A 144,179-nucleotide genomic window follows, 5' to 3' on the forward strand; every position below is an offset into this window, starting at 1 on the left:
AAAAAAAGATCACCCTGAGGTGCTTTATATTTTTGCCTATATTTGTTCCTTAAAGGGATGAGAGGACAGATGCAATTTAGTAATATGTTTTACTGGGTAAAAAAATAATAATAGCCTACCTAATGATGTGGTAGGATTAAAGTCCCAGACATTCTAACTGAAGTTAATAGTCAATAATTATGGTAAATTGTGATCTAATCTTTAGGGTTAAGGTATGAATTATAGTTTAGGAAATCTAGTTAGACATTTGGATCAGTACTAAGCTGGTTGTGGTCCCTTTAAGAAACTGTTTTTCCTATTGATCTGTGATTCCTTTCAGATTCCCAGCCCCTCCTGGCTGACATATCCTCCCCAGATAAGTTGTCTTTCCAGGATGCCAGAGCCTTTGTTCAATTACAAATCCTGGTCAAAAAACATCCTTTTGAATTCCAATAGGAGATCTGTCCCCCATTCTGACTTGCTTGGGCCGCCCAGCCCCCACTGGTTCTGATCTGCTTGGGCTTCCCAACCCCCACTAAGATACCCAATATAATAAGTTTCCATCAACTAAAGTTTTTGCAGATGGACCTTGGTAGCTCCCTTTGCTGCCAGGACTTTCTGTCTACTGAGAACTGCATTCTCTCAGTGCAAAACTCCATTTTCCATACATTTGCCACTATAGAAGTCAGTCTCTGGGTAAACTGCTTTCTATCTAACAATAAACTTTCATTTTGCAATTAATATTCTGGAATGAGTGAATTCTTTCACTCCTAAAACTTGCAGCTGATTTAAAGGGGATTTTTAATAACTCTCTTATAAATTAACCTCTAGACCACCAGGAATCTAGACCATTCGAACAACACTACTATATCCATTTTTATGAAGAAAAATTGGTGAAAGATTCTACTGATGTATAATCAATCATCTAAGTAAAGGAGTATCCTTCCTAAGAAAGTTGCAATTAAAAAAAAATGAAAGAAAAGTGAGGGAAATAATTTATTTTTTTTTTAATTTTTTAAATATGTAAAGATATTTTTCTTTTTTTTTATTTAGAATTTTTTCCCCACAGTATATAGGCATGAGTAATTTTTTAATAATATTATCCTTTGTATTCATTTTAGCAAATTATCCCCCCTCCTCCCTCCACTCCCTCCCCCCGATGACAGGCAGTCCCATACATTTTACATGTGTTACAATATAACCTAGATACAATATGTGTGTGTAAATACCATTTTCTTGTTGCACATTAAGTATTAGATTCCGAAGGTATAAGTAACCTGGGTAGATAGACAGTAGTGCTAACAATTTACATTCACTTCCCAGTGTTCCTTCTCTGGGTGTAGCTGTTTCTGAACATCATTGATCAACTGGAAGTGAGTTGGATCTTCTTTATGTTGAAGATTTCCACCTCCATCAGAATACCTCCTCATACAGTATTGAAGTGTACAGCGATTTTCTGGTTTTGTTCATTTCACTCAGCATCAGTTGATGTAAGTCTCTCCAAGCCTCCTGCTGGTCATTTCTTACAGAGCAATAATATTCCATAGCCTTCATATACCATAATTTACCCAACCATTCTCCAATTGATGGGCATCCATTCAACTTCCAGTTTCTAGCTACAACAAAAAGAGCTGCCACAAACATTTTGGCACATACAGGTCCCTTTCCGCTCTTTAGTATTTCTTTGGGATATAATCCCAATAGCAGCACAGTTTGATAACTTTTTGGGCATAGTTCCAAATTGCTCTCCAGAATGGCTGGATTCTTTCACAACTCCACCAACAATGTATCAGTGTCCCAGTTTTCCCACATCCCCTCCAACATTCATCATTATTTGTTCCTGTCATCTTAGCCAATCTGACAGGTGTGTAGTGGTATCTCAGAGTTGTCTTAATTTGCATTTCTCTGATCAGTAGTGATTTGGAACACTCTTTCATATGAGTGGATATAGTTTCAATTTCATCACATGAGAATTGTCTGTTCATGTCCTTTGACCATTTATCAAATGGATAATGGTTTGATTTCTTATAAATTAGGGTCAATTCTCTATATATTTTGGAAATGAGACCTTTGTCAGAACCTTTCCTTTTAAAAATATTTTCCCAATTTGTTACTTCCCTTCTAATCTTGTTTGCATTAGTATTGTTTGTACAGAAACTTTTTAGTTTGATGTAATCAAAATCTTCTATTTTGTGATCAATAATGATCTCTAGTTCTCCTCTGGTCATAAATTCCTTCCTCCTCCACAGGTGTGAGAGGTAGACTATCCTCTGTTCCTCTAATCTATTTATGATCTCATTCTTTATGCCTAAATCATGGACCCATTTTGATCTTATCTTGGTATATGGTGTTAAGTGTGGATCCATATGTAATTTCTGCCATACTAATTTCCAGTTTTCCCAACAGTTTTTTCCAAATAATGAATTTTTATCCCTAATGTTGGTATCTTTGGGTTTGCCAAAGACTAGATTGCTATAGATGTACCCTTTTTTGTCCTTTGTATCTAATCTGTTCCACTGATCTACCGGTCTATTTCTTAGCCAGTACCAAATGGTTTTGGTGACTGCTGCTATATAATATAGCTTTAGATCAGGTACACTTAGACCACCTTCCTCTGACTTTTTTTTCATTAGTTCCCTTGCAATTCTCGACCTTTTATTCTTCCAAATGAATTTTGTTGTTATTTTTTCTAGGTCATTAAAATAGTTTCTTGGGAGTCTGATTGGTATAGCACTAAATAAATAGATTAGTTTGGGGAGTATTGTCATCTTTATTATATTCGCTCGGCCTATCCAAGAGCACTGAATGTCTTTCCAATTATTTAAATCTGACTTTATTTTTGTGGCAAGTGTTTTGTAATTTTTCTCATATAGTTCCTGACTATTCTTTGGTAGATGGATTCCCAAATACTTTATACAAGATATGTTTGACTTTGGGCAACTCACTTAATCCCAATTTCCTTAAAAAAAAAGAAAAAGAAAAAGAAAGAGTTGGAGAGTCAGTCTTTCTCTAGGTCTATTTGCCACTAAGAAAAAGCTACAGGAATATTGGCTTGAACAAAAGAATGTATAAGGCATCTTATAAGGTCTAAGAATATAATAGACTATTAATAGGCTAGTACCACTCTGTCCTTGATCTTAAACCAGATTTTTTCTAAGTTTTTTTTTTTTAAATAATATCCAGTTTTCCTGGAAGATGAATGGAGGTCCATTAATTGGAGAATGGTTGGGTAAATTATGGTATATGAAGGCTATGGAATATTATTGCTCTGTAAGAAATGACCAGCAGGATGAATTCAGAGAGGCTTGGAGAGACTTGCATGAACTGATGCTGAGTGAAATGAGCAGAATCAGAAGATCACTGTACACTTCAACAACAATACTGTATGAAGATGTATTCTGATGGAAGTGGATATCTTCAACATAAAGAAGATCCAACTCATTTCCAGCTAATCAATGATGGACAGAAACAACTACACCCAAAGAAGGAACACTGGGAATTGAATGTAAAATATTAGCACTACTGTCTATCTACCCAGGTTACTTATACCTTCGGAATCCAATACTTAAAATGCAACAAGAAAATTGGATTTACACACATATATTGTAACTAGGTTATACTGTAACACATGTAAAATGTATGGGATTGCCTGTCATCTAGGGGAGGGAGTAGAGGGAGGGAGGGGAAAATCTGGAAAAATGAATACAAGGGATAATGTTATAAAAAATTACTCATGCATATTTACTGTCAAAAATTTATAATTAAAAATTAATTTTAAAAAAGAGATTAAAAAATAATATCCAGTTTTCTCTGATTGTAGATTGTAATGTACAGAATAGCTCTCTGGAGGATCTCTGGATGGGTCTTGGTCTTAGGGAAGTGATGAAGGCAGGAGAGCCACCACAAGGATGGTCAAGGATGGAGTCTGGAGTCTCCTCTGTGTTTGTGTCTGAGTCTCTGAATCTGAGATCAAGCTGTAGCACACACACACACACACACACACACACACACATACACACACACACACACACACACTTCTTTCTTAGCCCTTAAATACCTTAGTACAATTATATCACTACAGCCCACTGAGCATGTGCCAACTATAGAACCATTGCATCATCATATCACATTAAGTATATGTGAACTAGAGAACCATTATCTCATCAATCACACTGAGTAAACCCTGCTGTAAGTATCCTTGCTTCAAATAGAGCACAGGTGGTCAAGCTCTCCTTGATTTCTCAGGAAAAGGTATGAACACCAAGGGAAATGGGGAGCCAAACCAGATATTTTTAGCAAGTTTCCTCTGGGCTGAAGGGTCTTCTACCTCACTCAGAGTTCTCCCACTATCTTCAGCCCTCTACAGTAGATAATTAAGAAATATTTGTGAATGAATAAATAAATAGATGGATGAATTTGACTCTCTCTGGAAGTTGTATAAAAAGTTGTAGGAAATTACCAAATGTAAATTAGTATTTCTGAAGGTTGATCCTTTTTTGAAACCACCTTTGAAGCTGTTGTTACTTGGGGGCTCAATATTTCAGATATTATTATTGTTTTCTTATTTCTAAATTTTTTTGATGCAGTTCAGATATAAAGCATCTAGTAACAATTTACTATCCTGCTAATCTTTTATGTTTAATGTTCTATGGAGATAAATATAAACTCACCAATTAGAAACTTATTGACATAATTACAGATTGATCAATAGGGGGCAGAAGAACCTGCTGCCATTATATGTATTTTTTCTTAGGGAAAAATCAATTTGAAAGGTCAGTTTAGGAAAACAAAATTGTTCAGTGGCCAAATTTGCAGATTCCTTGTGGCCTGGATCCTATTGACCTTTCATTGAATTTTTATTTAGTTTTTCTTTTTGAAAAGAGTTTTTCTGATCTTTCTTTTGGTTTTGTTTTATTGGGAATCTGTTTTATTTGATGTATTCAACTTATAGAATCTGGAAAAGTCTTTCTCAATGAAGAAGTAAAACCTCCACAAAATTTATTTAAAAATTGAATAAAATAACTTTTATGTAATTTAATAAATTTGGGGAATATTATTTTAATACTGTTATAATGATTGAAGTATGGACTTCCTCTAAAGTTTAAAAAGTAACTATTCTTGTTTATTATATCTTTAATTAGGCCTGTTTTTTATTGAATTGGAATGCAAATTTTAACCAAATCTGTGAGTGCTATAAGAAACATAAACCATGTGCCTTGCTCACATGGAATTTTATAGAATAGATAAAGGGATGATAAGATAAAGTAAAAAAAGTAAAAAAGGTAAGTAAAAAAAGTACAAGATTTAAATAATTAACACCACAAATATGTTATCGGACAAGGAAAAATAAATCAATTTCCCAATGAATAGTTCAGAAGAATACTATGAGTTCTTAACAAGGAGAAATTATTTCATGTTAGACTGGCTAGAGAAAGCTTTATGGTAGCAATAGTCTGTAAGTGTGGTATTAATGGTTGAGTAGAAATTAGATAATGGGCACAGTGGATTATATAATGGGTTTGAAGTCTGAAAAATCACAACAAATTTGAACTCAGATACTTGTTAGTTGTATGATCCTGGGTGTATAAATTAACTCCTATTTGCATAAAACTGAAGAAGGAAATGGCAAAGTATTTCAGTATCCTTGCCAAGAAAACTCCATGGACAATTTGGTCCATGGGATCATGAAGAATAGAACACAATTGAACAGAAACAGAAATTAAGATAAGTTAAGAGAAGGTAAAATTAGGTTATCACATAGGTCTCAGATTCATATTGAAAGGGCATGGCATCTATATGGTTGCCAATATGTTTCAAGAACTGGCTACGGGTTACCACCTATGCTACATGGTTCATAATTGTGTTTGGGGAGAGATTCCTAACACTTTCTTTTTTTAAAAAATATTTTATTTGAAAAAACAGAGTAAGAAAATAAGAAAAACAGAAAAAGAATACAAAACAAAATAAAGAAAAACAAAAGAGAACATTGTCATGTGTTCAGCAGTGTTGGGGGTCATGGCCCCAAATCCTGAGTGAAATAGGCCTTATATGACCAGCACTGCCTGTCCACTTGAATGGCGAAGACTGTGAATAATAAGGAGCAAGAGCCAGGGTGGTGTAAGATTCTGCTTTATTACAAAGACTGCAAGTCCTTTTATCATCTCGGTACCTGTTTCTACTTCCTACATCATACATAAGCACATTCTAACCTATAGTAGATACATGATTCTCTACAGGAAGCTACATGTAGATATGATGTGTGTATTCCTTTCCTAATGGAGATATTCAAGGTACTTCCCTTCCAAGATCAAGAACACCTCTCCTAGGAATTGCCATGTTGCTTCTTCTGGTGGGATCCCTTCCTCCCATTGCTGTCTTGTTCACTCTTACAAAGCTACCCTCAGGTTACCTGAGCCATGCCCTGTGTGATGTCCAAGGCTGGCAGGGGGTGGCAAGTCCTCTTACACAGCAGAACATCAGGGAGAATTCAAAATATGTAACAACAAATTACCAGATCAAGTGTGTGTGTGTGTGTGTGTGTGTGTGTGTGTGTGTGTGTGTGTATATATATATATATAAAAGAAATTATATACATGAATGTCCATTTTTTTTATTCCCTTGTAAATTCTCTGTTGCACAATTTATTTACTTTATTCTTTTTTCTCCTTTCAACAACCCTACCCCCAAGCAAGTTAGATTTAAGAAAACATATATTTAATAGATATATGTATATATATATCTACATATCTACATACATACATACATATATACACATACCCATACACACATACTCTATATACATACATATCCGCTGCTGACTCTTTAATTAAATTCTGTTCCATAACTTTGTCTTGCTATTACTTAACCTCCCTCCACCTAATGATCCCTCCTTTGTCTTTGTCCCTCACCCTTTGCTTTCCCATTCACCCATCTCTCCTCCCTTATTTCTTTATAGATTTTGGAGGATGCTATACTCTTCATGGTATATATGTAATCTTTCCTATTGAACTCATTCCCTATGTGAGCAGATTTTCAGAACTATGAGCCCTCCTCCTCCCTCTAAAGTCTTTGTGTCTATTCTTCATCTGTATCTCATTCATATAACATGATTATATTTTTACTTTACCTCTGCCAATCTTTCTTTTGAGCTATCCTGTTGTTGATGTGAATCTTAAACAAATAATATATATTTCCCATGTAAAAAAACAAAAAAAAAAAAACCCAAAAAACCCAATTTGTCCATGTTTAAACAGTTTGTCCATATTGAATTTCTTAAAATTGATCTTTGATATTGACTTATATAATAAAATTTCTGTTAAACTCTGGTTTGATTACTAGAAAATCTGGAATATCTAGAAGTTTATTGAGGGTTCATTTTTTTTTCTCATTCAAAATTATAATACATAATTTTGCTGGATATGTTATTTTTGGCTGAGGGCCTAGCTCTTTTGACTGTCAGCAGACATGATTCCAGGACCTGCAGTGTTTTATTGTAGTTGCTGCTAAGTCTTGTATAATTCTAATTGTTATAATTCCAGCATATTTGAATTATTCTTTTTTTCTGTTTCTTGCAAAATTTTCTCTTTGATCTAGGGGTTTAGAAATTTGGCAGTAATATTCATAAGTGTTTTCCACAAAAAATCTCTTTAAGGTGGTGTTTGGTGGATTTTTTCCTATTTCTAATTTCCTTTCATGTTCTATTACCCCAAGACAATTTTCTTGGATTATTTTCTGCATATTGTGTCAAGATTCTCTTTTTGGTCACAACTTTCTGGCAGTTCAATTATTCTTATATTTTCTCTTCTTGATCTGTTGACCAGATCTGTTATTTTTCTTATGTTTCACATTCTGTTCTATTTTCTCATTTTTTATAATCTGTTTTGTTATTTCTCGGTCTCTTATAGCTTTTTTGGCTTCTTCTAGCCCAATTTTAATTTTCAAAGAATTATTTTATTTTTGAGATTTTGTACCTTCTTTTCTAGTTATAACTTTTTTCCATAATCTTGTTTTTCTTGGATGGTTTTTATTTTTTTGTTTTAGTTTTTCCTCAATGTCTCTCATTTGGTTTTTAAATTCCTTTTTGAATTCTTCTATAAATTCTCTCTGGGCGGGGAGCTATTTCACATTAGTTTTTGGGATAGGGGTAGAAGCTTTTATTTAAATAAAGAGTCTTCATCTGAAGATGAATCCCATCTTCCCTGTTTCCATAACATGTTTCAATGGTGGGGTCCTTTTTTCTTTGCAAGTTCATTCTTTTTTTAAATAAGATATTAGTGTAAGTACCTCTAACAGATTCCTAATACCTTCAAGAGACTCTCCATAAGGTGGAATACAGTATACAGTTTTATACAAACAAGTTTCCAGTTTGCAATGTCAGAGAAACAGCAAGATAGAGATTAGAGATTATTTAATAGTTTATTAAATAGAGAGATATACTGGGATCAAAATGGCTCCATGGTTGGTCCCAGGGCTGAATGAGTATCATCTCCAAGAATCCAGAAAACAATCATTGTTCTCAATGACATATATACACATGGCTCAAACTTAGAGGGTAGACTGAGACAAGGATGGATTCTGACAGGGTGGGGTGAGATGAAATGACATAATCAGTGGGAGGTACCCTGAACATGGGGAGAGGCACTTTGATAAGACAGTATCTGATATTCTAATAGCTTGGGATGGGGAGAGGCATTCTGATATTCTATCAAGTATTCTGATAAGAGGGGGGGTAGGTTTTGCAGAACTGAGAAGTAGGGAAACCGAGGCAGGACTGAGTCAGGTTAATTAGGGAAACTGAGTCAGGACAATAAAAGAAAACTGTGGCATAACAAGCTAACATTAACAGAATATTTAATTATGCTCAAGGTAGTAAAATAAGAATTCAAATTTCTATTTCTACTTCTCCCCACTCCGTACAAATCTGATGATTTCTTTTCATCATCAAATTATAAAAAAAATGGTAGGCAATAGGAAAAGAAAAAGTTGAAAGAAGAAAAACTTGGGGAGGATAGTAGGAAGATAGTGGAATAGGATAGAAAATTGTATGCACTCCAAGTTTTCCCAACAAATAAGAAAAATAGCACCTCAGGGCAAATGTGGAGTGGTAAAAATAAACAAGAATTAAGGCAGAACAGTGGTCCTCCTGGGACAACTGGAGAAGATCTGAAGAAAGATACCAGGTCAGAGGTTTGGCCTGTGTTCAGTGTAAACACACCTAGGTTAGTTCCTCTGAAAGAGCAAGCAAGCCCTGGGGCAAGCTGGGTTGTGAGGTAGCCTTGGCCCCAACCAGAGGAATTTTCACCTCCCAGACACTGTGAAGATTTGGACATATGAGTGGGAAAAGATTGAAGGAACCTCTGCTGACAAGAGACACCAGGCCCAGCTGTGCGGCTCATGTGGAACCTTGGCTGAGATAGAACCAAAACACATACCTGGTGAGAGCAGAAGCATGGGGCAGAGATTTTGCTGATGGTGGGCACTTATAGGAGTGTGTAGTTCTTGATTTCTGTTTTAGGCCAGAGGTACTTTCTTCCACACTCCAAATCTAGAAGTGATCACAAAAGTGTACTGCTATAAAAATAGTAATAGTAATACTACTAAGTAGGCAAGGGAAAAAGGATCCAATCATAAAATATCTGTGAAAATAGAGAAGACCAGGATTCATAGTCAGAGGAAGATAGTGAAGGGGAAAAAGCCCTCCTATCTCAAAGAGCAATATTAAATGTTCAACTGCCCCCCCAAAATTAATAGAATAACTCAAAAATCACTCTAAAAATAAAATGAAAGAGATGAAGGAAAAATTTAAAAATATGTAAGAAAAACAAGAAGATTATGAAAAGAAAGTCAACCAACTGGAAAAGGAGATCCACAATCTTAAGGAAGAAAAGAACTCCTTGAGAATTAGAACTGGGCAAGGGGAAGGCAGGAAAGTTATCAGAGACAAATAATTAAAAAATATAAAGAATGAAAAAATTAAAAAAAAAAAAAGGTAACGTGAAACATAAGAAAAACAACTAGTCTGGAAAACAGATCAAGAAGAGAAAACATAAGAATAATCAAACTACCTGAAAGCTATTATCAAAAATAAGTTATCTAAATATAATAATGCAAAAAATAATTAAAGTTGTCCTGAAGTTTTAGAAAAAGAAAAATATCCACCAAACACCATCTTAGATATCCTAAGAGGAAAAGCTACATGAATACCATAGCCAAATTCTGAAATCCTCAAATCAAGGAAGAAACATTTTGAACAAGAAGAAAAAAAAAATCAAATGAGCAGAAACACAATTAGAATCACAAAAGATCTAGAAGCAGCTATATTGAAAGACCATAGGTCTTAGAACAAGATATATTAAAAAGCAAAAGAACTGAAGTTACAGCTGAAAATATCATATCCAGCAAAGTTAAGCATAATCCTGAATGAAAAACAAACAAACAAACAAACAAAAAAAAAACATTGAATGAATTTCCAGACTTTCAGGATTTTGTTGCAAAAAGAACTGAACTTCATAGAAAATCTGACATACAAAATCCAAAATCTGACATATAAGATACAAAGTAAACAAAAGAATAATTATAGAGGACTCAAAAAGGACAAACTTTATTTTTTTACACATGGAAATGTAAAATTTACTTCTTAAGATTGTCATTAGTAACTGAGTAGTTCAAACTAAAGATTGGGGTACAGCTAAGTATATGCTTCTAAAAAGTAAAAGTATGTAGGAACAGGTAAAAAAAAAGGTAATTGTATAAATGAGATTTGAGAAGAACTGATACAGAAGAATTACATGGAGAAGTACTGGTAGCCTGGAACCCTGCTCTCATTTAGGTTTAAAATAATTAAAATTTTAAAATAGAAGGAAAAAGAAAAACTATGTCAAGTAAGAAGTTTTTTTAAAATCTAAAAAAAATTATCTATTCTTTTTATAGAACTCAAGAAACTAAGATTTGCACAGCAAAATAATGATAAATGACCTGCCTAAAGTTCCCGAGTTAATAAGGAGAAAGGGGTCTTCTGAGGTAACCTCCTATGACCTGTAATAACTTCTGAAGTTACTTCCTACAGCCTAATGGATAAGAGCAGGGCCAATTACAGGATATTCACTGAAAAGCCTCCTGAGCAGTGGTACATAGGACCCAGAGAACTTCTCTTTGAAAGTTTTACAGAGAACTGAAGCCCATGTCTATGAATAATTGGACATTGCTCATGTTAGTTATTTTTTGGCCTTTTGACATGAAAATATTTTTCTTCCCTTTAATTTGTAAATAGTGTAACAGATGTCTATCCATAAACTCTGCCTTCTGCCATACACATACCCACACCCTGACTGGCTTCCATTTTTCACAGAAATAAATTTTAAGTTGAAATGATTTCCACACCTACTTTGTTTTGCTAAAGAAGAGCTATGAGACATTAAATTTAATTTATGAAGCCTTCTATTTGTGTTCCAGTCCTTTGCACAGACATACACACACAAATACTCACACACATATACATATCCTGCCGAGGCTGTTTCTCTCTACTGCCAATGGCATTGGAGCTTCTGGCAAAGTCTAAAACGTCATCAATTATCACCTGTCAGTGAGCTGGCTTTTCAAATGCAGCCAGATACATTGGAAGTACCTCTTAGAGTCATAGAGAAGAGAAATATCCCTCTGGAATTGATATTGTCTTGATACTTAAGTCTCCAGTTTGCAGGATGTTGGAAAACTTTCAGCCTCACAGTTAATATGAAATGGATCCCAGGCACTGACATCTTTAGAAAATAGAGTTTTATATATTTAAAAAACTCATTGGAGAATTTTCTTGTTACTTCTCCCTCCAAAATAAGAATTATAATAAAACCCAAGTTATTCCTTCTTTTTAAAGAAGAGAATGATTTCACTTGGAGAGTCCATTCTTCATAGCTTTGGGGAATAAAGGGATATATATATATATATATATATATATATATATATATATCCCTTTATGTATATATATATATATATATATATATATATATATATATATATATATATATATATATGGAAGTCAGCTTCCTTTGTATCTTAGAAATTCTATCTATTTTTCAAAAATTAACTCCTTCTTTCTTGATGATTTTCTTCAAGCTTAACTTCTCTCTTCCTCTCTAAAGTCTCTTCCCACTCACATAGGGTTATAGGTTCAGAGATCTTTTAATCAGTCACATCTCCCTCTATGGGTATAACATGAAGGCTATCCTTTGGAGGGGAAAGAAGATGACATGAAACGGTAGGTTTCCATAATTTCCAAATCAAATATATAGGTTTTCAAAGCTATATATTTCAAAATTCAATATTATGGTCATCATAGTCATCTTCACATCTCTATGTCCCAATTCTCTTAAGTCACTTATGCTATGCTCTCTGCTTACATGATATAGTAGATGGGTTACTGTCCTTGGATTCAGGATGACAGTTTCAAAGCTTTCCTCAGATATTTACTAGTTCTGTGAATATAGAAAAGATATTTATTGTCTCTGGGCTTCAATATCTACAGCTGCAAAATGGAGAAGTAATATCACAATCAGGCCACTCAGAAAGTAAATCTCCCAGATCATAAAATAGACTCTAAGATCTAAGATCCTTTGTACTTCTGTATCTCTGAATTGATAACAATCTCTACTATCTAATAAAAATGGAAACTTTTGAGAAACTACCTGTGGAGAATAGTGAGTTAACTAGATACATAAGAGGGTATACTATGCATGTATACAAACACTTGCATATATATACACATATATCCAAAACACATTTATACTATGATTATTTTCATCTTCAGGTTAGTACAATATGGTCCTTTAGGGCCTTAAAAAATGTTTACAGAAACAAAAAAGATTGTTTATGTTGAAATCTATGGATATGTATTCTTTCATAGATCTGTGACCTCACTAATGTGAGAACTCCTTCCTAAGGCTCAGATGTCATCTTTTCTATTTCCTTTTAACCTGTGGAATCTTCTCTATTTCCTCCCACATTAGTGAGGTCACAGAAATCAGACAGAGCCAGAAGACTCTCACTTACATAGTCCAAGTGCTCTGAGACTCTGAAGTTTCTAGCAATCAGTCATGAAATATATGGAGATTCCTCAAAATAAAGGCCTCTGAATTTCAAAAATCTAGGGAAAAGATCCTAACCTTTGAAGGTGAAGGTCAATATAGGAACCCAGGAAAACCAAGGATTTTTTATATTCTTTTGAGGCATAACAAATTCTTCTCCAAACCTTACTCTCTAGAAATCTCAATGTGTAGTGTTTTTTCTTCTCTTCCTCTTCCTCCTCCTCTTTCTCCTTCTAGAGGATGTATACTTTTGATCATTGTGAAGTTTTTTTCTAGTTTTTCAAACTTGTTTTTTCTTTTTAAAAGTGTAGTTTTTTTCTATTATATTTGCCTTTTGAAATTTCTGTCCATTTTTATTTTCTTAAAAAAATGTTTACCATTCTGGAGAGCAATTTGGAATTATACTCAAAAAGTTATGAAACTATGCATATCCTTTGATCCAATAGTATTACTATTGGGCTTATATCCCAAAGAGATCTTAAAGGAGGGAAAGGGACCCACATGTGCAAAAATGTTTGTGGCAGCTCTTCTTGTAGTGGCCAGAAACTGGAAATTGAATGGATGCCCATCAGTTGGAGAATGGTTGAGTAAATTATGGCATATGAATGTTATGGAATATTATTGCTCTGTAAGAAATGACCAGCACGATGAATTCAGAAAGGCCTGGAGAGACATACATGAACTGATGCTGAGTGAAATGAGCAGGACCAAGAGATCATTGTACACTTCAACAACAATAGTATATGAGGATCAATTCTGATGGAAGTGGCTATCTTCAATAATGAGAGGATCCAATGCAGTTCCAATTGATCAATGATGAACAGAACCCAGAGAAAGAACAATGAGAAACAAGTATGGACTGCCTGCATTTTTGTTTTTCTTCCCAGGTTACTTTTATCTTTGTAAATCCAATTTTTCTTGTGCAACAAGAGAACTGTATAAATATGAACACATATATTGTATTTAAGATATACTTTAACATGTTTAACATATATAAGACTTCCTGCCATCTAGGGGAGGGGGTGGAGGGAAGGAAGGAAAAAGTTGGAACAGAAGTGTTGGCAAGGATCAATGTTAAAAATTACCAATGCATATGTTCTGTCAATAAAAAGCTATAATTTAAAAAAAAAGGAATTTTTAAAGTCATTGCTTTTGTTAAAAGTTAAAAAATTTTCACATAATTATGCTAATCTTTATAGGATATTTTAATTTTTATTATAAGCTAATATCCTTTGCCTTTTTAATCCACCATGTTCTAATATATACATATATATATATATTTTTTTTTTAAAAATTTTTTTTACTTTCCTAAGTTTTACTGGGATCCAATGAGCATTGTCTGTTTCTTCACAGATGAATACTATCCCTCTTCTTTAGCCTTTGAGCTCTAGAAATTGACAAATATATTACTAAATGTATATTTTTTTCAGGTTTCTCTGTGGTAGAGAACTGTGTATTCTATCAATCTTCACTTTCTTCTGGTTTCAAGATTTCTGGGCAGTTTTATTTCTCTGATTCCCCCCAAATGTGTATATGTATATACATGTGCATATGCACCCATCTGGTTTGTATGAATGAATGTGAGCACACGCGTGCACACACACACAAACACACACACACACATATATATCTGACACAAGTATATGCATGCCATATATATACTCACCTTGTATATATGTATATGTAAACATGTATATGTGTTTCTATGTATATATGTGTACATATTGAATGTTTTATACACACATACATATGTAGAGATATGGCAGCAAGGTGGCACAGTGACATAGAAGTTAAAATGTTTGGCCTAGATTCAATATCTGAGTTCAAATGATGTTTCAGATATTCATTAACTGGCTGACCCTACAAAAGTTACCTTGTTTTTGCCTCTCTTTCCTCATCTGTAAAATGGGGATCACATTAGTACCTGTTTCTCAGGGTTTTTGAGAGTATCAAATGAAACAATAATTACAAAGCACTTAGTGCACTGTTTGGCACATAAAAATCTCTATATAAATGTTAACAATTCCATTATATATAGATATGGATATAGATATGCACACATATATACATACATACATATTATATAAATATGTCTGTATATGTATACATATATATAGATATAGTATATATATATATAATTCAAACTTTCTATGCATATTGATGTTGTTTAATCACTCTGTTCTGGATAAGATATATTTTTCTGTTCCTCATTTTCCTTTTTGTTTTTTTGGAAGTTGATATCTCATATGAACTTCCAAAATTTTTGTTTTTTGACTTTTCACTAATATCTCATTTTTTATCATTGACTTCTGAATTCTATATGTTCCAGTCTTTTTCTTAAGACATTTACTATTCTGTAAAATTTTGTCATCTGCTGATATGTATAAAATAATCATTTCTGGTTAATTCAAGTTTTTTTAAGTTAAGCCTTATAAATATTCTCACAATTTTTTTGGAAATGCTGTATTCTTTTCTGAATAAATTGCAAAATTATTTTCTGCTGGAGTTTTATGCTGAGCTTCTCCTTGCCCATAGCATTATTGTAATGCATTAATTATTTTTCTATGTTTAGTCATTTATTCCCTCTCTTACTATTAGACTCCTGAAAATTTCCATGTTGGGAATTGAGAAATATTTTGAATCAAAATAGAAAATTTGTCACAAATGGTCTTTGGTGATAGTTCACATGTTCTGCAAATATTTTTAATTTGTTTTTGATTCAGTAGCATCTGGAGTCATCACTCTGATCTAGGAGCTAATATCAAGGATTCCTTTGATGGGACCTGTTGTCAAAATGAGATGTTAGGTGTCTGATAAAGGCTTTTGACACAGTTTATTTTAAACTTTATTAGACTCATTAGCCATGTAGTTACTGATCAGAGGAACTTATAGCTGGGAGGTTAAGCAGAGTGTAGAGATCAAAATTGCAAGTTTTAATTTTTCTCCCTTTAATTTTGCTGAAATTTTCCCTTTCTTTCTTCTGATTGTTCCTTTTCTTTACTTACATTACAGTCTGTGTCAACCAAGCCATTCCTAATTGATTCACATTCAGGACCATCTTCAGGTATCCTGATCTATATCTTGCCATTAGACCTAGATGACTCTGGAGGGGAAAAGTGAGTCAGGTGACTTTGTACAGCCCTCTCTCAGTCCTACCCAATTCATTAGAATATCATGGCATCATCTTCCTGATGTCTGGTTCCTCTTCAAGAACAAAGAACAAACAACAACAATAGCAAGTGACTCAACAATTGCCCAAGGCAAATAATTCAGCCTAAATTAATGAGAGAGAGTATAATCAATGTCTCAGACTCAGAGTACTGAAAGCTCATCATGTTGATTAGAGAATTCCTGTGATCATGTGGTTACATAAGCAAACTTTTCTGGTTAGAAAGAGCATTGTAGTTTAAGGGCAAAAGCATGAAACCAACTTTTTGCAGCTGTTTGCTTTTTTCACTGGTATTTAATTTACTATAGTTATTTTATCCTTGGCATGTACCAGATTGCTCAGGATCTTTCCATGTTTGCCATTCAATATTTATCCTTGGACATTTTGGGCGGAAAGTTTCAGATTCATTTGCATGGAACTTAAAATTAATTTGATAACTGTCTCTTGCTGTTCAGTGAGACATTTTATAACAATATTATATAATAATGACTCATATTGTGCAAAGGGTATGTGAATTCAAATCCTAGGTGGCTTAAAATTCAAAACAAATGATGTCTGAGTGAGTTTCAGATTTAGCAGACTCTATTTTCTCTTCCACACATTTGTTTCTTCTTCATACTTTAGGAAACATGACTACTCCATGTTATCACTTCATCAAGAAGTACAGTATATTAGAAAGCTACATTTTTTTAGCCTCATGTTCTCCATTCTACAAACTTAGAACTGTCTACATAATGGGTAGGCAGATTCACATATCTTGAAATATAGGACTATAGCTTTGGAGCTGGAAAGGACATTGAAGATTATCTAGTCCAAATCTCATTATAAAGATGAAGGAAAAAAAAAAAAAAGAGTTCACTTACCTAGGAAAAAGAAGAAATTCCTGAGCTAGTATTAGAATTCAGGTCCACTGATGCCAAATTCAGTGTTCAAGGCATGGCTACTTGTTTCCTTACTTAAGCACATTTCATATTGAATGGGGAGAAATTTGTTTGGATATCACTTTGTGAACTTTAAAGCACTATACAAATAGCAGTTATCATCATAATTGTTGTTGTAATTATCATCATCATCTGTAGCAATACTATGATCCTCCTCCTCCTTACACAATTAAGTGAATTATTACTGTAATATTGCTGTAGATTCAGTTTACCCCAAAATATATCACACCACTTCTGCCCTAATGAGCTCTGATTGAAATAGCTCATTGGGGGGTGGAGGTGGTATATATTAAGAGTTGGGGATTTCTCTTTTCACTACCAATAGCTCCAGTCCTTACTGCTGCATCCCTCCATTTTAGGGACCTAATGACTTATATGTGTGTGTGTATATATATATATATATATATATATACATATACATACATACATATACATATACTATCTATACATACATATACCTATATTATCTATACATACATATATGTATGCATATATATGTATAATATATATTATATATATATGACATTATATTGAAAACTAAAATTATTTTAGGCTGAATTCAGCTCTTATTTTGTCAGAATTTGAACAAAAGTGTATCTTACATTGGGCAGATAAGACAATTGCTTGATTCTCTCATTTTACTTTGAAGGAAGGAAAAAATTTTGTTCCATGGAACTTAGATAATCCTCATATGCAATAAGCTAAAAACACAATGGTGATTTCTTTGCACTTACAACTTCTTTCCACTCCATGCAGTCCCACAAAACTGAATTGATAGCCCTTTTCAAAACAGAAGATATCTCTTTCAGTTCTATATTATCTACAAAAGAAAGAATTACAGTGATAGGAATTTTAAGTAGGCACAATGTTTCTCCCACGTTGGAATCTGGCCAGAATATAAAGGTTAATAACTCAATTTTTGTAAGTGGTATCATGGGGCCTTTAATAACTACAAGTGGTCAGAATCTGTTTTATACTTAGTCTGAGAGTTGGTTCCTAGGAGAATGCTTACTCAATACCCTAAAGAAAAAGAAAAATATTGGGCCCTGGGATTATTGAAGGAGGAAAAACTCTGAGCTTTAGTTGGGATTCCACAAGGGCTTTAGATTCTTGGACAAACTTTACAAATAAATGTTTCAGGAGGCAAATCTTGAAATTGAGGAATTTGCTTTTATGATGATATGCCAGTATTCCTTGCTTTGTTATCACACTTATAGCCACTGATCAAAAACAGAGAGACCCTATATAATATCATATGTAATAATAGATTCATTGATATGTCCCAAAAAAGCACATTGTTTATCAAAATACAAGCTATATTTTCTATGTTTTGCTATCTTTATTTTCACATATGGATTTTAACAAGAAGAAGAACAACAACAATATAATAATTAATATTTATATAGTACTTTCCATGTAAACTTTACAAATATTATCTCATGTTACTCTCATAACAACCCTATGATGTCGATGCTATTATTATTCCCATTTACAGATGAGGAAACTGAGGCAAACATCTGTAAAATTGGAATGATAATATCATAGGATTGTTATGACACTCAAGTGAGAGACTGTTATGTGTAATGAAAATCTGTTGCATATTTTAGATTATCTAAAATGATATCAACCATGTGGAAGACATTAGGGAGTTGCTTCCAGAAGATCATTCACGGACATTTTACAATGCACTACTACACAGTTGGAAGAAACCTTTTTCCATTGACTATGTAGCTCAAATTATTGGCATATTCAAAAAAATATTCAGAGTTAGCACTTGCCATGGCTTTTGTAGCATTAACATCTGTATAAAGAGCTGGAGATTCCTTCAGTCACCACTGGAGAGTAAGGAAGGAAAGCCTTAAAAATCTTCCTCACAACTACCTTTGACCTTTACTACTTCAGTTCACATAGGCCAAAACAGGAGACCAAGGTGTTTGGCTCTTTTAAAAAGTATTTTCATTCTAAGTGCAAAGAGAAGAGTCTCCCATTTGGAATGGGCCACTGGGTTCTGGGAATCCAAGAATATAGTCCAGCTGTGATGGTTTTAGGAGAAAGGGTACAGAGATCCCAATCCAATAGAGGCTAAGTGATGCCCACTTTGGGCATGAACTTGGAAGGATCAGGATTATGTTGGAACTAAGCTAAATTGTGGGGTAGGGATAATGCTTCTGAAAAACACTTGCTTATTCTGTCAATATCTTTGAAGTAATTATTCATTTGTAAAAGTTCTCTAATATTAAGTGGATAAATAGAACTGGGATTCTAGTCATTAGGTCCCCAAAATGGAGGGATGCAGCAGTAAGGACTCAAGCTATTGGCAACGAAAAGAGAAATCCCAAACTCTTAATGGGCAAGGAGTAAGAGGGAATGTAATAGGTCTTTAGAGAGTGGGGCCAGTCAACCATGTGACATATGAAAAGTGCTTTGCAAACTTTAAAGCAATATATAAATGTCCAAATTTTTGCAGGTGTGAGAATTTATAAGAACATAAACTTTGTAAAATCAGGCAATTACAGGAATATAAAGTGAACAGAATCAAGCTTTGTCCAACTTTGGACAATTTTTAAGGATTCTGGTCCTTAATTTTTCCTCCAAAATTTGGATTCCCAACTCATCAGACTCTGGGCTCTGATCAATGAACATCCAACAGGTCATGACTAGAATCAGAGCACCATTCTACTTCCTGACCATCTAAAAGTTATACCTTTCATGTGTGGGACTATCTACTCTCTCCCACTTCCTTCTACTTTTTAGTTTCTCTCTATATATTGTCTTTCCCTATGAAAACATTAGCTTCTCTAGGAGAGACTGTGCCATTTTTTTAATATTACCATACCCCTTGTTCAGTACAGATTGTGGCACCTAGAAAGTGTTCCCTCCCCTCCTTTTTCCTTCCCTCCCTTCCTTTTTTCCTTCCTTTTCCCCTCTCTCTTTCTCTCTCTCTCTTCCCCCTTTTCTCTTTTCCCAAACATGCACATATATAGGTGTGAATATATGTATTGCATAACCCATACATATGCAACCCATGTGTCTATATAGATTTCTGTGTACATGTAAATGTATATCTATGCATATATATACATATATATACATATATATATATATACATGCATATATATATATATATATATATATATATAGCAAATCACACACATACTTTATGACTCTTTAGGTTTAAAGGTTTCCAGGGATATTTACTTTTTAAATATTTGGTGTCTTATTATTTTTTTTTTTAGCATAAATGTGTGTTATATTCTGTGAAAGGTTGTTTCTTCATTTATTGAAACAATTTTGTAATTTGTAATTTTTTTTTACTTTATTATTAATTACATCAATTGTTGTTCTAAGGTTGAAACATCCTTATATGCCTGGTAGAAATTCAGTTTAGTTATAATCAGTGATTGGGCTTGAAGAGATAAATTGCTATACTTTAGCTAGAATTTTATTTAACATTCTTCAACTTATATTCATTCATGATATTGGCCCATCATTCTTTTTCTTTACTTTAGCTTTTCCTGGTTTATGTTTTAAAACATACTATATTTATATCATGAAAGACATTTGAGAGAATGCTTTCTCTAATTTTTGAGAATAATTTATTCTGTGAAGATATTCATTGTTTGATAGAATTCTCTTTTAAATCCATTGGGACTAGCAGTTTTGTTTTAGAAATTCTTTTACAGCTGGTTCTAATTACTTTTATGAGATTGAATTGTTTAATATATCCATTTGATGCTCTGTTAATATGAGTAGTTTGCAATTGTGAAGTTAATCCTTTATTTTGTGCTCTCAGTTTTGTTGGCGTTACTCTTTCAACTCTTAACCCAGCCTTTTAGATTATATAAACTTTCAACATATCTAAGCATGTAGCCACAAAAAATGATTTCTCATTTTAAGGACATCAGGAATACATAAAGAAGGGTATGGCTTTTCTTCACACATGTCCTTCAGATTATACCCAAGAGAGAATGATGATCAATGGCAATTCCACATTCCGATGAAGTAGAGCCACAAAATTTCCAGGTATTTTTTAATTCACAAAGGTAAAAAATGTTTTCATTATTGAAGTGGTGATTGCTTAGTTTAAAATGGACAATAAAACTTCAAAAGTTCTCCATCTTTTTTTCCTCTAAACATGAACCCTCAGAAAAATGACCTCAACTTTGAGATACTTTGTACTACAGAATCTACTCAAAAATCACAACTCATAAGACCCAAATGATATGCTTGCTTTTGCTAATACAAACACAAATATTGATTGGAACTAAAATAAATTTGATGAAATAGAATAGCAAAATAATTTATGAGAAATATTTTCTAATAATAATAAAAAATAAAAGGTAAACTCTTTCAAAATTACTTTACTAACAACTAGGGGAGAATATGCCTGTTAAAAGACATATGTAACTAGGGAATCCACATGAGAATAATTTGTGATATAAAATTTGATAGAGATTTGATTAAAATTTTGATAGAATTCTCACAAGAAAGGGTATGTACATAGAGAATATGTGTGGCCAGGCACAGACATGTCTAATATAATATATAGCTCTGGTATTGCAGAGGTGCTGTTACTCTTTGATGATGTTGTCAGGTTCAATGATTTATTTCTCGATCTGGAGTTCTCTGCTTTTCTGTTACCTCTCCTGGCTCTCTGTTGGGCATCCCTGATATACAGCTCTCTGTGGACATCTCATTAGCTGCTGTGAATACTTTCTACTATCATGTTAGCTTACTCTCTACTGACATCTGCTGGATTGAAGCTGCCATGTGGTTTCTTTTCAATAGGAAGAAGGTTCTATCTACTCTTACCCTAGGATATCTTTTAGCTCTTTTGTGATGTAGACCTTAGCCAGCCATACCCAGCCATATAGCTAGAAAAGATCATAGATCTAGAACTAAAAGAGATTTCACTACCATATGCTCCAGTTCTTTCATTTCACAGACAAGAAAACTGAAGCCTAGAGAGACTTTAGGGATTTTAAGTTTTATTCTATAAACTTTTTTTTTTTTCTCCAACTGCTTAAGGATCTTCTACTTTCAGCTTTTATGGAAGTAATCATCTTAAATTCCTTTTAACTAGGTCAAGAGCCTTTTTGCCCTTCACATCTTTCTGGGCATTCAATTTAGCAAAACTAAAAATGAGCTTGAGTACAGCTGAGGTTAAGGGATTCTTCTAATCCCCAATAATGCTGCTGGCTGTCATTTCTATGAACTTAGTAGCAATACTGAAAAAGAACCAGTAGGGAAGTAACAGTCATTAACCTTTGTCCTATTTCTCACTAAGATCTATTATCATTTTATTCTTTATATTTTTACTTTCAAAAATGAGTTTCCATTGCATAGCAGGAGTTCTTTTTCTTTTGTTCGTTAGTTCATTGTTTCACTTGATATTTATCAAGTTTCTCATATGTGTTAGTGGTAGAGACAGAGAGTAATATGTATGCATATCTATATATACATATATAGATGATAAAGATATAGATATGTACATATAGAGAGATATAGATGGGTAGGTAGAAGGATAGATGAATGTGAAATGAAGATTATGTTCCTTCCATTCTGAAGCTTAGAATTTAGAAAGTACATGATAAAGCATGTATACAAATACTTTTTAAAACAAATTGGAATATTTTGAGTATATAAAAGAAAGACAAAGTGCTTTGTAGTTGAGAGAAAATAGAGGAATCATTTAACAGTTCATAGAAGACATAGCATTTGAGCTCAGCCTTGAAGTATAATCCAGATTTTGAAAATGTGAGAATGTAGTAGGGACTAGAATTTCGTGTATGACAAATACCCTTGAGCAAAGTTACCAGATATCTTTGGAAAATGGGGAGTAAGTTTAACTTGACTGAAGTGCAGAATAGATGAAGGGCAGTAAAGAACAAGATGGTCTTTAAAAAAAGAAATCCAATAAATGTTTAAGTGATAAAAAAGGTTGAAAGAATCAGAGATTTCTCTTGCTTCATTGAATTTTAAGTGTTGAGTATTCAACCAGTAGAGGAGACCTTAAGGCCAAGGATAGAAGGAAACACATGTTTGGAAGCAAAGATGGAAATAAAGGTGAAAAGGGGGGCAGAACAGGTTTGAGGATTAAGACATTACCACCCACAGTTTGGGTTCAGTTATTTCAGGACTGTACTTGAGATCATGATAGGGATTAGATTTCTGCTCAACCCCTAATTCCAAAGACCACTTAACACCACTTAAGCCAATAACTATCTGGCTTCACTCCCCAGTCCTGTCCTTTCTCCCCTCCCCCAGGACCTTCTCTATGGATAATTTCACATACCCTACACCTTTCTTTGGACAGTTCAGTTTAGGTCAACCTTGGGGAAGGGCAATCTGAGCAATGTGATGGTGATCAGCTATCATTCCAGAAGAAAGAAAAATCAAATCAGCTGACTATTGTGGATTTATGTCCAAAAAAGTATGAACTAGAAAGTCACATATTGGGCAGGGAAATAAACAATAACACCAAAATAAGATTCCTGTTCTTCTGGCCCAGGAAATTGCCACAAGCAAAGAGAGAAATGGATCACACTGTCCTTTAAATCTTACAGAATGGGGTCTAAGCCTTTCCTCCAGAATTTTGTGGGCAAAATTGCTAGGCGAAAGGCATGTAGCCCAGAAACAATCTTTGTCCACTATCCCACCAGCTCAGCAGAATGCTGGAAGTAGGAAAACAGGTCTCTGCTTTGCCTTGAGCACTGACAGCTGTGGCTTCTTGCTGGGGAATTAAGCACGTGGCTAGGATTCCAGCTCAATTTGGCCCCAGAAGGTCCATAGCCCAGGATTTCTCCAATGAGATTGTCATTATTGATGGTGCTTCTTTGTTCTTGGCTTTTTTCCTGGCATCTCAGATCTGGCATTTTTGGATCCCCATGGGCTCTGAGCCATTCTCCTGTGATGCCTAAGCTACCATGTAATTTTCATTATTGCTGGAAGGATGTTGCTACTTTAAAACACAGATTGAGCATATAAACAGCTATGGAACCATGCACAAATTCCACTTTAGTGAACTGTGAGGACCTAGAATTCTTTAGCCTGTTTTTTTCTCTTCTTTGGACCCTTATTTCCAGCAGCTGCTTCTTCAAGGAATGAGGGAGGACACATTCAAGATACCTTCAGGGAAAGAGTCATGTGGATATTCCTCTTGAGATGGGGTAGTATTATCTGAAGCCACCAATTAAGGATACTGTAGGATTTAGAGATGGGATGTTCCTCAAAGACCACCTCTTGGTCCAATCCCTTCATTTTACAGATAAGGTAGAATTGACAACAAGGTCATCTGACCCCAGTCCCAGATCTGTTGTCATTTCTGAGGATGTGGAAAGTTGCTCCCAGAAGCTAATGGGCTTTTGATGTAAGGCAGAGGGCACTAGCTTAGCAGTTGAGAGAGTTAGGTTCTAGCTCTTCACATATATCAAGGCTATGAAAACAATATTCACTCATCATTCTTGACTCACTTTCTTCATCTGAGAAATGAAGTCGGACTAAAATCTGATGTCTAAGGTTTCTTTCAGTCTCTAAAAATCTATGAAAGTACATTTTCTTCAGTGGCTATATAAATGTCAATAATATAGGTAGTTGTTATTCTTAATGTTAGTGATGTCACATACAATGGATAAAGCTTTGGTTTTCCAGTCAGAAAGAGCTGGATTTAAATCCAGTCTCTGATAAATATTGGTTTATACCCATAGCCAACTCAATCTTTCAGTGATCCAAGCAACTTTCTAAGACTGTACTTTACAAGGAAGTCACTGATCTGCATTGATAGAAAAGACAAAAATGTGTAATTATTACTGACATTATCATCATCTAAGCACAGTTCATTTGGTGCTTCCTACAGAAAGACTTTTTGAGTTCTCTAATTGTTGAGCTTCTCTTCACTCATTCTTTGATGTAATTACGTTGTAGTTAGCCTGCACTTTGTATACACTTATTTGGGGAATATACTGTAATATAAGGTAAAATTAGAGAGAGCACTGCTTGTTTTATTTTATCTTTGAAACTTTCATGTCAATCACTATCTGGCACACAGCTTGTTCCCACTAAATGTTTGTTGAATAATTTACTCCCAATCTTGTTTTTACTGTATAACTTTAGAAAAGTTACTTAACTATGCCCTATTTTCCTTTCTCTGAAATGGGATTCTTGATTTCTTTTAATTTCACAAAATTATTATGAAAATTATTGAGAATATATTTCAAAGCAAATTATTTCATCAAAAGAATGCTATAATATTAGTCTATGGAATTCCCCTCAATTACTTCCTATCTACCTAGTCAATCAATATATTAACAAACATTTTAAGCACTTATTATATCTCAGGTATTCTACTAAGCATTGTAAATGCAAATAAAATTTTAAAAAATTTCTAACCTCAAGGAGCTCTCTGTCTCTCTACCTCTCTCTTTCCCACTTTCCCTCTCTCTGTATGATTATAAATATATATGTATATGTGTGTGAATAAATGTATACATACCTGTATATATAATATTTATGTGTATATATATATACACACATATATATCAACACACACACATGCACTCACACACATATATACACACACACTTCTACACACAAGAATCCCTAGTTAAATATATCTAGCAAGTGATCATTTAACTTGTCTGAAGATCTTTAGGAATCCATTATCTCTCAAGGTAGCTTAGTTCAGTTTTAGACAGCTCTAATTTTAAGGGAGGTTTTCTTGATATAGAGCTTGAATTTACCTTTTTGAACCCATTCTTTTGAACCAGTTCCACTCATCTCTCCTGGTTCTGCATTCTGATGACAAATGGAACATGTTTAATACCTCCACAATATGACAGTATTTCAAATACTTGTAACTATGTGCCTTCTGAGGCTTCTCCAGAGTAATTATATACAGTTTCTTCACATTAATATCCTATAACCCTTTACAATCCTGGTTTCTCTCTTCTGGACATTCTTTAGCTTTAGTATTTTTCTTAAACTATGAAAGAGACCCTTGCAATAATCTGAATGATACTTCAGAAGGGCTGACTTTGAGGTGGGAGCTATATGAGTAGAGTGTAAAAGATGTGGAGAAAGAGAGTGCAAGATTTATCAACTAATTGGATATGTCAGGTAAATGAGAATGGAAATTCAATGATGACCCTGAGATTATGAGCTGAGGTGCCTAGGAGGATGGTGTGGAAAGGGAGAACACAGAGACTCCACAGTGACATTATTGTTGACACTGATATTGTAAGCCCTAAACATCATACCTATCTTCTATTTACCTTTCTAGTTCTTACCTTCCTAATTTATTTTGTAATACTTCTTTTTCTGCATTTTAGGTCTAGTTGAAGTGACCCATTTAGCTCTCTCCTTATATATTATTTTATCTCCTTTTCTCCATGTCTTTGAACAAAAAGTATACTACCAAATTTGTAATTTAGTCCTTCTTTCCCTTGGCCTAATAAAATTCCTAGTTTCTTTCAGAGGTAGGAATTTCAAATTTCTATTAGCAATGTTATTGAATAAACACATTGTTTCTTTATTTTGAAAATGTTTTTACTGATATTTTCTGTTTCTTACTTCACCATTATATCTTTACCTCTGAGAGACCATTCCTTATGAAAAATAATATTTTTAGAGAGAAAAAAGAAGTTAGCACATGGTGTAAATATTTTTAAAAGTCTGAAAACATGTACAATGTGTAAGACCTACTGTAAGGGTCTTGTTAGCTTTCTGGAGGTCTTGGGACTAGTCTTCCTTTCAGCTGAGTAATCAGCACGAGAATAGCCAGGTGAAAAAGTCCAAATGTCTTTATTGTCTCCTTGCTTGGGGCTTGGCTAGCTTTCTTGTGGCCTTTGGACAGGCCTTCCTCTCAATGGTGAGGTGAAGGAGGACAGACCAGCCACCATGGTGGGATAGTGGGAAATGGAGTGAATGCCCTTGAGCTCCAGCCTCCAGTTCTCTGTCTTCTCCGAGTCTGTCTCCCAGTCCTCTCTAAGTCTGACTCTGTCCTCTTACTCTATTACAATTAAATTCATTCATTATACTGAATATAAGCCAATCATTATATCACTAGGGAACCATTATTTGTTGTAAGATTACTTCAATCATACTGAACTAGAGAACTATTAATCACCATGCTAAACTAGTTAACCATTGTCTTATCAATTCCACTGAGTGAACACCTTGTAAGAATCCTTGTTTCAGAGTTTTAGTCCATTACATAGACCTCTGCAAAGAAGTATCATATCTCTTTATTTGAGTCCCACTTGATCTTTATAATCTTGTTACATTTACTTTTGATTTTTTGGTGTGTTATTCTTCCTATTTACATTGTTATAGTTACTATTTACTGTTTTCTTGGCTCTGGTCACTTTATATCTGTTCATATAAATCTTCTCATGTTTCTTTGTATTTATCACATGCTACTATTTCTTACAGCACAACAATATTCCATTATATTCAGGTTCCACAATTGGTTTAATCATTTCCCAATTGATTGGGATTTAATTTTTTTCAATTCTTAGTTATTAGAAAAAATGTTCCTATTAGTATTTTGGAATATGTAGGAACTTTATTCTTTTCAATAGCTTACTTACAGTAAGCCCAGTAATGAAGTGTCTGGTTCAAAGGAATATGGATATTTTACTCACTTTATTTGCATACTTTGAAATTGCTTTCCAAAATAATTTTTACCATTTCATAGCTCTACCAACAATGTATTAGTTTCCCTATCTTTCCCAAAACCCATTCAATATTGACTGTTGTCATCCTTTTGGTTATGATTTTGGCCATTTTTTCAGACTTTGAGATGATACCTTAAAATTGCTTTGATTTGAATTTTTCTTATTGTTAGTAATTTGGAGCATTTTAGCATATGGTTGTGAATGCTTTGCTGTTATTCTTTTGAGCATGGTTTGTTTATATCCTTTGACAATTTATCTGTTGGATATTCATCTTAGACTATACTTCTTTATTAAATAGTTCTTATGAAAATGGAAGAAGACCATTTCCAAGTGTTTATTTTTTGAACAGTGAAGTTTAATTCCATCTTTTGCACTTTTCTGGAAGGCTACCTTTAAATTGTTATCACTCTCTCTTTCTTGAAGTTTCTCTCTATTATTTTGTAGATGCTTTGTACTTAGCTACTCTTTTCAATTCTCCTCCCAACCAGAAAGGGGGAAAAGGTAGGAGTCCGTCAGTCTACTTTTATCTCTAGCAGCTGGGATGGCTTAGATATGGGACTTTTTTCTCTCATCTTTTCTAATTCTCCATGGCCCATATCTTTCTCCTGGGTGAGGGCAGAAGGGGAGGGTTGGCCATAGCTTTAGGAGTGAGCTCCATCTGTAATGTTTAGTAGAGTGAATAAAAGGGGTAATAATAAAATATGCCTCCTGTTATTCTTTAACTATAAACTATGCTATCCCATAAATTACTTATCCTCTATACAATACAACTTATTAAGGACAAGGACCATTTCAAATTTTGTCTTTGTATTCCCTGTGTGTAGAATAGGATCTTATACAAAACAGCCACTTAATGTGCATTTGTAAACTAGACTTGAATTCAGTTATTTTCTCTTGTGGCCAAGATGAGGCATTACCTCTCTAAATTCTTTACCCCAAAATTAGCAATAACATTTCAGAGGCAGCAGGGTGTAGAAGTCTATGTGTTGAATTTAGATCATTGAACTCAAACTTATGTTAATCCATTGGAACAAATAATGAAGTCCTATCTCACTTTTTTTTTTTTTTTGCTTTCTAATCCTGAAAAAAGAAGAAAGAAAGAAGAAAGAAAGAAGAAAATGCCCTGGAGGAATCCTTTTCATTTTGTCTTGGGATAGTTCGGGTCCTGTTGGAGTTTACTAAGATTCCTCTCTAAACCACAATGATCAGCAGGACTCTTCTTTAGTCATATGACCTCAAAATATGACCTCCAGGTTAGATATCCCCAGAACCCTTGGAAATATCCCCTGTGTGTGTTTACTCTTGTCAAAGTGGTGATTTGCTTTTTAAGTGTTGCATTTGGGCACCCAAGGGTGGGATGGGGTGGGATATATCTCAGTGTAAATGTTGCTGTGTGCAAATCTCTAACAGAAGCTGCTTATATCCCTTCCATCTTCCTTCACTCTCAGCAGCTGCCATCTGTTTCTGTATAGGCTTTGCCACCTGTTGGCTGCTACCCTTACACATAGGGTCTTGAACCCAGAGAGATTAGATATATTCATATCTAAAATGAATGAAGGGGAGGGGGAGGGTTCAGAAGAAAATTGTTAAAGTGATTTTCTTTTCCTTTCCCTTTTACCCTGATGATCACTATCTTTTTCCTACCCCCACCCTCTCAAACCTACAGTGAGCAGCTGCTGCCTGCCTGCCTGGGCTGGCCTCCTTACCAATTGCATGATGTCACACATCAATCTTCCATCTTTGCTGTAAATCTCTGCAGATCACATTTCACATTTCCAGAACTCTAGTCATAAAGCCCCTTTCTCTGGTATAATTAGTAATTAGAGGAAAAATGTTAGTGAACTTCTTTTTGGTATAAACAGAGACTCAATCCCCATCAGTCCTATAAGGAAACTCCCATTAGGATGGCCCTGTCTTGGGCGATTGGCCACACACGAGCTGTACTTCTTAATTAAGTGGTGCTGATGAAAATGAGAGAGGGCTGTTTCCAAGTGTCCATTTATTTATTTTTTTGAAAGGTCTGTCTTTCATCTAAGGAATTTTTATCTTTAAAAAGAAAATCTTCCTCCTCCCTCCTTTATTAAATAATAAACCAATGAAAATGTACAACTGGGAAAAGGTTCTACTTACTACTTTATCTCCTCCTGTCACAGTTTCTGTTCACAAATACACAGGATTAGTTTCAAAGAGTCTCCTCCTGAACTTTGACTGCTACTAGTCATCCTTTGGATACTTAAGGGTTATAATAGTGGAATTGTATGGTAAAGAATGTCATATACATACATACATACATATATATATATATATATATATATATTCAATACTTTGGTGAAGTTGGGAATGATCTGGCTTAGTGATAATTTTTGTTGATTATTTAGATGTAACACTAGTTAAAAACACCATGGAATTTAATGTTCAGATGAGTGATTAGCCTATTTGGTTGATTGGATTTGATTATTACAAACTCTGGACTGGGTACTACATGAAATAATTATTTGTGCCTAATGATAAGGCACAATCAAACAATATCAGTCTGGCAATAACCCTGCTGAAAATATAGTATGTTACTTTTCCAAACTTCCTAAGGTTCAGTCAATCAATCAATCAATCAAACATGTATTTATTAGAAGCCTACTATATATATTAGGAATTGTGAAAAGCATTAGAAATATAAAGACACAAGTGAGGTCATTCTTGTCACCAGGAAACTGACTTTCTACCAAGTGAGGGAGAAGGAGTTGGAGGGAGGGACACAAAACATGTTCATAGAATAAGCAAATATTTAAAAATAATGTAAAATAAATTCAAAGATATTGGGGAACAGTAGCAACTCAGGGAATCATAGAGTTTCTGGAGGAAGTCACATGAGCTGAACCTTGAAGAGAGTTAGAGATCCCAAGAGATAAAAATGAAAATAGAGAATATTTTAGAAATAGAGGATATCTTATGGAAAGGAATAGAGGAGCAAGGGAGATGGGATGCCATGTATGGACAGGAGAAAATGAGTTATATTAGCCTTAATTGTAGATTTCAGTTGTGTGTCAGAGTAACATCAAATTAACCAAGAAATAACATGGAACCAGATTGCGAAGGACTTTAAATGCCAGAGGAGTGTAAGTTATCCAAGCAATGAATGGTAATTGAAATTTGACCAAGGGAGTGATGCAGATCTATATTTTAAGAATAATGATTTTTCATGTCTGTGTAAATTGAACTGGAAAGGGAATACACTGCAATCCAGGCAAGAGGCAATTAGGGACCAAAAGTAGGTGACTATGGTGTGAATAGAAAGAAGGACATGAATGTGTAAGCTATTGAAGTACTGGAATCAACCAGTTGGCGACTGATTTGAATATGGAGTAACGATGAAAATGAGAAGCTGAGTGTGATTTCTAGCTTAGGAAACATTATGATTGAAAACAATGGTAATGCTGTCAAAAATATAGGAAAGGTAGAAAAGGGGAAGGCTCAGGAAGAAAACTAATGAGTTTTGCTTTGCATGTCTTGAGTTTGATATATCTATGTGACATCCAGATGAAAATGTTCAAGAGATAGTTGGAGTTGTGAGATGGGAGTACGAAAGAAAAAAATTCTAGAGAAACTGGAAGGAAGTAAATTGTACATTCTGAACCTCAGAACAAAGGTAGGTTAGCAAGACATCATCTGGTCTAGAATTATACATCTTAAGCTTGTTATCTAGTAGATCTATAGATCTAATAGACAACAAATACCAAAATCATAATTATACACCTCAAAATAAGTCTGGACTCACCCAATGAACTAGACTCACCACAGAGCAAATTGTTGCTATCATGTGTCTAGATATAAGATTGATTGATGAAAATTTAAGATTTAAAAATTTTAATAAGTATCATTGTGCCAAATATTCATAATCTATAAACTCCATGGAGCCAAACATTTTCAAAATTTAGAAAACTAGTAGAAAGAGAGAAAAAATTTTGTCTTAAAAGAATGACATATATATCTTTGATGTTGTGGCTTGTGACATTGTGCCAAAGATGCTTTCTATGTTTGCAAGTTATAACTTTATAGGGCAGCAGAGGATAGAGCTCCAGAAGAAGCCCTGAATTCAAGTGTAGATTCAGAAATTTACTGTGTGACCCTGAATAAGTCATTTAACTCTGCCTCAATTTCCTCACCTGAAAAATGAGCTAGAGAAGGAATTGGTAATCTATTTCAGTGTCTTTGCTAAGAAAAAGCCAAAAGGAGTCATAGAGCAATGAACACAATAGAAAGCTAGTTAAAAAACAAGATTACCTTATAGCATGATACTTTTATTTACCTATAGAAAACTAAACAGTTACTTTATCAACCTGTTCAGTAATCCATATAATGTTACATATTGAAAAAATAGAATAGAAATTTGGTCCCTGCATTTCATATTTAAAAATTCTATTTAAAAATATGGGGAAATGAAATGAAGATGACAATGATGATGAGAATAAAATAACAATAACAGTATCAAAACTGCACAAAACTTAAGGAAAATGTCTTAAATTGATCCTAACACTAAATAAGTAATTAAAAATAAGGGCAAGATTATAACTTCTTCCTACACAATTTCTATCTGGATTCCATCCAAAAACCAAGAACAAGTTAATTATAGTACCTGACATTTTTCATAGTACTTGATGGTTTGCAAGTTGCTTTGCACACATATTTTTTTTGGAATCACAGGGTCACAGAACATGAGAATCACATGATATTATTAAATTTATTTTTTTAAAAGAGTTAGATAGAATCTCCAAGGTCATCTAGTCTAAACCATACCTGAACAAGAATAAAAATTTTCAAATGTTGAAGGTGATTGATTTTCTTGTCATTTGTCCAGGCCAAAAAAAAATCTATAATTTTTTCTATATATATTCATGTGCCCTGATTTTGCAACCCTTTCCCATCTTGGGTATTCAGTCTCTTGAAAAAGAGGATCATAAAACTGGAAATTAGTATGGCAGAAATTAGATATGGACCCACACTTAACACCATATACCAAGATAAGATCAAAATGGGTCCATGATTTAGGCATAAAGAATGAGATCATAAATAGATTAGAGGAACAGGGAATAGTCTACCTCTCAGACCTGTGGAGGAGGAAGGAATTTATGACCAGAGGAGAATTAGAGATCATTATTGATCACAAAATCGAAGATTTTGATTACATCAAACTAAAAAGTTTCTGTACAAACAATACTAATGCAAACAAGATTAGAAGGGAAGTAACAAATTGGGAAACTATTTTTAAAAGGAAAGGTTCTGACAAAGGTCTCATTTCCAAAATATATAGAGAACTGACCCTGATTTATAGGAAACCAAACCATTCTCCAATTGATAAATGGTCAAGGGATATGAAGACAGTTCTCAGATGATGAAATTGAAACTATTTCCACTCATATGAAAGAGTGTTCCAAATCACTACTGATCAGAGAAATGCAAATTAAGACAACTCTGAGATACTACTACACACCTGTCAGAATGGCTAAGATGACAGGAACAAATAATGATGAATGTTGGAGGGGATGTGGGAAAACTGGGACACTGATACATTGTTGGTGGAGTTGTGAAAGAATCCAGCCATTCTGGAGAGCAATTTGGAACTATGCCCAAAAAGTTGTCAAACTGTGCATACCCTTTGACCCAGCATTGCTGTTATTGGGATTATATCCCAAAGAAATACTAAAGAGCGGAAAGGGACCTGTATGTGCCAAAATGTTTGTGGCAGCTCTTTTTGTTGTAGCTAGAAACTGGAAGATGAATGGAGGTCCATCAATTGGAGAATGATTGGATAAATTGTGGTATATGAAGGTTATGGAATATTATTGCTCTGTAAGAAATGACCAGCAGGAGGAATACAGAGAGGCTTGGAGAGACAAATCAACTGTTGCTGAGTGAAATGAGCAGAACCAGAAGATCACTATACACTTCAACAACAATAATGTATGAGGATGTATTCTGATGGAAGTGGAAATCTTCAACATAAAGAAGACCCAACTCACTTCCAGTTGATCAATGATGGACAGAAATAACTATACCCAGAGAAGGAACACTGGGAAGTGAATGTAAACTGTTAGCACTACTGTCTATCTACCCAGGTTACTTATACCTTCGGAAGCTAATAATTAATGTGCAACAAGAAAATGGTATTTATACACATATATTGTATCTAGGTTATATTGTAACACATGTAAAATGTATGGGATTACCTGCCATCAGGGGGAGGGCGTGGAGGGAGGGAGGGGATAATTTGGAAAAATGAATAATAAACAAACAAACAAACAAATAAATAAATAAATAAAAGAGGATCATATATTTGTCTCTTGGAGTTGGAAAAGCACCAAAAATCTTAAGCTGTAAGATGGACATCTAGGGAACTGAATTTTTTTTCTTTGATATTACTAAGAAGTATTTGTAAGAATACCATTTGTTTCCTTTTGGTGAAGAGTTAAATCCTTATGGCAGTACCATAAACATATATGGTGTCTAAGAAGCACTCTGAAATGTGGAGGAGGTATCTCTAGCAGAACCCAAAATGTTTCCCTTCTGAAGGAAGTTTAAGCCCTCAGAGGAGTATCATATGGCCAGGGGTCTTTGGAAAAAAAGAGGGACTCGTTGATTCATTACGGGGTTGTCTCCATAGTAACCATAAGTTTGTTTTCCTTTTGAGGGGAGCCTAAACCTCAGGGAGAAGTTGAGTATTAAGGACTACATAGTTATGGGGGAGCAAGGTGAACTTTCAGGAGAAAAAATATTTTATTTACTTATGGGCTACTGTGAGTCCTAATTCTGCTAGACATTTTCCATCGGGTGAAATAAAGGATATCCTGTACTCAGTGTGTATTGTTATCTTGAGTATTTTATATGGAATCTGGAAACCATTTTATCGGCATCTGTGGAGACCAAAATATAAGATAATTTTGAGATTTCCCAGAGGTATCTCAAGGAAGAGATAACATAAGTCAAAGAAAAAATCATTTGAGAGCTTGGTAGTGGGAATAATTGACTATGGACTCAATATGTAGTCCAGAAGAGAACTATACCTCAGGGAAAATTAAGGAGGATTCTATAAAAAGATAAAAAGACTTCTAGGAAGTTGGGTAGTTTAATTAAAATCAGAATCTAAGTTCAAATTTGATCTTAGAAATGTACTAGCTCTGTGATTCTCTCTGGCTCAGTTTCTTCATCTGCAAAATGGGGATGATAGAAAATGAGATTGTTGCAAAGCATTTTACAGATTTAAACCTAGACAAATATCAGTTTTTATTAATGATATTCAGAAACAGTGATATCCTTTGGTCCCATGTACTTTCTCACTAATATTGTTATTATATGTTTGTATCCACTCTCCCCAAGGAATTTTTGCATATGAAAGAGATCATTTTCCTCATTTTGAGTGAAATGTTTTTATAATTATTGTTTTTTCTCTATAAATCCCACAAAAAACAAAACCCAAACCAAACCCCAAATCTTTAATAAAAAGCTAAATGAGCAAACTGGCTGATAATCAATGAGAAGCACATTGGTAGGCACTCATACTCAATAGTACTAAAATCTCCAGCCCCTCAGGGCTACCTTCAAAATTCTGGAAGTAATAGCTGCACCCCTTCTAGAGACCCAGGTTGCTATTATGAATAAGTCCTGGACAACTAGCTGCACATGGAGTACCATTCTCTTTGGAATTTTTCCTGCTCTTTTCACCTTCATAGTTTTTCCAGCCAGCACTTAATACAGTGCTTAACACATAGTAGGCATTTAATAAATATTGATTGATTTGAACCAAATGGGTTTCAAGTCAGAATTTTGTAACTGGCTTCCTTAGGGCTATTCTAAAGGAAACCTTTTGAATGAGAGAACTCCAGAGAATCGTAATTTGAAATGAACTTAGAGGCCATTTAGTTTAACTCCTTTTTTAATGCAGGTGCCTAGCTTTTCTCTCTATGGACACTGACACAATACTTCTGCATCTCTACCCCACCCATATACACCCCAGAGTATTGTATAGTTCCCTGCCCTATGGCATATGGTACTCATATGTATCTGGTTATTTCCCACCGATACATTACTTTTCATTTTTCCAAGTTGAATCTCATTTAATCCTTTGCTGCCCATATTTCTGTAATATTTTAATGCCATTCATGTGTACTAGTTCCCAGCTCCCTCTAAGGTCTCTAAGTTTTCTTAACTTTTGCCTGCCATCTGTAAATTCTGCCAATATAATTTAAAGAAGACTAGGTCTAGTTCTTTTCCCTCTTACTCTTCATGAATTTTTAGAAGAGCATAATGGTTATAAATCCAAAACTAAATTTTTGATAGAGCTAAGATTCAGCCCTGCTCTCCTGACTTCAACCAGATTGCTCTGTTTAGTATCATGGATATCATAGACTTTCAAATTTCCTTCACAAATGTCATGGTCTTGCAGTGTAGTGTAATGGGGAGCATACACTTTCAGAGACAATAGAACCTAGGTTTGAATCCTTTTTTTTTTTTTTTTGGACATATAGAAATCTCTGTGACTATAGAAATGTCACTGAAACTCTCTAAATCTGTTAACTCAGTAAAATGAGGAACCTAATATCTATAGCACATATGATGGAGTGGTTTTAAGCTTAGGTATATGAAACTGGTAAATAAATATCAGGAATTTCCCCCTACATCAAAACTAAATCTGCCTCTTTTGCAAAGAGGATACAGACTAAAGTAGTGGAAAATATATTGGATTTGAAGTTGGAGAGCCTGGGTTAAAAACCTGAATTTGCCACTTACTATTCCTCATGTGATTTTTAAACAGGGCTCTATGCCTCAGCTTCCTTATCTGCAAAATGAGGGGACTGACTTGGATAACCTCTAAGGACCCCTCACAGTTTTGAATCTAATATCCTATAAACCTCTGAATACAAGTGTGCCCTCTTGGAGGAAACAAAATGAATCAAATCCTTTTTTTCCTCAATGAAAGCCTTTCTAGTGTTCAGAAACTGTTATCCATCACTTTTAAGTTGTCCTTTCTTTGGATAGAAATAAGACATTTCTGAGTTGGTAAGGAATTCAGTGACCATCAAGTCTAATTCACACCTGAAAAGGAATTCCCTGACAAAGCATCATTCAGTCTTTGCTTGAAAGCTTCCAATGAGAAGAAATATATTCCTTTTCAAGGAGCCCCATTCCACTTTTGGATACTTCTGATATTTTCCCTTACATCACACTTAAATTTATGTATTTGCATCTTCTACCTTTGTTCCTAGTTCTTTCCACTAGACCAAAAAGAGCAAGTCTAATGTTTCTTCCATAGAATAAACCTTCAAATACTTGAAAATAGTTCTATTCTTCTAAGCCATGTTACTGTTAATTCAGTTTTAAATTATTCTAGATTTCTTGGTTGCTTATTATGTTGTTGACTTATATGGAGGCTAAAGTTCCTGAAAACCCCAAGACCTTTTAAGATAAGTGGTTGTTTCATCTTTCGTTGCTTATATTGCAGAAGCTGATTTTTTTGAATCCAAATGCAATGCTTCACATTTTCCTTAGTGAAATTCATCTGATTTAATTTATCGTAAGGTTGTAACCAAGATATATTTAGGTCCTATCCCCTAAGTATGGTTTCTTTAAAAATTTAGTGGCCATACTTTTTAATCCTTTTTTTTTTTTTGCTTTTTTGCTTTTCTTTTCTACTATGTATTTCCTAAAAGTCTTGAATCAATAGCCCATATCAATAAGATACCTGAACATAGAAACAAAGAAGAAAAAATCAGTAGCAAGATAGCACAATGAATATAGTGCTACACTTAGGATCAGGAAGTCAAGAAGATCTGAGTTTGAAGCCTTAGATACTCTGCTGTATGGGCAGTCATTGAATTGCTGTTTGCCCCAGTTTCCTCAGCTGTAAAATGGAACATACCTCTCAGGGTTGCTGGGAAAATCAAATAAGGTAATATATATAGAACATTTAGCAAACCTTAAAATGCTATATACATCTTGTTGTTGTATTTATTATATCAATAGGTTGTCTAAAGAAATTCGGATGTTTATAATTATATAGATAAAACATGTGTAATTTTATATATGTAATATGTAAAATATATAAATATGTCAAGAACAAATCATTTTCCTCACCTTTCATCAAAGTATATTGGCCTTCATTTAGACTTCATCTAGTTTCATGTATACCCTATACATAAAGCTGTTTTCCTTTATTAGAAATGTCTTTTGTTTGACTATTTTTGAAATGAGAACCAGCATAATGTAATGAACAAGATATTGGACTTGGAGTCACCAAACTTATAATCAAAGTCTTTTCTGATACTCTTACCTGTGTGACTCTAGGCAAGTCACTTAAACCTTTGCATGCCTCAGTTTCCTTGGCAGTTAAATGATGATAACCGCAGCATCTTTCTCAGGATTGATGTGGGAATTAAATGAGAAAATATTATTTTATTTTTTATTAAAGCTTTTTATTTTTCAAAATATATGCATGGACAATTCTTTAACATTAACCCTTGAAAAACTTTGTGTTTCAATTTTTCCTCCCTTCCCCTACACCCTCTCCTAGATGGCAAGTTGTCCAATATGTTAAACATGGTAGAAACATATGTTAAATCCAGTATATGCATACATATTTATATAATTATTGTGCAAGAAAAATCAAATCAAACCAGTAAAAAAAGAGCAGCAGAATAAAATACAAGCAAGCAACAAAGAAAAGAGTGAAAATGCTATGTTGTAAACCACATTCAGTTCCCACGGTCCTCTCTCTGGGTGTAGATCATCTGAACAATTGGAACTGGTTTGAATCAATGAGATAATATTTGTATAGCAGTCAGCAAATTACTCCTACATAGGTGCTTACTAAATGCTTATTCCTTCCTTCCCAGCATTTTTTACTTAAGTCATTATATATTTACATTATAGAGGTTTGTATATTTGAATGTGCTTTATATCTTCTCTGTTAAAATATAAACTCCTTGAGAAGAACTATCTTTAATTATTTTTGTGTCTCTCCCAGTACCTAGCATTTCTCATATAGCATATGATTAATAATTTTTAAAATGTTGAATGAATAAACAACTTGGACTAATTTTTTCTTAATGTAATATAATTATATAGTAAAAACCAATTAGTTTTTAGATATTAATTTTTATTTTAAAACATTTCCAGAGCACTTGGCACCTGACCAATTCCTGAACCACCCAAGGAAAAAATGAGTTGACTTTAACTTTAAAAAACACAGGGTGTTCCAAAAAGTCTGAGTGCAGTTTGAAGTTAATAAAGTTTCATACTGCATTCAGACTTTTGGTACTCTCTGCAAAGAAGTTTCATTTTAAGTCAGATATTAATTTAACAACAGAGCTGGAACTTAAAACTGGGACTTTGACCTAAGTCTCAGCTTTTGTCTTTTCTAAAACTTTGTCATAACACTCTACAGAGGTGATCCACATCCATTTAAGAAGCACCCACTGAGCTGGGTTTCAGACCTAATACCTCAAAGTGGCATTCCTATCCAAGATTTCTTTTCAGTCTTCCTCCTTACTGCATTTCTTAGACATTCCTCTATCTCACATATCTAGTTGCCTCAAGGCAATGACAGAGAAACCTGTTTATTTGAGCACAGTGGCTTTTACAGCAGGAGCTGCTGCCCCTTCTACCACCCTATTCTCGCCCCATGTTGCCTACCTCCTCTTTCCCCCACTGCCCCATTTCTTGGCATGTTTCCAATACAAGGTGAAGGCTGCAAATTTCTTACACAGCACTAAATAGGTTGGGGATTGTAATAACACTTTGGGATTACCAAATAATGGAATGCTCAACTTGACTACTTATTAAACAATAATTTAATCAAGTTAAATTATCCCAGCAGATGAACAGATTAGCTTCCTCTTTCATTATGCCATTTATGGGATCTTGTCCTAATTCATTTCTCTCCCTACTTCTCTTTGTCTGCATTCTCCTTACAGAGTCTGGAAGCCTTTCTATTGAACCTTACTTTCCTGGGAAGAACACTTGGATTTCCCTGTTACTTGTTATCCTTTTAGATAGTTTATACTAATGTACATACACTTGTTATCCTTTAAGTAACATGTTTAATGTTAACATGTTACTTGTTATCCTTTAAGATAGCTTATACTAATGTACATGCACTTTCTCCTCCTTCCCCCAATCTCAAACCACCATTACAGGGGCACTCATAAAACTTTGGATTGTTATTTTTTCCCCTATTCTTAACCTCATTTTCCAGATTAATTGATTTAAAATTAAATTACTTAATTTTGAGAATATTGATATCTTGGGATAAGCCTCAAAACTAGAGTTCCTAACTTTTTGGGCCCCTGGACCCTTTTGTCAGGCTGGCAATCCTATGGGTTATTTTGTGAGAATTATGTTTTTGGTCGCATAAAATTGCTTTAAAAATAAATGTTTAAAATTATTTTACATGTATCTGGGAGAAAATAAAATACTAAAATTAAAAAAAGTAAATGCATAGGAGTACAAAGGAAGCCAATTATACTAAAAACAGTCATAGAAATATGCACATATATGTATATATTTACATATGCATATATGTATCCGTATAAAAACATTTATATTATATACACACATGTGTACATATGTATGTGCATATACATGTATGTATAGTGAGTGTGTGTGTGTGTATTGTGTGTGTATGTGTGTGTAATATTCATTCACAGGTCCAGTTTAAAAACTCATGATTTCAGTCAGTCAGCAGTTACACAATGGTCATCATGACTATAAATTCTCTATATGGAAAACAACAAGCTAATGAATAGTATCAATAGGTTTTGTTCAGACCACAGAAGGATAGGAGAGTTTTAGAGTAAGTAAAGCAATTGAAATGCTTATATGGTATACTGCTTCACTTTGACAATAGAAGGACCTGTATTAAGAGGCAGGACTAGTAGTTACCCAGGGCACTACATCTGAGTAAACCACAAGGTGGAGCTCTAAGCTCAAGATGCCCCAGGGCAGCTAACAGAGCCCATGAGTCAACAAGACTTGCCAGAGCCTGGTGACTACCAATGCTTCTTTCTAGTTTCCAAAATGGTTTTTGTCTAATTTAGAGCATGAAATATGATAACTTCCAAGAATGATTTGGCTTGGTTGTTGGCTTAAGCCCATATTCCCATCAAGAATTTGATCTTCTCCCCAGTGTCCTGTTACCTGAAAGCACTAATCATTCACATTTGGATCAAGTGTTCATTTACTAAAGTGGGAACAAAATTAACAATGTCAGCAATGACTCCTGAACCATCATTTTATTTGGCTGTTCCATGTAAGATCTGAAACCTGGACTTTCCAACCCATTCTTCTGTACCTAGTATTTCCACAGACCATATTGTTGAAAGGTGTTGCTTCATTAGTATTTTGGTGATTAAAAGGTCAAATGGGATATGATGATAGAATTGTCAATTCATCACCACCACCACCTCACTCCATCTCACTGTATGCAGCATGATGGCCATTCCACCTAATTCTAACAAAGATGATGTTTGCTTACTGGCAAATCCCCAGGAAAAAGCTGGAGTAAGATGAGTCAGCAGAATGATCACCAGACATTCTGTAGTCCAGAGCAATAATCACTCCATATTGCTAGTGGGCCCTAATCAGTTGATCTGGACAAACAATCCTTATTGAGTTCTTGGTCCATTCTGCATCTTACTCTTTGACAGGTCTCTCCTAAAGCAGGGAACTGTCTTGGGTTTTTAAATGTCCTGCTACAGACTGAAATTAAATGGCATCTAGTAATTACCTTACCATTATGGTATGATTTGTAGAATCAGAACAAGGAAGGACTCTCTAAGAGTCAGCATTGTGTCTATTATAAAGTTTACTTTCTTCTTCCTCTTTTCACTTTCTGTTTACCATGATAATATCTCTTCTATTGCCAGAATGGATTGTTGAGGAAATGTGAATCCTTGGCACCCAATGCAACTAGATTCATCTGTTTCGATCTGAGGTCCCATGGGGAATTCATTTGGATGATGCTTGCTGCCCAGTGCTTATGAAAGTATAAGCTACTCTCTTCCAACCTTTATTACACGTCAGTTCCTAAAATTCAATACCTACAAAAGGGCTTCATTTCAATTTCTCTGACCTATTGCAATAACCACCTAAATGTTCTTCCCACTTCGAATCTTTTCCTCCTCTTACAATGCAACAATTATATTAATGGCCAATTAATATTATTTATTCACAGATCTCCATTAATGGCCAATTAATATTATTTATTCACAGATCTCCTCTATTAAAATATTACTGCAATGTCTTATCTTGATGTGGAGAGAGCCTGGGATTTATGATGGTAATTACAATGAAATGAAAGCAACTGGCAGATAATCATGATGACAAGAATCAATGAACAAATATTTATTAAGTTCTTGGTATGACTCTGTTATGGGATACAAATACAAAACAAAAATACTGTCTGTCTTCAATGACTTGACATTCTATTAGAAAAGATTGAATGCTCATATATAAGTATATACAAAAATGTATGTGATAATTATATGATTTTTGTAGTGAGGAGGCAACATTCCTGCCTTTTATGGAGCAGGAAAGACTTAATGAACTAAAATTTGAAGAAAAGTAATGTTACTAAGAAGAGAGGAAAGGAGTACAATCCAGTTGCATGGGGGACTGGCAGTGCAAAAGCATAGACATAGAAGACAGAATATTGTGAGTAACAAACAAAATGGTCAGTTTGACTGGACTGTAGAATACAGAAAGAGTATTAATATATAATATGATTGGAAATAGATTGAGACCTACGCATGAAGGGCTTGGTATGATAAAAGCCTATAAACTGTGCATACCCTTTGATCCAGCAATACCACTACTAGGTCTGTATCACAAAGAGATTGTAAAAAAATTGAAAAGGACCCATATGTACAAAAATGTTTATAACAGTTCTCTTTGTGGCAACAAAGAATTAGAAACAGAGGGGATGCTCATCAATGGGAAATGGCTGAACAAGTTGTGGTATATGATGTAATGGAATACTATGGTTCTATAAGAAAAGATGAATAGGTAGATTTCAGAAAAACCTGGTAAGAATTAAATGAACTGATGCTGTGCAAAGTGATCAGAACCAGAAAAAACATTGTGCAAATAATGGCAACATTGTACAAATGATCAATGTTTATAGATTTTGTTCTCAACAATACAATGATATAAGACAATTTCAAAAGAATAATGATGAAAAATACTATCCACAGCCAGAAAAAAGAACTATGCAGTGTAAATGCAGATTGAAGGCCACTGTTTTGAATTTTTTGTTGTTTTTCCTATCTCATGGCTTTCCACTTTTGTTCTGATTCTTCTTTCACAACATAATTAAAAAACCTATTTAATATAATTATACATATATAACCTATATCATATTGATTGCCATCTTGGGTAGAGAAAAGGGGAGAGAGAAAAGGATGAAAAATTAGAAATCAATATATTATAAAAGTAAATATTGAAAACGAATAAATATAAATTTAAAAAATGAATAAATAAAGCAAACATACATGCTTACATTTAATCCTAGAAGGAAAAGAAAGTAATTGGAATTCATTGCATAGGGGAGTGACACTTCCAGATCTATGTTGTAGGGAAATCACTTTGGCAGTTATGTGTGGAATACATTGCAGTGATCAGTGAGATCAATTGGAATAGTATTATAATAGTCAAGCAAGAGTGTTTGAGTGCCTGAACTAGGGGTATGATTATAGAAAAAGAGACATACATAAGTGATGTGGAGGATAATTACAAAGTTGTAAACCTGAGTGACTAGAAGGTTGCCCACAAAATAAGTAAGGAAGATATGGAGAAAGACTAGGCTTGAAGTCTTCTATTTTTAAATCATAATAACTTCTCCCAATATCTCTCTTCTTTCTTCTGTCAGAGACATCCCATAGAACAAATATATTATTATGAAAAAAGAATAGGGGAAAATCAGTATAACTAATCAATACATTTTTTTAAATGCTCAAAAAGTGTTCTGTGCATAAGAGTTGTAAACTTTCCACTGGTACAAAAAATGAGGTAGGAGTGATCTTTCTAATTTTGCTACAATAACTTTTTTTTCTTGATCACATGCTTTTTATTTTCAAAATACATGCAAAGATAGTTTTCAGCATTCACCTTGTAAACCTTGTGTTCCAAATTTTTCTTCTTCCCTTTCTGTATCTTCCTCCCTTAGACAATAAATAATCCAATGTGTGGTAAACACTTGTAACTATTCTATAAATATTTCCACATTTGTTTTGGTACACATGAAAAATCAGATCAAAAAGAAAAAATATTGAGGGAAAAAAGCAAGCAAACAACAACTAAAAGATGAAAATGTTATTTTGGGATCCATATTCAGTCCACACAGTCCTCTGGATGCAGATGGCTCTCTCTATCACAAGTCTATTGGAATACAATAACTTATTCACTTAGATGTTCATTCCATTTACATTATTGTAGTTATTGTGTATATTGTATATCTTAACTCTTTCTACTTCACTTTGTATCAGTTCATGTAGCTCTTTCCATGCTTCTCTGTATTTATCACATGCATCATTTCTTATAGCATAGTAATATTACATTCACATATGACAATTTGTTTAGCCATCCATGGGCACATATTTTGTTTTCAATTCTTTCCTATTAGAAAATGTGTTAATATAAATATTTTGGTGGATATAAACATTTCTTTTCAATGGCTTTTTTTGAGTCTGAGCACAATAATGGAGTTTCTGGATCAAAGGGCATAAATATTTTGATCATTTCATTTGCATGATTCCAATTTTTAAAAAATGGTTTTGTACCATTTTACAATTCCACTAACAATGCATTAGTATGTCTGTATCTCCACAACCCTTCAAACATTAATTATTGATATTTTTATAATCTTTAATAATTTGCAGGGGATTTAGTGAAAGCTCAAGGTTATTTTGATTTGATTTTCTCTTATTATTAGTTATACAGAGCATTATTTAATTGGGTAAATACTTTGCAGTTCTTTTGAGAACACTTTGTTCATATCCTTTGACAATTAGTTTATAGGAAAATGACTTAGTTTTGTATATATGTATTAATTATTTATCTTGGATATTAAATCCTTATTAAAGAGGGATATCAAAGTTTTCTCTCATTATTGTCTCGGTACATCTTCTTTTAGTTCAGTTAATGTTTCCCCTATGAATTTGGCAGTTAGGCATTTAAAGTGTATACGTTTATTACCAATACTGGTTTGTTGCCCGTGGTTCCTTTTAGCATGGTGAAGTTTACCTGTTTATCCCTTTGTATTTTTTTATTTGTTTTTGCTTTGTCAGCATAATTGCAACTTCTGATTTTTTAGTTTCACTTGATACAATGTGTGTTTCTTTTTTCTGTCCTCTCAGTTTTATTTTGTGCAGGTCAGTTTTTAAAATGTGTTTTTTTGTTGTTAGCAAGAGATTCTAGATTTGTTTTTTTCTTATCCAATCAATCCATTACTCTTTTTCATCTTATTCAATTGGTCAAACCATTTACATTTAAAGTCATGCAATCCAGGTTTATATTTTGCTCCATTTAACTCTTATAATGATCTTTTTTAAGTTAGTTTTTCTTCAGTGGAACCAGAATGTAAGCACTATGTCTCTTCAGTTTACTTCAACCTAATCTTTTTAAAGGTAAACTTATCACTGGCCCTCCTCTCTTTTCCTTTGATTTTCCCTGCAATTTATTTTCCTTCTTCCTTAAGAATTTTTCTTAATGATTCCCTTTTACTTTTTATTTTTATTTGGTTATTTAATTCTTCCTCTATTTTCTCTCTCATAGTCAAAAATATATTGTTTCTTCCTTTCCTCTCTTTCAATTCTTCTTCTTTATTAGTTTTTAAAATTTATTTTTTCTTTTTCTTTTCTTTTTTTTTTTTTTGGTGCCCTTTTCCAGAGTAATTTTTTTTTTATTGTCCATCCTCTTTAATCTCTCTCAACCTTCATTCTAAGCTTCATTATATCTATAATTTTATCTAGTTCCTCTATATTCTCTGTATTTCTCATTAAATTAAAACTTCTAAAGTTTCTATTACGAAGCCTCCCCTTTACTCACTTTCTGCAATTTCTTTGAATATTTTTTTTCCTGAAAATTCCCCCTTTCCATTATACCTTACTCCCACAAAAATGCCAATTCCTGTAAGTGACGAATTTGACACAGCCACTGGTTGCCTACTACCTCCATCCTGGTGTCCTTGATTATGCAGTTTACCTTCTGTCCCAAATGGCCTCAAAGTCTCCTAAGTCCATATCCTCCCAACCCCTGCAGGTTTCAGTTGCCCTCAGGAATTAAGATCAATATTCTTTTTGGAACCACATTACCCAGTAAAACAACTTTTAACTTCATTTACAGAGTATCTCTGTTTACTCATAGGAGCATTCACCAGTGGAATCCCTTCCCATGACTAAATCAAGGCCTCTTTCTCTCCTGTCTTCTCAAAATTTCTCCTCTCCTTCAAACTCATTTTTCTGTAGACTCTTCTCTTCCTGAGTAATTATAGAGTTCTCTTTCTTCATTGTTAGCCTTTGATTTTATCCAAGCATATTAGACTTCCCTTTATTCTCCTGCTCCCTTTCTCCTAAGCATCTTCTTATTTTGTAATGTAGTCCCACACAAACACTTATTCATCTATAAGTAGAGGGTCACAAAGTTCTATACATAATGCCTCAAAGAACTCTCTCTCTATAATTACCTCCATCTGACTTCTGCCTTCTCCTTCAAATATTTGTGTGCATTTAGAAAGAAATCCCTTATTAGTCTTTCTGATGTCACTTTGTTGCTGTTGCTATTTTTGACTACTAAATTCTTTCTTCTTTTGAATTTCAGTTGTCTACAATATTGGAGAAATGATTTTCTTTTTAAAGAATGTTTTAAATACTTCTTCATTATTGAAATTTCATCTTTTTTTTTCATTTAGAGGTAAGTTCACATTTGCAAGGTAAGTCACCATGGACAGTATCTTGAGCTCCATTGCTCCTTAGAATGCATTATTTTTTTTTTTTTTTATGCTGGTCAGTGCAGAATAGTCTTGTATTTTTTAGAATATCTTTTCCTTTCTATTTGAAGGTCTTTCTTCTGTTTGCTTTTAGAACTTTTTTTTTAAGTTAAATTGTTAAATGTAACCACTATATGTTTTGGATTTTGCAGATGTAATGTTCCCCCCCCCCCCTTCTCCTGAAGGGAATCTATGAATTCTTTTAACTGGTATTTTATTTTCAGTCTTGAGAAATTCTGGGTATATTTGAGTACCATTTCTTATATTATTATATTCAGTTTCTTTTAATTGTCATGACATAATCCTTAGGTTGTTTCTATTTGTCCTCTCTTTTAATATTTGTCCATTTTGCCTGCATAGTGAGCAAACTTTTTTTTTCAATATAAGACCAAGTCACATAGAAGATCATCTTTAAGGGGCCCAGACCCAAATATCAATGTAGATTTTTCAATGAAAACCACTTCATTGGGCAATAAATCACTGCAGCTTTTGAAAACTTAACATATATCCTGAGATGGTCAAATGCTCAGAAGTATATACAAGAAGCTCACGACAACAATTCTTTGTAAAGTAAAAGACAATGGATAGATACACATAAATTCAAATCCTGAAATAAATTTTTTTGTTGTTAATTCATGATACTTTCCCCTAAGGCATGGAGGAGCTGCAATCTATTACCTAGATTGGTGAAATCTCAGTGCTAGAACATGTACATATTTGAATAAATCCATATTCCTTAGCTTAGTTTTCAAAGCCTCTTACAATCTAACATCTCTACAAGTTTCTAGTTAGTTCTCTTCTTTGTCTCGTATTGCTTCCTTTCATAACTAGAGCTTCTACCTAAATACCTTCTCCAAAAAGCATAAAGACTGATCCAGAGCAGCTTTAGGAGCTTGAGGTGGGGAATCAATCTTGACAACTACCAGGGAACCCAGTGAGTTTAAGCTCTCTTTTATGTACAGAAAAGTTCTTTTACCAGGAACTTTTGACATTGATAGTTCACTTTCTGCCTGTCAATCAATCAACCAGCATGTATTAAGTGCTTCTTATGTGACAACTCAATGGGGAAGTCAAAAGTAGAGTGATGGAAAGGTGTTAACAAATCTCTTTGGATCTGGGATCATAAGTATTTCTGGTTAAGTCAAAATAAAATGTTTTTATACAGGGTCAAAACCCGGTTATCTTTCATTTATACATACAAAAAATGACTGGAAACTTTCAAATTATACTGGTCTAAACATATATTTCACATGATCCTTGTGAGAAAGGTTGTTTTAAATGTTTACTTCTTGACAATATTCCTTGGATACTTGGGATAATAAAGTACTGCAATTAATACAGAACTCCCTGTGGGAATTTCCCATGACAGATAATGGTAGCAGTCTGTGAAATTCCTCTGGTGTTAATTCTAGTGAGTGGCCAGTGTTGGGCCCTCCCACTTCTGTTGTCACTGGGATAATGGCCTACTCTAAGATCAGACCATCTGTAGCACCTGAGAACCTCAGGATGTCACTCTCACCAAGTATATTGGGAGCATTTGTGTGTGTGTGTGTGTGTGTGTGTGTGTGTGTGTGTGTGTGTTGAGGAAGGAGGGAGAGGGAAAGGAAAGAAGATAGATGCTATTATGTTGTTGATTGACTATTGATTCCCACCTTAATTCTTTGTATCTTTTGTGTACTATCTTGCTTTGTTTGTGGATGTCATGCTCTTTTTACTGATCTAGGTTAGATAGAATAGGTTCATTACCCTAGGGTCTTCAAAATGGAGACTGTAGTCTAACTACAAAGGATATGTTATTGCTATTATTTACTGGTGACAGGGTTTGTACAATTCTGATTTCCTTGAAAATAAAACAAAATAGTCATCTTACCTTGTTATGAAATAATATTACGAGAAATATTCATACCTGGTTGTAGTGTTCTCATTGGAGGTCTTGGAGCAGCCTTCTTTTCAGTAATCACCACAAAAATAGCCAGGTGTTAAAGTCCAACTTCTTTATTATCTCCTTCAAAGTCTTGTCTCCTTCCCTGGGGTTTTGGCTAGCTTTCTTGGAGGCCCTTCATTATGGCCTTGGTCTCAGTGGGGGAAGCAGAAGGAGAACAGGCCTGCCACCATGGTGGTGTGAGATGGAGTGAATGAATCTGGCTCTGAGTCTGAGAGCTTGTGCTTCAGCCTCCAGCCACCACAAAGGCGGACTGTGTAATGAATCTGTCTCTCTGAGAGTTTGAGCTCCCACTTCCAGTCCTCTCATCTTCTCTGGCTGTCTCTCTCTGAGCCTTTCTGTCCCTCAGGAGAGCCACCAAGAGACTGACCGAAGATGGAATGAATCTTGTCTAGTCCTTGCTGGCTGTTATATACTCTATTGTAATTACATTATCACACGTGTGAATCTTGTGGAACTATATTAATATATATATACACGCACTGAACTAGAGAACTATTAATTACCGTGATAAACTAGATAACCATAGTCTTATCAATTCCACTGAGTTATCACCTTGTAAGAATCCTTGTTTTAAGTACAGAGTTCTAGCCCATAACACCTAGTCAAAATTTTGCTTGGCTAATTGTTCTACACTATTCAATCAGAACAAACTGACTTCCTATTTTTATGCTAATCTTTTATATATTTAAGGAAAGTTATTGTGCTAAGTCTATTCTTTTCCCAGATAAGAATCTTAAAAATTCTTCAATTTAACCCAACACAACATTTTTTTCTTCCTTTTTAGGTAAATTGTCCTCCTCTGGTGTACATCAGCTTGCCAATGTCACTTTGGGAATGTAGTACCCAGGTCTGACTTTAAATACTCCAGATGAGATCTGACCAGGATGAAATTCAACATCATTCTAGATACTATGCCTCCAGCTAGGTGATACAGTTGTTAAAGATTGGACCTGGAATCAGGAAAACCTGAATTCAAACCCAGTCATAAATTCTTACTAACTATATGACCCTAGCGCACATTACTTAACATGTTTGCCTCAGTTTCCTCAATAGTGTTAGAAACACAATATGTAACTTTGCTTTATCTTTGGTAGACCTTTTCTCCTTTTATGAGAGGATGATGGTGATTCAAGGAGACTGAGAGGCAGTTGTTGTTCTCTGACTCCCCCGCCACCCACCACTAGGAGGCAATTGTGCTGTCTGACCTCTCTCCTCTTCCCTCTGACTCCAATTTATTTTTCCCAATCCACAAGCAACACCTGTGTCAGTAAAGGCTGCTTTGCAACTCCTTCAGATGTTCACAGCTGTGGAGCTCTGAGAGAATTGATCTGCCCCTTATAATGCATTTAGAGCATGGTCCTTAACAAATAGTACTATGGGGATAATCATAACACTATTTCTCAGAGTTTGTGGCAGTATAAAAGGAGATAATATTTGTCAAAAAAAAAAAGCTCATAGTACAATGATGGCACATAATAGGTTTTATATAAACGTTAACTCTCAATCCCTTATTTTTATTGATATCTTTTGTTTTTCCCTTGTCTATGTTTTCTATTATATCCTTCTTTCCCCCAAGGAGAATCATCCTGATGATTATCTGATGATAAATATTTTTTTAAAGAAAAAGAGTAAAAAATTCAACAATACCAATCAATAGTTTAAACAAATTGACATTAATATTAAATTTTCCACAACCAAGATCCTTGATTTCTACAAAGAAGTAGAAGGAATTTTTTTTTCATATCTTCTCTTCTTTAAGGGCAAGTCTATTCTTTATAATTTCACAACATTCATTTTTCATTTGTTATAGTCTTTCTCTTTACATTGTTACAGTCATTTTGTATATTTTTTTTCAGTTTTTCTTGCTTTATTTTACATGAGTCTTCTTAGCTTTCTCTTTGTTTATAATGTTCATCATTTTTTTAAAACAATTAATTTTTTCAATTAATAATTTTTTTCCTCTCTCTTAAATTCACATTCCTTCTCCACTGAAAAACCCAACAACAAAGCCTTTATAACAAATGTGCAGTAATGCAAATGGAAATAGAAATAAATGGTACCTACTTCACAGAGCTATTGTGAAGATGAAAGGAGCTACTATATGTAAATCACTTTATAAGTTTAGAGCATTATATAAATGTTAGCAATTGTTAATTTAACAAATATTGACTAGCAGTCATTTTTGTAGTGTCAAGAAATTGGGAACTGAATGAGTACCTATCAGTTAGGGAATGACTGAATAAATTATGGTATATTAATGTAAGGGAATATCATTGTTCTATAAGAAATGATGAGCCTGGATTTCAGAAAAGCCTGTAAAAACATACATGAACTGATGCTGAGTGAAGTGAGCAGAATCAGGAGAACATTGTACACAGTAATAAGATTATGTGATGATCAATTGTAATAAATTTAGCTCTTTGCAACAGTGAGGTAATTTAAGGCAATTTTAATAGATTTGTGATGACAAGTGCCATTGCATCTAGAGAGAAAACTATAGAGACTGTGGATCAAAACATAGTATTTTTACCTTTTTGTTGTTATTTGCTTGTTTGCTTTTTTCTCTCTCTTGGTTTTTTTCCTATTGATCTGATTTTTCTTGTGTAGTACGATGAATATGGAAATATGTTTAAAAGATATGTACACATTTATCCCATATCGTATTGCTTGCTGTATTGGGAAGTGAGGAGGAGGAAAGAGAGAGAGAAAAATTTGGAACAAAAGATTTTGAAAGGTGAATGTTGAAAACTATCTTGGCATATATAAAATAAAATGCTATATAAACAAATATTTATAAGAATTTGTTATATGCAAAGAATTGAGTATCTGAAGTATAGAAACAAAACAGGCTGAGTTTACATTCTCTTGGATTGAGTTAAATTGATTTGGGGTCCTGTATCATATTGCTATGAATGTGGAGTGTGTGAACTATTTTAGCCTTTAAGATTTGGTTTGCTTTGTTTGTTTACATAGAAGCATAATGTCTAGAGTTAAAAAAAAAGATCTTGGAGATCATTTATTCCAATCTTTTCATTTTACATATTTTACACATAAATCTGAGACTCAGAGATGTGATGTCACTTCTTCAAGGATCCAGAACATAATAGACAGTTGATATTAGATTCAAATGCAGGTCCTCTGTTTTTCATATTCAATCCTTTCTCGCTACCTTATGACATATCTCTTCTTCCTGTAGTTGGAGTCACTGATTTTTGAGCCTAAGTGTAGGATTTTACTCATATCCCTATTACATTTCACCAGATTAGCTCCTGCCCATGGTTCCAGAATATTCAGAGTTTCAGCAGCATCTCCAGCTGGGAAATAGGCAACAGGGGGAAATCTGAATTATAATGTCCTTGCAGCAGTGGAGGGGATCATGGGCTTTATGTTATTATACTGTGATGGAATGGTTCTAGAAGGCTTAATGTGAAATAGAACTGAAGAATATATAGCTTTAAACTATCCCATGGAGACTGTACTGTACTTATAATAACTTTGCTTTTTTTTTTTTTAACACCTTCTTTCCCCTTAGAAACTGAGTTGATTTTTATTTTTTAAATTGGAACATGAAGAAGCATTCAGAGAGTTAAAGCTTCATGGTGGTAGAAAAGCTGTCAAGATGGATTGTAGCCCCATGTGGACCAATTCATCTTGCCCTTTTCTGTGGCCCTGAGCCATACCACTAATCCTACCCAGAGCTCATAATTGCATACTATGAGTCAGAAAGGAGCCAGAGTTAGTGTGTGTGAATGGATTAGTAAAAACACATCTTCACCCACCAGCTCAAAATATGATGGTAAGCCAAAAGCATTTTCCTTATCATTCTGCCAATATTGATTCCTTGAAAAAACATCTCATATTTTACAGGCTAGAAAAATCAACAGTTACCAAGAGAAAATTATTGTATAACCTTGTCTTCTTACTTGGATCACCTTCATTGATCACCAATCATAAAGGAAATGCTCATTCTATTGATTAGGATACTGATGAGATGGAATAAGTCATTATTTTAGAGAATTTAGTACAATAAATTTCAAAGTGGGGGCTCGAATATGGTCCTGAATGTGTGTATTATGATTAACCAATTAGAAGGTAAAAAGGAAGTCAAATTTTTTATGGGGCTTCTCTTCAATACAACCACATTTATTCCCCCAATACATTATCTATTCTGTCTTCTTTGGTACCATTCAAGATTTCAGCTTCCCTACTTATGAAACACACAATGGATCCACAGGGAAGTTTTAACCTAACTGCTTTATATCAACCGACAGCAGCAGCTGTGCAAATGTTATTGGGAAAATCCCCTTGTCCCCAGCATATCTATCTAAAATCAATCTGTGGCTTCAGCAGGCATATGTCAGTAAGACAGGATTTGCACTCCACAACAATGACCTCTACTTTTTTGTATTGTTTTGTTTTCTTTTAGGTAGGACAGTATGAGCAGGAATGTTTGGGTTGTGATCTTCATCATAGATCTCATTATATTATCTTTCTTCCAAAACCTGTCCTGTCTTAAAATTCCTGATTACTATTGTATCACCTTTTGTTCAATCATCTAGGTTTATAAGCTAGGAGCAATACTAAGCTTTTACCTCATTCACCACACATATTCCATCATCTGCTAAACCTCTGATTTTTACCTATGCAATATATTTCTTGGCTTTTTTCCATGTCTTTTTTTTATATTCACCATTGTAGGTTAGGGTCTTATTACATCTTGCTTGAGCTATTTCAGTGCCCCCCTAATTGATCTCCTTGCCTCCAGTCTGTCCACACTTTAACCCATCTTGTACACAGCTGTCAAAATGATTTTCCTCTACTCACCAATATCTCATGTTCCTTATTGAATCTCTGATCAAATATTAATTTTTTATCTCATTTTTGATTCCTATATTTAGTTTGATAATTCACAAATTATTAGAATACTAATATATGTAATATAATATAATATAATCTATAATGATATATTAAATAATAACATAGCCATAATTTAAAATAAGTAAATACATATAAAGAGAGTATGTATTATTTTACTAATGGAGATATGTGATCAAAAAAAGTTTGGAGACCATTGATCAAGTGGACTCAAGTGTGGGGAATGAAGGCCTTTCCTGGGCTTTCTGATTCCCTACTATTGTATCAGAAAGATAGAGGAAGAGCACCAATATGTCCACTAAGATCTCAGTAAACTATGGTTTTTAATCCCTGAGAGCCCACCCAGAAGCCTGAGAAACACCAGTCCAGGCCTTGGGCTCCTGCTACTCAACACCAAATAAGTCATCACTAAGACATGTTCCATCCTTGGCCTAGTGTCTGCTTCCTGGGGACCTGACTGGCTGATGCAGCTGCCCCAAATTGGCACAGCTGTCCCCAGCTGGTGACTTAGGGCAGAATAATACTAGTAAGTAGCAGCTGGAAAGAAAGAACATCATAACTGGGCTTATTCTATTCACTAATGCCAAAGACTTAGATGCCTCCTTGAAAGAGGAAAGTCATCAGATATCTTATTTCTTTATTCTGTGCCATCTCACAAACATACATGTACCTTTGGTTACTTGCAGGCAAAAAACCTATTATTGTTGTGTAGGAAACCTTTCCTGGTACTCCCCTGCTAATGTCCCCCATTCTGAAATTATCTTTGATCTACTTGTATACATCTTGTAAATACCTAATTATTTATATAATGTCTCTCCAATTAGAATGTGAGCTCCTTGGAGAAAGGACATTCACTTTTCTCTTTATCATCATCAGTGCTTGGCACACATTAAGTGCTGAACAAGTCTTAATCTGACAGAGATTGGTTCATGAAAAGTTGGATAGAAAGTGGAATCATCTATTCAGTGAACTCTGATAAGGCAGATAGACAATCTGGTCCATTTAGACTATAAACACTCCAAAACCTCCAGAGTTTTTGCCTTTTTAAAAACTTTTTATTTGTTTAGAAAGTATCCAGATGATATCAACTCTCCCTATCACTTCAACTTAGAAGAAACATACAGTTAAGCAGACAACAGCAGGTCCATTCCAGCATCATTGACCTAGACAAACTCAAATAGATACTGATTGCTGTGATCCTCTCTAGTAAGATCTTTTCTCCTGAGAAGAATGGAAGATCCAAGATCTTTCTGACTTCAAATTCATACCAAAGCTTGGATTAGAACAATTGCAGCAAGTTCTAGAAAGAACTAGATCCTCAAACACAGAAGAAAACAATCAAAATTTCCAGTGTAGAGTCTCTAAATTGAAAGGCTCCCTTTTAAGATTATGGATCAGCAACAATCTATTTTTACTTTACAAATTCTAGTATTCATCACTACAAAGTACCCAGAGAGGATGGCTAGAACTTAAAGATATTAGGGAAAACTGGACTAATTTTGGAAATCCAACAAGATAAGTTGATTCATGTAATAAGAATTTAAACTCCTACTATATTACAGATATTGGGCTAGTTGTTGGAGATAAAAGACAAAAATGAAATGCTATCTGCTTTCAAATAACTGAAGAATTGTTTGACAGTGCTTTCTTGGACATCATCAGAAAAACATTAATATTGAGCTCATTTTCTCTTTTGGGTAGCATTTATTTATTTATTTATTTATTTATTTATTTATTTATTTATTTATTTTTAATTAATAGTTTTTATTTACCAGATATTTGCATGGGTAATTTTACAACATTGACAGTTGCCAAACCCTTTGTTCCAATCTCTCCCCTCCCTCCCCTCCCCCAGATGGCAGGTCAACCAATACATGTCAAATATGTTAGAGTATAAATTAAATACCATATATGTATACATGACCAAACAGTTGTTTTGTTGAACAAAAAGAATCAGACTTTGAAACAGTGCACATCTAGCCTGTGAAGGAAATCCAAAATACAGGCGGACAAAATCAGAAGGATTGGAAATTCTATGTAGTGGTTCATAGTCATCTCCCAGAGTTCTTTTACTGGATATAGCTGGTTCAGTTCATTACTGCTCTATTGGAACTGATTTGGTTCATCTCATTACTGGAGAGGGCCACGTCCATCAGAATTGATCATCATACAGTATTGTTGTTGAAGTATATAATGATCTCCTGGTCCTGTTCATTTCACTCAGCATCAGTTCATGTAAGTCTCTCCAGGCCTTTCCGAAATCATCTCGTCGGTCATTTCTTGTAGAACAATAATATCACATAATATTCATATATCACAGTTTATTCAGCCAATCTCCAATTGATGGGCATCCACTTAGTTTCCAGTTTTTGGCCACTACAAAGAGGGCTGACACAAACATTCTTGCACATACAGGTCCCTTTCCCTTCTTTAAGATTTCTTTGGGATACAAACCTAGTAGCAACACTGCTGGGTCAAAGGGTATGCACAGTTTGATAACTTTTTGAGTATAGTTCCAAATTGCTCTCCAGAATGGCTGGATGTATTCACAGCTCCACCAACAATGTATCAGTGTCCCTGTTTTCCCAAGTTCCCTCCAACATTCTGCATTACCTTTCCCTGTCCCTAGCCAATCTGACAGGTATGTAGTGGTATCTCAGAGTTGTCTTAATTTGCATTTCTCTGATTAATAATGATTTGGAGCATCTTTTCATATGACTAGAAATACTTTCAATTTCTTTATCTGAGAATTGTCTGTTCATATCCTTTGACCATTTATCAATTGGAGATTGGCTTGATTTCTTATATATTAGAGTCAATTCTCTCTATATTTTTGAAATGAGGCCTTTATCTGAACCTTTGACTGTAAAAATGTTTTCCCAGTTTGTTTCTCTTCTAATCTTATCTGCATTGATTTTGTTTGTGCAAAAACTTTTCAATTTTATATAATCAAAGCTTTCTACTGTGTGATCAATAATGATCTCTAGTTCCTTCTTGGACACGAATTCATTCCTCTTCCACAGGTCTGAGAGGTAAACTATCCTATGTTCCTCTAATTTATCTATAATCTCATTCTTTATGCCTAAGTCATGAACCCATTTTGACCTGACCTTGGTGTATGGTGTTAAGTGTGGATCAATGCCTAGTTTCTGCCATATTAATTTTCAATTTTCCCAGCAAATTTTGTCAAACATTGAGTTCTTATCCCAAAGGCTGGGGTCCTTGAGTTTGTCAAACACTAGGTTGTTAGAGTTATTGATTATTTTGTCCTTTGGACCTAACCTGTTCCACTGATCAACGAGTCTATTTCTTAGCCAATACCAAATGGTTTTGGTAACCGTTTCTTTATAATATAATTTTAGATTTGGTACAGCTAGGCCACCTTCATCTGATTTTTTTTCATTAATTCCCTTGAAATTCTTGACCTTTTGTTTTCCATATGAACTTTGCTGTTATTTTTTTCTAGATCATAAAAATAGGTTTTTGGGAGTCTGATTGGTATAGCGCTAAAGAAATAGATTAGTTTAGATAGTATTGTCATCTTTATTATATTTGCTTGCCCTATCCACGAGCATTTAATATTTTTCCAATTGGTTAGATCGGACTTAATTTCTGTAGAAAGTGTTTTGTAGTTTTGCTCATATAATTTCTGATTTTCCCTTGGTAGATAGATTCCTAAATATTTTATACTATCAGTAGTTACTTTAAATGGGATTTCTCTCTGTAACCCTAACTGTTGGACTTTGTTAGTGACATATAAGAATGCTGATGATTTATGTGGATTTATTTTGTATCCTGCAACTTTGCTAAAGGTGTGGACTATTTCTAATAGCTTTTTAGTTGAATCTTTGGGATTCTCTATGTATACCATCATATCATCAGCAAAGAGTGATAATTTGGTTTCCTCATTACCTACTCTAATTCCTTTAATCTCTTTCTCCGCTCTTATTTCCAAAGCTAGCATTTCTAATACAATATTGAATAGTAATGGTGATAGTGGACAACCTTGTTTCACCCCTGATCTTAATGGGAATGGTTGCAATCTTTCCCCATTACATATGATGCTTATTGATGGTTTTAAATAGATACTACTGGTTATTTTAAGGAAAAGTCCATTTTTGTTCCTATACTCTCAAGTATTTTTAATAGGAATAGCTGTTGGATTTTAACAAATGCTTTTTCGGCATCGATTGAGATGATCATATGATTTTTGTTAATTTGATTATTAATGTGGCCAATTATACTGATAGTTTTCTAATTTTGAACCAGCCCTGCATACCTGGTATAAATCCTACTTGAGCATGGTGTATTATTCTGGGGATGATTTTCTGTAGTCTTTTTGCTAATATCTTATTTAAAATTTTAGCATCAATATTCATTAGGGAGATTGGTCTATAGTTTTCTTTCTCCATTTTCAACCTACCTGGTTTGGGTATCAGTACCATGTCTGTGTCATAAAAGGAATTTGGTAGGACTCCTTCATTCCCTATTTTTTCAAATAGTTTATATAACATTGGAGCTAACTGTTCTTTGAATGTTTGGTAGAATTCACTTGTGAATCCATCTGGTCCTGGAGATTTTTTTCTTAGGGAGCTGATTAATAGCTTGCTCTATTTCTTTTTCTGAAATGGGACTATTTAACCAATTTACTTCCTCCTCTGTTAATCTAGAAAGCCTATATTTTTGGAGGTAGTCCTCCATTTCACTTAGGTTATCAAACTTATTGGCATAAAGTTGGTCAAAGTAACTCATTATTTCTCTAATTTCCTCCTCATTGGTGGACAGTTCCCCGTTTTCATTTTCAAGACTAACAATTTGATTTTCCTCTCTCCTTTTTCTAATCACATTTACCAAAGGTTTATCTATTTTATTGGTTTTTTCATAAAACCAACTCAGTTTTATTTATTAGTTTAATAGTATTTTTACTTTCAATATAATTAATTTCTCCTTTTAATTTTAGAATTTCAAGTTTAGAATTTGATTGGGGGTTTTTAATTTGTTTTTTTTTTTTCTAGCTTTTTAAGTTGCAAGCCCAAATTCATGATCTTCTCTTTCTCTATTTTCTTCAAGTAAGCCTCTAAAGATATAAAATTTCCCCTTATTACCGCTTTAGCTGCATCCCACAAATTTTGGTATGATGTCTCATCATTGTTATTGTCTTGAGTGAAATTATTGTGTCTATAATTTGCTGTTTCACCCAATCATTCTTTAAGATGAGATTATTTAGCTTCCAATTACTTTTTGATCTATTTACCCCTAACTTTTTGTGAATGTAGCTTTTATTGCATTGTGATCTGAAAAGAAAGCCTTTACTATTTCTGCCTTCCTGCATTTAATTTTGAGATCTTTATGTCCTAATATATGGTCAAATTTTGTATAGGTTCCATGAAGTGCTGAGAAGAAAGTGTATTCCTTTCTGATACTATTCAGTTTTCTCCACAGATCTATCATACCTAATTTTCCTAATATTCAATTTACCTCTTTAATTTCTTTCTTATTTGTTTTGTGGTTTGATTTATCTAATTCTGAGAGTGCAAGGTTGAGATCTCCCATTATTATAGTTTTGCTGTCTATTTCTTCTTGCAACTCTCTTAACTTCTCCTTTAGCAAGTTAGATGCTATACCACTTGGTGCATATATGTTTAGTATTGATATAGCTTCATTGTCTATGCTATCCTTTAGCAAGATATAGTTTTTTTCCTTATCTCTTTTGATTAGATCAATTTTTGCTTTTGCTTGATCTGAGATAAGGATGGCTACCCCTGCTTTTTTTATTTCACTTGAAGCATAATAGATTCTGCTCCAGCCTTTTACCTTTACTCTGTATGTATCTCCCTGCTTTAAATGTGTTTCCTATAAACAACATATTGTAGGGTTCTGACTTTTGATCCAGTCTGCTATCCATCTCTGCTTAATGGGAGAGTTCATATCATTCACATTTACAGTTAAAATTACTAATTCTGTATTTCCTGCCATCATAATATCCCCTAATTATGCCTTTTTCCCTTACCCCCCAATCCCTTCCCTAGTATTAAACTTATGAGCCCCACTTGCGTCACACAGCCTTATCTCTTTAATATCCCTTGCTCCTCCCTTTAAATCCCTTTCCCTTTCTTACTCCCTTTCCTTATTGCCCTTTTCCTATTCCCTTTTTCTTTTCCTGTTTTTAATGAGCTGAGAAAGAATTTTCTGTAAAACTTATATGTTAATTATTTTCTCTTTGAGCCAATTCTGATGGGAGTAAGGTTCACACAATGTTTCTCCCCCTCTCTAACTTCCCTCAGATATGATAGGTTTTCTTTGCCTCTTTCTGGGATGTATTTTCCCTCTTTTTATCTCCCCTTTCCCCTTTTTCTTACACTATCCCCTTTCTATTTCTACTCCCCCCTTTTTTTTTTGTTATATCCTTAAAATCAAATTATATATGTAGTCTTAATGTATCTCAACAATAGAAATACAGTCCTCAAAAGTCCCTTTTCTTTTTCTGCTTCTCTTGAGTCCTATGATTGGAGATCAAATTTTTTCTTTAGATCTGGTTTTTTACTTAGAAACATACGGAATTCATCTGTTTCATTAAATGTCCATCTTCTTCCATGGAAGGAAATGCTCAACTTAGCTGGGTAGTTTATTCTTGGCTGCATTCCACTTTCTTTTGCCTTTCAGAATATCAGATTCCAGGCCCTTCGATCCTTTAATGTAGAGGCAGCCAGATCTTGAGTGACCCTTATTGTGGCACTTTGGTATTTGAATTGTTTTTTCCTGGCTGCTTGTAATATTTTTTCCTTTGTCTGAAATTTGGCCGTGATGTTCCGTGGAGGTTTTTTTTTTTTTTTTTTTTTTTAGGGTTTCTTTCAGAAGGTGTTCGATGAATTCTTTCAACATCTATTTACCTTCTGGTTCTCTTAACTCTGGGTAGTTCTCTTTGATGATTTCCTGTAAAATAGTATCTAAGCTCTTTTTTCATCATAATTTTTGGGAAGTCCAATAATCCTCAGATTGTCTCTCCTAGATCTATTTTCCAGGTCTGTCATTTTGGCAAGTAGATAGCTGACATTTTTATGCAGATTTTCATTCTTTTGGCTTTGCTTTACTGATTCTTGGTGTCTCAGTGAATCATTCATTTCTATTCAGTTCTGATTTTTAATGAGTTATTTTCTTCATTAGCTTTTTTTTTACTTCTTTTTGTATGTGTTCAATTGAATTTTTAAATGAATTGTTTTGCAACATGGACTTTTTTTCCATTTCACTATATTTATTTTTTAGTGAGTTATTTTCTTTTTCCAATTCACAAATCCTACTTTCTTGGGAGTTATTTATCTTTTCCAACTCCTTAATTCTGTTTCCCTGCACTTCCTGTGAATTTTTTACCTTTTCCAATTCACACTTCAGGAAGTTTTTTACCTTTTCCAATTCACATTTCAGGACATTGTTATTCTCTAGCATAGCTTCTCTTTCCTTTCCCCATTTTTCTTCTAATTCTTTCTTCATATTTTTAATAGTTTCTTCTAGGAGAATGTTATTTGGGGAATTGTCTGGAGGCTGTCTGCTATTAGCCTCCTCAGGTTTGGAAGCCAGCTCTTTTTCTGCATAGAAGCTTTCAATCGTTTTCTTCATTTTTTTGCTCAATTTTTTTTAAAACTTTCAGGGTCTGCCCTCAAGCAAGGAGATTACCAGCTTCCTCAGCAGAGCAAGGATGGGTTTAAGGACAGTATTTGCCCCCTCAATGGGCTGCAAGGAACAGCCGAGCTGCAGGAAGGCTCTGGGAAGAGCTCCACGGGGAAGTGATTACACCTGGGTATCACAGGCAGGGCTGTGTAAATGCCCTTAGAGGAGCTCCACTGTGAGGATTAGTGACCACCTTGGGGCTAGTGGTTAAGGAGCAAAGATATCACTGCCCCCCAACAAATGCCAGCTTTGAGTATTTGCAATCGCCCTGTCCCTCACCGCACTGGAAGTGTCCCTGTCTGGGGGGGAGCAGTCAGGCTGGGGAAACTCCACTACCCCCTGTGAGTCCCTCACTGTATAGATGAAAGGATGCCCTGGGTTGTGCCACTGCTGTGTGTGACTGCCCCCCACCATGAGCCCTTTACTGCTGAATGCCGAGAAGAGCTGTGTTATGGTCTGTGCTAGGTTACTTCTCGTCCTGGGTGAGCACAGTCAGATCCTCTCAGGCTCTGGTGTCCCTCAGCATACTCACTACCCCAGGCTCCAACTTCTCTACTGATCCCCTACTCTGCCACCAAAGCAAAGCAGTTAGGCTACGGCAGAGAGCTCTGTGTAAACCTTCCAACCGCAGATGCCACCCAGCACCCATCTCTCTCCCTGCTCTGTACTGGTCTGCTCCCACCACCTCAGGTCAAACCTTTTCTGGCAATATTCCAGATTTTCTTTCATTGATAAGTTTTTGTATTTCCAATCTTCATGGGTTTTACCAGTCAAGTGCTGGTTTTAAGGCTGAATTAAATACTTGATAGAAAGGGAATTAAAGAGTTTAGAAAGTTCCGGCTAGCTTCTCTGCCATCTTGGCTCTGCCCCCTTGGGGGGCATTTATTTAATATTTATTGATTAACTTCCTGTGACAAGAACAACTCATCTCCAAAGTCAATTCCAATTAAACATGTATTTTAACTTTTTAAATAAATACTTTTTTATGAATCATGTTGAAAGTAAAATCAGAACAAAAGGGAAAAAAACACAGGAGAGAAAAAATGAAAAAAAAAAGTGAACATATTATGTATTGTTTTACATTCAAACTCCATAGTTCTCCTTCTGGATGCAGATGATATTTTCTATCTAAAGTTTATTGAAATTGTCTTGAATTACTGAATAACTGAGAAGAACCAAGTCTTTCATAGTTTATCATTGCACACTTTTGATGTTATTGTATACAATGTATTTCTGGTTCTGCTTGTTTTGCTCAGCATCAGTTCATGTAAATCTTTCTAGGCCTTTCTAAAATTAGCGTGTTCATAATTTTTTATAGAACAATAATATTCCATTACCTTCATATACCACAACTAATTCAACCATTCCCCCATTGATGGATATTTACTCATTTTTCCAATTCTTTGCCACCATAAAAAGAGCTGCTACAAACATTTTTGCACATGTGAGTCTTTTTCCCTCCTTTATGATCTCCTTAGGCACTGGTGGATCAAAGGATGTTCACAGTTTTATAGCCTTTTGGGCGGAGTTCCAAATTGTTCTTCATAATGGTTGGATAATTTCACCACTCCATCAACAATGCCTAGTGTCCCAGTTTTCCTATGCCCTTCAACATTTATCATTATCATTTTCTGTCATCTTAGTCAATCTAAGAGATGTGAGGTGGTACCTCAGAGTTGGTTTAATTTTCATTGCTCTAATCAAGATTGATTTAGACCATTTTTTCAATGGTCTGTAGAGGGCTTTAATTTCATCATATGAAAATTATCTGTTTATGTCCTTTGACCATTTATCAATTTGGGAATGATTTGTATTCTTATAAATTTGGCACAGTTCTTTATATTTTTGAAATGCTTATCAGAAATACTGGATGTAAAAATTTCCCTCAGCTTTGAACTTCCCTTTTAATCTTGTTACTGTTGGTTTTGTATGTGCAAAACCTTTTTAATTTAATGTAATCAGAGTTGTCCATTTTGCATTTTGTAATGTTCTCTAGTTCTTCATCATAAATTCTTCCCTTCTCCAAAGATGTGATAAATTATCCATTGCTCTCCTAATTTGCTTATACTATCATCTTTTATACCAAATCATATATTCATTTTGACTTTATTTTGGTGTGGGGTGTGAGATGTAGATCTATGCCAAATTTCTGACATTATTTTTCAGTTTTCCTAGCAATTTTTGTGAAATAGTAAGTTCTTATCTCAGAAGCTGGAGTTTGGGAAGTTTTCAAATACTATATTATTATAGTCATTGATTATTGTGTAATATGTGTCTAATCTACTTCACTGGTTCACCATTATATTTCTTAACCAGTATCAAATGGTTTTGATGACTATTGCTTTACACATATAATTATAATTTAATATATAATATAATATAATATAATATGTACTGTTATGACACCAACCTATGTATTTTTTTCATTAATTATCTTGATATTTTTAACCATTTGTTCTTTCAGATGAATTTTGTTATTTTTTCTAGCTGCATAAAATAATTTTTGGCAGTTTGGTATAGCATTGAATAAGTAGACCAATTTATGTAGAATTGTCATTTTTATTATATTAGCTTGGTCTACCCATGAGCAATTGATATGTTTTCCAGTTGTTTAAATCTGATTTTATTTAGTGAGAAATGTTTTGCTATTGTGTTCTTATAGTTCCTGGGTTTGACAGGAAGACACTTAAATATTTTATTTTGTCAACAGTAATTTTAAATGAAATTTCTCTTTATATCTCTTACTGATGGGCTTTGTCAATAATATATAGAAATGCTGATGATTTATGTGGGTTTATTTTATATCTTGTAACTTTGCTGATGCTGTGAATTGTTTCCAGTAAGTTTTTGGATGATTTTCTAGGACTCTAGGATTCTTTAAGTATTTTATCATATCATCTTCACAGAGTGAGAGTTTTATCTCCTTATTGCCTATTCTTATTTTTCTTATTGATAAAGCTAACATTCTAGTACAATATTGAATAATAGTGGTGATAATGGACATCCTTGTTTCACCTCTGATCTTTAATGGGAATGCACCCAGTTTCTCTCCATTGTAAATAATGCTTGCTCTTTAGTTTTAGATAGCTCATGCTTATTATCTTAAGAAAGCCTCTCTTATTCCTATGCTTCCTAGTGTTTTTAATAGCATTAGGTGCTACATTTTGTCAAAACTTTTCTATGACTTCTGTTAATTTTGTTATTGATGTGGTTATTGATGATTATGGGAATAGTTTTCCTGATATTGAACCAGCTCTGGATTCCTGGTATTAATTCCACTTGTTCATGGTGTATTATAAATCCACTCATAAATACTGCTGATAAATTGCTGTAATCTCTTTGGTAATATTTTATTTAATTTTTTTCCATCAATATTTATCAGGGAGAGTGGTCTGTAATTTTCTTTCTTTGTTTTGGATCTTCCTGATTTAGGTATTAGTACCATATTTGTATCATAGAAGGAATTTGACAGGACTCCAACTTTACCTATTTTTCCAAATAGTTTACATAGTATTAGAATTAATTGTTGTCTAATTTTTTGGTAGAATTCACTCGTGAATCCATCAGGTCCTGAAGATTTTTTGTTAGAGAGCTCTTTGATGGCTTGTTCAATTTCCTTTTTTAGAATGGGACTATTTAAGTAATTTAATACTTCTGTTGACTGGGCAATTTATATTTTTGTAAACATTCATCCATTTCAATTAGATTCTTATACTTCTTGGCATGCAGTTAGGCAAAATATATCCTAATTATTACTTTAATTTTTTTTTCATTGGTGATCAGTTCACCCTTTCATTTTTGATGCTGATATTTTTCTTTTTTTTCTAATCAAATTAACCAAAGATTTATCTATTTTATTGGCATTTTCATAAAACCAGCTCTTAGTTTTATTAATTAGGTCAATGGTTTTCTTATTTTCAATTTTATTAATCTCTCCTTTGAGTTTCAGAATTTCTAATTCATTATTTAATTGGAGTTTTAAAATTTGTTCTTTTTCTAGCTTTTTAAATTCCATGCTCAATTTATTGATCTTCTCTTTTTCTATTTTATTTATGTTACTACTTCGAGATATATAATTTCCCCTAAGAATTGCTTTAGCTGCATCCCATAGGTTTTGGTATGTTGTTTCATTTTTGTCATTCTCTTGGCTGAAATTATAGATTGTTTCTGTGATTTATTGCTTGACCTATTCATTCTTTAGAATTCGATTATTTAATTTTCAATTGATTTTTAGTCTATCATTCCCTGGTCCGTTATTGAATATAATTTTTATTGCATTGTGGTCTGAAAAGGAAGCATTCACATTTCTGTTTTTCTGCACTTGATTTTGAGGTTTTTATGCTCTAATGTATGTTTTATTTTGGTGTAGGTGTATGCTATGTTTGGTGTATGATTTTCTCCAGAAAATCATATCTAGATTTTTTGGAATTCTATTAATCTCCCTAGTTCCTTCCTTATTTATTTTGTGATTAGATTTGTCTGATTCTGAGAGGGGAAGGTTGAGGTTCCCCCAATACAGTTTTGCTATTTTTTCCTGTAACTGGATTAAAATCTTCTCTAAGGATTTGACTATATCACTTGGTGTATATACATTTAATATCCTTATTTCTTCATTGCCTAAGTTACCCTTTATCAAGACATATTTTTCTTTCTTATATTTTTTAATTAGGTCTATTTTTATCTTTGCTTTGTCTGGGATCAGAATTGCTACCCCTGTTTTTTTTTTTTTTTTTGTTGTTGTTGTTGTTGTTGTTTGTTTGTTTTTTTTTTGTTGTTGTTTTTTTTGCTTTCACTGAAGCGCAATACATTCTGTTCCAGTCTTTTACCTTTACTTTATTTCAAATGTGTTTCTTGTAAACAACATATTGTAGGATTCTGTTTTTTTAAATCCACTCAGCTATTCACTTCCATTTTATGGGAGACTTCATCCCATTCACATTCCTAGTTATGATTATCAGCTCTGTTATTTCCCTCCAAGCTATTTTCTTTTCTGTATATACATTTGCTATCCTTTTCCACCCTGTCCCTTAGTAGTATTTTGCTTTTAACCCATTCTACTTACTACCTGCCCTATCTTCTGTCATTCCTCTTTCTTCTCTTCCTCTTTTCTCTAATGTTTCTGCCTTCTCTTCTATTCATCCCCTCCTTTTCTTTCCTCTTTCTCCTCCTACTTCTTTATAAGGAAAGATAAATTTCTATACCCAGTTGAATAACTGTTATTCCCACTTCCCCCCTCCCTGCCACAATTGATGAGATCAAACTTCAGACAATGCTTATTCCCCTCTTCTCTTTCCCTCTAATGCAATAGGCCTTTTTTGTCTCTTCATGTGATCTAATTTGTCCCATTAAATCTCCCCTTTCCTCTTCTTCCAGTAAAGTCCTTTTCTCATCTCTTAATGTCTTTTTCTTTGATATCATCACATCAGAGCTAATTCACAACCACACACTTTATGTGATGACCCCCCTCTAATTGCCCCAAAAACCAATACAATTCTCAAGAGTTATAGGTATTGTTTTCCCATCTAGGGACATAAATAGTTTGACCTTTAAATAATTGTTTACCTTCCTATGTTTTTCTTGAGTCCTGTATTTGAAGGTCAAATTTTAGTTCTAATTTTTTTTCAACAGAAACAATTGAAAATCTCTTACTTCATTGAAGATCCATCTCCTCCCTTGAAAGATGATGTTCAGTCTTACTGGGTAGTTAATTATTGGTTGTAACCCCAAATTCTTTGCCTTCTAGGTCCTCTGATCTTTTATTGTATATGCTGCCAGATTCTGACTTTTGCTCCTTGATATTTGAATTGCTTTTGTCTGGCACCTTGAGATTATAGTTCTAGAATTTTGCAACAATATTCCTTGGGGTTTTCCTTGTGCAATCTCTTTGTAGAGGTGATCAATGGATTTTTTTAATGACCATGTTCCTCTCTGTTTCTAGAATATTGAAGCAGTTTTCCTTGATGATCTATTGAAGAATGGTATCCAGACTCTTTTTCTGGTCATGGCCTTCAGGTAGAACAATGATTTTTAAATTGTCTCTCCTGAATCTATTTTCCAGGTTGTCTGTTTTTGCTATGAAATATTTTAAATTTTCTTCCATTTTTCAGGATTTTTAATTTGTTTGACTGATTTTTGATGTCTCACAGAGTCATTAGCTTTCACATACCCTGTTGTAGTTTTTAATGTGATTTTTTCTATTAGTTTTCCCATTTGATTAATTTTACTTTTCAAGATGTTGTTTTTTTGCATTTGGCCAAATGTATTTTTTTTCAGTAATTGCCTTCCTTTTCCAAACTGTTGATTCTCTATTGTATAACTCTCAACTTCTTTTCTCATTGTTTCTTCTACCTCTCTTATTTGCCTTTTAAAGCCTTTTATGAGCACTTCCAAGAAGCCTCTTTGGGCTTGAAACCAACTGTGGACATTCTGTCCTCATCTAAGTTGGTGTTTTGATCTTCCCTGTCAAAGGGAGACCTATCCCAAGTTCCTGTGTAGCTCTGAGCCTTGGCTTTGAGCACAGGGCCCCCTTTTGTTTTTCAGGGTTAGCTTTATCTGCTATTTTCAGGAAAGAGTCTGGTTTCCCAGAATTTGCCTTCTGAGCTAGAACTGGAGGTTGTCCCACTGATTTGGTCCACTACTGAGCCAGGACTGAAAGTCTCAGTTGCTGATCTGCTGAGATCAAGACACTCTCATTGGCTTTCTCAGACTGTCTGAGCTAACACCCTTTTTCTCCCTAGTGAGACTGACCTTTTTGAAGTTTTTCCAATCTATCTTGAACTGAAGAGTGGTTTCGTTCCATCAGAGTCTGTTCAGAGGCTTGGTTTCATGTGGTTTTTTGAGGCAAATTGGGAGAGCTTGAGCAGATTCTTGGCTTTTACTCCTTGAGCTCACTCTCAATGAAGTGACAGTTTATAATTTTGGCTACATGAGTTCTCAAGTCTCTCTCAATTCTAGGCTTCTGTGACCAAATTTTATATTAGTTTCCTCCTCTGCTTTTTATAGTAGGCAGGCAAACAGATAAAGGCTTATTTGTTTATTCTACTTCCCTTGAATTCCCTGGTGATGTGACAATGATTATATATTAGGGCCATATTCATTGGCTTTCATTTATCTCTTAATGAGGACCTGTCTTAATTTCTTTTTTGTGATTATTATAGCTTTATTTACAGGACATGTGCATGGGTAATTTTTCAGCACTGACCCTTGCAAAATCTTCTGTTCCAACTTTGCCCCTCCTTCCCCCTACCTCCTCCCCTATATGGCAGGTAAGCCAATACGTGTTAAATATGTTAAAGTATATGTTAAATATAATATATGTATATATATATATAATTATATATAGTTATATATATATAGTTATATAGTTATCTTGATGTACAAGAAAAATCGAATTTAGAAATAAGGTAAAAATAACCTGAGAAGGAAATCAAAAATGCAAGTGGACAAAAACAGGAGTGGAAATGCTATGTTGTGGTCCACATATATTTCCCATAGTTCTTTCGCTGGGTGTAGCTGGTTTTATTCATTATTGAACAATTGGAACTGATTTGGTTCATCTCATTGTTGAAGAGAGACACATCCATCAGATTGATCATTCTATAATATTGTTGTTGAAGTATATCATGATCTCCAGGTTCTGCTCATTTCACTCAGCATCAGTTCATGTAAGTCTTTCCAGGTCTTTCAGAAATAATCTTGCTGATCATTTCTTACAGAACAATACTATTCCATAACATTCATATACCACAACTTATTCAGCCATTCTCCAATTGATGGGCATCTATTCAATTTTCCAGTTTCTGGCCACTACAAAGAGGGCTGACACAAACATTTTTGCACATATGGGTCACTTTCCCTTCTTTAAGATATCTTTGGGATATAAGCCCAGTAGAAACATTGCTAGATCAAAGGGTATGCACAGTTTGAAGACTTTTTGAGCATAGTTCCAAATTGCTCTCCAGAATGATTGGATCCATTCACAACTCCACCAACAATGCATCAGTGTTCCAGTTTTCCAGCATCCCCTCCAACATTCATCATTATCTTTTTCTGTCATCCTAGCCAATCTGAGATGTATGTAGTGGTATCTCAGAGTTGTCTTAATTTGCATTTCTCTGATCAATAATGATTTGGAACAACTTTTTTTAATATGGCTAGAAATAGTTTCAATTTCTTCATCTGAAAATTGTCTATTCATATCCTTTGACCATTTATCAATTGGAGAATGGCTTGATTAGGCCATTAACAGAACCTTTGCCTGTCTTAGTTTCTTAATTAATTAATCATCAATAATAATAATTATATTATATAATATAATATTATTAATTATCATTAATAATAATTTCCTTATTCTTATCCAAAGCAGAGTCTGCTTTTTCTCTTTATCCATAAGAGGTTTAATATGTGGCAACACAAGACAACCGTGGAATGAGGAAAGACCAGGGAAATATATATTTGGGGATATGTATTACAGTGACGATAGATACCAGAGGTATATGAATTACAACATAACTCATTCTGCCCAGGTAAGGAGTTGGCAAGATTTTGGGGGTCAGAGATATGCAACTTTAAAGTCTCATACTTCCATCAAAAGTATGTAATTAATGAGGAATAGAGACAAGATTTGCAACTCTACCTGTTTCCACAGTTTCCCTAAGAACTCAAATATCCATTTTTCAAACTTACATCTGTCTTCTTCTAAAGAAACAAAAACCCACTAACAATTAGATTTAAAGATGCTATGAGCTGGCTCATCTCAATCTTTAGAAGAGATTAATGAAATCTTGGAGTTCTCAATGGTCTTAGAGAAAAAAGTCAAATACCCTTCAATTAAGAAGGATCTCTCTAATTTCTCATAAATGATGGGTTGACTTCTGCTTCTAATGACAAGGAACTCACTTTAGCTAATAAAGCAGCTCTTTCCATTCATAATTGACTTTTATTATTAAAAACTTCTTCTTTAAATAAAGAATGCCCCTGTATATATGTGTTTATATAAACACAGAGAGAAATTGTTTACTGTATATGCTATACTACATATATAGAGCTGAATATATAGTATATATCTACATGTATTACATATAGAATATATGCATATATATATACATATATATGTATATATATGTATACGTATATATATATATGTATACATATATATATATATATATATATATATATATACTAACTAAAATATTTTTCCTGGTTAACAAGTATTTTTTTTTCCTTAACATTCTTCCTATCAATCAAAATTCTTAAAAAAAAAAAAAAGAAAAATAAGACTGTCATCATAATATGCAGTAAAATAAAGCACATTTCTCAATTGATCTTGCCTAAACTGTATGTCATATTTTGCATTGTAAGTTCATCACTTCTATGGCAAGAAGTAGGTCACCTTTTTCATCACTGGTCCTCTGGTATCATGGTTTGTCATTGAATGGACCAAAGTTCTTAACTCTTTCAACTTTCCTATATTTTTGTACTACTATTTTTCCATGGATTAGAGACAGATTATATATTTAGAACTGGAAGAGATCTTTGGGAACATCTTACCCAATCCTTTGATTTTGCACATGAAACAAGCCTAAGAAGATTATAACTTAGCAATCACTTTAAGAAACTTAACATAGTAAATCACTACCTTACTTCCTAGGTAATACATAATAATAGAATTGGGATTTGAATCCATGCCCTCTAACTCCAGATACAGCTTTTTTTCCTTGCCATTCCTCTTTTTGGATGGAAGATTGACAGAGTGGCTTTGGGGTGATTTGAGATCCAAGAGAAGGCCTGTCCCTTTATAATATAAGAATGTTAATAAACATTTATTTGCATTAAATAAGAAGTCACTTAATTTCTTTCACTTTATCCCCTACTTGTCTTAGTTTAGATTCTAAGTTGGGCCTGACATTTTCTGCTTATTATTTCCCTCAAATTACAGGTATGTGCAGTTCAGGAATTGATCTGAGATGGAAATTGGGAGGATGAGTTTTGGATATGTCTTAAGTCATATTTCTCCATATAAGAACTCTTGGCTTTGTTTCTTTTGACTTTGCACTATGTGTAGTAAACTATATGATACTAGAATGCCAAGACTCTGAATCTAGTTTAAAGAGATTTTGACTTTATAAAGGAGAACCCAGATAGAGTGGAACCTTATGAATTTGGTAATAACCGTAGATTTTTTTTTTATTTTAATATTTTGAGTAATATTCAGTTTCATCTCTTAGATAAAGTCCAGATCTAGTCGGCAGAGATTAACCTGAATTACTTGATGACCCTATATTTAGTTGTCAGAGACACTCTGTGGTGGCCTGTGGGATTCTGGAATCTTTTAGTAAGTCTATCCCACAATTATGCCAGAAAGAAAACGAGGAGACCATTAATATGGTAGCTCAAGGAGAGCACCCCTGGTGGCCAACTCATGTTACTTTCTCTCACTGAATAATTAATACATTGACACATGTCTTTCTATAGATTTAATGAAGGTAGTGTTTGAATCACATAAACAGATCTGAACTCCTCACACTCCACAAGAATCACAAGTGTAATACTTATATTGAGCTTAAAGCTTGTGCCATAATAGTCCTAGTATCATCAAGAGGCTTAAAGAATTAATAAAATAGTAATCTTCAAAACAACCTCTGTTACAATTGATATGGCAATCGTGCTAGTTAAGTCTCATTTTTCATCTATTTATCAGATTTTATTATGTCATGTTTTCCCAACTGATTTCCTTCAACTAGAAAATTTTCTTTTTGTTAATATCTTCTCTAAAACATACCTACCAAGTTGTATATTGACCTGGAAAACTACAGGAACATTATTCATTTCTATTGTTTTTTTTTTTAATTTTGTTAGACATTTCCCAATTATATTTTAATGCCAGCAGGCATATTTCATACCTCTACATTACACTAGCTGACTCACATCATAACCACCATGTGGGGTAGGTAGGATTGTGTTATTATCCCTATTTTACCAAAGAGATCATTGATACTCAAAAAAAATTAAATAAATTTTCCAAGATCATGAAGCAAATAAGCAAGGGCATTGGAACCATAACCAAACACTTATGACTTGAAATCTAGGGTTCTTTCTATTAGAGTATATCAAAGATTGGTAAATATTGAAGGCAGCATACTGCCATGTAAAAAAACAATGTATTTGGAAGTGTTTGAATCCCAGCTTCATCATTTATTATTTGTTTGACATGAAATATATCTGGATCTCAGTTTCCTCATCTGTTAAATAAAAGGCTAAGTAATTTGATCTCTGAGGCCTCTTTCAGTTCTAAATCTGCGAATCTTTGAACTTTAGACTTTGCAGTTCATCTGATCCTTGAGATAAATTCAGAGAACTGAGCTTATTATACTGTCCAAAGTTAATATTTTTTACAAATTATCATAGTAAGCTTATTTGTTTTTAATACACATTATTTTATGGTGCTGGGAGAGAAAAATTAGAACAAAAGGGAAAAACCATGGGAGAGATAAAAAAAAAAAACAGAAAAAAAAATTGTTGATTTACTTTCAGTCTCCTTCAATCTTTTTCTGGATGCAGATGACATTTTCTGTCCAAAGTTTATTGGGATTACCTTCAATCACTGAGCCACTGAGAAGAACCAAGACTTTCATAATTGATCATCACACATTCTTGCTCTTATTGTATACAATATATTCCTGGTTCTGTTTGTTTCACCCAGTTTCATGTAAATCTTTCCAGGCCTTTCCAGCTTATTCATCATTTTTTATAGAACAATAATAGTCCATTACTTTCATATACCACACTTTATTCAGCCCATCCCCAATTCATGGGCATTCACTCTTTTCCAATTCTTTGCTACCACAGAAAGAGCTGCTGCAAACATTTTTGCACATGTGAGTCCTTTTCTCTCCTTTACGATTTCCCTGGCATACAGACCCAGGATTGGCACTGCTGGGTTAAAGGGTATGCACAGCTTAGTGCCCTTTGACATAGTTCCAGATTGCTTCCCAAAGCAAAACAACAAAACAAAAAATCTTTGGAAGGTTTGGAATGAATAGCAATATTTTAGAGGACATTATTGTGCAAGAGAATGCACCTTTTCATCTATTAGTTAGGAAATGATAATTTTCATTTTTCTGAGTAGAAATTTTTTTCATTGAAAATGAAGAAAAGAAAGTTTCATGACATTCCAAATTTTATGTATGAATTAATGCTTTTACTATCAATACTAATGAAATTGACAAATGAACTTGATTTATTCATTTCAAAGCTTTGGCAAAAATGGAAAATATCTTATTGTCTCTCAACCTGCTTTTTAACACTCTCCAAATTCCCATAGATTTCTCCCTTTTCCCTTTTGTTGACTTCATTAACTATCATAATATAAAAGATAAGTATATTATTTGTTTTATTACCTTTTAGATTAAAGCTTTTTGTGCAACCCAGATTGTAAATGATCACTTATTAAGCATCTAATATGTTCTGTGCACCTTGGATATAAATAAAAAAGAAAGGTAATTCCTGACTTTGGGGAACTTTTATTTTGACTTTTACCAGAGAACCTTGGGAGTTTCTCTAAGTAAATTTTTACCTTCTAATTTTGCTGCATTTCTTTTGTTTGTCCAAAATGCTTTTTATTCTTATGTAATCAAAATTATCTACTTAGTCTATTGTAATTATCTCTATATCTCATTTGGGCAATATCTATTTCCCTTTTCATACTTATAAAAGATATATCTTTCTCTTTTCTTTTATGTTTATGATGTCCACTTTTATATTTAGGTTATATAAACACTTGGAGTTTGCAACAGTATTATAGTATGTTATAAGTATGAGATACTATTCCAAATCTAATTTTTGCTAGATTGCTTTTTCAGTTTTCCTAGCTTTTTTTGTTCATAGTTTCTTTACTTTAACATTTAAATAATTAGGAGTTGCCAAACAGTATGTTTCATTTTCTTCTAAGTCTTGTGTTATCTGTCCCACTGATACATTTTTCCTAATTTTTAACTATTACCAAATAGTTTTGGCAATCTACTTTGTAACAGCCTGAGATTTGATTCTAACTAATCCCTCTGCCTTTGCAAATTTTTCCCCATTAATTCCCTTAAAATGCCTAATCTTATATTCCTCTACATATATTTTTAATTTTTTTTTGTAGCTCTTTAGTAGTTGGATTGGTATGACATTGACTAAATAAATTAAATAGTATTGTCATTTTTATCGGCATGTCTAAAATATAAAAATTGATTCATTCCTTTTTTAATGGAATTTTGATTTTTATTGCTTCCTATTGGATTTTAATATTGATATGTGTTCATTTACTTTATATTCTGCTACTTGGTGGATGCTGATTTTTTTCAACTAATTTTTAGTTTAAATCTCTAAGGTTCTCTAAGTAGATTATCATAACATCTGGAAAAGATGACATGTTTGTTTCCTCTTTACTTTTGCTCATTTCATTTATTTCTTTTTCCTGTCTTGTAATAGTACTATAGCAAGAATTTCTGGTACTGTATCAAAAAGTAGTAGTAATAAATATTCTTGCTATGCCATTAATTTTTTTGCTCGGCCTCTATAGTTTTGCCATTATGGATAATAGTAGCTCATAGTTTTAGATATATGGTGTTTTTCATGGTGAGGAAAGATCTATTTATTACTGCACTTTTAAAGTGTGTTTAAAAATAATATCAAATAGACTTTCTGTATCAAAGGATACAATTATGTTTTTATTATTAATGATTTGTCATATTGAACTTTCCTATTTTTAAACCAATGCTGAGTTCCTGATATAAATCAAACTTCCTCATAGTTCTTCAAACTTCCATAACCTTTTAAATTTTTTGCTTTAGCCATTTTACTAATACTATGAGATGTTCTAAGTTCTATCCCCATTTCTTCACTATTATATTCCTTTTAACCCTCTTTATTTTTTTTCTCAAGACTATTAGTTTGTGACCTTCAAGAACATTTGGATTTTGAAGGATACGTGTGTCTTCTCACATTGTTAGAATGTAATTCATCATTGGTTAGCTCTTGGTAATTGCTTTCTGCTTTCTACTGGGGACTTTATTTACAACTGTGAGTTTATATTTAGCTCTGGTATTTTTATCAGGAATGTTTGAAAGTCTTTTCCACTCAAGTTTCATTTTTTTTCCACCTATAGCATTTCTATCAGTTTTGTCAGATAAGTTAATTAATGGTTGTAAAATGTCTTATTTTGTATTTTAAAATATCATATCCCAAACTTCTTTTCAGAGACAGAGGCCTGAACAGAAGCAATACACTTTACCCCTATATATCTCTAGCAAAAATCTGAAATTTGTATCAGACCAAATAATGACCAAGAAATCCAATGATAAATTAAATATATTTTTTCTATCATAAAATTGTACCAAAAAGTCAATCAGTAAGCCAGAGAAAATAGAAATGGGGGATGCCAGCAAAGTAATCTCTAGAAGAGGTAGCAAGAGTGGAATACTACTTTCAGAAATTCCAGGTTAGAAAATCTCCTAAATGGTCAGAAACCCACAATGGTGCATGAAACTCACAATGAAGATCTTAAAAGCCATCAGAAGCAACAGTAACCAGTGTGATTTGCCAACATTCAGAATGGGGCAGCTCAGGTATTGGGGCTTTTAAGTTCTCCATCATTCTGCCATAGCGTACCCTAATGATTGAGTACTTTGAAACTCAAAGTTTAGGTAGAGAATAGGTAAGTACAGCAATCCAGTTGACTTAAATGAGATTAAACAGTGGTATCATCCCACCTAAAAGCACAACAGGATGGGCCACTATTCCAGGAAGAAAAGCTGAAAAAGCAAAAGAAAATTATAAATCTAGAAATGCTCCCAAACTGAGATCAATAGGAGGGAAAAAAATCATAATACTATAGACAGAAACTCAGAATGAAAAAAAAAAAAGATTCTCTATGAGTTATGTGAATACCTAGAATAAATAAAGCATAAGGTAAAAAAAGAAAATGAAATAAAAGTCCCAAAGAAGATTATCACATAGAGAACAAAGAATTTAGAAAAGAAAGATAAACTTTACTCAGTAATGGACATAGAATAAAATAGAATAAAGCAAAGAGAACTCAATGACAATGAAACAGCAAGATGTACTACAGCAAAATCAATAGATTGAGGGGAAAATGACATTTTTAAAAAGTGGAAAGTAGGTCCAGGGGAGAACATTCAAAAAAAACCATTAAACTCCCTGAAAACTATAACAGAAAAAAGGCTAGAAACTATATTTTAAGAACTCATTAATGAAAACCTCCTATTAGAAACAGAATATTAAGTAAAGAGAGTACCCCCTCAGTCATTTTTTAAAAGAAATGCTAAAATGTGAAGTATTGGAAATATTATACACAAAATTAAGAATTTTTACATCAAAGAAAAAATATATTTCAAGTATTCCGAAAGAGGATGAAAGGGCCAAAGAGTAGGACCTAACCTTGATGTGTCTTTGAGCACTAGAAGGCATAGTGTATCTTATCAGAATTTTAGAAAAAGCTGTCTCTAGTATACACACTCTATTGGTTCCTTTCTGTTCATTTGAATTTATTCTGGCTTCCCCAAAAGGATGTCTTTTCTAGGACTTTTGGATATTGAATATATTTTTGTTTATTCCTGGGTCAGAAGAAGGAATTTATTGGTATTTATCTTTATATTTCTTGATCAATATTTTCTTTTCTCCTTTCTTTCATATCATTGCTAATGTGAATGAGAGAACTAGGCTTCTTGATACCTGTTTATTCTTTCATATTATCTAAAAGTAGAAGAACTTGTTGCTTTTCTTTCAAATCAGAACGTCTGAGGTTAGCAGGAGGAGATTGAAATCATAAGAGTTTCTCAGGAAATGGAATCTGCTCAGTATGATAGCCTGCTGGGAATGCTACTGAGAAGTCATTGGAGATTTTCAAAGAACAGCTGTATGTTTTCTTCTTTAGAATGTTGTAAAGGCTGTTCTTAGTCAGATGTGGATTGGTCAGAAAGAATTCTGAGATTCTATGAAATATATAGAAATCATTCTATCCAATCCATAGCATCTTGGAGTTAAAGAGATGATGGATATTATCTGATCCAATTTCTACCTAAGGCAGGAATCAATCATATAACAATTTTAAAGGATGGTCATCTTGTTGGATTCATGTAGTGATGGGCAACTCACTTCCAGGCAAAGAAGATTATTACTTTATTTTTATACTCCTAGTATTTAGCATATGACTTGTGCCTAGTAAATATTTGTTAAATTGAAGATCAGATACATTACACTATCTGGATGAGCCTTTTAAATTGGATCTGTGAATGGTTGTTTGCTTTTTAATGTAATTTAATTTTTTTTCCATTTACATACAAAGATAATTTTTTAACATTCAAATTTATAAGATTTTTAGTTCCAAATTTTATTTTGTCTCTTCCTTTCCTCCCTCCTCCCCAAGGCAGCAAGCAATCTGATGTAGATTACCCATGTATAATCATGTAAAATATATTTCCATATTAGTCATGTAATGAAAGAAGAAACAGAACAAAAGAAAAAAAACACAAAATATCCAAAGAAAGTTAAAATAATGTGTTTCAATCTTCATTCAAAATTCATCAGTTCTTTCTCGGTATATGGATAACATTTTATGAATTTGTTTTTAAACAAATGTGCCCATAGATAACTGCATTAAAATGGTTTCCTTTACAATTTTATGTATTTTATATTATATATTTAATTATTGTGAGCATGTGACCATAGTCTTCACCAGACTTCCCAAATTATCCTTTATACATTGGTAATATAATAGAAAGAATGCTGGAATGGAAGACTGGAGATCTCCATTCCAGATTCAGCTTTATAGCTAATTTGTTGTATAGATTTCCTAAGTCACTATAGTTCTTTGTACCCCCAACTTCCTCACTCACAAAACAAGGGTTTTGAATTAGATAATCTCTATATTTTCTATAACTCTATGGACAGGAAATAGAGAAACACTCAACCTGATCTTCAGGTTGCTACAGACTTAGAATTAATAACAGAATCAATTGTATGATCTAATATATTATTTTCCCATAGTGACTCCTTTATGCAAGATAGTGAAATCAAATGTAACAGATTTTTTTTTTCTTGGCAGTTTCCAAGAAGAAGCAGTAAAAAGACCTCAATTAATTCTTGATCAAATTACCATTACATAGAGCTGTTTCCCAAAATCCTAGTCCTGCTTTGACTCCAACTTTTCTTAGAACCAGCATGTTAATAATAGACTATTATTCATTCATTCATTCATTTTGTATATTGTCACCCCACCTCATTCCTCCTTAAGATTAGGTGGTGATAACCCCTGAATAAGGCCTTTTAGAAACTACAAGTCTTTTACAATATGATGCAATAATAAGAATAGCTAATAATTATATATGGCTTTATAATTACAGAACTCTTTAAATGCATTATCATATTTCTTTCTCAGGACAGCCTTGTGAGTGAAATATGGCATAGTATAAAGTATTCCAAAAGAAGATGAGAATTAAAAAACCTGGATTCCAGGCAGAGGCATATTGCTAGCAGGTCTTTTGACTTCTTTGGATCTCAGTTCCTAATCTAGATAACACCAGCTGTATTCATTATTAATAGTTACAGCCATGCTTACAGGTTGGTGGTCATGATTAAAGAAGCTGGTAATCCCAGGGTAGATGCTATTTAAACATTTAGTAGCCATATTACCTATCCAGTAAAGACCTTGGTTAAAACTAGACCCTTTTTAAGTCAGGGGGGTATTAACCTAGATCCAAAAATATAAAAAGATTGCTAAATTTCAATATAATTGGTTTCTCGTAAGCCCATGTATTTGATTTTATCTATATAATTAAAACATTGTTCTTGGAGGCAGTCACAATATATTATCAGTCTGCCAAAGGCATTGACAACATAAAATAGGTTAAGAACTCTTCTTTTAAATAGAAGTTTTGTGCTGAAGAAAATTGTCCCAGCAGAATAACCCCTGCTGAAGAGGAGGTACTATAAAATTGTGAGAAATTCTACAAAGAAACCAATGATCAGAATTCCTTATTGCCTTTGCCTAGCAAAGTAGCCTGGGAAGTATAGAAATCAAAGTTCTTGCCTTCTAATCCTTGCTCTGCACTTAGTACCTATGTGAATTTGGATAAGTAATTTAATCACTCTGGGCTTCAGTTTCTTCATCTCTAAAATGATTAGGTAGAAATATACTTTTTTCTAAGGTCTCTTTCATCTTAAATCTATAGTTGTATGGATCTAATATGTCACCTAATTTCCAAGCCATAATATAAAGGCTACCAACTACCATCTTGATCAGAGGCAAAAAAGGGGGGGGAAGAGAGAGAGAGAGAGAGAGAGAGAGAGAGAGAGAGAGAGAGAGAGAGAGAGAGAGAGAGAGAGAGAGAGAGAGAGAGAGAGAAGAGAGAGAGAGAAGCAAAGCTCCACATTTTCAATCCAATCATCTATACAACATGTTGAAAGGGCCCTAAGTGGAAAGGGACCTTGGATATGTTGTTTAGCTCTTTTAATTTGCAGATGAGGAAACTGAGCCCCAGACAAGTTACTTAAAGTAATACAAGCAGCTCCTTTTATTTGCAAATGATAGGTTTGGAGAAGGAGGAATAAATTTGTTCTAGGCTGATATGGTGGAGACTTTTTTGGTGGTCCTGAGCCTAAAGTCACAGCCCTGGACCTGATTTTTAAACCATTTTGGCTTATGTATTTTTTTGTCCCTCCCTTTATGTCACTTACATGTGAGAAATACCCCTAAATAGTGGCTAGGTTCTGTCCAGAGACAGATCTGTCTAATTTGGACAGTGTTGGACATTTTAACAGGAACACCTGTCAGAGGACTCCAAGTAAGGATTTAGAGCATGGAAGAGGGCATGAAAGTCAGCTTTCTCCATTCATCCCAGCACCAGGGGTTAATAGAAGGAAAATATTGATGTTTTATTGAATTACACCTATAGGTCAGATCACATAACATGTCCATGATCTAAACAATGATTTTGTAAGGGTGGAATGCACAGCTGAGACAGATGAGATAAACTTTCCCCTGGAATCTTTCTCCAAGCCTTGTTAAATTGCTTCCTTTATTTAATTACAAATTAATTGAAAACACTCCCATTCCAATAAAACAATACTTAGCCCCCTATTTGTTGATAATAGTCTAATCCCCTTGTAAGAGTCCCACAGACAGTCTAACGTGATTATGTCATCAGTTTTACACTTGCAGGACCTGGGTAAACACGGCTGCCTGAGGTTCAGTAAAAGGATACTAGAAAGAGGTGACATTGAGGAGAACAAGGAAAAAGGATTGAGATTTTCTGGAGGAATCTAAGTAGATAACTTTTCATGAAATCCTCTTTAAAAGTCATAGCATCCATTAGAAAAACATATTTGGGGTATGAAGAGATCCTAGAAATTTGAATCAATTTAGCTCTATTTGATTTGATTCATTTTCACTCAGTTTAATAAAACAAACATTTATTAAGTATCTATTTTAGTCAAAGCCTCTATAAAGTATCATTGTGATGCCTTTGAAGAACACAGAAGTGAGCTTGAGTTTTTTTTTTTTTGTTTTGTTTTTTGTTTTGTTTTGTTTTGTTTTGTTTTGTTTTGTTTTGTTTTGTTTGTTTTCTGCAAGAGTTTTTTTGGGTTGAGTGACTTGTCCAAGGTCACATAGCTACGAAGTATTAGAAGTCACATTTGACCTCAGGTCCTTCTGACTCCATAGCCAGTGCTCTATCCACTGTGCCATCTAGCTGTCCCATACCACTCCCTTCAGTTCATGTTTTTGAAAGCTAGACCAAACTGCTCAGTAACACAAAAGACCTAATTTTGGATGACGGCATTCTCCAAGTCATACAGCAGGGTGGCCCAGTAGATGCATGCTGGATCTGAAGTCAAGAAGCCCTGAGTTCATATCCAGCCTCAGACACTTATTTAAAACTTAGCATTTAATTGGCACTTTAAAGTTTACAAAACACTTTACAAATATTTCCTCATTTGTTTCTCACAACAATTTGGAGAGGTAGGTGCTATTATGGTCTCCATTTTATAGATGAAAAAATAGAGGCAGAAAGAAATTAAATGACTTGTTGAAGGTCCCTCAGGGTTGTAAACAACTCTAAATTTCAAGTAACAAATTGTTAAATGACATTGGTAGAAAAATCATTTAGGAGCTCCCAATACCAGTGAAGTCACAAATGTAGTCTTGATATCTGACAGCATATGCCTTGTAAATTACTTATTCGATGAGTATATTACTCTAATAGAAGTATAGTATTACTCCTTCAGATCAAGAATGCTGGTTTTTTTCTGTGTATCTCAAGTGTTTACCACAGTGTCTTATATTATATAGGTGTTTAATAATATTTGATGAAATTAATAAAAAAGTAAATTTAAATGATTTCACCAATTGGGAATAGCATCCTTAGTCAAGAAAATTGATGTAATATGTTTTCAATTCATCATAGAATTATTGAATTATTTAAAGAGATACAATAAAGGGTAAAAAGTAAAGAAGTAAACAGAAAACACACATTCTCTTCTTCCCAAAGAATAGTCTTCCATTGCAGGAAGTAAAACACTCCCCAAAAAGGAGAAATCATTTAAAAGAAGCAAAAAGGATCCAAGAATTGACAGTTGACAGTACTCTGGCATTGAGTAAGTCATTCACCAGAGTGGGAGACATGGAGACTATCAAAATGGAAGAGATAATCATACTTGAAGTTACACTAAACTCTTCTCTACTGACGTCCAAGGGGAACAATGAGTTATTCTTTGTTTCTGCCATGAGATCCCACAAAGTAGGGCGAAAGAAAACCTAACACATGCTTAAATTCAGTTGAAGAGGGTAGATGAGTCTCTAGCTGAAGAAGAAGCAGATTTTCTTTTAAAAGAAAAAAGTTACCATTGAATGGGCTTCCACAAAACAGTTCCTTTGATACCAAATCAGGAGAACATATAAAGTGCTCTCATTTCAGGGGCTCAGAATTACACAATTTCAGAGTTTGAAGGGGCCCCAGAAGCTATCTAATAAAACCCATACTTACATAAAAATCATTTTAATTTAACATTTTTTGAGTTCCCCCTATATGAAAGACACTTTACTAGGTATTGAGGATATAAAGGCAAAATAGCCCTGTCACACAATAAGTTTATTATTGATTGAAATGAAATTGTTTATACCCTCAAGGAGTTTACATTTTACTGGGAGAGGGGAATGTACCTAAATACAAATGCATTAATATAGAGATGTATAAAATTATGGGTTTCAAGAAAGAGGACTAACAATTAGAGAAGAAGAAGATATAGAGGGTGGATGTAGTAGGAGGATGTATTCATGTAGAGGATAGAATCTGAACTCAACTTTGCAAAGAACTGGGTATTCCAAGAGACAGAAATGAAGAAGAGAGAACATCCCAAGTGCTGGGAAAGTTTGTGAAAAAACAAGGATAATTGCACCATTGCTGCTTAGACACTGCTATTCCTTTCAACTGGGGAAAAAATGAAGATTAGCTTCAAAGACTGCTGGGCAAATTTTGTATTTGTTTTTGGGGTATCTCAGCCTAGAAGCCCTAGAAGACTATGGAATCATATCCAACTTTTTCCATACTTTTTGAAATCTTTCTTTTTTTTAGAGGAAGTTGATTACTTCTATTTTTAAAATAATGTTTTATTACCCCCAATTAGATATAAATATAACTTAAGACTTTTTTTTTAAGTTTTGAGTTCCAAATTTTATTCCTTTCTCCCTTCTCCCTCCTCTTCCAGATAGAAAGCAATCTGAATTAGGTTATCCATGTGTAATCATGTAAAATATATTTCTTATTAGTCATTTAATGGAAGAAAACTTGAATTAAAAAACAAGGAAAGCAGGAAAAGAATAAAGAAAGAAAAGAAGGAAGGAAGGAAGAAAAGAACAGAGAAAGAAAGAAACACCAAAGGAGGGAAATGACATGTTTCAGTCCGCATTCAGATACCATCAATTATTCCTCTGGATACAGATAGCATTTTCCTCATGCAGCCTTTGAGACTGTCTTAGATCATTTTACTTCTGAAAATAGTTAAATCATTCATAGTTTTTCATGATACAATATTGTGTTTAATGCATATGACATTCTCCTGATATTGTTCACTTCATTCTGCATCAGATCATGTAAGTCTTTCCAAGTTTTTCTGATATTATTCTGCTTGCCATGTAATCTCTTTTCTTAAAGTCTAGAGAATGTCTAAGTTGAAGAAGGATATACTTGATAAGTATAATCTCTAAGGTGATGGTTACTTTTTTCAGTCATTCTTTTTGCTCCAAGGTCTTGGGATCACAGAATATAGCAATAGAAAGAAATGTAAGCATCCTGCACTCTATTCCCTCCTTTTATAGATAACAAAATTAAAGTTCAAAGAATTCAAGTGACACATTCAAGGTACACAGGAAGAAGCATAGTTATCATTTGGATTCAAGTCCTCTGTTTCCAAAAAATCTTTCCATTATATACAGCACACTACCATTTCTTCTATAGAAAGAATATCAACCTTAGTTTTAAATCTTTGTTTCCTGGTCTATCATGACCAAATAATTTACTACTTGGTAGCCAATCTACTTGTGACAAGCTTGTCTATCCAGATTTAATTAAACTGGACCTTGGACAGCAAAGTTTGAGATCAAATTTTTTCAGTGTTTCTTGTCACTTATTGATATGACATTTGAAAATCCAAAATCATCTCCATGCCAAATGAAACACTGGCATAGGAGAACTTTTGTGGGACATTTACATGAGAATATTGCCCACTATATGACAAGTGCAGAGATGAAAGTAATTTTGTGCTCTAAGAAATGGAAATGGTGAAAAGGGAAATGTTTATAATTCTTTAGCTTAGAGTTCTGAAATATTTTAAAGTAGAAACTAAGCTTTTAGCTGGCCTCTCAATCATTAGTCACTGAAATCGTTGTAATAACTTAGGACAGAAATTAAGGAAAACATCATATCTAAACAAAATTGAAGCTATGTGAAAGGCATGAAAGGTAAGGCATTGTAATCATTCCTTTCCTGGATAGAAACTTGATAAATGAAGATTACTCCATAAAAACCTAAAGCATGTAGACATCACTGAAATTGGAGCCAAAACAACCAAAGATATAATGCAAACAATGACTTTGTAGAGGTGAAGGTGAAGTAAACTTTCTCAAATGTAAAACATGCTTAGGTCAGATTTAGCAATCTGACTGGATGAATATTTTGCTGAAGGTAATACAGACCAGAGAAGTAATCCAGAGCATGTTCATAGGCAAGATGGAATAATGTCAAGGGTATAGGATCTGAAGTCAGGAAGACCAGAATGTCAATGTCACTTCAGGTACTTTTATGTTGGACATAAGGGCAGCTAGGTGATGAAGTAGATAGAGTGCCAGATTTGGAGTTAGGAAGACATCTTTATAAGTTCATATCTCACTTCAGACATTTGTTAGCTGTATAATCTTGGACAAGTCACTTAACCCAGTCTACCTTGTTGTTGTTGTTGTTGTTGTTGTTGTTTTCATCTGTCAAGTGAACTGGAGAAGCAAATGGCAAATCACTTTGGCATCTTTGCTAATAAAACTAGAAATGAGCTCATAAAGAGTCAAATATGACTGAAAAGACTGAACCACAATGATATTGGGTACATCACTAAACTTCCATGGGTCTTACTTTCAATATCTGTGAGATAATGGATTTGGAAGTGATGGACTATAAAGTCCCTCCTAACTATAAATCTTATATCCTCTGTGATAATAGTTATGGGGAAGAAGGTAAAGAGTTTATTCAATCACACATACATCACATGAAAAACTTATTCAATGAAATATATAAAGATATTATGATATGGTATATTTAGAGTTGAAACCTAAATTCAAAGGTGAGCTACTTTGACTTCCCTCACCTTTTCTGACTTCATTTTTTAAGTCTGTAAATATAGTGGATTTGTGTTATAGGAAAGAACTCTGTATTTCAAACAAGGATTTTTACAAGGTGCTAACTCAGTAAAATTGATAAGGCAATGGTTATCTAGTTTAGCATGGTGATTAATAGTTCTCTACTTCATTATATGTACTTAGTACTTAAGATAGTTCTACAAGATTGACATCTATTTTACAAGATTCAAACCTACAATGATGCAATTAAAATAGAGCATATAAAGTTGGGACAAACTCAGCCAGGGACATTCCATCATTGATCAGGCTCCTGGTGGCTCTTCTTCCTGCACTTTGGGAGAGTCTGGTTCAGACTCAGAGGGACTGAGAGACAGATTCATTCCATCTTTACAGGCTCCTGGTGGCTCTCCTGGGGGACCAGGAGGCTCAGAGAGAGAGCCAGAGAAGATGAGAGGACTGGAGGCTGGAGCTCAAGCTCTCAGAGCCAAGGAGAGACATTCACTTCACCTCACACCACCGTGGTGGCTAGCCTCTTGCACTTGCCCCAGTGAGACCAAGGCAAGTCTGAAAGGCTCTCAAGAAAGCTAGCTGGGCCCCAGGCAAGGAAACTAGATTATGAAGGAGATAATAAAGGATTTGGACTTTAACACCTAGCTATTCTTGAAGTCATTACTCTATTGAAATGAAGGCTGCTCTAAGACCTCCGGAAAACCAACCAAGAACACTACAGATTTGTACATGATAATTTTTTTTATTAAAGCTTTTTATTTACAAAACATATGCATGGGTAATTTTTCAACATTGACTCTTGAAAAACCTTGTGATCCAAATTTTCCCCTCCTTCCTCTCACCCCCTTCTCTAGATGTCAGGTAAGCCAATACATGTTAAATATACTAAAAATATATGTTAAAACCAATATGTGTATGCGTATTTATACAATTATCTTGCTGTGCAAGAAAAGTCAGATCAAGAAGAAAAAAAAAACTGAGAAAGAAAATAAAATGCAAGCAAATAAGAAAGAGTGAAAGCGCTATATTGTGGTCTACACTCAGTTCCCACAGTGCTCTTTCTGGGTATAGCTGGCTCTCTTCATCACAAGATTATTGGAACTGATAATATGATCATCTTGTTCTAAACATTGGATCCTCTGATCAATTTTTGTTTTACCTTGCTAACATTTTTTATTATTTCAGAATGAATGCAGGAACCATAAGGAAAACTGTATTTAAGACTCAATCTTTTAAAAACCATTTTTATTTTTAAGATGAAATTTTCCTCATATATTTTATTTAGTATTGTTGTTCAGGCCATTTTCAGTTGTGTCTGACTCTTCTTAATCAATTTTGGATTTTATTGGCAAAGAAACTGGAAGGTTAGCCGTTTCTTTCTCCAGCTCATTTTACAGATGAGGAAATGGAAGCAAACAATGATTTGTCCATGGTCACACTAAGAGTACATTTTGAACTCATGAAGTTGAATTTTCCTGACTCTGAATCTAGCAGATTGCTGTTTTTGTTTTTCACATCACCAAAATTTCCTTTAGTATTCTTTACAGAGGGTCTCAGACAAGAAAAACAATAAAAAATTGATCAATACATAGAAAAACAATGTGAAAATATATACAATAGTCAATGTTCATGGACCTCCCATGTCTGAAGGAATAAATTCATGCTGTTTATAATTTGCAACAGTCACTTTTTAATGTTTTGCAATTGTTGCTTCTGTTTGCTTTGTTGTAATTAATATATATATATATATATATATATATATATTATATTGATTCTCCTTTCTTAACTCCACATTGAATCTTGCCCTGCTTCCTTGTATTCATTATGCTCATTGTTTCTTGCAGCACTAGAACTTTCCATTATGCTGATGTGCCACAATTTAGTAGCATTACTCAATGAATAGGGATTTGCTTTTTCCTAATTATTTGCTATCACAATAATTACTATTATTAATATTTTGGGGTATATGGGAGCTTCCTTCTTATCACTGAACTCCTTGATGTTATACCTAGTAATAGGATCTTTAGATCAAAAGGAATGGGCATTTTAGTCACTTTATTTGCATAATTCCAAATTGCTTTACAAAATGTTTGTAATGATTCACAATTTCTCCAACAATACCATAGTGTGCCATGTTTCCACAACCCCATCCAATATTGACTCTTCCCATCTTCTATAATTATTTACAACTTGATGGGTACAAAGCATAGGGGACTTCATCTTGACCAACAAGGAAGAATTAGTTTTAAAAGGGAAATTATTGAGAGTTATGGAAAGAAACACGAAATTAGATCAAAGAGGATCCTTTAGATTATTTAGTTTCACAAAGAAGATAGATAATGATGAGAAAAGTTAATTATCTTACCCTAAAACCATATAGATAGCAAGTCTATCTAGGTCTAGAATTTCATTATGTCTAAAAATCAGTGCCTTTACCACTATGCATACTGGCATTGCCTAATAGTTCATAATTATTTAGTGTTCCCCACTTTGGCTTGGTAATTACCTTTGTCTATAGGCCAGCAAATATTAAAAAGTTCAGAGTAAAGAGAAACATGATCCCATGCTTTATTCCTTTTTATAAACAAATATTTTTATAAACATCCATAAAGGTAACTGAAGCAGGTACTGTTTTAGACCGTTTAGAACTTGTTCAGATATCTAAAATGTCAAGGTCATCCACTGCATCCCAAGTCATTGCTAGTCATCTTGACTATTGTCCTGGAAGAAAGAGTGAGGCTTCTGACTTTGTGCAATTCTGCTTCTTTTAAATCCAATTCAGGTACTAATCAAAATATTCCATGATGTCATCGGTCCTTTTCAAAAACAAAAGACAACAGCAATCCTGGGTGATGAGTTAGCCTAGATAATCTCTAAGGTCATATTTTATTTATAAGATTCTAATTAGCTCAAGACTAAAAATAATAGCTCAAATTTATGGCACTTTAAAGTTTATTAAGCATTTTCCTTACACACACACACACACACACACACACACACACACACACAGAAAAACAAAAAGATAGAGATAAAGAAAAAGAGAGAACTTGTAAAGTAGTGCAAGTATCATTTTCCTCCCTGTAGTGATGAGTAAACTGAGGCACAAAGAAATCAATTCACTTACCAAGAATCACACATTTGGAAAATTTTGGAGGTCGGATTCAAATATAAGTCTTCTGGATATTATAACCAGCACTCTGTCTTCTGTGCCATACAGCCTCTCTGAACACATATCTTCCAGCCCTCTGTCCAATATTGTAGGTCTTTTTATCTTGGATCTTTAGGAGGTGACAGAAGGACAAGAGTTATAATTCCAACTAACATAAGGTATCTATGACAAAGCTCTGGAAAGTAAGATTTATTGTCAATTAATATAAAAGACAAATGCATATGAACTGTAAGATCAGATGAGGCAAACAGCCAATGCTTTCAGGGTAAGCAGACAAAGTAGTTCCAAGTTGAATCCTTCTGCTGATGGGCATAAATAAGAGTGCAGAAACTCTTCACATTGATCCCAGAGCAATCCCCTCTGTGTAACTTTGGGCTCCAGGCTTTATGTGGGGGTACAAGGACCAGCAGATGCAGAGAGAAACAGACTGCTAAATTCTAGTTGCTCCTTACTGCATCAGAAGCAAAATACTGGGTCTTCTAGGATATTCAAAAAGAATCCCTGTTGTCTCATCAGTGATCCAGTTAGTCCCATGCTTAAAGAAAAGGAAGGAGTCTCTTAATGCTCAATCAGATTGATTCAGTTTTATCACTGAATCTGAAAGGCAAAATCATTTCATATTTCTTTCCTTGCTTTGGCTATGGAACGAATACCTGGATAGTGGAACAAATCTAACTATAGTTAAGACCAAAGGTACTGGAAGGGAACATATTTGAAAAATTATCTCTCATATCTGAAAGACATCACCTTAGAAAGAAAGATAATGCATTTAGAATGAGAAGGCCCCTTAAAGTCCCCACTCTTACTTTCTTTACATGCCTTTGGGAAACCTTTAAATATCCTAGGGCTTTGTGTCTTCTGAGACATGGAAATTGTAACATTTGCAATACCTGTATCATTGGGTTACTATGAGGAAACCACTTGATAATATTAATTATTAAGTAAATGGCAATTATTATTATTTCCTGAAGAATATGTAGGATAGCAGAGTGCACAGAAAAAATAGAAAGTAAATCCTCCAAAATTATGAGCAAAAAAAATGCTCTCAGAAAAACCTGGAAAGTCTTCCATGAGCTCAAGGAAAGTGAAATGTACAAACTAATAATAATGTTGTAGGATGATCATCTTAGAATGACTTTGCTATTCTCAACAATACAATGATCCACAACTACACAGGAGAACTTATGATGAGAAATGCTGTCCTTACCCAGAGAAAGAACTGATTGTGTCTGAATAAGATTGGCACAGGCTCTTTATTTTTCCTTCAGTTTTTTTTTTTTTTGGGGGGGAAGATCTATGTTTTCTTAAGTTTTCTTTCACTGCATGACTTTTATGGAAATGTTTTGTATAACTTTACATGTGCCTTTTTAAAAGAGGAATTGAAGTGGGGAGGAAGGGAGAAAAACATGGAACTCAAAGTTTTAAAAACAAATGTAAGATATTGTTTTATATGTAACTGGGGAAAATTTAAAAAAATTAAAAATATAAAATTTTTAAAAAGAAAGTAAACCCTTAGACACTCAAATGCCACAGTTGTGTTTCTGCTGTGCATCAGTTCTACTTGAGATTCATTCTCATTTTCTTCCTCCTCCTCCTCTATCTGACTCTCTTCTTTCTTTCTCTATCTTTGACCCTCTATCTCCTCTCTTCTCTTGTTCTATTCTCTACTATCTTTGTCTGTCTCTGTCTCCTAGTGTTTGTCTGTCCACCTATCTCTTTCATTTTGAGTATATAATAGAATGTTTCTACTCATTATATAGGTTCACTGTCCAAGAACTTAATGTGGATGGAAACATTAATATATTTGCCCCCAAGTAGACCTAGAAACTCCCTTGTGTCCTAGTGTCATAGCTGGAATTCTAGTGTAATCACTAACTAGTTAATCATGATTGGTCAGTGAGAAAACTGGCATCCTGGTTGACAAATTGATATTTCAGTCAACCTAGTCATAAAATTGGATAATACTTTCAGCCATCCGATCCTTTATTGGTTGCTTCTTAAAACAAATGAGAAGTCTAAAGGAAAAGTTGTATGGGTGGGTGAGGACATGTAGTTCCAGATTTGTAAAATGCCATACATGCATGTAATGAATAATAGTTCAGCATATAAAGTGCTGATCTGAGTTCAAATTTGGCCTCAGCTACTCACTAGCTGTGTGAGTCACTGGGTAAGCCATTTAACCTCTGATTATCTTAAACCCCTGAGGAAGGAAATGGCAAACATACATTATCTCATTATACTAGAGCCAGAACAAGCCTAAATAATACCATCCAGCTTGTACCATTCTAAAGGGACCTCTGGGCCAAGAGGGTACTCCAGATTAATGACTGTCTCCAAATCCATTGTGCCTTTTGGCTTAAGGAGAATAAAAGATATTGAGGTTAATCATTTTTTTTTTTTTTTAGTTTTATCCTATTGTTCTTGCTCTTTCCAGACCTCTCTTAAAAACTATAAGACGGCTCAGACACTGTTTCCTCCATGAATACTTTCCTGATCATCTCAGATAAAAGTTATTTTTCATTTTTTGAATCAGCTTGAACTAGAGCAATTTCCCCCCTTCATTATGTCATGTATATGTCATATCCACTGAATTCAATTTTAAGTTTCTTGAAGGCAGAAATTCTGAATACAGCTTTCTCATATAATGAACTTACTATATGTTTATTTCATTGAATTGATAAAAATGTTGGCCAATTTGTTGAAGGGACAGGGTGCTTGGCTCCAAATTCGTCTCTACACTGTGTTTCCCTGTTATCAAAGCTGGTCTCCACAAAAGGCAAAAGATGCTTCAGTGCTGTTTGGAAGAGATTTGCCAATCTTGATGAAGGGCAAAGGGCAAGCAGTTTTTTCTGGTGACAATGCTTGACACATTCTCTGAGAATTCTGATTGGAAAAATCTCAAAAGAATTGGACCAATCAGGCTATAATTATATTCTCACACTATAGACATCCCATCGATGTCCTTCTGGCTTTATAGCTACATCATCACATACCATGATGGAAGTCATTAAAAAGGGTGTTGGAGTGGAGCTGGGGAGCAGAGATGAAAGTAAACATTATCACATGGACCTCTAAACCTTTTTTGTTTGTTTTACCCAGAAAAGCATCTGCACCCCCACCCCACCCCAAACTGTGGGAATTCAAGGTTCCATAGCCGAGATCTCCACAATCCTGGCAAGGATGGAAAATAATCTAGTCATGACTAATTTCTTCTCAATGCAGCACTCTTTGAATATTTTGAATGGTAAGGGACCTCAGCATTTTAGTGCACCATACCGATTTTCAAAAAAGGTTGCATTTAGTCACACCTATAAACTCAAGATCTGTATTGAGAGAGGTTTCCTTGCTGAAAACTTTTCATCAATGAAAACCCATCTCCACAGTTGCCCATTACGGTTATGTTTAAAAGCACTTGAGAATAATATCTCCAATTTTACAGTTCTTCAAATTTATCAGAATATGGTTTTCTTCATATCCCCTTCCAATTATCCTTGAAGAATTTTTTGTTGACTTTGATTTGAACCCTGACAAAATAGAGTTGTATATCAATCTCACTCAGCTAGGAAATAAAAAGCATCCTTAGATATAGGATATTTGGACCTGTAGTGATGCTGAACAGATTTAGATCCACTAGAATTGACATATTCCTTCCAGAGGGTACAAGAAACTGTCAGAAGGAATCTTAGGGATAGCATTGATTAAAGAACTCTGTAGATGAGGAGAACTGGGAAAGGAATTGTATAGGAGGTATTTCTTGGACCAGATCTTGAAATGAAGAATCAGGTAGAGTTGTGTGATGTTCTGTTTCTCTAAAATCGTAATTGTTCTCTGAAGGCAGATTTCTTGGAGGGCTTCTGGAGGCAGCCTTAGTTTCAATTCAGTTCCAATAATTCCAAAATCCATCCAGGAGTTAAAGTCCAGATCCTCTATTGTGTCCTTCAAAATCTTGAATCTTTTCCTGGAACCCAGTTGGCTTTAGTAGAGGCCTATCTCTCTCCTTGGTTCCCTGATGAGCTCTTTTCAGAATGTCTCCAGCCAGCTTCAGTCTCCAGCTCCCTCTGAATTCAAAGCTACCAGCCAGCATGAAGGAAGACATGGGAATGAATCAGACTCTGCCTCCAAGAGTGTGGGATTGTGGGTTTACCAGAATTCAATCCTATTTGCCAATCTCCTGGAAGTCTAAAAAAGTCTAAAAGCAGGCTTTTCCTTTAGACTTGTGAATCTCCTGGACTTGATAATCTCCCCACTGAAATCCTGGCTCTCTGAATCTCCTTGAGCTTCCCTGAAATTCTCTCAGGAAGTCTTCTCCTTGCCCAATCCAGACTCTCAGAGAGTGGGCTTTTATATCCTCCCAGAGAATGGGCTTGTGGGTACTCCCTGGGCTTGTGGGAGCTCCTTAAAGGACCAGTGAGTGAACTCCTTTAAAGGTGTAAACTGCTTTAAAGGTTTGAACTCCTTTAAAGGTGTGAACTAAGTGTATAAGTACCTTGTAAGAATTCTAACAGAGTTGGGGAGAAAATACATTCCAGGTAATGGGTGATGACTAGTGTAATGGCATGGACATGGGACTGATGTGAAGTGTGTGTGTGTGTGTGTGTGTTGTGTGTGTGTGTGTGTGTGTGTGTGTGTAACAGAGAGATCAGTCTGTTTTATTCAGTGTAGTAAGGGTAATGGTATATAATGAAGCTAGAAGCTATATTGGAATCAACTTGTAAAGAGTTTTAAAAGCCAAACAGAAAAGCTTATATTTGATTCCAGAGAGAATGGGGAGAAACTAGAGTTTTTAGAGTAGGGAGTAACATGGCCAGATGTTGTTGTTCATCCTAGAAGAGGATCAATGGCATCACACGATGATGACTTGTATACAAATTGTAGTTAGGTGAGGGAGAGTTACATAATCATCAGTCTCACTATCTCTTCCAAAGTAATAAAGTTCACTTTCAGGCAAAAGTCAAGGTAATCTTGCCTTGCCTTTGTGTCTTTGATGTCTAACCAAGCTCTAAATGCTCCACAATGCCTACATGGGTATTGGAACAAATTGTTCTCATCTTCCTGTTCCATTTGGAACAATTTTCACATGTTTGAGATACACATCTCCCTAACTCAAAGAGGGATTTGAAGTTTGTTGATTACTGTCAGATTGTACTAACTTATTTGTTGAGATGGTTTTACTGAGGTGCGGCCATTGTGCAATTACAAATGTCCAGTAGGCAGTTAATAATCTGAGAAGAGAGCTCAGGAGTGAGATTCAAGCTGGATATATAGCTCCAGGTCTGAGTTCTGGGACATGGGGCATGGCCATCAGTCACTTTAATTATTTCTATCTAACTTGGGTAAAGGGGTTTCAATTAAGTTTCCTGCTTGTGTGTTGTTGTTAATCGCCTGTTTCAGTAGTGTCCAATTCTTTTTCACTCCATTTGGGATTTTCTTGACAAAGACTATGGAGGGTTTTGCCATTTCCTTCTCCAGCTTATTTTGCAGAAGAAACTGAGGCAAATAGGGTTTAGTGATTTGTCCAGGGTCACATAGCTTGTAAGTGTCTGAGGCCAGATTTGAACTCAGGAAGATGCATCTTTTCTGACTCCAAGCTCAGCAATCTGTGCATTACGGTACCACCTACCACCAACCCTATTTGAGCAATTCATTAAGTGTAAGTCAATGATAATTATAAAATAAAAAGAAACATTAGCTACCATTTAGTCTACTCCTTCATTTTGCTGGAAAACCTAGATCTCACGGGTAGTTGGATAATAGAATCATGATTTGATTACAAAACTTTTGATTCCAACTACAGGGCTTTTCTCCTTCACTTCTTGATTTAATGGACAATGAAGTTCACCCTTGGAAGTGAATGTGTCAACTAAGTTCATATTAACAAGTATAATCAGCACTCTCTCCTTGAGTGTGTGGCCTAGGGCCAGGAAGGCCACTGCAGTTTTTGGTCAGTGCTTCTATGGCATACTCAGTTCAGCCCTAACCAGGTGGCATTGATGCCCTCATACTATTTTTAATCATGGATCAGTTATCCCTGACTGTGCGGTAAGGGAATTAACAAAGTGCACCCATTGGCATCTCCAAGGAACCAGAGAAATCATGGGATGTTTTGAAGGAGATTAGCAGGTTTCACACTCAATTGTCTCTTTCTGTTTTGGTAAAATGGAGACAAGGAAAGAGTTACTGATAATTTGTTTAAAATGTCCTAAGTAGAATGTCAGTATGGGCCATTTGGATTGAATATATTCCTTTAATAATTATAATAAAATTGCTAATAAAAATTATAAATTCTTTTCCTCCAAAGGACTGTGTGTCTGTGGGAACTGGAGGGTATGGACCTTTGATTACATCAATGTAGCAAAATTCTAGTATGGAAATTACTTCTATCAATGGTGGTTGACAATTGTTCTTCAACTAAATTGGCTAAGGTATGGAGAAATTAAGTAACTTACCCATTGTCACATAACTAATTTAAGGCAAAAGCAGACTTTGGACCCAGACCTTTCTTTTTCAAGGCCATCTTCTGTAACCACTATGTTATCTGACCTCTTAATTTTGATAATAATGGTAATAATGATAACTCAGTTCTAAACACTTCAAACTTTAACAAACATTTTAATAGCAGAACTATAGAATAGATCATGGACATTTTTGTTATTTCCATTTCATAGATTAGGAAACTAAGGTCTTTGGTTAAAAAGCCTTGCTTATAGTCTTATGGATATGGCTAATAAGCAGTAAAGCAGAATTTAAACCCAGATTTCTTAGCTCTAAATACAATATTTTTATTTTTCCTACTTCACAGTCACAGTGTCCTTGAAACCATCTCAGACATTAGCTGTTTCTGGATGAATCTCAGGTCAGTAACCTCTAAGGGCAGATAAGGCAAGAAGAGACTTGGGAAACACTTCCCATTATTATATCAGTCCTTGAGAGCTGGGTACAAAACACACAAGCTGCTAGAATAAAAAAAGGCTGAAGATTTGGGAAATCAAGTTCGGTCAGAGAAGTGGTCAAATTCCAAACACACCCTTAATTTTGGCTTGCTCATCAGATATTTAATTCCTGGCTCAGAAACCTTGATTCAGTAACCAGCTTTACATCTGTCTCGGCCCTTTAGATCTCAAAGTTTTGCTGAAATCCTGTTGCCAACTCAGTCTGATTTGCTCCTCAGGCTTAGGCAAAAATTGCTCTCTCAAGAATTTATCTTCTCACTGACAATTGTTGGCTCTTCAATGGATGGAATACAGTAGTCTACATTTAGGAGCACCTCAATTTATTTACTCTAGAGCTACTCACAGCACACTTTGTGTAGAGGAACTTGGGATGGGCCACTGGTGGAATGTGTCCACCAATCTACTTCTGGAGTGCTCAAAGCCCAACACTCCTGTGGAAGTCAATTCCATGATGCCCCACGCCAGCTGTGAGGGACTGTACCCAGCTGAGCAATCCTCTGTCGTAATCACATCATGTTCTGAAATTTCAGCTTTGATCACTCTGATCTTTTTTCCCCCTTGACCTGAGATGAATGCAAGGAATGATCTTAAAACGACCCCGTTGTTTTCAAAATCCAGTACCATGTTTGACTTGGCGATCTCTAGTGGCAGTGAATTACACCGGCTGACTTGGCTTTATTTCATGTTTTTATTTTGAGTCTATTTGCCTCATCAAGTGACCCCTTGTTCCTGTGTCAGAGAGGTAAAAATAGGGCATCCAACTCCTCACCTGAGTCTTTGCCAACTCAGCTGTCTGCTTAGAAAAAGACTCTCCTGCTTAAGGCTGACACATCTGGCTTTGATTACACTAATCTCTTATTCTCTTGAGATTATATGGTCAATATCTTACTAGCATAAAGCAGGGGGGATAAAGACCAATATTTTAGTTTGAGTTCCTTCTAAGTGACCTTAACCAAGTCATCAGACTTATTAGATCAGGATTTTCCAATCAATAGATTAGAAACCATCAGTAGGTTTTAGTAAATTTGATTCATTTCCATTTAATTCGATAGCATTTGGCAAATAACTTCTGCCCTGAGTTTCCTCCTTTGTAGAATAAAAGGGACAGACCAGATTGGGGTTCCTAATCTTTTTTTGTGCCATGAATCCTTTGGGTTTTCTGGTGAAGCCCATTGGGCATTTCTCACAATAAAATGTTCACATGCATTAAATAAAATACATAAGATTATTTTTTCTTCACCTTTTAAGAATTATATTTTATTTTCTCCCCAATTACATGTAAAGTGATTTTTAAGTTTTGAGTTTCAAATTCTGCCCCTTCTTCCTTTCCCTCCCCTCTCTTCCTCCCTGAGATAGTAAGCAATCTGATGTAGTTATATATGCACAATCAAATACATAGGGCTATAAAGGAAACTAGTTCTATTGAAATACAATTTGAAAATACTTATAAAAGCAAATTCATATACCACATGTCAAGAACTCCTAAACTAGATAATTTATTTTTTTCTCTTAACTAGATAATTTCTAAGGACCTTTCTACCTCTATATCTTATAATCAGCACTAAGCTAATTTAATTTTACCCTATTTAATCCAATAAACTTTTCCAGCATGCCTATTGGACTCAGCTCTCAAAGACTTTACAATTTAGTATAGAGAAACAATACAACTAGAGTATAAGAATATAAAAGGCAAACTCTGAAGTCAAACTAAAATCATCCAAAGAGGAATATGTTACTGCTGGATGAGAATGTGTAAATGTATGAATGAAGGGTGGGAGGCTGTTGATCAGAGAAGATGAAATTGAGAATATGATGTTTGAACCTAGTGTGAAAAACTAGATATTCCAGCTGATTTCTGCATCCACTTCTTCTTTTGGGTTACTGAGGTCCTCAGAAAGAAGAGGAAGCTCTTTGAGAGTGGTAATTACTCTGTCCTGCAATCAAAGACTTTATCTCCATGCAAACTGTAATTTATTTTACTGCTATCATCTGTAAATGGCATCCAGAAAATGAAAAGCACCTCCCCAGAAAAGGTTAAATCCCATCTTAATAGATCAAGGAAATATCTAGCATCTACTATGTTCTTGATACAATATTATCTCTTTGCTACTCATCTTTGCATTCTTCTGATCCTTACATTTTTACTTTATTTCATTCTTCTCTGTAGGCTCACTTTGATGTCATACTATGAGTCAATCTTCACACTTGGCAGGAGTATAATCTTGCTTCTCTCTGATGCAGAGAAGGAAATGAATAAGAGAAATGGCTTCCCCAAAAGGTGTTTCTGCTATTTCTATCCTACCAAGATCTGGGGTTTCAATAGCTAGAAGTCTTAAGATGGTTATCCAAAGACACAGGTTGAAGCAAGACAAGATTCTTCCCAGCTTCTGGATACAACTATAAAGAATTATGGAAAACTAGACATTGAAGCTTACATGATTCTGAGGGCCATATGATTTTTGAGGTAGGGAGACAAGTCTATGAGGTAGAAGAACAAAATTTATGAATAAAGTCAGGCCATCAGTTTTAAGGATATGAACTATTTCCAACCAACCAGCACAGGAAGGATGCATCCTAAGTAAGAGACTTTAACATTAGACTTTTTGTGATCCTAGAAAAGTAAAGGTGTGTGTGTGTGTGTGTGTGTGTGTGTGTGTGTGTGTGTGTGTGTGTGTGTATAACAGTGAGAAAAAATTAAAACGTTTTTTCTACAAACAAAAACCAACGCAGACAAAATTAGAAGGGAAGCAATAAACTGGGGAAAGATTTACATTTAAGGATTCTGATAAAGTCCTCATTTCTAAAATATATAGAGAATTGATTCAAGTTTATAAGAATTCAATCATCCTCCAATTGATAAATAGTCAAAGGAGTGAACAGAGAATTTTTCAGATATAGAAATTGAAATCATTTCTAGTCATATGAAAAGGTGTTCCAAGTCACTATTTATTAGAGAAATGCAAATTAAGACAACTCTGACGTACTATTGAACACCTCTCAAATTGGCTAAGATGACAGGAAAAGATAATGATGAATGTGGGAGGGAATGTGGGAAAACTGGACACCAATACATTGTTGGTGGAGTTGTGAATTGATCTAACCATTCTGGAGAGCAATTTTTCATATGCTTGGTTATCTCAGTCACAGCCAATGGCTAGAAATTGGACAAAAAGAATAGAGAAAGGAATATCTGTAGAGACGCCACTTGTACTATCTCTATTATCTGTGAAAGAAAGAGCAATCTTCTTTTCCTTAATTCCAGTCCAGTTTTGGTGTGTTTGTTTTACAAAGTAAGGTTAAGGAGAGACAGCTTGGTCTAATAGGAAGCTTGCTTTAGGAAGAAGTCTATTCAGCTCTCACCTCTGACACATAAAGGCTCAGTGATTCTACGATAGTTGCCAAAATTATGGTTATAAGTTGCAGGAAAATTTCGAATCTGCATTGAGAAAGTTTTCTTGTTGAGAAACTCTTTACATCAATGAAAACCCTTCACCACAATTATTTATTTTTAAAGGGACAATTCTCCAGTTCTCTCGAATTAATCAGAAAATGTATTTATATCTACTGCCAGTAATTTCTATTGACTTTGATTTGAACCCTGAAAAAAGTTATTTTTTACAAATCAGAGCCCTCTATCAATCTAACTCAGGTGGAAAACCAAAAGTGGGGCTGACTGCCTTAGATATAGAATATTTGGAACATCTACTGATGCTGCACAGATTTAGATCCATTAGACTTGACACATTCTTCCCAGAGGGTACAAGAAACTTGCAGAAGAAATCTCAGAGATAGCAGTGATTGGAGAACACAAGAGATTACACATGATGGGAAAAAAAGACAAGAACTTGGTTGACTTCCAGACTCTGGATTGTAAAAGCCAAAATCCCATAAGACCCAAAGGTTTGTGGGAAGAAATAAGCTGTGAACCACTCTTTGGGGAGGGGTAGTGAAGCATTGTTTTTCTTTTTTTAATAAATGGAATATTCTAATGATTGGAAAAAGGTAAAAGTTGTCAAAATGTAGCCGAAACAAAATATTGAGATTTGAAGTAAGTCTTCTGGGAATAAATGGATTCCTACTTCCAAAGGAGGGGCAAGTATAGGCTTCCATTCTGGTGTCACTGTTTAGGGATACTCCTGGCCAACATTCCCAGCTAGGTGTACCTTGGGCTGGAATGAGAACAGATATTGACCTATTAATGATGAGGCAGCCTAAAAGTTTTCATAAATTAGTGATAAGTCAGATAATCAAATGTGAACTCCACAGAGATGACACATTACCATTTTAGGAATCCAGATTTTTCATTTGCTATATTTCCCAGTCTAGGATTTCTTAGTGGGCTTTTAAATGTTTGCCTTACCAAGTAGGTAGTCCCTATACCCCTGTCAACTATTGTTATATGGATATCTGTATATTCATACATATGTATATATTCATGTCTGTATATTCATGTAATCACAAACATACATGCATATGTATAGCTAAAGTTGTTTTTACTGGACTTGTGATGCAGTTTTATAAGAAACTCCCAATGAAGAAACATCTTCTATCAAGAAGATCAGAAACTGCTCTGCAACTTAAAGTTTTAGAGAAATCCTTGAAAATTGATCTGTGTCTATATCTGTGTCAATATCAATATCTAATCTATATTTGTCTATATATCCATATCTATAGAGATTAGACCTATGTCATTAGAACTAGGATGACATCTCAGGTCAGGAAACTCTTTACTAATACAGGTATATACCTTCTCTGCAATGTAGAATCTTAGACATCTGCTTATGTCACAGAGAAGTTAAGTGACCTAGGGTCAGGTAGACAGTTTATGTGTCAGAAGTGGGACTTGAATCCAAGTTTGTTTGGCTCTACTTCTTCTCACTTCTACTCTACCTCTATCTCTATCTCTATCACATCTCTATAAATATAAATTCTCAATATAAAATTTACTATAATTATGCAAAAATATATCTATAGTTATTTATAAGCATGCCAACACTATGTGTATATGCACAGAGATACATTTCTCTTTCAATACATAGTTTCTTATTTCAGTAAATTTTAGTGATCTATTCTATCTATCTAGGCATAGAGGGATGATATGATCTACAGACTTCAGATATTTCTCAGAGTTTTTATCTCTCACTGTTGTTTCCATATTCCTTCCCTCCCTTTTTTCAATACGGTCACCAAATTTGAATTTTTCATTCTTAAAGAAATGTTTTTAGACTATTTTTGTTGACATACAAGATGGATGGCATCTTAAATCTCAGGAGACATGTAAGTTATCTTGATCATAGAACTGACCTGGATACATTACATTTTATATTAAATTCCTTAAGACCTGCCTGTTGCTTGTGAGAACAAGAAAGGCCTAGGAAGTAGCAAGATACTTTGCTAATAATGCTATTTAATAAGATGGGAATAGATGGAATAAGATGATAGAGAATGAACCTCTTGTAGCAAGCCCTGTGCTAATGGCCATAAGGTTTTATTGTTTCTGTTACAATAAGATATCATGTGCTTCAGCATATCATATCAAGAGAAATACTTGATTCAGTGCCAGCGACCCTGATTTGAAATTCTTGCTGTTCCTTAACTATTTCTGAGAATGTAGACAAGTCATTTCAACTCTGTGAGCCTCTGTTAACTCAACTTTAAGATAAGGGAAATTGATTACAAGCTATCCTGGGTTCCTTCTAACTCTGAATATATGACCCATAAATAGCTGCTCATACCTTGGATTGGAAAGAGTCTGTGATGATTATTTGTTCAGTTCTTTTGAACAAGGTCATACCACCATATCTAAATAGATAAAACTATTGAAATCATATGTCAATTGTCCCAATTTCCCTTCCCCTAATAATTTACTATAATTGGAAGAAAGTGTAAGAGTTCATCTAATTCACCTACATCACATTTAAAAAATAGATCTAGAAACTGAGCCCCAAGTGTATCATAATTGTACAATGAAACAGTTAATTAGTGTAAAAATTCCAATCTAGGTCTTCTGATTTCACATCTTTTCCTATATTCCAGATAGTAGACATCTCTCCATTCTCTGAACTTCTCTAAGACTGATATCTTGGTATGGCTGAAAAAATAATATCCTTAATTCCATTAAATTTTGAAAGTATTTCTTTTAAAACAGTTATATAAGAGACAGAGGAAGATTTTCAGGTGTATATAGAACCTGAAGATTGTGGACATATGACCAGTCAAGGTACCCAGGACAATTGTAATATCTCAACCTGTGTTTATGTGCAGCATTCCATATCTCCAGTCCCCAGCCTAAGTAAAGAAGGAAGGTAGGTGTCTCCTTATATATCTTGTGGGTTTCACTTGTACTTTATAATATAATAGCATTTAGGTTTAGTTGCTTTTTCATTTATAGTTTAAATTGCTGATTTTAATTACAGCCTTAGTTGCTAATTGCCTTTATATTTAATAGACACTGTGAATATTATTTTCTGGCTTCTTTGTAATTCGTCAATTTTTATTTCTTATGTTAGAACAATATTTCATTACATTCATATGCCACAATTTATTTAGCCATTCATTAGCCAAATGACATTTAATTTTTTTGCAGTGTTTTGATTTTTAAAAAAAATACTGCTATAAGTATTTTGGTTGTATATGATGTCTTTATTTTATATTGATTCCTTTTAGAGAAAAATCTAACCCATGTATATAATTCCAAATTACTTTTGAGAATGGTTGTATCAATAACAATTCTAGCAACAATGCATCAGTATACCTATCTTTCCCAATTCCTTTAGCATTTATGATGATTATCCTCTGCCATTTTTGTCATTTTCTGGTTTGAAGTAGAACTCAGAGTTCTTTTTGTTTGAATTTTTCCTGTGATTAGTGACTTGGAGCATTCTTTCATATGGCTGTCCACACTTGGAAATTTTATTTTGAGAAATGTTTGTTCATATTGCTGGACTACTTCTCTCTCAGTAGGTGACTTTGGTTCTCATTTATTTGAATTAGTTAACTCACATATTATATATCACACCCTTGTCAGGGATATTTGATGCATATATTTTTCTCAGTTGACTGTTTCCTTTCTTCTCTTAGTTGTGTTCATTTTTTACATAAAATTTTCAATTTCATGTATTAAAGATGGTCTATTTTATCTTTTGTGATCATCTATTTCCCTTCCTTTGCTAAGAATTATTCCTTTATTCATAGGGGTGAAAAAAAGATAATTCTTCCAATTCTTCTTTAAAAAATGTGAAAATATTTCATTAGAAAAACAACTGAGTAAGGAGAGGTAATTTGTTGGAGACACAATATGTAACTTTGCTTTACCTTTTGGTAGACCTTTTCTTCTCTTCTTGTGAGAGGATGATGGTGATTCAAGGAGACTGAGAAGCATTTGCTATTCTCTGACCTCCCCCACTGAGAGGCCATTGTGTTGTCTGACCTCTCTTCTCTTCCTTCTGCCTCCAATTTATTTTCCCAGTCCACAAGCAATACCTGTGTCAGTAGATGCTGCTTTGCAACGCCTTCAGATGTTCACAGCTGTGGAGGCTCTTGGAGAATTGACTTGCCCCTTACAGTGCATTTAGGCATCATCCTTAATAGTAAGAATTATGGGACCACCTGAAAGCCATGATCACAGGAGGAGCATAGATATCATATTTGAAAGAATTATCCTGAGGAGAAATATCCTAATATCCCAATCAGAGGGAAAAATTGAAATTCAAAAAATCCACTGATCACCTTCAAAAAAAGATCTAAAATGAAACTCCCAGGTTGGGAATTTTAACCTAATTCCGTACTTCCTAAGTCAAAGACAAAGTTGAGCAAAAAGAAATAATTCAAATACCATGAAGCCATAGTCAAGATCACACAAGATTTAGCAGCTACGATATTAAAGAAGCAGAGAGTTTGGGATATGATGTTCCAGGAGGCAAAACACCTATGATTACAATAAAAAATAACTTACCTAGCAAAATTGAGTATAATCAATTTGGGGTACAATGGATATTCAATGAAATAGAGTTCTTTCAAGAATTTTTGATGAAAAGACTAGAGATGAATAGAAAATTTGACTCAAGACTCAAGAAAAGCATAAAAAAGATAAACAATAAAGAGAAATCATAAAGGATTCAATAAAGTTAAAGTATTTATATTGCTATATTGGTAGATGATGCATATAACTTCTAAGAATTTTATCATTATTAGGGCATCTAGGACCCTATAGATACATGGGTAAATCAAATAGGTTGGGATGATATTTAAAAAGTGGGTAGTCAAAAAAAAAAAAAAAAGGTATGCCCTAAGAAAAAGGAGAAGGAAGAGGAAGAATGGGAGAGATTATTTCACACAAAAGAAGCATATAAAGATATCTGTTACAGTGGAAAGAAAAATGAGAGAGAATGTACAATGAATCTTACTTTCATCTGATTCAAGTTCACTTTCAATTGATTCAAAAAGTAAAGAGGATACACACACACACACACACACACACACACACACTTATATGTAGATACATAGAATCCCTCTAAATAAGATAAGGTATGGCAAGGATATCACTACTATTATTCAATATTGTATTAGAAATGCTAGCTATAGTAATAAGATAAGAAAAATAAATTGAAAGAATAAAAATACACAATGATTTAGAAATAAGAAGTGATATAGGCAAATTAGGGGAGCACAAATTCCCTTGTCAGATCTATAAAGGAAGTGTTTATGACTGAATAAAAGAGAGAAGGCAAATAAAAATGGATTATTTTCATTACATTGCAATTTAAAAGTTTTATACAAAAAACTAATACAGCTAAAATAAAAAGGAAGTAGGAAACAGAAAAAAATTATGGGAAATTTCTCTGATAAAGACCTCATTTCTCAAATATAGAAGAAACTAAACCAAGTTTATAAATATAAGAAGTATCCTTCAGTCAATAATCAAATATAACAAAACCAAAATTTTTCCAGAAAAAGAATTCAAAGTTATCAAAATTTATATTAAAAATATAAATGCTCCAAATCACTATTGGTGAAATAAATGTAAATTAAAATAATTCTGAGATACCATCTTATACTTATCAGATTGTCTAATATGACAGAAAAAGAAAATGATAAATGCTGGAAAGGATGTGAAAAACTAGATATACTAATATATTATTGCTAAAGTTAGTAATTGGTCCAATCATGGACCAGTTCTGGAAAGTAATTTAAAACTATTCCTAAAGAGCTAAAAAGCTTTGCATATTCTTTAACCTAGCAATATCACTATTAGACTTTTCCCCCCAAAGAGATCAAAGAAAAGAGAAAAGGACACAGACACAGACACAGACACACACACACACACACACACACACACACACACACACATTTAATTAGGGTATTTTTGAGGTTCTTTTTGAAGAGATGCCCATCAATTGAGGAATGGCAGAACAAGTTGTGGCATATGATTTTTATGGAACACTATTGTGCTTTAAGAAATGACAAACAGGATGCTTTCAGAAAAAAAAATAAAAACTTGGAAAGACTTCTTGAACTGATGCAAGATAAAGTGAGCAGAACCAGAAGAACACTGTACACAGTAACAGAAATATTATAAGCATGATTTGTTGTGAAGGCTTTACTCTTATCAAGACAATGATCCTAAACAGTTCTAAGAGATGCATGATGAAAAGTCCTCTCTGAATCCAGAGAGAGACATGATGAACTCTGAGAGCAAATTAAAGTATACTTTCTTCACTTTAAATTATTTTTAACATTTTTTTGGTAATATGGCTAATATGGACATGTGTTTTAAATCACTTCACATTTATAAGTGACATCACAGTTTTCTCATATCCTCTGTTCATATATTCAGATATTGTTTTATTAGCCATGTTTATGTAGGATACCTTTAATCTTTGATTTATCTCTGTGTGCCCTGCCTTCAAGTTCAGTTATTTTGTCTTGTTTAAGAATCATGTGCTATTTAACCTTGTTGACTTTTGCTTCTCTTTTGGGTTTTCCTTTCATTTTGGAGTTTTTTTTGTTTTTGTTTTTGTTTTTGTTTTTGTTTTTGTTTTTGTTTTTGTTTTTGTTTTTGTTTTTGTTTTTGTTTTTGTATTCCAAATCTTTTCATCTTTTCTTCATTTCTTTTGAGGGATTTTCTATCCTGGATTCAATTTGTTCAAACTTGCTAACTAAGTTTTAAAATTCTTTGTTGAAAACTACACTTTCCAATTCATATTAATTCTTAAACTTGTCCTCTTATGGATTTGTTTTTATTTTTAATCACTCTGAAATTTTTTGTTATTTCTGACCTTTAGGAAATCCAAATCAAGCTGTTTTTCATCCCATATTTTCCTTTATTTTTTTAATACTAAAAATGTTGCTGAAAAAGAGTCTTGCTTTCTCTTTGAGATTTTGCTTATTTTGGCTTTTCTTTCTTTTCTGTTATTTATCTATTTGTGAATTGGAATTTCATTGAAGACTTTTCTCTTGATGTCTTTGGCATCTCAGCTTTTTTAGGGGAATCTTCATATCTTTTAGCTTCTGATGAACTATATTTTACTGGTGAATAAACTACCCAGCTAGGTAGTTCACTGAATAAAGTGCTGGGCCTGAAAACAGGAAAATTCATCCTCTTGAGTTCAAATCTGGTTTCAAGCACTTATTAGCTGTGTGATTCTGGGCAAATCATTCAAACCTGTTTACCTCAGTTTCTTCGTTTGTAAAATGAACTGGAGAAGAAAAATTGTAAATCACTACAGTACCTTTGCCAAGAAACCTCCAAACCATGCTGTAAAGTTGAGTCAAATTGGATGGCAGCCCCCTTTCTTTCAAGCCTAATGTAACCAAAACATCTTTACTCATTCTTCCCTTACTTTCCTAATTTTGTTCATATGGCTGATCACAGATCCCAACTGTTGCTTTCATGGTGAGGAAACAGAGAGAGAGTATGATTTAGGCAGAATCATTGAAATATCAGAGGGTATCTAAGAGTGAAATGGTGGCATATTTTCTCCAAACTAATTGCTCCTTTGTTCTCTAGCTCTCTTTTATGTGGCTGAAGACAGCAAACATATATTGCTTCTTTTAGGGGTGAGAAGATGTGGGCAGATATTCAGACATGGGTTAGTTGCATAGGACCTTGCCCTGAGGCTGGGTCCTGAACAAGCTTGTAAAATTGCCTGTGCCCTTCCTGGAAATGTATAAAGTTGTTGGAACAAGAACACTGAATGCTATAACTCTGTAGAATAATTCTCTAGTATTAATTCATAAAAATATTTTGCTTTGTTAGGACTTCTTCCTCTTGTGGTTTTGTTTTAATCTTACATCAGTTCCTTTTGTGATAGGTTGGAGGATGATGTGAATATTTAGAGAAAGTGACTAATAGAATATCTTATGCCCAGTGGTAGGATATGAATTTAGTTGCTTTTAGTTCCAGAACCAGTGACTTTTCCTCTGTACCATTTGAAAATTTCTTGGCAAAGATTCTGGAGTGATTTGCCATTTTGATATGGTATATGGTGTGATATTTTCTTGTCAAGTGCATTTTCTAGATCAGAAAACTAAGTTAAGCCAGTGGTATCAAACTCAAGCAGTTTTAAGGCCCAGATGGAGAAAGGCTTAAACTAGAATAAAATATAATTGCAAATTTTTTTTTTTTTTCCTCCAGCAGCCATCCAATTTCTACACAAAAGACTCTCTAATTGCTCTCATTATCTACATTCTTTCAAAGAATATGAGCTGACAGTTGGGACCATATCTTAAATGCATTTTTTATCTTTCATAATACCTGTTATGATACTGAACACTTGATTGATGGAAGTCTGTCTTGTATCTTAACTTCCTCTTTGTGGTTGTATTTTACATTGTTTCTTGATGATATTTTTTAATTCAGGACAGCTCTTTAGCTTGTTCAGGGATCTGAACATCTTTTAAGTATGGAAGAAAATCCTTCCTATCATTTATAATAATAGGAGATGAGGGGGGGAAAAGGGGAAGTTTAAGTCATAAATTAGCTCAGGGTAGGGAGGCAGGAGGAAAATGATTCCAAACTGCTGACAAGATTAATATGCAGTTGATGGGGAGTGTTTTCACACCAGGGTGCCAACAAATAAACACAATTCAGAAATCTGGCCTCGGCCTTACCAGGGGAGGCAGATTCCTGAGCCAAAGAAAGGGAACAAACTCAGGAGAGAAAGAAAAAGAGAGGCACACTGTACCCATGGCTGTTGTTATGCCAGAAATTCCTTGAGTTGGATCGGATGGCAGGTGATGACCTAAGCCATGGACCCTGCTGGGTTACACATTTTCCAACTGAAAACAGGGAAAGAAGGGCAAGGGGGCAGAGGATGGGGCTGGGACTAGGGGCTCAGCTGCCAAACCTGTGGGTGGCAACCCTCCACCTGCTTCACAGGCAAGACCACAGCTTGTCCCCACAGAATGGAATCTGAGGATCTGATCTTTTGGCAGGACACAAAGTGCTACTTTCTTTCAAATCCATGTCATACTTCTATCCCTTTCTGGAAACTCTGACACTGTCCTTTCCTTTGAGTCCTTGTCCATTTGTCCTTTTGTACCTATCCTGACTTCCAACACATACAGACACTGATATGTATGTGTGTGTTCTGTTTATGATAGGTTGGGAGGAAGCATGGTAAAAGCCAATAAGGGAGATCCACGTAGCCATCCTCCCTAGGAATGTTTGGTGATGTGAATTTGGAGAAGCAGAATGTTTCCATTCATCCTAGCTTTTAAAAACAAACAGAATATCTGCTTCCTAGGTGAATAAATATGAGTTCAATGAAAATGATTTAGAAAAAATTCATGGTCTAGTGTGAATTGGCTACCACAAGAAAGTAGTGGAACATCTTTTCAGCAAGACCAACATTTTCAACACTCCTCCCCCAAATTTCTTTTGAGAAATGGTGGCAGAATAGTATAAGAAAATTTGGGTTCAATTTGCTATGATCTACCCTTTCTCATTTAGCTAAATTTTCTTCTTTTAAAGACAGGTCCATCTAGCTTAGCCAATTTGTGCATAGGAATAGCACACACACACTCATACACACACACACATACATGCAATTTATGATATCTATCTGTAATGTATAATATGTATATTATAATATAATATATAAATATATGTAATATTCCAACTTCCCCCATCAACAAAAGTACAATTTCTACTACATTTATAAATTATTCTTTACTGTGGGAGTTGGGAAATATCCAGGCATAGACTTTATAGATAGACCGTCTCTCTGGTGAGGACAGGCCTCTAATTATCATAGAATCCTATAAGAATTAAAAATTGGAAGCAGCTAAATAGTCATGCTCTTCCTATATTTCCCCTTTTTGTAAAAACAAAACAACAAAACTTTATAGAAATCCAAAGTCTCTAAATAAAATAAATAGGATTGTGTCTCCCACTAGTTCCCAGCATTAATTGGAACTTCTATTGACAATCTGGTATCAGTGGATAGGGAATTTCTACTTTTGAACATCAAATATCCAGTGATAACATGACTCTGTTGCCCAAGTTGGGGGGGGGGGGAAAGGAGGGGAGAGAATACTTGTATATGTCATGTGGAAACTCAATAGGAGTACAGAATGGATTGACATTTTCTGAGTTTTTCACATTTCACATTGAGTTTTCCACAGTCCTGCCCTGACTGTATAGCTTATAATCATTCAACTGAGGAAGCTAAGGCTCAAATGAACAACTGTGTATATAAGGATGCAACTGTTTCTAGGTTTGTTCACAGAATGGGAATGGGATACAGATTATGTCTGCTTATGGGGAGTTTGAAACTGGTGAATTTCCTATTGCATGTGGAGAGCTTTGGTCCTATCTAAATACTGAAGAGCTGAAATATATAATACTCACAGAGAACCCTACCTAGTTCAAGATTATTGAGGACTGACAGGAGATTATCTATGGGGTTCTGGGTGAAGGTTGCTCATTGGTCAATTTATATTTTTGATGAATTCTGATGAAAATTCTGATATGGGCTCTATTTGTTTTCTCCTACCTTTCCCCTTGAACTTTCTGAAGTGTGTTAAAAGAGGGAGGTGATGACAATTCAAAAGATACTGTTAAGGAGGTTTTAAGTTACCTTTAGCTGACCCACACCTATCATATTTAGGTGATAATTATAAAATCCATCAAGGTTTTGAGGATTTGTTCATAGAAACAATGTTCCTTACAAATCTAGACACTTAATCATTATAATTTAATATATTTGTAGTTTATAAATATCATATGTAATTTAATTTATGGATTATATAAATTATAATGTAATATAATTTGTAATCTTTCCATTATAATTTAATATCTTTCCACCAAAACTGATTGTATACTAATGATGAGCAAATATAAAGGGTATTCCAAAAGTCTTAGAGTAGTTGTAAGCTATTAGACTTTGTAAATATAAGCTATGAGACTTTGTAAAAAACAAAAACAAAAAAGGGAAAAAATAAAAGAAAAAAGAATATGAAATTGTATATTTAATGAATGCACATATACAATTTAACACTTGGAGGTTAATTTTGTTGGGTGAGTCTACAAATGAATTTCACTGATGTTGATATTCATTGTGTGTAGTTTTAAGCTTAATAGTATAAAACCTTAAAGTTTTCTATATTATTAATTCTTAGTAGCATAAAACCTTAAAAGCTTTAATAACTTAAAGCTTCCCCAGAATTCTGAGACATGTCTTAAAGTTTGCAAAGGACTCTCAGTGAACTGTCACTTAATTCTTATCAGACACTCCAAAACTCTAAATAGGCTGTATGTTGATGGTGATTGTTGTTAGCCCCATTTCACAGATAAGGAAATTAACTTCAGGGATTATGGATTATGGTAATTTCAGGGTCTGTGGTAAATTCCAAAGGGGATTTGAACTTCGTGTCTATTCAAATTCCAAGTTTAGAGCTCTGGGCTTGCAATAATGAAGTTCCCAGCAAGGTAGAGGTCTGGAGTTATTATTCTCCAGGCTTATTTTTATTGGGATACAAACCAGAAATCTTAGAACCACAGTGGCCTGATTGGAATTGGAATGCATGCAACTGCTAGGCTATATTTTACCAGATTATAGATTTCCCCATATGGGCTGGTGCACATATGTGCTAGGAGTTTTGGCATCTCTGGAAAAAAGTTTTTCTTTTTTTTCTCAATCTTATGCCACCTTCTAAAAGATTCCCTGTCTATTGTGTACGTGGTAGTCAAGGAAAGGGTAAGAAAGATTGTCTGTTCTCTGCAATACAAGATAACATGAAGAATCAAGGTCAGAGCTTTGGAGGAAGGGAGGCTATATTTCCAGTCACATGTCTTACACAATTGTCTCCTGAAATGAAATGTCTCTATCTTATGGGGCAACCTCACCCCCTCATGCCCCACCTCTCCCTTTTGAATTTGTAGCTATTTGGGAAGGCCCATTCCTTTGGCTGGTGGAGTATAGAATTTCATTGGCCTGGCTAGCTTTTTCACTAAGGTTTCTTTGCTGACCTTGAGGGTCCAGGACACAGTGTTGATCCCAGGGAAGACAGTAATAGTTCTGTTGACAGATACATTTCAACAGCTGTATAGAATCTAAAGGGTGGGGAGCTTGGGGGACTGCAGGGGGAGTGCTTGTAAATTAACTCTTTCTTGACATCAACTTCCTTTTTCTAAGGAGATGCTTTTATTTATTCCAATTCAGCTCCAGAATCCATGAAAAAAGTTGGGGAAAAAAGACTTCTTGATGATTGACTGTGGCAAAAAAAATTTTAAAGTTCAAAACATTTAGGTATTTAGAGCTGTCAGAAACAGCCCTAAAATTCATCCAATCCAAATTCTCCATTTTGTAGTAATAGCTAACTTTTATATAATGCTTACTATGCACTAGATGCCACATTAATTATAACTATCTTATTTGGTCCTCACTACAAGCTTGGGAGATAGGTACTATTATTATCACAATTTTATACTTCAGGAAATTGAAGATGATGCAGTAAGTTTCTAAGGTCAGATTTGAATTCAGGTCTTTCTGATCCCAGATCTTGTGTTCTATCCACAGGACCACTTAGCTAAAAAAAAAAAAAAGCTATGTGAACCTCTGAAAAATGAAGCTAACTAATTTAGGATTACATAATCAGGAAATGTCAAAGTTAAGATTTGAATCCTTCTTACACTATACCACACCCTACCAGTCACAAAGAGTTGAATATTCTGGAGTTTTTCTGGATCAAGACCAATTAATATGTTATTAAAATTGAGCTTCTTTGGTAAAGAGCCCCATAAATCATTTACACTTGTCTTCATGTTACATTTTTGCTCTTGAAAATGAGATCATGATCTTTAAAACTAGGATAAGCAAAAGAAATGAATTGATTTTTCTTCAAGTCCAGTTTAAATGACAAAATCTAATCTACATCTTACCTTTGTACTTGTTTAAAATGCATAAGTGGTAAGAGAGTGAGGGCTTCTTTGTATTCATTGTGGTACTTTAACCATGTGACATTTTAAGTGATAATCCAGTGGGACCATTTTCTAATACTAGTGTTGAGGGATAGGACTAACACCCATGTTATAATAATAGCTTGCATTTTTTGCAGCCCTTAAAGGTTTACCAAGTTCTTCACATACTTTCTCTAACAATAGTTCTGATGGGATAGGAGGAGGTAAGGAAGCAGATAATACAAGTATTTTTTTAACAAATGAGGAAACCGAAAATTCTCAAAAAATATTTATTAAACACCTACTATATACCAGGAACCCTGCTAAGTACTCAGAATATAAGGAAAGGCAAAAGATAGTTAGTACTTACTCACAAGAAGCTTACAGTCAAATGGGGGAAGAAAATAATTACTTATAAACAAGCTGTTTATGGAATAAATTGGAAATTATTGGCATAAAAGAAAGCACTAGAATTAAGAAAGATCATGAAAGTCTTGGTAAAGAAGGAAGAATTTTAACTGAGATGTGAAGGAAGCCAGAAAAGCCAACAAGTGCACTCAGTCTATCACAGATTAAAGGGGTGACCTCCATTCCACTTCTGGACAGTTCTAATTGTTAGCTGTATTTTCCTAACATCAATCAATCCAATCAATCAATATTTATTAAGTACCTACTATATATATATATATATATATATATATATATATATATATATATATATATATATATATCAATACTCTAATAACTGTTAGGGATACAAAGAAGGGCAAAAGACTATATTTGCCCTCAAAGTTATTACAGTTTAGGAGTGAGAAAACGTATATATTGTGTGTGTTTATTCTTAAATATTTCCCATTTACATTTTAAGCTGCTTTGGCTTGCACTAAGGAGTTATTAAGGTGATGATTTTGATACTTTTAATGTAAAAAGGGGGTTAGATTTGTTTTATTCAGTCCTATAGGACAGAAGCAAATGACAACCTCCTTACCTGGAATGATTTTCCTACTACAATCCAACTATTGACTCCCCTGGCTTCTGTTAAATCCCAGATAAATTTTTTCCTTCTACTTAAAGCCTTTCTTGATCCCCCTTAATTTCAGTGCCTTTTCTCTGTTAATTATTTTCTATTTATCCTGTATATATAGCTTTGCTTTGTATATATAGTCTCTTATTGCACCTTAAGATCTGATTAGCTCTTTTGACTGCCAAGTCAGACACTGACCCAAACTGAGCCTGCAATCCCCAAATTGCTTTCATATGAAGAACTTTCTCTAAGTCATGTTTCTCCAATACTATACTGACACAATTTTACTTAGTTTTTAAACACAAGCAAAGACATTACTTTCTTAAACATTTATATTTGAAATTTTAAAATAATTTATTTTTAATATTAATTCTTTAAAAATTATGAATTCTAAATCCTCTTCCTTCCTCTTGCCCCTCCTCCACCCAATCAGAAGTCAAACAATGTAATAGCCATTATACACAGAGATGACATTTCAAGAATACAAAGGAACTTCTTGTATGGGAATTTCCTCCACTGGTATAAATCAACACAACAAACATTTATTAAATATCTACTAAATGTCAGTAACTATTGTAGGTACTGAAGATATAGCATCAGTAACAATAGCAACAACAAATAATTCCTGCCCTCAAGGAGCTTATATCCTATTATGGAGAATAACATATTATGTGAGACTTATATCCTTGGAAAGTTGCTTTAGCAATTGAGAGATTAAACAATTGGTTTAAGATCTGAGAATGTGCCAAAGAGGGACCAGAACCCAAGTCTACCTAACTCCATTTATGCCTTAAACCACATTGCCTCTTAGAACAGCTTGATTTATTGTCTTTGTTCATTCATTTTACTTATGTCTGTCTCTTGCTGACTCCATTTTTTTTGGCAGACATACTGGAGTGGTTTGCCATTTCCTTCCTCAGTTCATTTTACAGATAAGGGAAATTGAGATAAATGGGGTTAAATGGCTTGCCCAGGATGATACAGTTGGTAAGTATCTGAAGCCATATTTGAATTCAGAAAGAAGAGTCTTCATGACTCCAGGCATGGTGCTCTTTTCATTGTCAAAAAAGAAATGAAGTAAATCTGGTATCGCCAATTTCTGATGAAACTATATTGTCTTTTTGTGGTTCTCTCTCCCATTTCTAGATGTCCACTCATTCCTTTACTAATACAGTTAAAAACATTAGGAATCAAAGTCAAACTAAGCAGTTTCAAGTTTGCATACTTTAGTATCATGTCATCAAGTATACTTTTGTTAATCACCTACTATGTGCCAGGCAAAGAAAGGTAAAAGTCTCTTCATTCATAGAACTTAAAGTCTAATGGAGAAACAACATGCAAAATACTATGGATAAATGAGCCAAATACAGGGTAAATGAGAAGTAATCAAAAAGGGGAAAGCTCCACCAAGGCAAATTGGGAAAGCCTTGTTGTAGGAGAGATTAGATCTGGAACTAGAGTTAAATAATTCTAGATATGGGGAATGGAGATGGATAATCTCCAGTCATCCTGATCTATATCTGGCCACTGGCCCTAGATGACTCTAGAGGAGAAAGTGAGGTTGATGATTTTGCATAGCCCTCCCTCTTTTCAATCAAATTCACTTGCATGTCATGGCATCATTTCCCTGATGTCATGATCCTTTTCTGAGAACAAAATACAAACAACAAATTTTGTGGAAAAAAAAAACTCAAGGAGACAGAAATTTTGAAGTATGTAGGTGAGTGATGATAGAGGGCAAGGTATAAGAAAACTGAAAATGTAATGTATAACTGGCAAGTTGTGAAGGGGTTTAAATGATTAAAAAAAGATTTTATATTTGATCCTGGAGGTAATAGGAAATCAATTTATTGAATGGAGTAGAGAAAGGTGACATGATTGGACCATTTGATATTTGAATAGAGTTTGGACTGGAGTGAGGAGAGAAAATCATCACAATTCTTTTCTCCTTTTATCCTTGTGGTACTTCTAGCATTCTCCATATTCTTTCTGAACATCATAGACAAGGGCTTAGCAATAATATGTGCTGTTTTATTTAGTATCCTGGTATGGGATTCATCTGGGCTTCGTGATTTTATTTCATCATGGGTTGCTGGGTAGTTTCTTTGATATTTCCCTACATAGCCAGATAACAATTGTCAACCACTATGTTTTGTTCTTTGAAGTCGGACAATTATTCTCATTGATAGACAGAAGCAAAATGAAAATTACTTTCTTTCCTTTATCATTTATTCTCATACCATCCACTCCAAGCAGCACTTTTTATCTTTTCTTTGATTTTCCTTTGATCCTCTTCCCAATGTAACTTAAAGACCTAAAACTAAAATATCATTTTCTTCCCATTTAGTTTTCCTCTCATTCTGAACTTTAGATTTCTTGACAATATTGTTGTAAGACAAAGCAATGGTTTATTATGTTTGCTCCCATTTTGCTCTGCATGTCAAGCAATTCAACATCTTTCTTCTGTGCTATGAAATGTTTGCTAGTGTGATTATATCCTTTTCACTTCCCTACTATTTATTTTCACTCTTCCAACCAGATCCTCCAAACTAGTTAAAATGAGATCCAAAATAATAGTTCAAACTTGCTACTTTCTAAGCTTGCTAAAATTAAAATTAATCAATAATGTATCAATTGATCTGATTTGAGAAAAGAAAATTCTCCAGGAGCTATATTAGGGAATATAATGTATCATCCAGTTAGAGATATAAAATGAATACATAATGACCTGGTTAAGTTCTTAATGGCATGGGATTAATAAATCAAGGTTCAGAGAAAGGAGAGACAAGAATAATAAGGAACAATCAGAGAAAAGAAAGTTTGAGGCAGTAAAGCTTCAGAAAAGACTTGAAAAGATAGGCAGGATTTGGATGGGTTGTCATGGATTCAATTATGAATGCTATGCTGATGATTTCTCAAATCTATTTAACCAGCCTTAGCCTCTTCTTTGACTTCCAGCCTCACATATTCTACTGCTTATTGCATATTTCTAATTAAAGGTCCTGTGGACACCTTAAAACTACATTTGTCCAAACCTGAAATCTGAAAAATTTCCCCTAAAACTGTCCCTTCTTCTAAACTCCCCTAGTAAAATAGAAGGCACCACCATTTTCTTAGCCCTCCAGGAATAAAACCTAGGTATCATTCTTGATTCTTTATTCTCTCTCCTCACCATATCAGATCTGGTAGAAGTTTTGTTGATTTTATCTTTAGAACATCTCTAATTCAAATATCCCCACATCCCTAGCTGTACCAGATCTAAAACTATTCATCAAAACCATTTGGTACTGGCTAAGAAATAGAATAGTTGATCAGTGGAATAGATTAGGTTCACAGGACAAAATAGTCAATGACTATAGCAATCTAGTGTTTGACAAACCCAAAGACCCCAGCTTTTGGGATAAGAATTCACTATTGCACAAAAACTGCTAAGAAAATTGGAAACTAGTATGGCAGAAAGTAGGCATAGACTCATACCTAACACCATATACCAAGATAAAGTCAAAATGCATTCATGATCTAGATATAAAGAACGATCTAGATATAAAGAACGATACTATAAATAAATTAGAAGAACATATGATAGTTCACTGATAGTTTCAGATTTGTGGAGGAGGAAGGAATTTGTGACTAAAGAATAATTGGAGATCATTATTGATCACAAAATAGGTCATTTTTATTATATTAAGTTAAAAAGTTTTTGTACAAAGCTAAGCAGACAAGATTTGAAGGGAAGCAATAAACTGAGAAAACATTTTTACATTCAAAGGTTCTGATAAAGGCCTCATTTCTAAAATATATAAAGAATTGACTCAACTTTATAAAAATTCAAGCCATTCTCCAATTGATAAATGGTCAAAGGATAAGAACAGACAATTTTCAGATGAAGAAAATGAAACTATTTCTAACCATATGAAAAGGTACTCCAAATCATTATTAATCAGAGAAATGCAAATTATGACAACTCTGAGATACCACTACATACCTCTCAGATTGTCTAAGATGATAGGAAAAGATAAGAGGGGATGTGGGAAAACTGGGACACTGATACATTGTTGGTGGAACTGTGAACGAATCCAACCATTCTGGAGAGCAATTTGGAACTATGCTTAAAAAGTTATCAAACTGTGCATTCCCTTTGATCCAGCTTATATCCCAAAGAGATCTTGAAGAAGGGAAAGGGATCCACATGTACAAAAATGTTTGTGGCAACCTTTTTTTTTTTGTAGTAGCAAGAAACTGGAAACTGAGTGGATGCTCATCAGTTGGAGAATGGATGAATAAATTATGGTATATGAATGTTATGGAATATTATTGTTCTATAAGAAATGACCAGCAGGATGATTTCAGAGAGGCCTGGAGAGACTTACATGAACTGATGTTAAGGGAAATGAGCAGAACCAGGGGATCATTATATGTAGCAATAATAATACTATACAATGATCAATTCTGATGAAAGTGCCTCTCTTCAACAATGAGATGATTCAAACCAGTTCCAATTGTTCAGTGATGAAGAAAACCATCTACACAGAGAGAGGAGTGTGGGAACTGAATGTGGTTCACAACATAGCATTTTCATTATTTTTATTGTTGCTTGCTTGCATTTTATTTTGCTTCTTTTATTTTTACTGGTTTGATTTGATTTTTCTTGTTCAGCACAATAATTGTATAAATATGTAGCATACATGAGATTTAACATAGATCTCTACCATGTTTAACATATATTGACCTACTTGCTATCTAGGGGAGAGCATAGAGGAAAGGAGAGAAAATTGGAACACAATTTTTGCAAGGGCTAATGTTGAAGAATTGTTCACAGATATGTTTTGAAAAATAAAAAGTTTTAATTAAAAAATCCTCACATTTCAATTGTTGCAATAATGTGTTAGTTGAACTCTGCCCCAAGTCATTTCCCATTTTAATCCATGTTCATCTATCAAATTGTTCTTCCTAAAATATAGGTCTGATCTTACCCCCATACTAAATAAATTCTAATGATTCCTGTCACCTCCTGGATCAAACATAAAGCTCTCTGTTTGGCATTTGAAATCTTTCATAAATCATCACTTCCACTTTCCAGTCTTCTACCTTAAATCCCCACCTTCATACTTTTGGATCCAGGATAGTAATGTTCTTCTTATTCCTGAGAGAAGATGATTCATCTCCTTTTCCTGAGCATTTTTACTACTGGAAGGTTAATCTCTTTATCAAAAGACCACTGGAACTGGCCTCAATCATCTCATTGTTGAAAAGAGCCACATTCATCAGAATTCATCTTCATATACTCTTATTGTTGCCATGTACAATGATCTGTCTCTGCTCATTTCCCTTTGTATCAGTTCATCTCCAAACCTCTCTGAAATCATGCTACTGATCGTTTCTTATAGAACAATAATATTCCATAATATTCACATACCATAACTTATTCAGCCATTCTCCAATTAATTCTTCACTCAGTTTCAAGTTTCTTGCCACTACAAAAAGTGCTGTGATAAATACTTTTGTATATGTGGGACCCTTTCTCTCCTTTATGATCTCTTTGGGACATAATTCCATTAAAAACACTACTGGATCAAAGAGTATGTACATTTTGATAGCCCTTTGGGCATCGTTCCAAATTGCTTTCCAGAATTATTGGATCAGTTCACAAATCCATCAACAGTGTGTTAGTGTGTTTGATTCTTGCTGTCTCATAAAGTCATTAGCTTCCTTTTCCCCTGTTTTAATGTGTGATTTTCTTCAGTTATCTTTTTTGATCTCTTTTTCTATTTGGTTTATGTTACTGTTGGAGTAGTTTTCTTCAGAAAATGTTTTTCTTTCCTTTTCCAAAGGAATTCTCAAAATTATCTCATGCATACCTCTCATTTCCTTTCACATTTCGTCTTCTACCTCTCTTATTTGCCTTTTGAAGTCTTTTATGAGCATTTCCAAGAAGCCTCTTTGGGCTTGAAATCAATTTATCTTACTGTTTGAGATTTCTGTGGGCATTCTATCTTCATTGGAATTTGTGTTTTGGTCTGCCCTGTCAACATAGTAACTTTCTGTAGTCAAGCTTCTTTTCTGTTTCTTGCTCATTTTCTTTCCTTTTCTTTTGATATTTCCTCTTTTTTTTTTTTTTTTTTTACTTTTAAGATGGAGCTCTACTCCTGACATAAAGGTGGTGCTATTCCAAGCTTCCTGTGCAGCTCTGAGCCTTGGCTTTGAGAACAGGGGCCCCTTGTGTTTGTAGAGGTTAGCTTTCCCTACTCTTTCCAGGAAACAGCCTAGTTTCTGGGAGTTTGCTTTCTGAGCTGGGACTGGAGGCTATTCCACTGATTTGCTCTTCTACTGAGCCAAGACTGAGGGTTTTAGTTGCTGATTTTCTGTGATTAAGACCTTCTCACTGACTTTCCCAGAATCTATCTGACCTGGACTGAACACTTTTTTTCACCCCCAGTGAAACTGATCTTTCTTGAAGTTTTTTCAGTCTGTCTTGAGTTGGAGAGTGGTTTAATTTTATCAGACTCTGTTTAGAGGCTTGGTTTCATATAATTTTCAAGTGAAATTGGGAGAGCTGGAGCACCATCTTGGCTCTATCCTTGGAACTCTCATAATTGTAGTTTCTTACATTACAACATTATTACATTACAATCGTGTGTTATCATTTCATCAAATCCAGGAATTTCAGAATTGGAAGGGGAAATTAATTAAAATTAATGATTAACAAATCATAATAATTAAAATTAAAATATAAAAATGGAAAGCATATAATGTTTTAAGATTAACAAAATACTTTATACATTTGATCCTCACAACAATCCTAGGAGGTTGATGCTATTTTTACTTCCATTTCACAGATGAAGACACTGAAGTAGATAGGGATTAAGTTATTTGCTTTGATTCAAATAGCTAGGTAGTATCAAAGATTGGATTTGAACTCAAATCTTTATGACTCCAAGTCAAACACTTTTCCTATGTATATTCCACTTACCTGCCATTGACCATCTAGAAATATTTTCAATAGTAAACCCCAGTTTAACATATTTGACAAATCATCATCTTAAGTCACTGTTCTTGAAGATCCCTCCATGAAGGAAATCAACATGTCTTAAAGAGTTCCAGTTCACTTTTGGATGACTCCAACTGTTGTAAAAGTTTTTCTTAACATTAAGTATAAACGCATCTCTTTGTAACTGCTATCCATTGCTTCTTGTTCTTTGCACCAAAGTAAAATAAAGCAAGTTGATTCCTTCCTGTCCCTCCTTTCCCATTCCCCTGCCAAGTAACAAACCTTCAAATACTTGGAAATAATTATGTCTTTCCTAGTATTTTCTCTCCAGACTAATTAACCCCATTGCTTTAACCAATTCACATATAAAATGAATGGAATGTTCTTCACCATCTCATTCCCTCCCTTTCAAGGCCCCATCTTAACAATTGTGCTCACAAGACCAGCCGTTCCCTAATAATTGATTATGTAGCTTTGTCATGACATTTTGTTATTACAAAGAGTATTACAATGAATATTTTGAAATATGAAAGTCTGTCACTGATTTCATTGGGAATATGAATCCAAGGATGGGATCATGGGATTAACTGTACAAGCAATTTAGTAACTTTTATTCAGTAACTTTCCAAATTACTTTCTAGTACAATGAACCATTTCATAACTCTACAAGAATAAATTAGGGTACCTGCCTTAGCCCCTCATCACTGATTTTTTTCTTTTTATTAGTGTTTGTGAAATGATACCTCAGAGGTTTATTTTAATCTTTATATCTATATTGTGGCTTTGGAACAATTTTCAGATGGGTTTTGTAAGTTGCTTTTCTTAATGAACACAAATCACTTAACCTCTCTAAGTTTTTGTTTCTTCATCTTAAAAGTGGTAATAATAATTCTTACATCATAGGATTGTTGTGAGAATTAAATGAGAAAATGTGATCATATTATAAAGCACTTTGCAAATCTTAAAGCAATAGACAACTATTAGCTACTTTCATCATTTGGAAACTGTTTTTTTTTTTTTTTGTAATAGCTCTTAGTCTTATAGAGTTATATTAATGTGTTATAGATTTTGAATGTCAACTTTTTTCAGAGATGTTTGAGCTAAAGATATTTTCTTGATCTATATCTTTTCTTCTAATTTTACCTATATTGATTTTATTTGTAATTAAATTACCAACTTTATTTTGTCTTCTAGCTCATGTGAAGTTATGAATTTTTCCCTATGCATAATTTTGAAATATATGATCTATTATTCTCTGTTGTTTTGTGATGTGACATTTTATATTTAAACCAGTAATTATGGTATTTGGTGTAAGATATTTATCTAAATCTTGTTTCTTCCAAACCACTTTCTATCTTCCCCAGAAGTTCTTGAGGAATAAGGAATCTTTTATCTATTTTATGCTTTTTAGTTTATTAAATATTAAATTTCTGAATTATGTGTTTTAAAGTCATGCTTAATTAATCTTTTACTCTGAACCCCTTCCTCAGATGAAGAGTGAATATTCATTTTATAATGAAATTATTTTATTTTTTTCTGATGCTTTCAAGTATTTCCCCTTGTTTTTCCCTACCCTCCAACAGAGATCATAATTTGACATGAATCTCTCTCTGTTTCTTTATTTCTCTCTTTATCTCTATCTCTCTATTGCTCTCTCTTTCTGTCTCTCTGTCTTTCTCTGTCCCTCTGTCTCTCCATCTTTATCTCTGTCTCTCTGTCTTTGTTTCATTTCTCTGTCTTTGTCTCTGTCTGTCTCTCTCTGCCTATATAATCATACTTTTATTTATTAGTTATTTCTCATCTTTCATAGCATCTTCTTTCATAGGTCCTTTGTAATTTATTTGAGGATTTATCTTACTCAGAATAGTTTAGTTGTTGACAGTTATTCTTTGAGTAATATGGCTGTTACTGCATACAACATTCTCTGGTTCTGATTATTTCACTTTTCATTTTTTCATGCAAGTCTTTCCATTCCCCCCAAAAAATAAACCTTTTGATAATTTCTTACAGCATAAAAGTATCCAATCAAAATTTTATACCACAACTTGTTTAGCTGCTCTTAATTGATGGGCATATCTTACAAACACAAAGATTGCTACTATAAATATTTTAGAACATAGATATTTTTTCTTTTTTTCCTGATTACCTTAAGAAACAGACCTAATAGTAGTTTTGCTGGGTTAAGATTTTGCCTTCTTTTGTTTTTCACACTTTGAAAAGAATTTCAAATTGCTCTCCAAAATGGTTGGTTTACAGTTCCACCAAAACTGTATTAGTTTCCCAATTTTTCTACATCTCCTCCAAAATTTATCATTTCCCCCTTCTATCATCTTAGCTAATCTGATGGGTATGAGATGATATCTCAAAAATTTTTACATTTGCATTTCTCTAATCAATAACTATTTGGAATATTTTCATATTACCATATTTTCTTCATTGAACAACTGCCTGTTCATATTCTTTGACTATTTTTCAATAGGGAATGATTACTTGGTCATCTTCATGAATGATTTCTTTCCCTCTGCCCCCTCTGCCTACTCTCCATCCACTTATGTTTTAATTTATAGGAGAGATTCTTGTACATATATTTTATCCCATGCTGGAAGGTAAGCTCTATGAAAATAGGATAGTGTCTTCTCTAAATATTTTATTTTATTTGATATCTACCATATAGAATGGCACTACACACATTATAATAAGGGTAATATACATTTGCTGAACTGAATTGGCTAATGCCATAATAAATCATTAGTTTAAAATATTCTGCTATCTCACTGGTTTGGTTATGTTGCTTGTGAGATTGAGTCTTCATTTGGCAGAATGTTATAGAATCTCTTTCCTAACATGGAACACTTACACAAGAGTATTAATATCTGTTATGATGGGCTTTTATATTTATCTTTCCAAATTAAGACATAATTCTGCATGTGAGGGAACAAAAGGTCTGTATTTCTCACAAGAGTAGAAATATAATCTAATCAAATTAATGACATATAATTGTTTCATATTTAATCAGAAAAAGTAAATAAAACAAGAAAGAAGTTTTGGAGGAATATAAAAACAAAAGGCTCCAAAAAACAGCAAAAGAAAAAAGCTAAGAAGTTCAACTTTTTAATATATAAAGTTGAGTTTAATTCATTCATAAAAAGAAAAAAAATTGGATATCATTCAGAAAAAGAAAAAAATTATCTATATTTTACATGTTGAAAGAAGTATTAAAAAAGGAGAAAGTTTACACTATTAAAAATTGTCAGGATGGGATTAAAGGTTAGGTTATGGATGGAGTAGCATACTACTTTTGTTGGTATTTATGGAATTCTAAAATGATGTTCTTCTGTTACTTCTTTTAAAATGAACAAAGAAGATGATGAAAAAAGAAGAAGCAACACTGATCACCTTAATGGTAAATGGTAAATAAAATTGAGAGATGAGTTTTTATTATTTCCATTGCAACTCATTCATCATGTGATGCTGAACAAGTTATTGAATTTTGCATGTTTTTATTTCATTCTCTCCTGCATGAGGTTGCCTTCTGCAGAAGGGGAAAAAGTGATATGGCCATCCCTCCAATATTGACTTATTTCCTTCTCTGTCTTTACCAGATGTTGTCAATTATTCATGGTTTATTTCTTGAGCAGTACTTGGGAACAATGGCTTTTCTTCCACAGATTTCAAATAAAATGAACATATTTGATTTGAACTCTGAATAGTAAGAACTTTCTCTTTAGTCAGTATTATTGTATTGTATCATATGAAATTTGATATAGAAATGCAAGTATTGATTTTCCAGTACCAATATCCAATATCTATTAAATGCTTTATTTCTCTCTGTGTTTGTGTGTATATGTGTATGTGAGAGAAAGAACAAGGAGGGGGGGACGAGAGAGAGAGAGAGAGAGAGAGAGAGAGAGAGAGAGAGAGAGAGAGAAGAAAGGGAGGGAGAGAGAATGTTTGGAAGAAAAAAATTCCTATATGAAAATGAATATTGTCCAGATTTTAATATTTGCTTTATTTTTTAATAGAGGTCTTCCATGGGAAGATATGATTTTCCCCCCACATTGGAAAAATAAATACCTGAATGGCTTATAATTCTGAACTGTTCTTACTTGTATGAGCTTGGCTAAGTCACTTTCCATCTCTGGGTCTCAACTTCCTCATCTGAAAAAAATAAAGAAATGATATAAGATGATCCTTAAGTCTTATCCCAGTTTGAATATTGTTTAATAATTACACGTGGCAAGTTTCTTCTTAAATTATTGTTTTATATCTCTCCTTTCCACAGCCAAATTTTTAGAAAAAGCTAAGTAGAGTCAAAACCTCTACCCCCCTTTCTACTCATTTCTTAACCCCTTGAACCCTGGCTTTCAATTTCATTACTAAACTATATACTCCAAGGTTAATAATGATCTCTTAATTGATGAATTGGATTTGTTTTCAGTTCTTATTCTTCTTGTCCTTTCTGCAGCATTTGACAATATTGACTGTCCTCTCCTTCTAGCTACTTTCTTTCTGGAAGTTCTCATGATACTGATCTCAATTTGTTCTCTTCCTTTTTTTTCTGAACATTCTTTTGAGACTGCTAGATGTATGCCTAAAATATTGGTCTTTTAATGTGTCACCCTTTCATAAAGTATACCTTGTTTCTCATTAAAATTTGCTTTGTTAGTTCACTTATTTGTAGCATAAATCATGTCAGACTTCTGAAATCTGTGCTATTTATATCAACATTTGACAAGTTGTAATATGCTGAAGCAACATGGATACCAAAACTATTCTCAAATTGTGGAATAATTTACTTGTTTACAGACAGAAGATATGAATTTGATTACTAATCATAAAGCAAGATATTCACATTCACATTCACACACACATTCACAGAAAAGCTTCATTGTATGAATTGAAAAAAGTTGAGAAAGGTAAAAAAAATGTATTTCAGAACTGCATTATGTAAGTTTGAAGGTTGAAGTGAAAGATATTACTGTTATAGTGAAAGAGTAAGTTCAGCTGAGCAGAGGAATAGGTTGGAAGAAGAAAGTTAGATATGTCACCAAGTTGGATCAATTAGTTTGTCTGATATGTCATGACAAGTGAAATGTTGGTTGAGACTAGATTAGAAGTGGAATAATTTATTCAACGATATTTGAGCTATGTTTGTCAAGTAATTTTTATGGATGACTCCTGAGACAGAAAAAGGAAATTGAAGTTTATAGGGTCAGAATTGTGAGTTACCTTGAACACCTAAATTTTTCTTCCCCATTTGTTATCTTTCCAAATTTTTGTAGGTGTGTATCCATTTTCTCTTAAGGATATTGAATATAGGTAGTGATTAAAGAATAGGACCAAGGTATATTTTTGAATTATGATGTATTGTTATTATTCATTTACTTGCTTTAATATGTGAATACCTGCAATGCTATTATTATTTCTTTTGGCTCATCAGCAAGATTTTCCTGCATTGTTAGGTAAATAGCAATATTTAAAATCTAAACATGTCATAATTGTGAGTGACTAGTTTGCATAAATGAAAAACATTAATGGAGGTTTAGGATTTAAAGTATTAAGTAGGAAAGATTATATTCACCCATCACAGGATTACCCCTAGTGCCCTAAGAAATTTTACATGTGAATATGCAATAGAAATCATTTTGGAGGAATCAAGACCTGTCAATTTAAGAGTAGTTTTGAGGGAGTAAATCAGACCAAAGAATGAGTAGATTTCCATAGATCTTGTGTGAGGAGTATACACTACATACATGTTAGATACGTAGTCATCATTCATCATCCATCTGAGCTCGAGTCATCTATCCCCAACTGCCTATGAGACATTTCTATCTGGATGCTACATGGGCATCTCAAAAACATGTCCAAAATATGACTCATTGTGATTTTTTCCAAAACCATTTGTCTCCGTCCCCCCTTTTTTAATTTTTATTGAGGATACTACCATCCTTCCAGTAACAACCCTATGTTCACTACTCTGGAGTCATCCTCAATTTTCCTTCTCCCTCACCCTCTGTATATTGCCAAATGACATCAAGTCTACTTCCCAAATGTCTCTTAAATCTACCTTCTCATTTGTCCTTGGCCACTATTACCTATCATGCATTATATAGTCATGGCTTCTTAATGGACTTTCTTGTCTCAAATGTTTCCCTTTTCTAATCTATGCTCTATATAACTATCCTAATAATATTTTAGGAATATTGATATTCCTAAAGTACAAGTCTGACTACATTTGCTTGTGTTTGACCTTTGCTTAGGAAACTCCAGAGCTGTCTCACCTCTGAGAATAAAATACAAACTCCTCTGTTTGACTTTTGAAGTCTTCTGTGATCTGGCTTTAGCCTACCTTTGGATTGGATGGCTTTTCTGAAAACCTCAATTTAAAGGGAGTGTTTAGGATAGCCATTTCTTCATTTCTTATCAGACTGCTCTCCTTTGGACTCCTCCATCCTGCCTTCCCTCCCCCATAACTTCTCTCCTACCCCTCCCTTATATGTTATCTTCTTTCCTTGGGATGCAAATTCATCCAGAGCAGAAGATGTCTTTTTTTTTTTTAATTTGTATTGGTATTCTCAGTTCTTAAGCTTATGAGCAAGAATAACTAACCTAGCAAACTTGAGTATAATGAGAGGAAATTGACCTTCATTGATCATAATAGTAACAATAACTACCATCTGTATAGCATTTACTCTGTAAGGACTGTGCTAAGATCTTTACAAATATTATGTCATCCTCACAGCAACCTTGCAAAGTAGGTGTCATGCCTTTCTGTGTACGAACACATGTGAACATGAGATGTGAACATGAGATTTGCTTTCAATCTTTGTATTGGACATGAGCCTCAGAGGTCCTCCAGTTCAACAGCTGGCTGAAGTTTGAATCCCCCTCTATAACATACTTTAGGATGACTGTCAGTCTCATGAGGAAGTCAATTTCATTTTCAGAAAATGTTAAAGTGTCTTTCCTTCAACCGAACCCACATCTGTCCATAACTTCCTTCCATTGGTACTTGTTATGATCCCGAGAAGTAAACAGAAAAAAATACAATAACTTTCCCATGAGACACTCCTTCAATTATTTGAAAATAGTTATTATATTCTCCCTTAGTCTCTTCATTTTCAGATCAAAGACATCCTTTTTCTTAAACTAGCCTTTATATGACAGTTTTGATTCTTCTTTTCCCCCACTATTCACTTTCCTCTAAACATGTTTTAGTTTGTCACTCATTCTTCTAAAAAGTAGAGTCCAGAAAAGAAGGCAACATTCTAGATGTCATTATTTGTCTCCATGTCTCTTTGTGTCCATAGAGTGATATCTTATTGAATTGCTGGTAGTTTAGGGTACAGCTCCAATCTTTTTTTCTACTGTGTATTTCCCCTAGCTTCTAACACAGCATTTTCCTTCTCCTGTAGACAAAGGTCCACTAAAAAAAAGCTAACAAGAAAGTTTCCAGCACTATTGCATAGGTACAGTCATGGAATATCACCACTTCTGAGAATACAATTGATTTCACCCCAAGAGATGATGCTAATGAATGTGGTGGGTAGGAGTGATATATTATCATCTAAGAATTGTGCAAGAAAATGTTGCAAAGGATTTCCTCTAAGAGAACTAGGCTGGTCATTTGACAAGAGGGAGACATAGAAGAATAGGAACTGGATTTGTGATTTTATTGGTCTGCCCAAAGGAGGAAACTCTCATTACCAATGTAAGCAGGACTTTCTCTGCAATTCTCAGAGTTATCTGGAGCAGAGTATGACTTATTTATAGTATACAATCCGTATGGGTCAGAAGCAATGTTTGAACCCAAGTTTTCTTGACAGTGGAGCCAGCTCTCCATTTGATATGACATATTACCATAGAGTGAGAGCCTATGGAAAAATCAAGATGTTGTAATGCTATGCCCAAGGAACAATAGGAGTATTCTCAAAATATTGGGTGGGGTTCCTATGAAAGATATATAGGAGAACACAGAGAAAAGTTATATTGGATGGGACACTGTGAGAATGCAGTGATCTGCTTGGTTGGAGTAAATCTATGCATTTGGACAGAGACCAAACAGAATAACAAGATATTGCTGCTCTATGAAACAATTCTTAATCTCTAGCTCCATTAAATTCATGTTACATTTCTTTTCCTCAAAATAACATAGTAACTGTTTTGAGGATAGAAGGAAATTCATTATGGTCCATATGGTTAATTGATGTGTAAAAGTCCTTTTGATAGAGTAACAGACTAAACTAGATAAGTTTAAGTAGATAAACTCAGGATAAGTTACTGAGATAGGTTATATTTCTCTTTTTTGGAGAAAATGAAAAGAAATCAGGTCAATAAATACAGCTGTAAGAAGAGTAGCTGACCTGGGGGAAGGGAGACTGCATGAGAGGGGGGAGCAAGTCAGGGAGACTCTTAATTTAAATCTACAATCCTTGTTATGTATTAAGTGCCTGTAGACTTTTGTCTAAATTTTAATAAGGTACCTATAAGTTTGGTTTGCTTGATTGAATCCACCTGAATAATTTCCTGCCTATTTCAGCCACATTAATCATATGTAACATTTTCTGACACTTTTACTAATGTGGTAAAGGACACGGGCAAATGCTGCAGTTTTGCTCTTTATAGTATTTTTTTAAAAGTCTCCACATTCACTGGAATGATTGGCAATTGCCTTTAGGAAAAGTCTGAATGTTATATAGCACAACAGGAGGCGCCCTTTAATAGGACCTTACTAAACTAGGGGTTGCCTCAGCTGGTAAATGTGAACTGTTAACCAAGATGGCAGGAAAATGGGTCAGGCTAGGTAAATAAATACTCTGGTAAACTGTGGATTTTCCTATAAAATGGCAGAGATCACCAAGTGTCAAAGACTAATAAGAAAATACATTTAACAAGACAAGTGATTATTATTTTATTGTTCTTATAATTGATACATAATTGAGAGACAGTATGGCAGAGTGGATAGAGAGAACTCTTGGCTTCATGTTTTATTTCTGACATATATTACATGAATAAGTCACCTAATTTCTTCATCTTCCAGGCAATGCTCTAAGACCAGTGGCATCAGACTCAAGAAATGAGGACCCACTAAATCATAAAGACTAAAATGTAACTTTTTGAAAAGTAAATAAAAGAGCTTCAGGATGTCACATTAATATTATTTATGTTCTATTATATTTTTATTTACTTGAAATAATTTTAATTACATTTTAATCTGGTTTCAAGTCATTTGGGAATGTTGGATTCAATGTCCAATCAAATACCTCTACTGTTAAGACTGTAAATTGCAGAAGGTTTGTAAAGATGCATTGGTAAAGAAAATTTATTCAAGAGGAGATCTGTATGTTTATGAAATCATAAGTCCAGTTGGGGGAAAATTGACAATAATACTATATCTCTATTGAATTTATTAACTTTTTTTTTGAGGCAATTGGGGTTAAGTGACTTGCCCAGAGTCACACAATAACTCTTTTTTTTTTTTTAAAAGAATTAGTAGGCACCTGAAGATTTGGGAAGCCTTCAAGGTTATTGCTAGGAAAAGTTGCTCTTTTAAAAGGCAGTACACAGAGTACTGATTCTGGAATCAAGAAGACATATATTTAATCCTGCTAGCTGTGTGATTATAGGTAAATCATTTAAACTTCCTAATTTCAGTTTCTGTATGGGTAAAATAATGATAATAATACCTACCACCTGATGATCAGTGAGATAATGTGTGTAAATTACTATATAAATGTTAGTTACTATTGTTATTCTATAAGCAGAGACAGAGAAAGGAAAGCAGGTGGCGCCATAGTGCATAGAGCACTGGTCTGAATTCAGAAAGACCTGACTTCAACTATGACCTCAACTCTTGCCATCTATGTGTCTTTAGGTTACTTAATCTCCAAATAACATTTCTCTCAACTGCAAAAAATTGGGATTTATAATAATATCTGCATCTCAGGGTTATTGTAAAGGTTAAATGAGATAATATTTGTAAAATACCTTGCAAAACCCAAAAGGCCTAAACCAATGCTATTGATGATGAGGAGGAGGAAGATGAGGAAGAATGGAATAACCAGGAGACCTGGGTTTTCCTCCCAGCTTTGTCACCACTTGACTGTTGAAAAATACTCTGCATTTCCCTTCCCTTGGCTTCTATTTTTTCACTTAGGATTATGTCCAGCCCTGATACGCTGTGAATCTTTTGGGTACTGAATAAATTCTTTGGCCTTTTTCAGAAATAGGTGCTTCTGAGAAACAATTCTATAGTCTTTTTTTCAAGAGACTAATCATCATCAATATCCCAAACTGGCAAACTTTTTTGGAGGGAAATGAAACATGCATGTATAAGTGAGTCCTCCAAATTATAAACATTATCAATAGTAAAGCTATATAAAATGAAATGAAATCGTTTAGTAGATGGAACAAAAGTAGAAATTATATTCTATATGCCTGTCTACACTGAACAAGATCCTAGCATATGAGCTATACCTCTGATCCCAAGACAGTGTGAAACAGCAAATCTTACATTCTGATAGAAGAAAGTACATTGGGGTTAATTAGACAGCAATGACAATTCTCATTTCGTACTCTTGGGGGCTGCCTGCTGCAACCTTTCAAGAGTCTAAGGTCTGGAGAGCTCTTTTTTTTTTTTTCAGCCCAAATACTGACTTACTTGGAGACCCTTGTGTGTGCTGCTTCTAAGTGTTCTGGCCCATAAAATGAGGTAAATTCCTTCCCATAATTTCCACCTACCTCCCTGCTCAGGGGTTGAATAGCTCAGGGAAAAATTTGTGTTCATACCTCTCCTTCCCCCTCCACTCAACTAAGGTGTAAAGATGTTGAAAAGCTTACAAGTGAATCTGAAAAATGCTCTGTGGTTTTTTGAATATTATTTGCAGGGAGAATCAGGGAAAAGTAGATGAGAGGTGACCATTGTTTCTCAGTGTGGCTGTTCAGTTACCATTCAAACAGGCATGCAACAGTGCAACCAATTGATATTTCCACTGATTGTTAATACCCCAATGTGAGAAAGACTGTTAAGTAATTTATAACTTCTTACAATTATGTTGTAGATGCACAAAAATCTTTTCTAATAATTACCTATAAAGTATGTAAAGAAAATATAACTCTTCCCATTTTATTGCTGAGAAAACTAAAGCTGAATAATTAAGTAATTTGTCTGTAGTTGTCACACAATAAGTGCTAGAGCCAGGAGTCATGTTCAAGTGTCTTGTCTCCAAAGCCAAGGATATGCTACAGGATGGGGCACTATCTTTAAAGAAAATCTGACTAAATTTAAGAATATATGGGGGGCAACTAGGTGGCGCAGTGGATAGAGCACCAGCCTTGAATTCAGGAGGACCCAAGTTCAAATCTGATCTCAGATACTTAACACTTCCTAGCTGTGTGACTCTGGGCAAGTCACTTAACCCCAGCCTCAAAAACAAAACAAAACAAACAAACAAACAAAAAAAACAAATACAAACAAACAAACAAAAAAACAAAGAATATATGGCTATAAAATGTTAGAGATAGAGAAGAAAAAAAGGAGGTAGCAATATTTAACCAAACTATTGTTAAGTATGTCTTGAGCACCCATAGCATATATGCATGTATAAATAAATAGATATAGATGCATGTATATATGTATGTGTAGTATGTGTAAGAACATATATCTGTATGTGTATATCTTTTATATATATACTTATATGCACAAAAATGTAAGACTCTATCCTATGGAATCTATGGAAGTGAAAGAACTTGCTTGTACAAAATGATAACTTTCATTTGGATAGCATTTGGATAGATCGTAAATATGGATAATATTTTGGGCCTGGTCTGGAAAGTCTGAGTTTAAATTCTGCCTTCGACATTTATGTGATCCTGGGCAAGGCATTTAACCTCTATCTGCCTCAGCTTCCTTAAGTGTACATTGAAGATAATAATAGCATCCATCTTGCAGGATGGTTCTAAGGATCAAATGAGATAACATAGATGTAATTCCAGTTCTAAAATCCATTGGACTGTGGAACTTTCCTGCTTTCTCCAACTCTGCCCTTGTAAAGTGACTAGTACATAGGTTCTTTAAGAAGTATTTTCCATCACTACTCTGTAAGGTACAATTACCCAACATCACATAGTAGATATGTTTCAGAGTTAGGCTATGAAAGTCAGATGTATCAACTAACTCACATTCACACAGGAGTTTTATTTATTTGTTCAGAAATGAGTTGTGGTCTTCATAGGGGTATTTTGGATTCTGTTTGATAACTAAGGTGCCTTTTAGTGAAGGGAAGGCATAGCCTTAAAAAATTAAAGATAAAATGTGCAGTCCCAGGCACATAGAATTAGAAAGCATGAAATCTGCAGTGAGAGAAAATGATAAAGATGAGGCACTTCAGGAGAGTCTGAATGCTATTGGCAGGAATGAACACACTCAGACCTTTGAAATCAGAGTCCTCGACTATAATTTTTAACAACTTTGAACTTTTTACTAATTTTTACCTCTAGCAAAAAAAAAAAAAAAAAAGCAAATTGTTTCTAAGAAAGAAAGAGAAAAAGGGAAGGGCTTGAAAAGTTTCTTGGAGAAGAATATTTGAGAGAAACAATATTTTGATGAGTTAGTGCTAAGTGAATTAGAAACATGTGGACTGAATTTCCCTTGAAATACAAATGGATCGAATAATTAATGAGGGACAAAAAAGCCATTTGGCAAAAATTCACATGGGGTTTTGCTGAACCCAGAACATTTGAAAATATTTTGAAATATGCAAAAAAAATACAATGCATCGGGATTTGTCCAGCCCTAGTCTGGTTTTAGAGAAAAAGATTATTCATAATTTATTGATCACTTAATGGAGCTCTAGAGTGAATATTCCATAGTTATTGTGTTTAGGCATCCCTTAGCCCAATGATCAAGGTCATTCTCATATTCATTTTCATTTGGGGCCTGGAGGATGTGTACTGGCTTACACAATAGCCCCAGAAGAGCTCATTACCATTGCTTTAAACTTTGAGCAAAATGGGGCTTAGTACAGTGGAGTTTGTATGCCTCCAGGCCATTCAGGTATTTTCACAGCAAATCTGGACCTTATGGTTCCAATGTGGAAGGAGTCTTTAGCACTTTGTTTCCTGGTTTGTTTTCAATCTTAGGCCTAGTCACAGCCTAAGGGAGCCCTTCAGTTGTTGGTGGAAAGGGCCTTAAAAAGAGGAGTGATTCTCAGTATCTGGGGAAAGTAGTTGGGACAAAGGATCACAGATTCTCTTACCATAAGTTATGTCTTAATATGTGATAAATATTTTCAGCTGGAGAGAATCTTAAAGGTCATTTAATTTTACAGTCATTCTTTTTTTAAATTTTGTGATTTCATTGACATAAGAAAATCCCACCACACAAAGTTCTATAACCTGATTTGGATTTTGGAAAGTTTATGCCTGGGGATCTTAGCTAGGTTCCTTGAAAATATGTTCATAAAAACATAGGAACATAGATTTAGAGATTGAAGGGATTTTCAAGATTATGTAGCCTAGCCCTTTCATTTTACAGATGAGGAAACTGAGGCATATAGAAGTTTAGTGATATAGCTGTGGCTAACTAGTATTTATTAAGTGCTTACTATATGTCAAGCGTCATCTCTTTAACTATATGTTAAGTATTGTGCTAAGGGCTAAGAATACAAATAAAATAATTTGTTCTTTTATTTGTTCTTAATAAAAAGGCCCTTAATGAATGGACTTCCAAGAGGAAGAAGATAACACATAAAAGGAAGCTAAAAAGAGGAAGGAGGCATGAGTGAGGAGGTAAAAGTAGTCTAGAGTAGGGAAATTCTTGAGAAGATCCAGGGGGGCAGTCTGAGGAAGAAAAAAATGACATGATTGAGCTGGCCACCTTCCTTTAATGGAAGTTTTGGGAGGAATCTTCCAATAAAAGAAAGGCATTGGTGATGGAGAATATTTGCAATACATGAATTCTAGGACTGGAGTATAGCTCCAGATGAAGATCTGGGGCAAAACTAAGCCTGGAGAGAAATAAAGTAGAATGTGTCAGAGATAGGACTGGAACCCAGATTTTCCGAACTTCAAGGTGACTTCTCTCTCTTCTATGATGCTCAACTCTTCATTTTTCAAAGAGAAAATTGAATTGTACAAGGATGAAGAGATAGCAACAATTGGGATTGAACCCAGTCTTCTGAATGCAGTTAGTATTTCCTCTGAATCATGCTGCCTCTTGTGGATTTCTGGAATTGATGGACCAAAGGAGGTGCCTGCTCCTTGATAAAATTTTGCCCAAAGTCATGGAATTTCAACTTACAACTCCTGGTAAATGTAGCACTATAATGAATCATAGAATCTTGGAAGTTGGAAGCAACAGGTAATCAATTCAACATCTACCTGAAATATGAATTTGCTCCTTATAAGATCTTATTGTTTCTTACTAGTGGCGGAACTGCATCAAAAAGTAACTTCACTGCTCTGGACCTTGGTTTCCTCATCTGTAAGATGAGGTCAAACAAGCTGATCCAAGATGATCCCTCTAGTGTAAATCATTGGTCATTTGATCCATGGAGTAGATGGCTTCCAAACTCATGACAGCATGGATTATAGGTAAAAGAGACCTTAGAGGCTATTGAATTTTTTTTTTTTTTGTCTTAACATGTCTAATATTTCTTCTCCAGGGAAGAAGACTATACAGCTTTTTTCAGTAAACTGTCCCTATGTGTCTTCATAATCTGGTGCAATGTCTGTGGATTTTGCCATTATATGTGGCAAGAAAATTTCATTTTCAACCCCATTTTTGGGCATTATGTAGTCTTTGATTCATTAAATATTATTCATTGACTTCCTGTTATTCCTTAGACTTGTCCCTCGTACAAATTTCTACATTTTTAAGGGTATCATCATTCTTTCAGTAACCTATATTTCAGCTATTCAGTGATCTTTTACTATTCTCTTGCTGTAACCCTACATAATTTTTGTAAATATATTTTATTAAAACATTTTATTTTTCCATCACCAGAATTTCTTTCAATGTCTCTTTTTTTTACCCTCTCCCAGGAAACTATCCCATGTAACAATATTTTAAAGGAGAAAAAAAGAAAAAGAAAAATCAGCAAAAACTGATTGCACATTGAATAAAACCTGAAAAAAAATTACAGTGTTCAACATTCATATACCTCTCACCTTAACAGAGAGGTGTGGGATTGTTTTTTCTCTTATTTTCTTTGGGAAAAGCTTGTTATAATTTCACAACATTCACTTCTATTGTTTTGTGGTTATTGTTTTTCTTTCCATTGTTATAATCTCCATGTAAATTGTTTTCTTGGCTCTCTTTATTTTACTCTGCACTAAATCATCTAAATCCATGGCTCTTAGAATTTATCATATTTATCATTTTTTTGCAGTACTGTAATGTGCTGTTCCAATATTCATGTACCACAATTTGTTTATTCAGCAATCATGAGCATCTACTTTTTTTTTTTTTTTCCAATTCTCAGTTGCCACAAAAATGCTGCTAAAATACTTTTGTGTACATGAATCTTCCTTCTTCCTAATTGTCTATCTTTGGGATGAAAATCTAGTAGCTCAATCTCTGGGCCAAAGAATGTGGATTGATTTTGTCACTTTATTTGCATAGTTCCAAATTGTTTTCCAAAATGGCAGCATTGATTCAGAGTTCCATGAACTATTGTGCCTATCTTCTCACAACTTTTCCAACACTGACTTTTTCCATATTTTGCTATCTTAATCAATTTGCATCCCCTATATTTAATTAATATCCAAGTCTTGATCCATAACATTTTTCACAGCTGTCCCTTTCTAGTCTGCTAAGTACTATTTTGGTCCAGGCTATTATCACTTCTCACTTTCACTATTTCAACAGTATACTTCTCTTGTTTTTTCTTTCATATCTATCTATCTTCCACACAACTGCCAAAATAATTTTCTAAAGCACAGGACCATATTACGCCTCAGTTTAACATTATTCATTGGTTCCTTATTATATCTAGGATAAAACTCCAATTCTTCAATTTGACGTTTAAAGTCCTTTATAAAACTGGTTCCAGTCAATCTTTCCAGACTTATTTCCCATCATTCTTCTTGGATGAATGATGAACATATGAATGTAAATAAAAAAAGCATTTGTTTGGTTTATTATGTGTCAGGTGCTGTGTTAAGTGATAGGACTATAAAATTAAGCAAGGAAGGTACTCTTTGCTTTCAAGAAGCTTATGTCAAAGAGACAAAGACAACATTGAGTTAGGGATGGCATGGAAAAGAGCATGAAGGTATAGTTTGGAAATGTCCAGGAGGTTGTGTAGTGACTTGGTTTCAGGCAAGATAAGGAAAGCACTCACCTATCAGGGTCTTTCAAGTCATCTTTATGCTTTGAGAGATTCCAACATTAAAAGTCATCTTTTATCACTGTACTTTTGCAGAGGCTTCCCTTCCTTCACCTCCTCAAAAAAAATCTCCTTTTTTCTCTTAATCACTTTATTACTGTTGAAAGCACTGTCATGTTTCCTTTACTCTCTAATCTCACTTACCCTACATATGTTGCCTTTTTCCAAGTTTTAAAATTACTTTTTCCGCACCATCTCTCATATGAAATCCCTTTCTGTTCATACACATAAAACCTTAATTTGAACTTAGGAAGATGAGTCTTCCTGACTTTAGACAGACCCAACACTATATGCTTGTCCTCATGGGTGCTTATCATTGTCTAAATTTAATTCAGTTCAATTCAGCAAAGATTTTTGGCATCCTCTCTGTACCAAGTACTAGGCTAGACTTCAGGGATGCAAAATAAAAAAAAATGAAAAATAATTTCTGGTCTTAAAGAACTTTCATTATACATATTTATGTATATGCAAAATATATTTAAATAAATACATTTGTAATATATATTTAAAATATAAAATAATTTCAATGAGACTCACTAAGAACTGGGTGATTCTGGATGATTCAGAAAAATACTCTTATAGAAGTTAATATTTAATCTGAACCTTGAAGGGAGCAGAAGCTTCAAGGAAGTGAAGATCAGAAAGGTATGCATTTCAGATAACATAAGGAAAGAGATGGAGGCAGGAGTATTGTGTAAAAACAGTGAATAAGACAGTTTGACTGAAACATATGGTATGAGATGGAATAATAACTTATAATTAGTCTGTAAGGAGAGGCAGAAGACATATTGGGAAAGATTTACAATAGAAAATAGGAATTTCAATTTCATCTAAAGGGCAATAAATTAAGTTTCTTGAGTAGGGGAGTGATGTCGTTGAGACTGTTGCTGATCAATCAATCAAGAATTATTAAGCATCTATTATATATCAGATACTGTCCTAGGTATTACAGACCGTAAGGTCAGGAATTTATTATATTTTATAGGGAGAGTCAATATGGATACATATATATATATATATGTATATATATACATATATATATATATATATAATTGTGTGTGTGTATGTCTGTATGTATATACACATATACATACATGCAAAAGTCAGTGTGAAATTTGATAAATACAAAATAATTTTGGAAGGTGAAGCCTAGGGAACTAGGAAATTGTATAGGAGGTAGTATTTGAGATGAGCTTGAAAAGTAACAAGATTGCACAAATAGACTATAATGAAAGATTGAAAGTTGTGTTTAAGTAGCAGCAAGAAGGTCAGTTTACCTGGACTGAAGAGTGCAGAAAAGGGAGTATATATCATTTGATGTCAAATGATAAAAAGTTATAAATGCCAACTAGAGGAGATTGCGCATGATCCTTAATATAAGCAAGGAACCACTGGAGTTTCTTGAACGAGATGAGGATGTGGTCTCGATATCACTTTCAGAGGATAGAAAAGTTAGAAATGGGGAACCTAAATCAGAAGCTGTTCACTTAAGAGGTAGCAAGGACCTGAATCTTAGTTCATAGAAGGGTTGTGGTTTGAATGGAGAGAAGGAAGCAGACAATTGCACAGGAGACTAATCTTCTTGCTTTCTGGGTATTCTGTACTGCAGGCCCCTTTTGAAGGTTTAATTCCATTTCCTAGTAAGCCAGGTTTCATCAGTTTTGATGCTGGCCTCGTGCAAATACTTCTTTGGTGATGATTTGGATTTCCCCTGGGGTGTGTGCTGCTAAACAGTTCTAGGAAGATGGAAGCATTTGGCTTTTTGAGTGGGTGGCCATATGACACATGGGTCATCTGAATGTGTGAGTGGTTTAATGAGAATCCTAACTCTAGGCAGTCATCAATTTACAACCCTAGAGCATGGGGAAACATTCGTCGCCACGACTGGAGTGATTCCTTCTTTTCCAAGTCCCATCTGCCAATGAATCAGTGTTTTCCTCTTTTTCCATCTGAAAGAGTAAACATTATCTGTTTCTCTCCCTTCCCAGTCAGTCTGGCAGTCATTGTGCTTGTCAGAGAGCCATGGTTCACTGCTAAGAAATCTCCTGAGATGCTTATATGCAGCTTTGCAGCCACTGAATCATACAATTTAAGCCCTGACATTGAGAACACTGGTGTGTGGCCCCAGTCTACATAGCACTGTGATGGGTGATGTTTGTCTTTATTCGGTGGACCGAAGACTTTTCTAGTGACCTATAGACTACGAGCTTAGATCTGGACTAAGAAAATGCAGTGGGTGTGCTCAGAGCAAGCCCTCACTCTTCCCAGCCCCATCTTGGCAAGCTCCCTCTAGCCAGAAGCACATGGCCTCACAGCCCCTGGGCCATCCCCCTATAAATTTTTTGGACAGTAATAGAAAAAAAACAAACAAAACAATGGAAATATATTTCATTTCTTGGAATAAGTAGCTGGGAGAAGAAAAAAATATAATAAAGTAGCAATAGCTTTGTTTGATTTATAAGGATGAGCTCACTTTTCATTTGTCTGAATGCATGTGCAATATTACACTTTGATGTGTCCCCTTATGTTTGTTTATACGGTCATCCTGGAGTCAAGTCTTTCAAAACAGTGACTGAGAAGGGTCCACATTAATATCTAACCAAGGAAGGTTTGGGGTAGCAGAATGAGCTGGAGGAGGATAGAGGGCATTGCAGCTGAAAAAAAGACCCAGAAGTTTTAGAAGACCTCTGATTGAGCTTCTAGTTTTCAGTCAGTCAGTAGTCAAGAAGTATTTATAAAGAGTTTACTATAGGCTAGGCACTCTAATTAACACTAGGAATAGAGAGAATGGCAAAACCAGATGATTGAATTTATGGAACTCATAGTCTAATGGAGGAAATCACATGGGAATAACTCTGTGCATGCAAGATACAATGTATATGGGAAATAATCTCAAGGTATAATATTCCAGGCATGCAGGACAGGTGGGAACTAGCATTCTGGGAGAAGAGAAGAGAAAAAATAATTATTTAATGCCTACTATTTTCTAGGAAATATATTAAACACTTTGCAAATATTATTTCATTTGATTTTCATACCAACCCTAAGAGGTTGATGTTATTATTTTACAGATGAAGAAACTGAGGCAGATAGTGATTACATGACCTGTCCAGGGATACACAGATTGTAAACATCTGGGGTTGAGATTTGAATTCAGGTCTATCCTAAATGCAGGCCTAGCACTCTATCCTTCTAGCCGTCTCACAATAGAGATAGTAAGTAGATTACTATAGTTGGAGTGGGATTCATGGAGAGGTATAAAGTATAAGAAGATGATTAATATAAAGGGATCAAATTTGGAAGGTCTTTAAATGATAAAAAGGATATTATAATTGATCATGTAGGTGAGAAGAAGCCAATGGAGTTTATTGAGCAGGGGTGAATCTGGGCTTTGGGAAAAATCACTTTGGAAATTGAATAGAAGATGGATTGGAGGGGAAAGAAATCTGAGGCAGAAGATTAATTATTAATCAATAAATAAATATTTATCAAGTACCTACCATATGCCAGGCATTCTACATGTCATGTCTATATGTCTACATGTCCTGCCTTCAAGGAACTTACAACCTAATGGGACATACAACATGCAAACAAATCTATACAAAACAAACTATAGACAGGATAAATATGAAATAATTAAAAGAGGGAAAATACTGTAATTAAGAGGAGTTAGGAAAAGCTTCTTACAGAAAATGGAACTTTAATTGGGACTTAAAGGAAGGTACAGAAGTCAGTAGTAAGTAAGAGTGAAGGAGGGAAAGCTTTCCAGGCAGGAGGGAGAGTCAGAGAAAATGCATTCAATGTAGTCTTCCAGTGTTACTACATAAGAGATGTAGAGCTAGAAGACCATTGTCATTAAATCAAAGAATACATGTTGGGGAGTAAGGTGTAAGAAGATTGGAAAGATAGGAAAGGTTAAATTATGATGGGTTTTGAATGCAAACATAGCAATTGTTCAATAGGAAGTCTCTGAAGTTTATTAAGCAGAGGAGAGGAAGGTTTGAATAGGGTATGTGTATGACATGATCTAATCTCTGCCTTAGGAAAATCACTTTAATGGCAGAATAGAGTGTGAATTGCAATGGGAAGACTTGAGACAGGAAGTCCTATGAGCAGTCTATTAATCAAGGCATGAAGAGATGAGAAGCTGCTTCAGAGTGGTGCCATGTCAGAAGAAGAGAGTTTCAGAATTGTTGCAAAGATGACATTAATAGATCTTGGCAACAGTTTGGATATAGGGAGTAAAGATAGTGTAAATTCTAGGATGATTCCTAAATTGCGAGCCTAGGAGACTGGGAGTATAGTATTGCCCTCTATGGTAATAGGGAAGTAATGAGGGAGAGTTAACAGGGAAAGATAATGATAATATCCATTTGAGACATATTGAATATTAGATATCCACTGGACATCTCTTTTGACATCTCTGAAAGGCAGTTGGTTTAGGATAGGAAAAAGAGATTTGAGAATCATCAGCATAAAAATGGTAACTGAATACATAGGAATTTGAGATCACCAAGTGAAAAAGTATAAAAAGAAAAGAGAAGGGGATCCAGGATAGAACCTTGAGGTACACTTATGATGAAAGGACATGATCTGTAGGAGGATAAAGCAAAGGAGATATAAAGGATGGTCAGATATCTAGGAGGAAGACCAGGAGATAGTGTTATTCCAAAAACCTAGAGAGAAGAGAATATGAAGGAGTGATCAACAGTGTCAAAGATTGTACAAAGGTCAAGGGGAATGAGAATTGAGAAAAGGTCATTGGATTTGGCAACTAAGAGATCATTAATTAGACTATTATAATAGTCTAGGTATGAGATGATAAGGGCTTGTTCCAGGATGGTAGTCATGCGAGTGGAGAGAATGGGACATACACAACCAGATTTGACAATAGATAAGATATATCTATATATCTACATACAGATATATAGATATAGATATAGATATAGATGTAGATATGTACATATGAGAAGTCAAGGATGACAAGGACAGGATATAATGAGTTCTAATTTGGAAATTGATTAGCCTATGATTCCAGAATCATGTCCCCAAATTCTCCTTTTCTATCAATATTTTGTACCTTCATGATGAATTACATTAGAAATTTCTTTGACAATAGAAACTATCTTTTCTCAATCAATCAACAGGTTGATATTAAGATTCAAGAAGCTTACAAGACATCCATTTTAAGATATCTGAAAGATAGTTGGTGATGCAAAAGTAGAGGTTAAGAAAAAGATTAGAAATGACTGTATGGATTTGGAAAGTGCTAATTGAACTAAGGGTAACTCATGACCATAGATCTAACTCTTACAGGAGTAAAAGAGAAAGTCCAGGAGGATACCTGGTACTAATGGGTATGACCTGGATAATGATACAGCAAAGGAAATAGAAGAGTTGTTGGACAGATAGAAGAACCAGAAGGTAACAGTGTCATGAAAAGCTAGAGAGGAGAAAGTAAAACAGAGTTCAAGAAGAATGAGGGTAGGAAAAAGACCATTAGACTAGATATCATTTGTAATTTTGAAGAGAGTAGCTTCAAATAAATTGTTCATGATGTTCACTAAATAGTATCATTCCCTGTTGTTGTTTGATTATTTCAGATTCTTTGTGATCCCGTTTTTGTTTTTTCTTGGCAAAGAGACTAGAGTGGCCTGAAATTTCTTTCTTCTACTCATTTTATAGATAACGAAACTGAAGTGGACAACACTAAATATCTTACTCAGAGTCACATACCTAGTAAGTGACTGAGGCTAGATTTGAACTCATGAAGATGAGTCTACTCTATCCACTGTATCACCCAATGCTCTGTGAAATGTTAAAAGAAATATAACTGTCCTTTCCTATCTCACAATGTGCATTCCTAATGCCATTGGGTAACAGTAGGGGAATTTTCACCTTTTTAGAACATTTCTAGTTCTTATTTAAGGTTCAGAGCCACAAAATGAAGAAAAGAAAAAAAAATCTACATCAGTTCTAGTGAATCCTGTGCAAGACTTTTTGTTTCTTACTTATGTTACTCAGTTGCTTTTAGTAAAGTCTGCCGGGAATCACTAAACTAAAATTGTCTACTTCATAGGGGTTATACTGTGGGGATTTTTCAAGAATTACTTTCCATCTTGCTCAGCTTAAAGTTAATGTCTGCTCCCCCCTCCTCCTGGGGGTCTAATTGTGCCATTCCACAAAAATGTTATAGCCTCCATTAAATAATAATCATTAAAAATGAAAGATAGTTTCACTAATTCCACCACTCTACCATTTTTACCTCCAGGCTAAAGGCTTGCATGCACAGAATCAGTTGCTGATCTTAGAAAAATCTTGTCATCTTATTACAAACACATTTGAACTACATAGTCCAGGAAAGGCTGAAAACCAGACTTTCTCTGTGAATGGCCTGACTTTTATAATCTTTCTAAATGGTAAAACTAAGTGACCAAAATAAGAACCAGCCAAGAACAAGAATTTAAGTTTTTCTCTTCACAATAATTTCTCTACCCCTAATAAATACATGGTCCTGTACCCCATGTAATGGGATTGGGGAATACAACTTAAATAAATTATATTGGAAGCTCCTCAAGGATTTGGATATTAAATTCCACTTCTCTCTAATACCTCCTATAACATGCTAGCCTCTCAAAATGAACAGAGTAATTGACTTATCAGTTGATTGATAGATTGAGAAAAGATATAGTTCCTGTTGTCAAGATATTGTCATTATTTCAGTGGAAACAGCTGATAGATAAGAAAAGTAAAGTTTGGGCGACATGATTCTGGAATCATAAGCTAACAAATCTAGAATGATCTTGGAAAGCTTATCTTGTTTCTGGGAATAAGGTAATTGACTTGCTTGATGTCTGCTATGTAGTTTCCTTATGTCATTTTTAAGGTTCCTTGTTCCTTGTAATAAGTAATCAACATTCTGATGAATCTGTGGATATTGTGGTAGAACTGGCCTGACTCTAGAGCTAGGTAGCTTCCAATGATATTCTTACAGAATCTTCTTTTTGAGTAACAGCAACAACAAGCATTCATGAGATATTCAATATCTGTGGAGCTAAGTAGAATAAATATGTTGAATTGGGCCCACCATGTTTGAATCAGACTGATCTGTGCCAGTGCCTCATTGATCAAACCTGGAACTCATGTTATCTCCATCATTAAAATTTTTGGGGCTTTCTTTTGTTCATCTTTTCCAATTTTTTCTGGTCTATAAATTTTCAAGATACACCTGGCCACATGGGTCATAGCACACTAGGAGGTCCCAAACTTCTGTTTGATGAATTTAAAATATTTTTGGTATGATGTTTTCTTGAGTAGCAGAAAATTTCCTTGATATGGTAAGACCAGATGAAAATCAGTTCCACCTTTTCAGCTTGAAACATTATTTTGCCAGAATTGTCTGAAGAAAAAAAAAAGTATATATATGATATTTTTAGGATATGAGATCATTTGAGAGTCTACTTTATCCTTTCTAAAGCAAACACAAAACACAATAGATAAATAGATAGACAGGCAGATAGATAGGAAAATAGGAAGATAGTTCCATACATTGATAAGTAGATTGCTATATTGAGAAGTAGACATAATTCAGATACATTAACAAATAGATAGGTAGATAAGTAGACAGACAGACAGATAGATAAGCAGTTAGATTTATATATTAATAAGGAGATTACTATATTGATATGTAGGTAGACCAACATGCAGATGGATAGATAAATAAATTGATAGGTAAATTGTATACACTGTGTAAATTGATACACTGATAGGTAGACAGACAGCCAGATAGATAGCTAGATAGATAGATGATATAGATAAATACATAAATATAGATGATAGCTAAATACATAAATTGATAGATAAATCAATAGCTAGATAGGCAGATAGATGTGTAAATTAATAAATAAATCAATAAATTAATAGCTGGATAAATACAGATATAGATAGATAAATAGAGCTTCTAGTGCATCTTGTCTAAAAAGCTGCCTCTCTTG

This window comes from Sminthopsis crassicaudata, chromosome 4, assembly GCF_048593235.1.
Source record: "Sminthopsis crassicaudata isolate SCR6 chromosome 4, ASM4859323v1, whole genome shotgun sequence".
Taxonomy (NCBI): Eukaryota; Metazoa; Chordata; class Mammalia; order Dasyuromorphia; family Dasyuridae; genus Sminthopsis; species Sminthopsis crassicaudata.